Source organism: Coregonus lavaretus, assembly GCF_964263955.1.
Source record: "Coregonus lavaretus genome assembly, chromosome: 11".
NCBI classification, from domain to species: Eukaryota; Metazoa; Chordata; class Actinopteri; order Salmoniformes; family Salmonidae; genus Coregonus; species Coregonus lavaretus.
The window spans coordinates 37,035,872-37,157,767 of record NC_139998.1 but is presented as its reverse complement, the minus strand read 5'-3'; the positions used below and the strand labels follow the sequence as shown (position 1 = coordinate 37,157,767).

Genomic DNA, 121,896 nt, shown 5'->3' with positions numbered 1-121,896 from the left:
TACATTTAAAACCAAATACTTTTAGACTTTTACTCAAGTATTATTTTACTGGGTGACTTTTACTTGAGTCATTGAATGTATCTTTTACTTTTACTCAAGTATGACAATTGGGTACTTTTCCCACCACTGTCCGTAGGCAGACTTGTTGCCTCCCACAATGTATCAATGCTAGTCACTTTGCCTTGGGTCGGGTTTACGTGACTATGAAAACCGCAGGATTAAAATCATCGCCAGGCCATAGAGTTGGATTGAGGCGCTGCATAGCACAAAACTCAATGTTCCATATTCCTTCGGGTTCCTGCTTCAGTGTTCTCGCGATATGTGTTTTGCAAAAACAGCTGACTGACATATCTGGATTTACGGGGTAGAGCTAGGGATCCTGTATTTATTTCAGCCAAAGGTAGCTATTTTAGCTAGAGTTCATTTTACACCAATTCATAACCCGCGTGTCGTGCACAGGGAAAACATGGCAGAAACGGATCCAAAGTCAGTTCAGGACCTTACCAATGTGGTGAGTATATGACATTGAAGCTAGCTAGCCAGCCAACAAGCAGGCCTGGTGAATGGATATGTTTCGATTGACATTAGTGGATAATTTCAATAGCCTATGTAACTAGCTAGCTAAGAAATTGGATCGTACGAAATAACTCGAAAGTAGAGTATCAAACTCTAGAACGGTAAGCAAATACCATGGCTTCTACTGCTGTAGTGCCAAATGTTTTTATAACTAACCCAAGATAGACCACAGCCTGTAGGCAGAACAAGCAAGGAGGTGGGCAGACCCAAGCACGAGCTAGCGAGATCCTATTGGCGTGTTCAAGCATGTATTTGCATATGTCATTAGGGAAAGCCTACGCTGTGAAGTTCGCGTGTGCAATAATTAAATTCGCCCTTGCACTACTACTAAACATCGCAATTTTTTAACAACTTTGGCAAAGTGTAAAGTCTACAAAACATGATCCACTTGTGTTGGTAACAGAACTGTATTGAGATGAAATGTTTCATTAATGATAAAATGTGCAGAATGTCGGCCAAAATCCATCTCGCGCCATCTTTTTCCCATTTCTGGCCACTGGGCTTCCCTCATCACCATATTTGGTGGTGTGGAAATGCCAACCGGATGTTTCAGATTTATACGTCCAGTGAAACGTCTGGCTCATTGTTCTGTGTTAGTGCTGTAGCTACATCTCCCAAGATCTAGACTTCACTGACTGAAAAAGGAACGCCTTCTCTTTTTAGTTAGTGATGGTTATCCATGATCACGCTCTGCATAGCTTGCTTATATAAATAAACAAAAATGCCAATACATTTTGATGTGGTTTGAATCATGCTAAATTAAAGGTTACAAAATTATTCTGAATTGACCATAATCTCTGCTGTTTTCTCTCCTTTAGTCTCCCCCCTCTGTCTTTATCTCTCTCCTCCAGTTTGCCTTTTGGATTTTCATAAATTGCTTGCAAGATGGGTCACGTTCGGTAATTGAATACACTAGATCATATCAGCCTGTGTTATGATACACCTGTTACTGCTCTCTAAAAGGTCCAGACACTGCTGCAACAGATGCAGGACAAGTTCCAGACCATGTCAGACCAGATCATCGGAAGAAATATCCTCAAAATGTTTAGGTAACTTGGTATGGGCCTAGATCTTTCAAGTCATTATAAATATTGTATAACTGGGGTGTCATACCCCCATTAGTTCATTGCCAAACATAATGGTCTTTAGTCCAATTTTGATGTTTATTTTACATAAGCTAATTTGTCAAAGATTTCTGGTAGCATTTTATATTACAGCACAGAAAGAAGTGGAAATAATATTGTTATAGTATAGTAGTGCATAGGAATACATTAGATATGTTTTACCAGTTGGAGTCAGAATCTTGGCTGGGGAGTGTCTGTGAGTGGTAATCATTAATGTTATAATGGAGAGGTTTTCCAGCCAGCACATCCCACCCATCAGCGTTATCCACAGGTCCATTATCGGCCAGCCCATTGTCTTCCTTAACCATGTTCACTCGACGAGATGAGCACCCGCATCGATGACCTGGAGAAGAACATTGCTGACCTCATGACCCAGGCAGGCGTTGAGGAGATCGAGGGGGTCAAAGAGCCACAAGTCAAAGAAGGACAAGGGTCATGAAGGTAATCTAACAGCATTTTACTAAATGTTTTCTATTTCTGCTTGTTGTCAATAAATTGTTATTTGTAACGATTCACCGATACTCATCGGTCCCCGGTTCAAATGTTTAAGATACGAGTGCATCGGTCTGCAGACCCCAAATAGATCAAAATGAAGCATTTATTGGTCCGAAAATCAATTAAAACGTTACGAATCGCTGGTTTACTATAAATATTTGCATATTACTACCTTATCTTTTGTGACAACTAATGCGTCCTCTCCTTCACTGTCGAACTAAGCACGTAACTGTGTTGACAGTCATTGATCTACAAGTAATTTTGCATGCAGAACAACCCCAGGCAATATCCGTAGCCTAGTCAAACTGCGCAATGTGAGCAGCTTCATGTGTTGACCAACGAGGTAGGCCCCTTATCTTGCACATCTGTGTGCCTTCAGCGTAAAAAAATGCTTGTAAAATGGCTTGTGCAAAATGTGGCTTTATTAGTTGAGTGACAACCAATGTAATTGCTAGGTTATTGTTATCACTTCAACATAGTACTGAGTAAAGGGTCTGAATACTTATGTAAATGTGATATTTCTGTTATTTTTAAATGTGCAACAATTTCTAAACCTGTTTTTGCTTTGTCATTATGGGGTATTGTGTGTAGATTGATGGAAAATGTTTTAGAATAAAGCTGTAACGTAACAAAGTGTGGAAAAAGTCAAGGGGTCTGAATAATTTCTGAATGCATCTGTCAAAGATGCCTTTAAAAAAAAAAAAGCTAGAGGCGTGGATCAGAGAACCAGTCAGTTTCTGGTGTGACCACAATTTGCATCTTGCAATTTGCATCTTGCAGCGCGACACATCTCCTTCACATAGAATTGATCAGGTGGTTGATTGTGGCCAACATTTTTGAGAAATAATATTTTTGTGGGATCTTTTGATTTCAGCTCATGAAACATGGGACCAACACTTTACATGTTGCATTTTATATTTTTGTTCAGTGTAGAGACGTATCGAATCGCCTTGCAAGGGAAAGATGCACATTCCTAGTACTCACCTTCTGCCACTCATCCCTGTATCCAAGTTGGTAGTAGTCCTGCATATACAAACATTTCAGGTGAAAGAAAAGTTATATCATTTAAGCTGTATAAATAACCTTAATGGTGAACATCTGTGACATTTCCTATTCAGAAAGTACCACATGGGTAGCATTCACATCCTTTACTCAAATTCTAGTTTAGGCCTACCTTTTTGATGGCACGTACCAATTTTGAAGTTGATCAAATGTGTCATTGATGGACAACTAACGTTATTTCAAAATGAATAATTCAGAATTTCTCAACTTTTCTTTTGACTTGAATTGATGGAAAGTGCTCTGTTGTTCTATAGGTAGATTTGATTGCGGTTGGAAACGTAAACAATTCCATCAAAAGTTAATGTCTCCCTAAGTGTATGCTTAACCAACTATAAAACATTTCAATTACAGGTTGCCAAGATGACAAGCTGTCAAGGACTTTCTTCAGGAGCAGCATAATCTTCCACTATAACCATGAACTATTTTGATTTAGTGTGTTGTGAAATGCTTTTTTATATTGACTATTGTAATAAAAGTAACAGTTCTTATGTAGTAACTTGATGTTATTTGTAAATTTTAGTATTTCCCTCAGAACTTTTCAGGCCTATGAGTAATGGTTGATTGAAGTATACAGTAGAAGCTAGTGATATTAGTAGCACTCTGCACCAAGTGGAATGCATATTCAACTGACTTTCTTCTATTAAAGTTATTTAATACAAACCAATCTTAGTCTCATTCTTAGAAAAAACATCAATCAACATATTGGTTTTGCTTGGAAGTTGTTTGATTTTAAATACAGCCTGAATGCCCTGAACCTATCCTATGGGGCTCTGACAGATGTGACTCCTTTCATGTGTGCATCAGGATTGTGTTGCCCTAGAGCCCTCAAAGTTAACTCTGGACCTCAAAGCCATTTCCACTGCATTTTTTCATTGTTCCCCTCTAATCAGGGACTGATTTAGACCTGGGACACCAGGTGTGTGTGTGTGTGTGTGCAATTCATGATTCGATAGAAGAGAAAAGCAGCAGGCTCCAGACCTTGTAGGGTAAGAGTTGAATACCCCTGCCCTAGAGGTTATCTTGACTGAACAACTCTCAGCTACAACAGAGGAGGCCAGCACAATCAGACCCTATCACCATGTCCCACCTGATATCTCACTACATCCACATGGGGATGTTGGCCTACTCTATATAATTGGGGTGATAATAACATCCATGCATGGATGACCTTGGGGGAGACTTCCGCCTCTGCCATTAAGCCTCAGTGCTAATGGCATGTCTGACATGCAAAAACAGAGGCTTTGCTGTACTTTTCCTAGGACTCTTTATTCAAATGTTTATAAAAAAGACTCAAAGAAAATGTTCTCCATACTTTCTATAAGATCATCTTGGTTTACCATATAACAATGGTAAAAAAATAAAGTGCCAACAGCATTAAAACAATTAAACTTGGAAAAACGTTATGTGACGAAAGCAAGAATTCTGTAGTTCAATACATGGGCAAGTAATACCTGATAGAGCAGAGGATTAAACCTGCCTCCTAGTCTTTACATTTACGTAGAACTAGAGGGTAGAGGCTGACTTAGAACATCAAATCTGCTTCTGTCATGTCAACAGCCCAGGCAAACTTATCCCTCTGAGATTTGTTATATTTTGTCCAGGGGCACCTCCATGTTCATACACCTATGAGGAAGGCAAAACAATGTTAGAAATGATGCACAATATTAATAACTAGATAATATACGAGTTTCAATTACATGTGAACACATTGAGGTGTCAGTGTTTTGATGCACATACCGTGTCATATTTCAGACCTGTGTGTGTGCGCCCTCACCAGGCAATGCTGAGTCATAGGTCCAGGTAAGTTGAGTTTGGAGGTGCCCAGTGCAATCTGCTTGTTCTCCTCTGTCTGTGGCCTGAGCCTCCATCTTCATAAGCTGCTCCTCACAACGCTGCACAGCCTTCTTCTTATGCTCCCCCACCCTAAACACACACAGACAGGTGTGTTCCGTCAGGATATCGTCTTCCCTTTATGAGCAATAATATTCTGTCTGTCTACTACCAGTAAGGGCCACTCACGCCTGCAGCTTGCCGTCTGAGCTGTGAGCTTTGACCTCCTTGGACAGCTTCAGCTCACTTTTGGCCAAGGCCAACTGCTCCCTCCTGTCAATTTGGAAGTAGTAAATGAAGAGAGAGGACAGACTGAAGTAAATGTTGAGCTAAAATAGGACTTGACAACATATCACCCCTCGATTTATCTCTGTATCAAATATCTGTTGATCCCCTCACCTTGGACTGGTTGGCCTTAGACTGATCAAAGGTCTTTGGCGGCGCACGCTGGTGGTTACACAGAACTACAAACGATCAGTTGGCCCTGTTGTAGGAGAGCAGCTTCTCTGCCAGGTTGTCAGTCACTGTGGAGCAACATGGAAATAAAGGACTATGAATGGTGGTGGTGAGGAAAGGGGAGTTAATACATGAGCTCACTGGTCATTACAAGATCGAGTGGATGGTTTTAATTCCGGCCATATATACAGAGCAGGAGGCAGGAAGCCCTCTTGTCTTTGGTTGGTATCTCAAACATGTAATGTGATGAGGGAGTGAGCAAATGTTTGATTACCAGACCACCAGGGAGCACTCTTCTGTAGCTCCCCTTCTGTACCTCCACAGCCCCTCCCCCTGGCCCATCTATTCCTCCCCCACCCAGATCATCTGCACTTGCAGCTACTTGCCTTTCGAACACATGCACACAGATTATTTAATTACAGGTTGCTACCCACACTGAACAGATTTAATCTTAGTGGCAATCCAGCAAGTGACACCTCTATCAACAGAAACATCCCACTATGAGGGGGATACTGGGCTCCAGCAACACAGAGGGACTAACACGCTGAGAAGAAATCTGCGAGCATACTGACTGAACACAGAACATGCTGGGACTGAGATTCACAACAGTGTTCTATACGAATGAATCATTGCTGACATTAAGAGACAGGGCATGAGACACAGCTCCACAGCGGGATCTTCCAGGAGTTCTAAACACAGCATTTTAATTCACAGACGTTTGAATAGGTGGATGGATATGTGTGGGAAACGAATGGTATGTAAATGTTTATGTGGTGTTTGGGGGACATACTGTTGGACAGCTGTCGGAGCTGCTCCTGCACGGTGATGGATACCTTAGCAGTCAGGCCAGGCAGCAGGGAGGGACGACAGGTGCGTATTCAACAAACACGTCTGGAGGGAGGAGAGACAAACACATGTACTCACGACTTGAGGACTGGATAAAGACAGGTGTGAAAAAGTATGTCCTGAAACACTAGATGGCAGTGTAGTCCTGAGGTTTTTTAACTGCAGTCAACAAAAAATGAAAATAAGAAATAATGCCATCATCATTAAAAGTAAGGAGTAGATTAAAAAAGGCCATCTTATTACTTTCCTCTGACTTAAATGCAATTCTAAAAGTATCAGTGTAGGTCTAATCTGCCAAAGACAATAAATACATTTCCATCAACTGCACCACCACACAGCAAGGACTCTCCTCTCCAATAACAAGATATGCTTGGAGGTTAAGAGCAGGGGTCTACAGCTGTAATGACACACACCCCAATATATTTGCATGGGCGTCACATAGGCGTGTATAGACAATGAATTAACCAAAGCAATCCCAGTGAGATCCTACACTACAGTGTTGTGGACGAAGCGTAAAGGTGATGCTGGTATAATGACAATCTAAAATCTCATCAGACAGACCTGGGTCACTCAGGACACCCCCCCCCCCCCCTCATACAGGGAGGCTGCTGGGTGGTGAGAAATACCTTCCTCCCCCCTCAGCTCCTCACCCCCCTCCGTTCCTCACCCACTAGGGGAGCCCATTAAACCCAGGATATATCTGCATTCTTTATCAATCTCTGGTTATGTCACCATACTTGCGTTCTAAATAGTAGGCAGTTTAGGTATGCGAAAATATAAAGTTTTATAGTATGTGAAATTTCGAGTATGCTTTAAATGCCAGGATGTTATATTCATTTCGGCTTGTCATCTAGTAGAATTCGCAGCACACTTTTTAGGAAGATAATTGTCTTTCCAGACAATACCAGATAATCAGCAGATAGAGATAAGCGGATGCGCTGTACCCAAATGAATGAATGGCACGAATCAACGCAATTGAATGTTGTAGTGTCATGTAAATGAATCATAATGCTGGTGTGGGTAGCCAAATACCTCTATTTTCGTGTCATATGACCATAGCACCAGTTCTAATCCAAGGGCCAATGCCCTTTTAGCAAACTCCAGGCGGTGCTATGGTCAGATGACATGAAAATAGAGCTCTTTGGCCATGCACACCAATGGTTGGTTTGGCCTTCGAAAGAATAATGCATATGCAGAAAATACCTCATCCCTACTGTAAAATATGATGGTGGATCTTTGATGTTATGGGGCTATTTTTGCTTCCACTGGTCCTGGGGCCCCTTCTTAAGGTCAACTGCATCATGAACTTGACCAAGTATCAGGACATTTTAGCCAAAACCTGGTTGCCTCTGCCAGGAGGCTGAAACTTGGTCGCAAGTGAATCTTCCAGCAAGACAATAACCCCTAGCACACATACAATTCCACAAAGAAATGGTTAATTGACCACAAAATCAACATTTTGCAATTGCCATCTCAGTCTCCAGACTTGAATAGGGCAGTCCATAAGCATAGACAAAGGATATCAAGGATCTGGAAAGCTTTTGTATGGAGGAATGGTCTAAGATCCCTCCCAATGTGTTTTCCAATCTCATATTTATTTATTAAAAAAAAAAAAGGCTCAGTGTCCTTATCCTCGCAAGGGGAGGGTGCTGGAGTAATGAAAACAAGGGATCCAATCATTTTGACCCCTCTTTTTTAGATTTGTTGTATTAGTTGGTAAAGGCCCAGTGCAGTCAAAAACGTGATTTTCCTGTGTTTTATATATATTTCCACAAGATGAGGGCGGAATAATACTATGAAATTGTGAAAATGATGAAAATGTCCTTTTAGTGTAAGAGCTGTTTGAATAGACCGCCTGAAATTGCAGCCCGTTTTGGTGGGATGGAGTTTTGGCCGGCCTGGTGACATCACCAGGTGGTAAATTAGTTTTAAAAAACAATAAGAAAGAGAGTTCCAAACCTCTCTGCCAATAACAGCTCATTTTCAGTTTTCCCCTCCCCACTCCGACCATTTCTTGCTTGAGAAAATGCTCTTTGCTAAGAAGCAATTTTTGTTCCTTTTTACCATTTTAATTAAAAGAATCACAGTAAGGTACTTAATTGTTACCAATAAATGATTTGATATTGAGATAAAAACGGCTGCATTTGACCTTGAAATAAAATATTTTTCTCTGAGCAATTGTATTAGTATCAAATATTATAATTGTTTTTAAAAAATGGCATACAACATACCTCAGTATTTGTATTATTTATTTTATACAGTCTTTTTCTCTCATCTTTATCAAGGGATCCAATAATTCCAGACCCCTCTGTACCTCAGCCTGGCCTGGTGGTCAGCTACTGTCTGGTTGTGTTCTCCCTGAACCTGCTCTGACTGCGGGAGATAAAGGGTCAACAACGCTGTGGAGAAGGTTTGGACAGCAGGACAGGTAAATCACAATGGTTTGAGAAGCTGGTGGTGGGATGCTAAGATAATCCTACCCTGCTCCTTACACACAGCCTGAATAAATAAAGTTTGAACAAACCATTCTGATCGTACACTCACTCAAGTAGCAACGGCGAGTCAGACATGTACTGCTGTTCCTTTATATAGGCTACTGTACATGCACACTGACAGTCACACACACTCACACAGACCCTCGTACTGTCCGCAACAGGTGGATAATAAGGTCTCAAGCCCGGCCCAGCTAAACATGGCGGAGGGAAAGCATTTATTAGAGCTTGCACCAATTTCCTCCTGTGGCTGGTGCTTAGACCCTCTCCCAACTTCTGACCTGTCCTTTCAAAGTGTTAATCAGCCCTGCTCCGAGCAGCGATTAACATTCCCCCCTCCAACATGCCCCTCCATTTCCTGATGTGCCTTAGGTCACGGAGGAGACACCCTCTTCTCTGTCCGTCAACTCCTCCGCCTCTCGCCTCTCAGGAGTAGATCACAAGCATGTCATTTCACACCAATCATAGCAATAACCTGATCCACTGCCTGGCGACACAGCCTTACTTCTGCCTGAGGGAGAGGTGAAAGGACAGAGGATTTATATATAATCCACCCACCCTTAGATCTGCCGCTTAGCCTTCCCTCTCTCCCTATCCCTATCAGGCACACCCGTGGCTGTTATGGTCACTCACTGAGCTTTACTGTATCGTTAGGCTACAGCCGTCTACAGCACAGCAACACGGACAACATGCTGTGAGGGATGTTTGTTTGTTTGTTTACATGTTGAGATAAACAAGCCAGACTGGTTCCTGTGTGACTCACGTTGAGGCGATCAAACAGGTCGTCTCCAGGCTCCTTATTCTCCATGAAGAGGTTCTTGAACACCTGAATAAACCAAATAAGGTCAAGACCGAGAGAGAGACAGGTTTTAAATCCTACCTTGTCTGTCCTAGACCTCCAGACCTCCAGCCCAGACACACAGCTGCTCACATCTAGTCTACACACTGGTCATGGTAGGAGAGCCCAGGGCTGTCTACCCTGCTCCTCCAGCTCACAGGGGAGACAGAGAGAGATGGAGGAAAAAAGATCTGCATCAATTATATTTTCCAAGAAGTCCTGTTTTCCTCCTGCTCTAAATAAACCAGCTAAAATATGCAAGGAACTAATTAAATGGTAACAGATGTGTTGCTTTTTAAAACAGACCGATTTGAATGACAATTTATCCTTGAGCCAATAGTAAATAACTAAATAGGGAAATAAGAGCCTTTGATGGATGTGTGAGGATTTAGAAAGATTTATTCCAGACTCAGTGTCTGGATTGGTGCAACAGAGAGCTGACGGCTGATTGATCAACCAATGTTTTGGAGTCATCAGGAAGGACCTGAAAACATGGCAACAATCTGCACTCATCACAGGCTGTTTATGCATGAACAGATGTCTAAGACACAACTATGTTTGATAGGAGAACACAGCAGTATGCTGGTTCAACATTCAAAATGCTGTTTAGATGATACACAAAGTGACCGGACACAGACATACACTTCAAAATGCAGATGCTGGCAAGTGTAGATTGGTAAATAGATAATCATGTGATCTGGCTATCCAACACTTTGCATTGCAATTCATCACGCTCTCCCATAGAGCTGGAATGAAAATTCATTCTATTCAATCTGACATTTACCAGCTATCCCCTTCCCGTGGAATAAACATGCTAAAATATTCAGGACACTAATACTAATTAATTGTACCTGATGTGTTGCTTTTAAATACTCATTTGAATAATTACACCTTCTGCCAGAAAACAAAAAAACTTTGGCTGTCAGATGCAATGTTTCCTATTCCTCTTGGAGATAGCATGGCTGAATCATACTGGAGCTGAATCCTGACACCCCCCAGCTAATGTTGTTTAGCCTCATTTTCACACTGACAGACAGCTGCTTGGCAGAACAGAATGAAATCAGCCAAAATATTTCAAAAGAAAAATCTCCCTTCGTTATGTTTTTTGTGTCAGAATTACTTTGACTGACAGATTCAATATCGGGCCTGATGGGATAATCAATTAAAGTGTGAATAGACAATTATTTGGATACATTTTATCTTGACCATATAAAGCAGTCATTTGAGTTTGAGTGTTGGCATATTCCTCAACTGAAAAGTATTGGAAGAATTACAGCAAAAAATATATATGAAGAACAACCCTAGAATTTAAACCACCTTTTGCATAATCCCAGTCAAATTGATCTGTCAATTATTTCTCTAAAAATGATTATTAAACTACTAACTTTTTATTTGAACTCTTGACTTCAGAAGTTTGAAGTTAGCCTGTTCCAACAGGAGCAAACACTAGTGGTTCAATCAGAGAAATGTGGCAGCGACACAAATTCAATCTAAAATGACGCCCTCCAGGCATGTCTCTCTCCCTGGGGCTCTCTCACTGTCCTCCACCCCAGGGCACCTACTCTGAGCAGACAGCTCAGTCTGGGGGTGCTGCTGGCCTTGGCTGCGTCTGAAATGACAGTGCCTGGCCAAAAGTAGTGCATATAAGGAAAGGGAATAGGGTGCCATTTCAGACGTGTCCCTTGTAACAGCTAGTGGCTGTTGGCTACTTACCCTCGGTGACGGGAACCTTGTTGTAGTAGCGGATACAATCTTTACCCAGGAAGTCAAACTCCACCACACTGTCCTTGTCCTCCAGCGTGTCGTGGAGGGTGATGTGATCCCACCACACAGATCTTCAACCTGAGGGCCACCTCATACTTCTCCCAGTCCTTCTCACCCCGGGGAACCACAACAACACAGAGCCTTAGGAACACTATGGTCACATCATTGTCTTTACATGGTCTCTCCACACCCATGTTTCATTACATGGGAAGGTGCAGCTTCCAGGCAGTGCTTTCTTATTCCATTCAGAAGCCTTGCACTTGCTACAACCGAGGGCCAACACTCAAGCATAAACCTTTTAGTATTTCATGAGATTGTGGTTAAAACAATGTGTTCATAGTCATGTGTTTAGTAGTCCAATTCTTCCACACGTGTCTAACCTGTTAAATGTCTAGTGGAGAAAAGCAGTCAGAAAGGGTGACATTATGTTTGCATAGTAGCGTAGCGCTATCCAGCGGCTGTTTAATTAGCTATCCCCACACAATCTCACACTCCCACCTCACTGTTGCCAAGGCCACATCGTCATGGCGACAAACTGTGGAATAACTTAACCTTCAAAATAAAGAACTGGGAGATAAGAGGGTGGAGGAGGAGGGAGGAATGGTGGAAGGTGATGTGAGATGTCCAGGAGGCTGGGAGCTCAGGAAGTAGCCATGTTGATTTTAATGGTCACAAACACACAATGGAGGCATGAATCATATTCCATCCCGGCCATGTTGATTTTAATGGTCACAAACACACAATGGAGGCATTAATTATATTCCATCCCGGTTGGATGATGAGGGAACGAGAGGTATGAGAGAGAGAGAGAGAGAGAGAGAGAGAGAGAGAGAGAGAGAGAGAGAGAGAGAGAGAGAGAGAGAGAGAGAGAGAGAGAGAGAGAGAGAGAGAGAGAGAGAGAGAGAGATTTGAGCCAATGTCTTAAGTAGCTGAACATGTTATTACTCCAACCTCATGAAAGTGATAAACTGACACTTTTTCATTTTCAGGAGTGCCTTTGATTTGACGGGCTGCACAGGCACAGTTCGGCACAAGACAACTGTTAGACGCGATTACGCGTTTCTGCGCATAAGCTTAGCTAGCCAACGTCTCCATGACATCGCCTACAAGCGTGATCGGGGATTTCTATTGGAGAAGCAGTTTCTAAATATCTTCATACTAAACCATCTTTGCTAACACCCAGTGTCAGGAATCCTTCAGAAATGTAAAAGTAAAGTAGAGGAAAATACTATGAAAATAGGAGTTGAATGGGTAGGATAGTGATGGAGGAGAGTGAACTGTGTATTCTAAGTCTATGTGTAACCTTGCTGTTAATCTCAAAAAGACTCACCAGGGAGATGGAGCAGAGCAGACTATTGCCACAGTGGAGATGTTCAAAGACCAGTTCATCTACCTCTGATCTCTCAGCAGCAGCAGCACCAGCAGCCCTACGTTTACCCAACAAGTCTTAGTGCATGCTTCTATCACTAAGCAGTGGCGGGTAGATGGCAATATGAATCACAGGCACACCATACACGCCCATATGCACGCAAAACACCTCTGATCCATTACATCATACAAACCAATTAACACGACAAAGGTGACAAATTGCACCGAATCACATGTTCCTCTCAAGCAACACAAAAGAAAATAGCTTCTAAACTTGCAGATAAAGACGCGCTCCCCACGGACCTCTCCTTAAAAATAAAAAGAACTGTTCAGAATAGTCAAAGCTTCAGAAGTTCACAGTGCGACTTCTAGGCCTATTCAACAACTATTCAAAAGCACAGATCACACCCGCAAACATAAACTCACAAGATTTCCTCTATTCAATATGCCAGGGTAAAATAGAATACAACTCCTACAACACGCTCAACCGTACTACGACAAAATAAACTAAACACCTACAGATGCAGAACCTAACCATAATGGCCATGCAATGTTCAAAACAGAACCAACGTATATAACTGAAGCAATTTCGAGATAAAATTTTTCCTGACTGTATGAAGCCTGCAGTGTGTGTCGTGTGTGTTTGAATGAATGGAGGGTCATGGGTCATGTCATGTTCAGGACAATAGGAGACTAACAACTACAGTAGACTTGGGTTTCTGATACAGCTTTTTTACCCATGAAAATGCCACAAGGCTAGGGACATTTTGAAATGTAGGCTACTGCGGGGAGGGGCTGGTCCAACTCAAAGTGTCACAAGAAATTGCACCCCCCTCCCCAATGTTACAAATATTTTCACATGACCCTCCCCTTGTACTGTAAAAAAAATGACACCCCCTCCTCCCTCATAGAATTAACTCAAAATAATGTTTACGACCATAAATAACAATAACTGTAGCCACCCTGTGTTTATAAACGTGGATATCGACTTTGCCACATCAGCATGCTTTTGTGGCACAGTCGATGCCACGCAGGGCTACGGAACAGAAGGTTGAGGGTTCGCCGACCATCATGGACTAGGTCACTCTCCCTGCCCATTTCATTAGGGGTGGCAGCCTCGAGGTTAGAGTGTTGGGCCTGTAACCAATACGTCGCTGGTTCGAATCCCAGAGCTGACAAGGTGAAAAAAACTATCTGTCTCTGTGCCATTGAGCAAGGCACTTAAGCCCAATTGCTCAGAGGGTGCTGGACAATGGTGACCCTGGCTGTGACCCAACTCCCTACAGATGTTTCAGGGGAGTTGGGATATGCAAGAAACACATTTCCATTACACACTTGTGTAACAAGACAAATATAGGACTAAGCACCCCCCAAATTGTCATTAGACCTACACTACAATCAGAGCTGGCTGCAGAAAACAATCAGGTAGAGGGAAATCAGATTTTCAACATTTTGAGGCCATATTTATAATTATATAAAATATATGCAACACATTTTCCACCAACAGGTTTCTTTGCCAATGCACCACACAACCAATAAACAAAGCATACCGACTTCGGGTGCTTCAATATCATGGTTTGCGTTTTTAACACCACCATAAATACATATACAACTACAGTGGGGGAAAAAAGTATTTAGTCAGCCACCAATTGTGCAAGTTCTCCCACTTAAAAAGATGAGAGAGGCCTGTAATTTTCAACATAGGTACACGTCAACTATGACAGACATAATGAGATTTTTTTTTTCTCCAGAAAATCACATTATAGGATTTTTTATGAATTTATTTGCAAATTATGGTGGAAAATAAGTATTTGGTCAATAACAAAAGTTTCTCAATACTTTGTTATTTACCCTTTGTTGGCAATGACACAGGTCAAACGTTTTCTGTAAGTCTTCACAAGGTTTTCACACACTGTTGCTGGTATTTTGGCCCATTCCTCCATGCAGATCTCCTCTAGAGCAGTGATGTTTTGGGGCTGTCGCTGGGCAACACGGACTTTCAACTCCCTCCAAAGATTTTCTATGGGGTTGAGATCTGGAGACTGGTTAGGCCACTCCAGGACCTTGAAACGCTTCTTACGAAGCCACTCCTTCGTTGCCCGGGCGGTGTGTTTGTGATCATTGTCATGCTGAAAGACCCAGCCACGTTTCATCTTCAATGCCCTTGCTGATGGAAGGAGGTTTTCACTCAAAATCTCACGATACATGGACCCATTCATTCTTTCCTTTACACGGATCAGTCGTCCTGGTCCCTTTGCAGAAAAACAGCCCCAAAGCATGATGTTTCCACCCCCATGCTTCACAGTAGGTATGGTGTTCTTTGGATGCAACTCAGCATTCTTTGTCCTCCAAACACGACGAGTTGAGTTTTTACCAAAAAGTTCTATTTTGGTTTCATCTGACCATATGACATTCTCCCAATCCTCTTCTGGATCCTCCAAATGCACTCTAGCAAACTTCAGACGAGCCTGGACATGTACTGGCTTAAGCAGGGGAACACGTCTGGCACTGCAGGATTTGAGTCCCTGGCGGCGTAGTGTGTTACTGATGGTAGGCTTTGTTACTTTGGTCCCAGCTCTCTGCAGGTCATTCACTAGGTCCCCCCGTGTGGTTCTGGGATTTTTGCTCACCGTTCTTGTGATCATTTTGACCCCACGGGGTGAGATCTTGCGTGGAGCCCCAGATCGAGGGAGATTATCAGTGGTCTTGTATGTCTTCCATTTCCTAATAATTGCTCCCACAGTTGATTTCTTCAAACCAAGCTGCTTACCTATTGCAGATTCAGTCTTCCCAGCCTTGTGCAGGTCTACAATTTTGTTTCTGGTGTCCTTTGACAGCTCTTTGGTCTTGGCCATAGTGGAGTTTGGAGTGTGACTGTTTGAGGTTGTGGACAGGTGTCTTTTATACTGATAACAAGTTCAAACAGGTGCCATTAATACAGGTAACGAGTGGAGGACAGGGAGTTACAGGTCTGTGAGAGCCAGAAATCTTGCTTGTTTGTAGGTGACCAAATACTTATTTTCCACCATAATTTGCAAATAAATTCATAAAAAATCCTACAATGTGATTTTCTGGATTTCTTTTTCTCATTTTGTCTGTCATAGTTGACGTGTACCTATGATGAAAATTACAGGCCTCTCATCTTTTTAAGTGGGAGAACTTGCACAATTGGTGGCTGACTAAATACTTTTTTTCCAGACAAAAAAAAGTTATTCTGTTCACACAGCCAGCTTTTGACATTATTTTAAAAAGTGGTTATGGTTGGTATGGCTTTGAGTTGATGTGGTAGTTTGTTCCACTCAACAGCGCCGGTATATAAAAATGGGTTCTTACCAGATACTCATATTTAAAACAGTGAGTCTCTGGCTCTGGTATTATGCTGGTGGTGTGGACATCTCCAACAAATGAAAAATGGTTGGATACATACCTGGGGGCTGAGTCCATGATGATTCTGTGAACCAGACTAAGTTTAATTAATACTACTGTTTTTTCCACTTGAAGTGCTTGACCTCCAGATGAGTATGAGGGGGGAGTTTAAGTACTCCAAGTCTCCTGAGTGGCGCAGTGGTCTAAGGCACTGCATCGCAGTGCTAGTTGTGCCACTAGAGATCCTGGTTCGAATCCAGGCTCTGTCGTAGCTGGCTGCGAATGGGAGACCCATGGGGCGGCGCACAATTGGTCCAGGGTAGGGGAGGGAATGGCCAGCAGGGATGTAGCTCAATTGGTATGGCATGGCGTTTGCAACGCCATGGTTGTGGGTTCGATTCCCACGGGGGGCCAGTATGAAAAAATAATAATGTATGCACTCACTAACTGTAAGTTGCGCTGGATAAGAGCGTCTGCTAAATGACTGAAGAAAAGAAAAAAAAAAGTACAATTCTTACAAGCTTGTCTGGTCTGTAGCTTATTTAGATGTTCGGGGCTGCTGTTGAACCATTATGTGCAGGCATAATCAAAGTGACACTGGACTAGCACACTTGCCAGAGTCTTTAGAGTGTCTATAGCTAGGTTTCCATCCAATTGGTGACAGATTTTCATGCAAATATGATAGAATCTGCATAAAAACGATATGCGCATTTTCTTATCAGAGTTGTTTCCATTAAAATTGACTTTTTCCGGATAAAAGTCTGTGCATAAATACGTAGTGCACATAAAAATAACTTTTGCGGTTCAATTCCCATGTATTCAACTCCAGGCCTACTGATGGTTTTGTCACAAATTTTTTTGCTTAGGTATAGTGAATGCGCCCACTCTGGTATTGGCACGTGCGCTCTAGCCAACAGCTCGCAGATACAGTGCAGGTATAGCCTACATGAAGAGATTATTATGGACAAAGGTGTGAGATTATTTGTATTTGTCAAACGGCAGCCAAACACCAGAATAAGACCCTCAAGCTCATCACTGTACACTTTCACCACCCTGTGAAGTTAATCATAATTTATCATAATTTATTTAATCTAGCCTAATAAACTGCATGCTTTCCCATGATGTCTTGACATTTTTTATCCGCCATGTACTTTACTCGCATAAAAAGGTTGGATGGAAACCTGGTTAATGTCAAACCATTTTGAGGATGCTGGAATTATATTTTGGACGAACGGGCGCATGCCTACAGGAGACTTTTGAAGTAGCCTAATCAGATTCAAACATTGTGACTGGTAATACATTTTAAAAGTTAAATGACACATATTTAGGCTATACTGAAGCGTTAGGTTGTAGGTGCGCAAAGAATATCCGCTTGGATTGGAGAGGCAGAGTGTGTGTTAAGCTTTCCTGAATAACTGGGCCTGCTGGGAGCATATGTGGCCACATTATTATAGGACGACATGGGAGAATGATGACCTGCAACAGACAGCTCATCTCAGTATCAGAAGTAAAAATACAGCCAGACTGGCCTGCTACTGTCCCTTTCTAGACATTATGAACTGTCGAGAGTGGTGCTACAACTCATCCAAATGGAATTAATGGAATGAAACGTTCAACTTACATGGCTTTCGCGCCGTTATTCAAATTACATTTTCACTGCAGCCTAGAGTAGAATGTTGTACTCACAATTACTCATGGCATTGTGGTGTTGTAGGCTAGTCTAGGTAGAATAATTGTATTGTCCCTAAACAAGATCAATAGGGGAGGTTTTTGAGCTGCGTGTCTCATGTCTTCACTGTTCTTTCATGCACAATGATGCAATTGGCCTCTCTGCTGCCTATCAGCTATTCCTATTGATTCTGGTGGATTCATATTGAAAAGTGATGCAGCTTTGAATGTTTTTATGTGTGGTATGTTTGCTAGTTAGCCTATTGCAGATCTAGACAAACGATCCACCTAACACTATTGTAACTATGAATGGTGGATAGAGAGCAGGATATACAGTTAGGATGGTAGACAATATTGACCTGTGGTATAGTTAAGCAATAAGGCACGAGGGGGTGTGGTATATGGCCAATATACCACGGCTAAGGGCTGTCTTATGCACGACGCAACGTGGTATATTGGCCATATACCACAAACCCCAGAGGTGCCTTATTGCTATTATAAACTGGTTGCCAACGTAATTAGAGCAGTACAAATACATGTTTTGTTATACCCATGGTATACGGTCTGATATACCATGGCTGTCAGCCAATCAGCATTCAAGGCTTGAACCACCCAGTTTATAATAAACGTTAGGGTGTGGAAAAACGTTGAGCACCAAAACACCTTGGGGAGGCACATGCAAGCAGATTAGGAAATATGGCTAGGATGGAATAAATGATATAGTAAAACCCATAGCCACGGGAAGTAGGGGTGCTGAGGGTGCTGCAGCACCCCCTGAAAAATCACCCCAAAAAAAAAAAAAAAAAAAAAAAAAAATGCACCAAATTATTGCACCATCATATGACAAGACACACAGACAAGAGGTCTTAGAGGAGTGGAGTAGTTTGGAAAACTAACATGTGGTCTTCCTCTAGATACAACTACTGAACCTTATTGAGCGATGACTATTGGAACATTAAAACCCGTTGTGGGACTGTTCCATCAGTTAACTGTTTCATAGTGTTTCTCTGGCCAGCAAACCTTCTCTTTTATTAACCATTTCCTCTCCTGTAACCTCTCCTTTACCAGCCAGTCAATGTTCTGAGCCGAGCCAGTCTCACTTTGCATAGTTGATGATGACATCCTGGATCCTCTTCTTCAACATGCCTTGTTTAGGGTGCTCCCCCCGCCCTCGGAACAGACCCGGGGGCTCAATCTTAAAGTTGCCGATTCGCTCCCGGTGGTGGTCATGCATACAGAAGCCATACTCCTCCACTATTTTCTGGTTGGCCTCTTTCATTACCTGGAATGAAATATAATAAAGCCTGCTTGATCTCAACTAGTTTTAATATTAACCCCCTTTGCTCTCACAATATTGTTTATCCATAGCAATTACACTCAATCCAATATATTGGAGTAGTCATTTATCTCTTCCTTGAGTAATGGCCCAGCCTCCACCTTCTCCTTGTGCATGGGGTGGAGCTCCCCAAAGTCACATTTATTCAGGTCACTAATCAGCATCCTCTCCTCCAGGGTCATCTCATGCCCAGACAAACACAGGGACAATAGATGAGAAACAGATTAACTACTGAATTGTCCTTGACACAGTCAGTCAAACAGGTATCTACGGAGTAGGCCTACCTAATAAAACAAAGAATGCAGAATATTCTTCCATTCATAACCCAGCTCAATTACTAACAGATCTGAGATCTGTCCTTATCAGAATAACTAAAACCTGTAGCCTTCGCTTTAATCACTTGGTCAATAGACAGGACAGACCGTCTCAGTCCTCACATCTCACACCTGAGAGCTAGTGACAACCATAAAGCAGGCCAGCCTGGGTTCCAGCAGCAGTAGCAGCGGCCTTTGTGTTCCTGTAATACCGCTCTGCTCTAGGGAGCCCCTGAAGGGGTCAGCCTGTAGTGCGCCCATAATAAGACTATGCAATTAATATGTTAACAAAGCCTATTAAATGAATTATCTAACTCCATAAAAAGTATTTAGCAATATGCAAGAGACTGTAGTTGAGTTACAGGAACTGTAAGGTCAAGAAAGGTTTTTAGATTTTATTTATTCGCACCAAAGAAAATAAGTGAAAAACAAAACAGCACAGATAAAAAAAAACGGGTAAAAACGGTGTACAGGTGAGGTTGGAAGCCCAAAAGGGCTTATATGAAAACCACACCACAAATATAAGTTTAAAAAAACAACAACATTTGTTCGAACAGTTAAACAAGGCATGAATCACTCAGTATACAAGAAAAAACATGTTTGATTATGTGTGTGTGTGCATGTGTGTGTGTGTGAGTGAGAGAGTTAGGCTACATGGAGGGGATTATTGGGTAGTTTGATTCATCAGGCTGATTCCCAGTCTTTGCTTGAAGTTATTGAGGGATGATGAGGTTTTGACAATGTGAAGATAAGAATTCCAGAATATGGTTCCTCTGTATCTGATAGTGAATTTACTATGTGAGGTGCTGCAGTGGGGAGGGTGAAGGTTATCGCAGTGTCTTGTGTTATATAGATGGATTTCAGAATTAACCTGGAAGAATCCATTGAAGGGTTTAGGTAAACTGTCTGGGAAGTACGAGTATTTGTAGATGAAAGTGCATAATTGGTGTACATTAATGTCGTAAATAGACAAGTTATTGAGTTTCTTAAACAAAGGTGCAGATGGAGCCAGGTAATTAGAGGAGGTGGCTAGTCTTGCAAATGTATTTTGTATGATGAGTAATTTATGTGGGTAGGATGCATATGTACTGGCCCAGACAATATTACAGTAAATGAGACATGGGTCAATTAAGCTATAGTATAGAGTTAGGAGGCAAAGTATGATGAACCAAACCACTAATCTTTCTGATGATACCAAACGATTTCATCACTTTGCTACAGACACATTTAATATGATCTTTCCAGGATAACGTTTCATCAATTAGAACTACGAGGAATCTAGTGGATGTGACTTGTTCCATTTCATTCCCACCAATTGAGATTCTGGCTCTTTTTTTAAAACAATATTTCTTATTCTTACTAGTGAATACAATTAAGTTGGATTTTTAAAAACATTTAAAGATAATTTGATTATCTGAAACCATTTAGAAAATGTGGCCATACCTGAGTTTGCTTCATTAATTAGTGAATAACAATTATTGTGTGATAAAATCTAATTGGTATAATCAGCAAAGAGAATGAGAAGTACTGTAGAAGACACAGCAGCAAGGTCATTGATATAGATTAGGAATAACAAAGGTCAGACGACTTCCAGGGACATGCAGTGAACGAGTTTAGGTCATACCACAGAATTCCCTCAAATTAAGACTTTATCCACGACAGATCTATCGTTATTTTTCAAGATTACGATTAAAACGGTATTGCTTTACTTTTTTAAAAAAAGTTGTGTTTGGTGCAAACCTCAAACTACACGCGGATGCTGTATAAAAACATGCAGCACTCCAATAGATCACTTGCAAAGATGACCAGAGACATTGTCCGCGAGGAAATATCCTCCGCTCTTGACACCAAACTGAGTCCAATCCATGACACACTGGCGAAACTTCAAACCACGTTAACTAACTGTGACTCAAAAGTAAAATATCTAGAGGTTTCAGCTACTGCATTACACTCGGCTGTAAACGGTGGAGAAGAATTATGATAAATTGCTAACGGCGAATAAGCTGTTGGAGGAAAAGACACGGGCGTTAGAAAACCCAGCAAAAAATTCAATTTGAGAATAATTGGACTGGATCATGGAATTGAAGCTCGTAAACCGACAACCTATGTAAAATTTTCTATGAGCTTTTTGGTCAAAATAAGCTTGGTCCCACCCCTCTGGTGAACATTACTCATCGCACCGAACCTATGACAAATGGAAATCGGTGTATGATAACAGAGCTACATAGCATCGAAGCAAAACAAATGATTCTTCGCGTGGCAGGATAGATGGGGAGACTGCAGTACCAAGGACAGACGATCAGCATCTACCTGCAGAGCTACGGAAACAGTAAGCTACCTACAATGAGTTGAGAGGACTACTGCGCAAAAACAACTTTAGTACGACGTGGTTCACCCGCAAAGCTGCCGATCACCTTCAACAACAAGACCCACACCTTCATGGAAGCCTCGGAAGCAATGGACTTCTTTCTACGAGAGGCAAGTCAAGCCAACGCTTGATTCAACTCCCCCGACCACGGTCCTGTAGGCCGCACATGCTTTTTGATCATGTGGGCACGGGCCCATGAACAGGCGCATAATATGGTCTAACATGCTGACCACACCGCTCGCATGTTGATTTTGTCCACCCACACCAGACGCGATCAGGACATGCAGGTTGAAATATCAAAACAAACTCTGAACCAGCTATATTAATTTGGGAGTAGGTCGAAAAGCATTAAACATTTATGGCAATTTAGCTAGCTAGCTTGCTGTTGCTAGCTAATTTGTCCTTGGATATAAACATTGGGTTGTTATTTTACATGAAATGCACAAGGTCCTCTTCTCCGACAATTAGTCCACAGATAAAAGGGTGAACCGAGTTCGTTTAATAGTTATCTCTCCTCCTTCAGGGTTATTCTTCTTCTTTGGACTTTATATGGCAGTTGGCAACAAACTTTAAAGGTGCATGACCACCACCAACTGGACTGGATAGTTCATCTTTCAGTCACCCATGTGGGTATATGCTCCTAAAAACCAATGGGGAGAGGCGGGACTTGCAGCGCGTCAAGCGTCACAAATAGAACCAAGTTCTATTTTAGCGCCTGGCTACGCAGACGCTCGTTGACGCGCGTGACCAGTTTGGATAATATGATTGAATAACATGTATGTGTACATTTATTTTGCAACGCTCGCGCACGTAACGTGGGCGGTGTGGTCAGCATGTAACACCCACAAATATCCCAGGTATGACAGAATATGATTTGTACGATCTGCCACAGACTTTGCAATTCATAATTGATTTGCTTCTAACAAAACGAACTCTCTCCAGGTCTTATAATACCTGGGACGCAAAATAGATCTATAAATGGAGGCTGTATAGACTTATTTTGAACTATGGATGCCTTTTTTCCCACCCTCGGTTACGTGGTTGGGCATAATCGCATCTTTCTGATTGAGCATTGTCGGTTCTCATGTAGACAAATCAATACGGATACAAACAGAACCAAGTGAGACATTATTTCACTCCAAAATATGATTTACTCTCATGTCATAGTGCACGGCTGCTTTCTTGACTAAATTATTATTTATATTCAACCCCTATCTGTCTGTGGCCGGGTGTTCCATTCACTTAGTTTTTTATTTTTCTTCTTCTTTTTCCCTGCCAAGATGGGACCCACTAATAGAATATCCCCGAGGGAACTGAACAGTAATGACCAAATCATGATCTGTTGAATGGTTTATACCGTGTCCCTATCAAACAGCGATTGGACAAACAATATTTGGTTTTACGTTTATTTATTTTTATTTCACCATAAATGGTTTCATTTTGTTCATGATCCTTTTTTTCTAGTCCAGTAGAATTGATTTGATACTTAGATTATGGGACAAAATAAATGAATAGAGGGAGCCCTGTGGATGGGCGATTTATTATTGTCCTGCTACTGGATGCAGAGCTGTTGGAGTATATGAGAAAGGGATGCTGTAGATATTACGAGTATAATACAACTACAATTTAATCATGAGTTTTTCCCTTTTTGGTGGGAGGGTAGGGAAAGGGTGGAGTTTATGAGTTGCGGTTTGGGAGGACTCTTGGGAAATGTATTTTTTTATTTTTACATATTCTATGCTGATTTGATTACTCATCTATTTACTTTAAAATGGGAATGTACTCATTATTACTTTTGCAATAAAGTATTTTCAAAAATGTTAATGGTTATCTGTACTTTCTTGGAATTTACAGGGCATAATAGAAAAAAAATTATACTAGTAGTCTTGATATTATGAATAGGAAAGGAGTAGATATTGCCATGCTCCAGGACACTCATATAATGAAGGATGATACGGTGGGGGAAAAAAGTATTTAGTCAGCCACCAATTGTGCAAGTTCCCCACTTAAAAAGATGAGAGAGGCCTGTAATTTTCATCATAGGTACACGTCAACTATGACAGACAAATTGATCCAGAAAATCACATTGTAGGATTCTTAATGAATTTATTTGCAAATTATGGTGGAAAATAAGTATTTGGTCAATAACAAAAGTTTCTCAATAGTTTGTTATATACCCTTTGTTGGCAATGACACAGGTCAAACGTTTTCTGTAAGTCTTCACAAGGTTTTCACACACTGTTGCTGGTATTTTGGCCCATTCCTCCATGCAGATCTCCTCTAGAGCAGTGATGTTTTGGGGCTGTCGCTGGGCAACACGGACTTTCAACTCCCTCCAAAGATTTTCTATGGGGTTGAGATCTGGAGACTGGTTAGGCCACTCCAGGACCTTGAAACGCTTCTTACGAAGCCACTCCTTCGTTGCCCGGGCGGTGTGTTTGGGATCATTGTCATGCTGAAAGACCCAGCCACGTTTCATCTTCAATGCCCTTGCTGATGGAAGGAGGTTTTCACTCAAAATCTCACGATACATGGCCCCATTCATTCTTTCCTTTACACGGATCAGTCGTCCTGGTCCCTTTGCAGAAAAACAGCCCCAAAGCATGATGTTTCCACCCCCATGCTTCACAGTAGGTATGGTGTTCTTTGGATGCAACTCAGCATTCTTTGTCCTCCAAACACGACGAGTTGAGTTTTTACCAAAAAGTTCTATTTTGGTTTCATCTGACCATATGACATTCTCCCAATCCTCTTCTGGATCCTCCAAATGCACTCTAGCAAACTTCAGACGAGCCTGGACATGTACTGGCTTAAGCAGGGGAACACGTCTGGCACTGCAGGATTTGAGTCCCTGGCGGCGTAGTGTGTTACTGATGGTAGGCTTTGTTACTTTGGTCCCAGCTCTCTGCAGGTCATTCACTAGGTCCCCCCGTGTGGTTCTGGGATTTTTGCTCACCGTTCTTGTGATCATTTTGACCCCACGGGGTGAGATCTTGTGTGGAGCCCCAGATCGAGGGAGATTATCAGTGGTCTTGTATGTCTTCCATTTCCTAATAATTGCTCCCACAGTTGATTTCTTCAAACCAAGCTGCTTACCTATTGCAGATTCAGTCTTCCCAGCCTGGTGCAGGTCTACAATTTTGTTTCTGGTGTCCTTTGACAGCTCTTTGGTCTTGGCCATAGTGGAGTTTGGAGTGTGACTGTTTGAGGTTGTGGACAGGTGTCTTTTATACTGATAACAAGTTCAAACAGGTGCCATTAATACAGGTAACGAGTGGAGGACAGAGGAGCCTCTTAAAGAAGAAGTTACAGGTCTGTGAGAGCCAGAAATCTTGCTTGTTTGTAGGTGACCAAATACTTATTTTCCACCATAATTTGCAAATAAATTCATTAAAAATACTACAATGTGATTTTCTGGATTTTTTTTCTCATTTTGTCTGTCATAGTTGACGTGTACCTATGATGTAAATTACAGGCCGCTCTCATCTTTTTAACCCTCCCGTTGTCCTAGGGTCAAAATGACCCACCACTGTGTTAAACCAACTTTATTTAATTTTTATATTTTTTTGATCATTTGTGAGAAGGAGGCAGTGAGACTTTCTTTAAAGTCTCACTGCCTCCTTCTCACAAATGATCCCAAAAATATAAAAATTAAATAAAGTTGGTTTTATCACAGTGGCGGGTCATTTTGACCCTAGGACAACGGGAGGGTTAAGTGGGAGAACTTGCACAATTGGTGGCTGACTAAATACTTTTTTCCCCCACTGTATGTAGCAAAATTTGCAATAGTGTTTTTTACATTGGATAAAAGTAGACACTCAGAGCTAGAAAATGACATATCATACACTACTGTTGAGGAACAACCGGAAAGTAATTCTGCTTTGAAAGTTGATCAACTTTGTTCCTTGAATGTTTTGGTAAACCTACTGGAGAGCTCTTCTTTGTCTACACCCATTCAGCATCGTTCACACCCTCTTATGCCTTAGCCCCACCCATCTCTTTAAGGATTCACATGTGAGGCCAAGTACTAAACAACCAAAGATTTCAAGACTAAAGGTTGGTTAATACTATGTCTATTGACAGTTGTCGCAGTGACATCATAAACATTCTATTGTCGTCCGATATCAAACTTGTCGTTATGAAAAAGTATAAACACAAAAACGACATGCTGCATGTCCAAAATACCATAACTGGTGTATTTTAACACCAATAAACCCACTCGTTTAAAAATGAATTTAGTACGTCAATCTAGCAAACCAGGCAACTAAATGTAACTTTCTAAACAATGTTTTGGTTTGTTTCTAGCTTGTTAGCTAGCTAGCTAATGTTAAGTTAGCTGGCTAGCCAGTTCAAATAATGACCATATCATATAGCTGACAACGTTTTCACTTTAGCTCATTTATATTCATTATTACAGGAAAATAAACACACAACAAGATCATTATTTACAAGTTAATGGCTAGCCAATTACAGAAAATAGCTTACGGTTGTGAGTGTGATGAAATAAAAGCAGGGCATTCTACCGGAGAATTTTAGAACTTGGACACTGTCTCGTTGGCCTAACGTTATATCCTAATTTGACTTTGGTGCAGGTCATGTTGTTCTTCACATTACCGTCTCTGGTAAACACATATTATATCAAATAAAATCGATGTTTATTTGTCACATGCACAGGATACAGAAGGTATAAACAGTACAGTGAAATTGTTACTTGCATAGTGGAGTTTTTTGTTTAAACAATGAACCATAATCCCAACTCATAACGTTACTACCCTGCATGAATCTGCAGGTAGCTAACCAACCAGGTTCAATGTTAGCTCTCTAGCTAACATTAGGCTATAACTAGCAATGCAAATGGCTCTGAGATACGAATAATATTACTACCCAGGTCATACACGTAACGTTAGCTAGCGAGCCAGCCAGCTAACGTTAGCTAGCTAGCTAACAGTACGCTTTAACTTGAAATGAAAACGACTTTCTGACTAAATTAGAAACTTATAATATCTGAAAATGTAGCTAGCTAGACTCTCTTACCCGTATACATGGATGGATGCTTCTCCCTCTGTCACAGATGTCATGGTTGCCCTTGGTTTGAAGATGAAATCTGGAGACAGATGTTCTATACAACAGCCTTCTGTGTGTTCTCTTTTCAACTCCCTCTGCATATTTGCAATCAAACGCCAGAATTTTCTCCATCTGCTTAGCTATCATACTCTAATTCTACCGGGCATTCCACTGAGTTCAAAACTCAGTCCTCCAGAAAGTGGAGAGCAACACTTTTGCAGTTCTACTATGTGGTATCTTAAAAAAAAAGCAGCGTTAGAAAGCATTACATACACATACTGACCAGGTCATGTTATAGACAGAAGCCTGCTACATGGCAGACCATCAGAACTCATCTCTCGCCATGTCCAGTCCATCCATTATCTCAGCCAATCATGGCTAGCGGGAAGGTTCCTGTCTTTTTCTGTGGCTAAACCAACTAAGCTCGTAGTTTAACAATTTTATTCGTATTTACAGATGGCATACAAGTTTGTTATTAAGGCACATGAAAGTTCACATGTTCCAGAAGGTATTTCTGCCCAAAAACGCATTTTGATAAAAAAGGTTGACTTTAAAATGCCTCTCCTGTGAAGTAGTGACGTGCGACATACACCTAGTTTCCTGAAACGAGTCACAAATCGGATTATCTGGATGCAGTGGTGGAAAAACTACCCAATTGTCATATTTGAGTAAAAGTATAGATACCTTAATAGAAAGTTACTCAAGTAAGTGAAAGTCACCGAGCAAAATACTACTTGAGTAAAAGTCTAAAAGTATTTGGTTTAAAATATACTTAAGTATCAAAAGCAAATGTAATTGCTAAAATATACTTACATTTCAAAAGTAAAAGTATACATAATTTCAAATTCCTTAAATTATGCAAACCAGACAGCACCATTTTCTTGTTTTTAAAATGTATGGATAGACAGGGGCAAACTCCAACACTGTCACGATCGTCGTAATAAGTGGACCAAGGCGCAGCGTGATATGCGTACATCTTTTAATTAGTACTACACAAACTCACAAAACAACAAAACGAAACGTGTAGTCCTCGGTCATAAACACAAACCTACACAGAACAAGATCCCACAAATAACAAGTGCACAACAGGCTGCCTAAGTATGGTTCCCAATCAGAGAAAACAAGACACAGCTGCCTCCGATTGGGAACCACCCCGGCCAACACAGAAACACACGATCTAGAAAAGAACACATAGAAAACAAAACATAGACACTACACATATAAACTAACACCCTGGCTCAACATATAAGAGTCCCCAGAGCCAGGGCGTGACAAACACTCAGACATTATTTACAAAAGATACATTTGTGTTTAGTGAGTCCGCAAGACCAGAGGCAATAGGGATGACCACGTGTTCTCTTGATAAGTGCTTGAATGTCACATTTTCCCTGTCCTGCTAAGCATTCAAAATGTAACAAGTACTTTGGGTTGTCAGGGAAAATGTATGGAGTAAAAAGTACAATGTTTTTTTTAGGAATGTAGTGAAGTAAAAGTTGTCAAAAAAGAAATAGTAAAGTAAAGTACAGATACCCCAAAAAACAAACTAAGTAGTACTTTAAAGTATTTTTACTTAAGTACTTTACACCACTGTCTGGACAGTAATAGACCTAGCTTCCCGTTAGCTAGCAAATTACGCAATAAAGATAGTCTTGCTGACATTGTTTCCATTCAGTCTGATGATTGTGTTCTCTTGCATGATTCACCATCAATTAATTTACAATTAAAAATGTATATGAAAAACTATACAGTTCTGAAGTACAAAATACCTCAGACAGCACAATACCCTTTTTTTGAGGGTGTCACGCCCTGGCTGTCAGAACGCTGAGTGTGGATGTGGTGCAGGGAATCAAGCGCAGGAACAAGGGTGTTCGTCAACAGACTTTAGTAATCCAAAATAGTAACTCCAAACAGGTGAATAGCCAACCCAACCGGGAGGCATGAACAAATTATGCACACACACAACAGTGCGTAAAACAAGAAAAGGCGCACGCAGTGCGGACTCTCGACACAAACAACACGAGAGAGAAAAACCATCAACAGCAACAGCTGACATAACAATCACACATAACACCTGCCCCAACACACGATAACTAAATAGGAAACAAAATCAAACACTAACAAGGGACAGGTGTACAAACAGACAAAACCAAACAAACATGAAACATCGAACGGTGGCAGCTAGTACTCCGGGGACGACGACCGCCGAAGCCTGCCCGAACAAGGAGGAGGAGCAGCCTCGGCCGAACCCGTGACAGTACCCCCCCCTTGACGCGCGGCTCCAGCCGTGCGCCGATCCCGGCCTCGGGGACGACCAGGACGACGCGGAGCAGGGCGCGTAGGATGACCCCGATGGAACTCGGTCAGCAGGGACTGGTCTAATATGTCCCTCCTCGGCACCCAGCACCGCTCCTCCGGGCCGTACCCCTCCCACTCCACGAGATATTGGAGACCCCCCATCCGGCGTCTCGAATCAAGGATGGACCTCACAGTGTACGCCGGAGCCCCCTCGATGTCCAACGGGGGCGGAGGAGTCTCTTCTATCTCATAGTCCTGGAGTGGACCAGCTACCACCGGCCTGAGGAGAGACACATGGAACGAGGGGTTAATATTCCTGTAATCAATAGGCAGTTCTAACCTGTAACACACCTCGTTCAACCTCCTCAGGACTTTGAATGGCCCCACAAACCGCCGACCCAGCTTCCGGCAGGGCAGGCGGAGGGGCAGGTTTCTGGTCGAGAGCCAGACTCGATCTCCAGGTGCGTACACAGGCCCCTCACTGCGGTGGAGATCGGCGCTCGTCTTATGCCGACGGATGGCCCGCTGCAGATGAACGTGGGCAGCGTTCCATGTCTCCTCCGAGCGCCGCACCCACTCATCCACCACAGGGGCCTCGATCTGGCTCTTGTGCCAAGGTGCCAGAACCGGCTGGTACCCTAACACACACTGGAAAGGGGTTAGTTGGGTGGAGGAGTGGCGGAGAGAGTTCTGTGCCATCTCGGCCCAAGGAACGTATCTCGCCCACTCCTCCGGCCGGCCCTGGCAATAAGACCTCAGAAACCTACCCACATCCTGGTTAACACGTTCAACCTGCCCATTACTCTCCGGGTGGTAACCCGAGGTAAGGCTCACCGAAACCCCCAACCGTTCCATAAACGCTCTCCACACTCTGGAGGTGAACTGGGGGCCTCGATCAGACACTATATCCTCGGGTACACCGTAATGCCGGAAGACATGGGTAAACAGAGCCTCAGCGGTCTGTAGGGCAGTAGGTAGACCCGGCATGGGAAGGAGACGACAGGCCTTCGAGAACCGATCCACAACGACCAGGATGGTAGTATTCCCCTGTGAGGGGGGAAGGTCTGTAACAAAATCCACCGAGAGGTGGGACCAGGGTCGTTGTGGAACGGGCAGGGGTTGTAGCTTACCCCTGGGCAAATGTCTGGGCGCCTTACACTGGGCACACACCGAACAGGAGGAGACATAAATCCTCACATCCCTGGCTAACGTTGGCCACCAGTACTTAGTGCTAAGGCAGTGAACTGTCCGGCCGATACCTGGATGTCCAGAGGAGGGGGACGTATGAGCCCAATAAATGAGGCGATCGCGTACCTCGAGCGGAACGTACGTCCGACCCACTGGACACTGTGGAGGACTTGGGTCGGTGCGTAACGCCCGCTCGATCTCGGCATCGACCTCCCATACCACCGGTGCAACCAGACAAGACTTTGGTAGTATGGGAGTGGGCTCAACGGACCTCTCCTCCGTGTCATACCGCCGAGACAGGGCATCTGCCTTCCCGTTCTGGGACCCAGGGATGTAAGTGATTTTAAACACAAACCGGGCTAGAAACATAGTCCAGCGGGCCTGGCGAGGATTCAGTCTCCTAGCTGCCCGGATGTATTCCAGGTTACGGTGGTCAGTTAGAATGAGGAAAGGGTGTTGAGCCCCCTCGAGCCAATGCCTCCACACCTTTAGGGCCTGTACCACGGCTAACAGCTCCCTGTCCCCTACGTCATAATTCCGCTCCGCCGGACTGAGCTTCTTAGAATAAAAAGCACAGGGGCGGAGTTTAGGTGGTGTGCCAGACCGTTGCGAGAGAACGGCCCCAATACCGGCCTCGGATGCGTCTACCTCTACCTGGAAAGGTAAAGCGGGATCCGGATGCGCCAACACCGGCGCTGAGGTAAACAGGTCCTTCAGTTTCCCAAAAGCCCTGTCCGCCTCAGCTGACCACCGCAAGCGCACCGGACCCCCCTTCAACAGAGACGTTATGGGAGCTGCCACCTGTCCAAAACCCCGGATAAACCTCCGGTAATAATTCGCAAAACCCAAGAACTGTTGCACCTCTTTCACAGTGGTTGGGGTTTGCCAATTACGCACAGCTGACACCCGGTCAACCTCCATCTTCACTCCTGACGCAGACAACTGATAACCCAAAAAGGAGACCGACTTCTGAAAGAACAGACATTTCTCTGCCTTGACATATAGGTCATGCTCCAACAGCCTCCTCAACACTCGGCGCACCAGGGCTACATGCTCTGCTCGGGTAGAACTGTACACCAGAATATCGTCTATGTACACGACTACTCCCTGTCCCTGCATGTCCCGGAAAATCTCATCGACGAACGATTGGAAGACTGAGGGAGCATTCATTAACCCATATGGCATGACGAGATACTCGTAATGTCCGGAGGTCGTGCTAAATGCTGTCTTCCATTCATCGCCCTCTCTAATGCGTACCAAGTTATATGCGCTCCTGAGATCCAATTTTGTGAAGAACTGAGCACCGTGTAATGACTCCGTCATAGTCGCAATCAGAGGGAGTGGATAGCTGTATTTCACCGTAATCTGATTGAGACCGCGGTAATCAATACACGGGCGCAGACCTCCATCTTTTTTCTTCACAAAAAAGAAGCTCGAGGAAGCGGGTGAAGTGGAGGCCCGTATGTAACCCTGTCTCAGAGACTCGGCGATGTAAGTTTCCATTGCCTTCCTCTCCTCTTGAGACAAGGGATACACATGGCTCCGCGGGAGGGCTGCTCCTGACTGGAGATCTATCGCACAATCCCCCTGTCTATGAGGCGGCAGCTGCGCCGCCCTAGTCTTACTAAACACCAGTTTCAAATCCTCATACTCGGGGGGAATATGCAGTGCTGGCATTAGATTCGGACTTTCCACCGAGGTCGCCCCTATGGAAACACCCAGACACAGCCCCTCACACTGAGCAGACCACCCTTTAAGAGCTTTCTCTCGCCACGAAATAGTAGGGTCATGGGTAATCAACCAGGGAAGCCCCAGCACCACCGGATACGCAGGAGAGTCAATCAGATAGAGCTGAATCGTCTCCTCATGACCCCCCTGCGCCACCATCTTAAGGGGCGCTGTGACCTCCCTAATCAACCCAGATCCTAACGGACGGCTATCTAGGGCATGTACAGGGAAAGGCTTATCAACGGGAAGGAGAGGAATCCCTAACTCTACACAGAACTGGCGATCTACAAAATTCCCAGCTGCGCCTGAATCTACTAGCGCCTTATGCTGGGAACGAGGTGCAACCTGTGGAAAACAAACAGGCAAGGTTATGTGAACGACAGAAAGCTCTGGGTAAGTAGGGCGCCTACTCACCTGGGGGGACTCCCCAATGGTGGCCTGCCTTCACCTCCACCGGGGGACCCTCCCCAACACCTAGCCGCGGTGTGCCCTCCACGGCCACAGTTAGTGCAGGGAACGGCCCCCCTCGGGTTCCTACTCCTCCGTTCTCTAGCGCCAGCACCCCCGAGCTCCATAGGGCTCGGCTCGGAGGTGCTGGAGGGTGAAATGGGCGACCCCCACCCGGGACGTCCACGGGTGGCGAGCAGGGTGTCCAGCCGAATGGCCATGTCGACCAGTTGGTCAAACGACAACGTGGTATCCCTGCACGCCAACTCTCTCTGGACGTCCTCCCGGAGGCTGCAGCGGAAGTGGTCTATGAGGGCCCGCTCATTCCACCCTGCATCTGCCGCTAGAGTCCGGAACTCCAGAGCAAAATCCTGGGCGCTCCTCATCCCCTGTCGGAGGTAGAACAGACGCTCCCCCGCCGCCTTCCCTTCTGGTGGATGGTCAAACACGGCACGGAAGCGGCGGGAGAACTCCGCATAGGTAACGGTAGCGGCGTCCATTCTCCTCCATTCGGCGTTGGCCCACTCCAACGCCTTGCCGGTGAGACAGGAGATGAGGGCGGAGACGCTCTCGTGTCCCGAGGGCGCCGGGTGTACGGTGGCGAGGTAGAGCTCTACTTGCAGCAGGAACCCTTGACACCCGGCAGCGGAGCCGTCGTACGCCCTCGGGAGCGAGAGCCGAATCCCACTGGTTTCCGGAAGGTGGACAGGAGGACTGACCGATGGGGATGGTCCGGTAGGTGGGGGCGTGGGTACCCCGCTGCTTTCCCATCGGTGGAGAGTGTTCATCACCCGATCCAGGGCGTGACCGATCTGGTTGATCCTGTCCTCCTGCCCACGAAGACGGTCCTCCATAATCTCTGTTGGCGCGGTTGCTCCTGCTGATTCCATGGTGTGATGTGTGATTCTGTCAGAACGCTGAGTGTGGATGTGGTGCAGGGAATCAAGCGCAGGAACAAGGGTGTTCGTCAACAGACTTTAGTAATCCAAAATAGTAACTCCAAACAGGTGAATAGCCAACCCAACCGGGAGGCATGAACAAATTACGCACACACACAACAGTGCGTAAAACAAGAAAAGGCGCACGCAGTGCGGACTCTCGACACAAACAACACGAGAGAGAAAAACCATCAACAGCAACAGCTGACATAACAATCACACATAACACCTGCCCCAACACACGATAACTAAATAGGAAACAAAATCAAACACTAACAAGGGACAGGTGTACAAACAGACAAAACCAAACAAACATGAAACATCGAACGGTGGCAGCTAGTACTCCGGGGACGACGACCGCCGAAGCCTGCCCGAACAAGGAGGAGGAGCAGCCTCGGCCGAACCCGTGACACTGGCTCTGGGACTCTGTTATGTTGAGCCAGGGTGGGTTGTTTCTATGTGTTTTTTGTGCTAGGTTGTTTATCTAGTTCATTTGTTTCTATGTTGGCCGGTGTGGTTCTCAATCAGAGGCAACGTGAATCAGCTGTTGCTTGTTGTCTCTGATTGGGAACCATACTTAGGTAGCCTGTTTTGCCACAGTGTTTGTGGGATCTTGTTCTGTGTATGGTTTGTGACTGTAAACCAAGGACTTCACGTATCGTTTTGTTTCGTGTAGTGCATCAAATAATTAAAGTATGTTCACTCATAACGCTGCGCATTGGTCCACTTCTATCGCCGATCGTGACAGAGGGCTTGAATCTACTGCAACTTTCCTCCGATGATGATGCACACTCTCTAGATGCACCTATAACACTCAATGAACTGCATGATGCATTGAAAGACATGAACTGAGGTAAATCCCCTGAATGGGATGGCATCCCACCGGAATTGTATTTAACCTTTTGGTCTGAGCTTGGTCCGATATTATTAGAAATGGTACAAACATCTATTCAAATGGGCTTTTTCAATAGAGATGTTAATACTGCAATTTTCTCTGTTACATAAAAAGGTAAAGACCCAACTCTCTGTTCAAGTCATAGGCATCTCTCCCTTATCAACACTGACATGAAACTGTATGCCAAGGCTCTAGCCAAATGCCTTGAAACCATTTTACCCAAACTAGTTCATCCTGATCAAACAGGTTTTGTCAAACATAGAATAGCGTCAGACAATCTGAGACTTCTCCTACATTTAATACACATTACACCTAATACAGTGCCTTCGGAAAGTATTCAGACCCCTTGACTTTTTCCACATTTGGTTAGGTTACAGCCTTATTTGAAGAAAATAACATTTTTTAAAAAACAAATATAGGTAGAAAAAAACCCGGAAATATCACATTTACATAAGTATTCAGACCCTTTACTCAGTACTTTGCTGAAGCACCTTTGGCAGCAATTACAGCCTCAAGTCTTTTTGGGTATGACACTACAAGCTTGGCACACCTGTATTTGGGGAGTTTCTCCCATTCTTCTCTGCAGATCCTCTCAAGCTCTGTCAGGTTGGATGGGGAGCGTTGCTGCATGGCTATTTTCAGGTCTCTCCAGAGATGTTCAATCTGGTTCAAGTCTGGGCTCTGGCTGGGCCACTCAAGGACATTCAGAGACTTGACCTGAAGCCACACCTGCGTTGTCTTGGCTGTGTGCTTAGGGTCGTTGTCCTGTTGGAAGGTAAACCTTTGCCCCAGTCTGAGGTCCTGAGTGCTCTGGAGCAGGTTTTCATCAAGGATCTCTCTGTACTTTGCTCTGTTAATCTTTCCTTCGATCCTGACTAGTCTCCCAGTCCCTGCCGCTGAAAAATATCCCCACAGCATGATGCTTCACTGTAGGGATGGTGCCAGGTTTCCTCCAGACGTGATGCTTGGCATTCAGGCCAAAGAGTTCAATCTTGGTTTCATCAGATCAGAGAATCTTGTTTCTCATGGTCTGAGAGTCTTTAGGTGCCTTTTGGCTATCTCCAATCTCCATGTGCCTTTTACTGAGGAGTGGCTTCCATCTGGCCACTCTACCATAAAGGCCTGATTGGTGGAGTGCTGCAGAAATGGTTGTCCTCCCTGACCAAGGCCCTTCTCCCCCGATTGCTCAGTTTGGCCGGGCAGCCAGCTCTAGGAAGAGTCTTAGTGGTTCCAAACTTCTTCCATTTAAGAATGATGGAGGCCACTGTGTTCTTGGGGACCTTCAATGCTGCAGAAATGTTTTGGTACCCTTCCACAGATCTGTGCCACGACTCAATCCTGTCTTGGAGCTCAGTTGTAGGATGATCAATGGAAACAGGATGCACCTGAGCCCAATTTTGAGTCTCATGGCAAAGGTTCTGAATACGTATGTAAATAAGGTATTTCTATTTTAATAAATTTGCAAACATTCTAAAAACCTGTTTTCACTTTGTCATTATGGGGTATTGTGTGTAGATTGTTGAGGAAATTGTTTTATTTAATCCATTTTAGAATAAGGCTGTAACGTAACACAATGTGGAAAAAGTCAAGGGGTCTGAATACTTTCCGAAGTCACTGTATACCATCACCCTGTGCAGTCCTGTCAATTGATGAAGAGAAGGCCTTTGACCGTCTCGAATGGTCCTACCTCTGATATACTATGGAACGTATGGGATTTGGCAAAATGTTTATGACTGTTAAAAACACTGTATGGTAACCCCTCTGCGATGGCCTTGACGGGTAATCAACGCTCCTCACAGTTTGCTGTCCAGTGTCCAGCCTCTTATTTGCCCTATCACTGGAGCCTTTAGCTAAAAAAAGACATAAATCCCAAGATATAAGGCAAATATCAGTTAAGGACACGGGTCACCAAATCTCATTATATGCAGATAACATATTATTGTACTTTGACAATGTACCACAATCCCTCCCTAACGTATTAAGTATATTCAGACAATTCAGCAGTATACTGTATCAAGCTACAAGATCAACCTCACTAAATAATTTCTGCTTCCATTTAACAAAGCAATGTTCAATCTCAATATAGAATCGAATATACCAATTGTGACCCATTTTAAATGCCTGGGTATTTACATTTTTCCCTCTCTACATTGTTTGTTTCAAAGAACTACAAACAAGTTTCAGCTGCAATTACAGCAGATCTCGACAGATGGTTTATTGTAACATTAACTCTATCAGGTCGAATTTCGATAGTCAAAATGAATGTCTTGCCTAGACTACATTTTTTGCTAGCATGCTTCCTTTGCCCACGCCATTAGGGTACTAGGAAAATATTCAAAGTTCAGTGTCATATTTTATATAGAAAGGGAAACGACCCAGAATGAAGATGAATACACTACAGCAACCCAAAGGTTTTGGGGGTCAAGGTTTATCCAACTTCAATTTATATGCTTTGTCTTTAGTGCTCTGCCCACTTAAGAAATTATTTGATCAAAATAAATATCTTCCTTGGTTGGAAATAGAGGAAAATATAGTGTCACCATTTACATTGAAAGATGCACTATCTTCTGCCTCATCTCCTAAGTTTTGCCGTACTCAGTTTGGAGCAATATTCGCTCACTCAAGACAGACCTGGCAACAAATTTAAAAAGTTGGTAATTGGGAAGTCCGATGGCATATCCAAACATCAATATTTAGAAATAACTCCATACCTTTGGGAGGGAAACGTATTATTTTTCAAGAATGGTCTAAACAAGGAATTCATACACTTCTGGACATTGTCACGGTTTCGGCCGAGGCTGCTTCTCCTCCTTGTTCGGGCAGGCTTCGGCGGTCGTCGTCTCCGGAGTACTAGCTGCCACCGTTCTATGTTTCGATGTTCATTTGGTTTGGTCTGTTTGTACACCTGTTCTTTGTTAGTGTTGATTATGTGCCCTATAAGTTCTCTTAGGTTTTGTCATGTGTTGTGTGTAATTGTTTCGTGTCAGCTAGGCGTCAGTTTGTTCTCTCTCGTTCTGTTTTGTTTTGAGAGAGTGTCCGCACTGTGTGCGCAGTTTGGGTTACGCACTGTTTTCTGTGTGCGTAATTTTTCGCTTGCCCTCCGGCTGGGATTTTGCCCTGAGTCTTTTGTATTGTTTGATCCTCACTAAAGACTGAAGAGCCTCTGTTGTCCTGCGCTTGATTTCTGCACCACATCTACGCTCAGCCCTTTAGAATTCTACCGCGGGGGAGCGTCTGTTCTACCTCCGGCAGGGGATGAGGAGTGCCCAAGATTTTGCACTGGAGTTCCGGACTCTAGCGGCTGATGCAGGGTGGAATGAGCGGGCCCTCATTGACCACTTTCGCTGCAGCCTCAGGGAGGACGTCCGTAGAGAGTTGGCCTGCAGGGACACCACTCTCACCTTTGACCAACTGGTGGACATGGCAATTCGCCTAGACACCCTGCTGGCCACCCGCGGACGCCCTGGGGGGGGGGGTCGCCCATTCCACCCTCCAGCACCTCCGAGTCGAGTCCCATGGAGCTCGGGGGGGCTGGCGCTAGAGAACGGAGGAGAGTGAGTTCGAGGGGGGCCGTCCCCTGCACCAACTGTGGCCGTGGAGGACACACTGCGGCCAGGTGCTGGGGAGGGTCTCCTGAGGGACGAGACGGCAGGCCACGCGCTGGGGAGTCCTTCCTGGTGAGTAGGCGCCCCACTTACCCAGAGCTCTCTGTCGTGCACATAACCATACCTGTTTGTTTTTTACAGGTTGCACCTCGTTCCCAGCATAAGGCGCTAGTAGATTCAGGCGCGGCTGGGAATTTTGTAGATCGTAAGTTTTGTAAAGAGTTAGGGATTCCTCTCCTTCCTGTTAAAGATCCCTTCCCTGTACATGCCCTAGATAGCCGTCCGTTGGGATCGGGGTTGATTAGGGAGGTCACAGCGCCACTTAGGATGGAGACGCAGGGGGGTCATGATGAGACGATTCAGCTATATCTGATTGACTCTCCTGCGTATCCGGTGGTGCTGGGGCTTCCCTGGTTGATTACTCATGATCCCACTATTTCGTGGCGAGAGAGGGCTCTTAAGGGGTGGTCTGCCCAGTGTGTGGGGCGATGTCTGTGTGTTTCCGTGGGGGCGACCTCGGTGGAGAGTCCAAACCAAGTGCCCGCATTGCACATTCCCCCCGAGTATGAGGATCTGGCAGTCGTGTTTAGCAAGGCGAGGGCGGCGCGATTGCCACCTCATAGACAGGGGGATTGTGCGATAGATCTCCAGGCAGGAGCTGCGCTCCCGCGGAGCCATGTGTATCCGTTGTCGCAAGAGGAGAAGAGAGCTATGGAGACATACATAGCTGAGTCTCTGAGACAGGGATACATACGACCCTCCACTTCCCCTGCGTCCTCGAGCTTCTTTTTTGTGAAGAAGAAAGATGGAGGTTTGCGCCCGTGTATTGATTACCGTGGTCTCAATCAGATTACTGTAAAATACAGTTATCCACTCCCTCTGATTGCGACTATGACGGAGTCATTACACGGGGCAAGGTTCTTCACAAAATTGGACCTCAGGAGCGCCTACAACTTGGTGCGCATTAGGGAGGGCGATGAATGGAAGACAGCATTTAGTACCACCTCGGGTCATTACGAGTATCTCGTCATGCCATATGGTTTAATGAATGCTCCGTCAGTCTTCCAATCCTTTGTGGATGAGATTTTCCGGGACATGCAGGGACAGGGATGTGAGGGTTTATGTTTCCTCCTGCTCGGTGTGTGCCCAGTGTAAGGCGCCCAGACATTTGCCCAGGGGTAAGTTACAACCCCTGCCCGTTCCACAACGACCCTGGTCGCACCTCTCGGTGGATTTTGTTACAGACCTTCCCCCCTCACAGGGGAATACCACCATTCTGGTCGTTGTGGACCGGTTCTCGAAGGCCTGTCGTCTCCTTCCCATGCCGGGTCTCCCTACTGCCCTACAGACCGCTGAGGCACTATTCACCCACGTCTTCCGGCATTACGGGGTACCCGAGGATATAGTGTCTGATCGAGGCCCCCAATTTACCTCCAGAGTCTGGAGAGCTTTCATGGAGCGCTTGGGGGTTTCGGTTAGCCTTACCTCGGGGTACCACCCGGAGAGCAATGGGCAGGTCGAACGTGTGAACCAGGATGTGGGTAGGTTTCTGAGGTCATATTGCCAGGGCCGGCCGGAGGAGTGGGCGAGGTATGTTCCCTGGGCCGAGATGGCACAGAACTCTCTCCGCCACTCCTCCACCAAACTAACTCCGTTCCAGTGTGTTTTAGGATACCAGCCGGCTCTGGCACCTTGGCATCAGAGCCAGATCGAGGCCCCTGCGGTGGATGAGTGGGTGCGGCGCTCGGAGGAGACGTGGAACGCTGCTCACGTCCATCTGCAGCGGGCCATCCGTCAACAGAAGACGAGCGCCAATCTCCACCGCAGTGAGGGACCGGTGTACGCACCGGGAGATTGGGTCTGGCTCTCGACCAGAAACCTGCCCCTCCGCCTGCCCTGCCGGAAGCTGGGTCGGCGGTTTGTGGGGCCTTTCAAAGTCCTGAGGAGGTTGAACGAGGTGTGTTACAGGTTACAATTGCCTATTGATTACAAGAATATTAACCCCTCGTTCCATGTGTCTCTCCTCAGGCCGGTGGTAGCTGGTCCACTCCAGGACTTTGAGATAGAGGAGACTCCTCCGCCCCCGCTGGACATCGAGGGGGCTCCGGCGTACACTGTTCGGTCCATCCTGGATTCGAGACGCCGGATGGGGGGGCTCCAATATCTCGTGGAGTGGGAGGGGTACGGCCCGGAGGAGCGGTGCTGGGTTCCGAGGAGGGACATCTTAGACCCGTCTCTTCTGACCGAGTTCCATCGTGGTCATCCTACGCGCCCTGCTCCGCGTCCGCCTGGTCGTCCTCGAGGCCGGGGTCGGCGCACGGCTGGAGCCGCGCGTCAAGGGGGGGGTACTGTCACGGTTTCGGCCGAGGCTGCTTCTCCTCCTTGTTCGGGCAGGCTTCGGCGGTCGTCGTCTCCGGAGTACTAGCTGCCACCGTTCTATGTTTCGATGTTCGTTTGGTTTGGTCTGTTTGTACACCTGTTCTTTGTTAGTGTTGATTATGTGCCCTATAAGTTCTCTTAGGTTTTGTCATGTGTTGTGTGTAATTGTTTCGTGTCAGCTAGGCGTCAGTTTGTTCTCTCTCGTTCTGTTTTGTTTTGAGAGAGTGTCCGCACTGTGTGCGCAGTTTGGGTTACGCACTGTTTTCTGTGTGCGTAATTTTTCGCTTGCCCTCCGGCTGGGATTTTGCCATGAGTCTTTTGTATTGTTTGATCCTCACTAAAGACTGTTGAAGAGCCTCTGTTGTCCTGCGCTTGATTTCTGCACCACATCTACGCTCAGCCCTTTGACAGACATAATGAAGGATGAAGGTTTATTATCCTTTCATCCTTTTTTTTTTGCAGTTAAGAACCGCTATGCACACTTATGGAGTCCCATGGAGTCAACCACTCCCACTCCATCCACTTGCTGAGTTGTTAGGTAGTCAGAACAACGTTTTTGTATCCAATCTATATAGAAAAAACTACTAGAAACCCTCCGTAAATCAATGGGAATAGTAACTGTATGGAATTTACTGTAGATCTTAAAGACTACCAACAGAATACAGATTGGAAAAGAGTCTGGAACAATATCTCAATGTCCTCCCGAAATTTGAATAATCAACCAATACACTTCAAATTAATTCACAGATTTTATTTGACTACGTGGAAATGCTGTCAATTTAACTCAAAATTGTCTGTTGTGTTCTCAATTAAATATTGGGACATACATGCACATGATGCGGGACTGCCCCAGTGTAAAGACCTTCTGGTCACAGGTTGACAGGTCTGTGTCGATGATAGTTGGTGCTGCCATTCCTTAACTTCCCAATATACTATTGTTGAATAATGACTCTTCACGGACTCTCACAGTTCCCCAAAAACGAGTATGGTTGTCTGGACTGACCACGGCAAAAATAATGTTGGTGACCAGATGGAAACCTCCACATACAGTGGGGAAAAAAGTATTTAGTCAGCCACCAATTGTGCAAGTTCTCCCACTTAAAAAGATGAGAGAGGCCTGTAATTTTCATCATAGGTACACGTCAACTATGACAGACAAAATGAGAAAAAAAATCCAGAAAATCACATTGTAGGATTTTTAATGAATTTATTTGCAAATTATGGTGGAAAATAAGTATTTGGTCAATAACAAAAGTTTCTCAATACTTTGTTATATACCCTTTGTTGGCAATGACACAGGTCAAACGTTTTCTGTAAGTCTTCACAAGGTTTTAACACACTGTTGCTGGTATTTTGGCCCATTCCTCCATGCAGATCTCCTCTAGAGCAGTGATGTTTTGGGGCTGTCGCTGGGCAACACGGACTTTAAATTCCCTCCAAAGATTTTCTATGGGGTTGAGATCTGGAGACTGGCTAGGCCACTCCAGGACCTTGAAATGCTTCTTACGAAGCCACTCCTTCGTTGCCCGGGCGGTGTGTTTGGGATCATTGTCATGCTGAAAGACCCAGCCACGTTTCATCTTCAATGCCCTTGCTGATGGAAGGAGGTTTTCACTCAATCTCACGATACATGGCCCCATTCATTCTTTCCTTTACACGGATCAGTCGTCCTGGTCCCTTTGCAGTAAAACAGCCCCAAAGCATGATGTTTCCACCCCCATGCCTCACAGTAGGTATGGTGTTCTTTGGATGCAACTCAGCATTCTTTGTCCTCCAAACACGACGAGTTGAGTTTTTACCAAACATTTCTATTTTGGTTTCATCTGACCATATGACATTCTCCCAATCCTCTTCTGGATCATCCAAATGCACTCTAGCAAACTTCAGACGGGCCTGGACATGTACTGGCTTAAGCAGGGGGACACGTCTTGCACTGCAGGATTTGAGTCCCTGGCGGCGTAGTGTGTTACTGATGGTAGGCTTTGTTACTTTGGTCCCAGCTCTCTGCAGGTCATTCACTAGGTCCCCCCGTGTGGTTCTGGGATTTTTGCTCACCGTTCTTGTGATCATTTTGACCCCACGGGGTGAGATCTTGCGTGGAGCCCCAGATCGAGGGAGATTATCAGTGGTCTTGTATGTCTTCCATTTCCTAATAATTGCTCCCACAGTTGATTTCTTCAAACCAAGCTGCTTACCTATTGCAGATTCAGTCTTCCCAGCCTGGTGCAGGTCTACAATTTTGTTTCTGGTGTCCTTTGACAGCTCTTTGGTCTTGGCCATAGTGTAGTTTGGAGTGTGACTGTTTGAGGTTGTGGACAGGTGTCTTTTATACTGATAACAAGTTCAAACAGGAGCCATTAATACAGGTAACGAGTAGAGAACAGAGGAGCCTCTTATAGAAGAAGTTACAGGTCTGTGAGAGCCAGAAATTTTGCTTGTTTGTAGGTGACCAAATACTTATTTTCCACCATAATTCGTAAATAAATTCATTAAAAATCCTACAATGTGATTTTCAGGAGAAAAAAAAATCTCAATTTGTCTGTCATAGTTGACGTGTACCTATGATGAAAATTACAGGCCTCTCTCATCTTTTTAAGTGGGAGAACTTGCACAATTGGTGGCTGACTAAATACTTTTTCCCCCACTGTAAGCTCAGCATAACTCAATGGCTACAAAACTTCCTTGACGTCCTTTCACTTGAGCTCTCTATAGCTCGTGTGAACGGCGCCAAGGAAACAACATTAGATACATTTAATAGAGCAGTCGAAAAGGTCAAAAGTTTATTATGAGTAAATGTAATGCAATTATGTTTGAATTCAATAATTGTATTTTGAATATCTGTATCTAATATCAATGTATGCAGGCTGATTCTATCCATGTGTGCCTTGTTCCCACAAACATTTTACAAACCCAAGATGAGTTATCCATGATGTTTTGTTTTGTGCATAGATATATCCACAACATGATCCCTTGGGGGGAAGGAGGGGGTGGTGAGGGCAGGAGGGAGGGAGGGGGAATAGGAATGGGTCGCACTTACTAAGAAGGGGGAGGGAGATGAGACAGACAGGACAAATAATGCTTATTTTATTTGTTTTTCGTTTCTTTACATACAGTATATACTTTTTGCACATTCTTTCCTGTCTGTGATCTGATTTTTTGGGGGGGGGTCACAAAAAATAAAGGCCCAATTATCAAACCCTGTGGCACACCGCAGGACATCTTGGCTCTGGTAGATGCACAGCTCTTTGAGAATGGAATTCTAAATGTAAGTATTATTTAATAACTTTGAAAAATTTATGGATTCACATGCAAGGAATACACTTAAGTTACAATGCATTAACAAGCATTACAAGGCATTATTCTAAGCATGATCAGAGAGAGAGAGAGAGAGCGAAGTCATAGCCTGAAAGGCCATGCCCCAAGATTCCCTGGGGTGGAGAGAGAAAGAGAGTACCGCACCAGCCAGCCTGATCTCATAGACTAGACTAGATATACAAACCATATACACACTCGCACACACTACATTGACAGTCCCATACAAAACCCACACACATTCACATCAGTGGAGGCTCCTCAGAGGAGGAAGGGGAGGACCATCCTCCAGTGAATTTCATAAAAATAAAAATAGTAAACATTTAAAAAGTTATCATTTTTTAAATAAAACTATACTAAAATATAATCACGTCACCAAACAATTTATTAAAACACACTATTTTGCAATGAAGGTCTACAGTAGCCTCAACAGCACTCTGTAGGGTAGCGCCATGGTGTAGCCGGAGGACAGCTAGCTTCCGTCCTCCTCTGGGTACATTGACTTCAATACAAAACCTAAGAGGCTCATGGTTCTCACCCCCTCCCATAGATTTACACAGTAAATATGTCAACTTCCAGAGGACGTCCTCCAACATATCAGAGCTCTTGCAGCATGATCTGACATGTTGTCCACCCAATCAAAGGATCAGAGAATAAATCTAGTACTGAAAGCATAAGCTACAGCTAGCTAGCACTGCAGTGCATACAATGTGGTGAGTAGTTGACTCAAAGAGACTGAGAGACAATAGTTGAACAGTTTTGAACAAATTAATTTCTTCAAAAATGAAGGAGATGCGAGAGAGATTTTGTCATTTTCTTTTCACTTTCAGTTTCACTTACTTAGCTAGCAAATTCGATGCTATGTTAGCTAGCTGGCTATGACTATCTAACACAACACTGGAACTCTTCCAAGTCAAGGTAAGCTTTTGGTTTTACTAATTTATTGCCACCGGGGCATGCCGGTGTAAGTGCTAAACTGCTCATTGACTGTACACTGTAAAGTTGCTGCATGATTGTAGCGGATTTACTAACGTGTTAGCTAATAGAACTATGTTGACTATGACGTTACTTTAGCTAATATGGTTACAACGATTTAGGCTGTGTGTAGCGGTTATGTTATGGTTTGGCTTGGAAAGGTGTTTTTGCCTGGTCACATACAGCTGATGTGTTGTGCATTGAAGTCCACAAGCGAAGAGAAAAGGTGAGAGGAGGAGAGCGCATAGATGCGAGAAGGAATATAACATAGCTGCTATGAAAGTGAACTGTGTTTACTTTCAGGGGTGTATTCATTCTGCCGATTCTGTTGAAAACCTTTCTTAAACGGGTATAAACATACCTGAATTTGTCCAATAGAAAACGATTGGACTAATGATTACACCCTATAGCAGCTAGATGCAGGCAAGAGTGTGCAAGGCGGAATTAAATGTGTCACTGCCTGTCCATGTATCACAGTCTGTCACCTCAAATTTTTATCTCGACCTGTGTGCACCTACGTTGTAAACTTTCATTCATAGGCTAGGTTGCAGCAACCTCATGATGGATATAGGGACAATTTGAGTATCATGTAGTATCCTAAACGTATCGCTGTTACATTGAACTGGGTGAATGGAATATGAATGACAGTCATCCAATATGCTGTAATAGAAATAAGACCATACTCATGAAAAAAGGAAATCGTCCTCCCTCATCTTAAACGGCACTGACCGCCACTGAGTCACATACACTACATACAGTTGAAGTCGGAAGTTTACATACACTTAGGTTGGAGTCATTAAAACTCGTTTTTCAACCACTCCACAAATTTCTTGTTAACAAACTATAGTTTTGGCATGTCGGTTAGGACATCTACTTTGTGCATGACACAAGTAATTTTTCCAACAATTGTTTACAGACAGATTTTATCACTTATAATTCACTGTATCACAATTCCAGTGGGTCAGAAGTTTACATACACTAAGTTGACTGTGCCTTTAAACAGCTTGGAAAATTCCAGAAAATGATGTTATGGCTTTAGAAGCTTCTGATAGGCTAATTGACATCATTTGAGGTGTACCTGTGGATGTATTTCAAGGCCTACCTTCAAACTCAGTGCCTCTTTGCTTCACATCATGAGAAAATCAAAAGAAATCAGTCAAGACCTTAGAAAAAAATTGGAGACCTCCACAAGTGTGGTTCATCCTTGGGAGCAATTTCCAAACACCTGAAGGTACCACGTTCATCTGTACAAACAATAGTACGCAAGTATAAACACCATGGGACCACGCAGCCGTCATACCGCTCAGGAAGGAGACGTGTTCTGCCTCCTAGAGATGAAGGTGGGGGCAGCAGGTAGCTTAGTGGTTAAGAGCGTTGTGCCAGTAACCGAAAGGTCGCTGGTTCTAATCCCCGAGCCAACTAGGGGAAAAATCTGTCAATGTGCCCTTGAGCAAGGCACTTAACCCTAATTGCTCCTGTAAGTCGCTCTGGATAAGAGCGTCTGCTAAATGACAAAAAAAAAAGGTACTTTGGTTCGAAAAGTGCAAATCAATCCCAGAACAACAGCAAAGCACCTTGTGAAGATGCTGGAGGAAACAGGTACAAAAGTATCTATATCCACAGTAAAACAAGTCCTATATCGACATAACCTGAAAGGCTGCTCAGCAAGGAAGAAGCCACTGCGCCATAAAAAAGCCAGACTACGGTTTGCAACTGCACATGGGGACAAAGATCGCACTTTTTGGAGAAATGTCCTCTGGTCTGATGACAAAAATAGAACTGTTTGGCCATAATGACCATCGTTATGTTTGGAGGAATAAGGGGAAGGCTTGCAAGCCGAAGAACACGGGGGTACCAGCATCATGCTGTGGGGGTGCTTTGCTGCAGGAGGGACTGGTGCACTTCACAAAATAGATGGCATAATGAGGAAGGAAAATTATGTGGATATATTGAAGTAACATCTCAAGACATCAGTCAGGAGGTTAAAGCTTGGTCACAAATGGGTCTTCCAAATGGACAATGACCCCAAGCATACTTCCAAAGTTGTGGCAAAATGGCTTAAGAACAACAAAGTCAAGGTATTGGAGTGGCCTTCACAAACCCCTGACCTCAATCCTATAGAACATTTGTGGGCAGAACTGAAAAAGCGTGTGCGAGCAAGGAGGCCTACAAACCTGACTCAGTTAAACCAGCTCTGTCAGGAGGAATGGAACAAAATTCACCCAACTTATTATGGGAAGCTTGTGGAAGTCTACCCGAAATGTTTGACCCAAGTTAAACAATTTAAAGGCAATGCTACCAAATACTAACTGAGTGTAAACTTCTGACCCACTGGGAATGTGATGAAAGAAATAAGAGCTGAAATAAATCATTATCTCTACTATTATTATGACATTTCACATTCTTACAATAAAGTGGTGAACCTAACTGACCTAAGACAGGGAATTCTTACTAGGATTAAATGTCAGGAATTGTGAAAAACTGAGTTTAAATGTATTTGGCTAAGGTGTATGTAAACTTCCGACTTCAACTGTACGCACACACATTACACACACACGCAGACCGACACAACACAAACACACATTCATACACATTACACCAGGGTTCCCCAACTGGATTGGCCCGCAGATGTTTTTATTTGTCCCCCCAAGCTTTCTGAGCCCAAAAAAATACATTGTTTATTTCTATTTTGAACATAAGACTGTAAAAACACCAGGGAATCAGCTCCAAGTGATTTTAATTTATTATGAAATCTGTTCCCAAGTACTCTCACACATAATAGAGAGACACGTGATCGTATACAAATGTAAGCAAGGTTTGAAAGGATTGTGTTTTAGTCAAACATATCTGTTTGGGCTTCTTGCGGTCAATTTACAGTTTACAAATTATTTGCAATTATGTTCCGGCCCCCGACCATCCGCTAAAGAAAGAAATCGGCCCGGGGGTGAACGTAGTTGCTGATCCCTGCATTACACACACACATGCACACGCACACATTTTTACACTAATCATCAATCAATCAAATTGTATTTATAAAGCCCTTTTTACATCAGCAGATGTCACAAAGTGCTATACAGAAACCCAGCCTAAAACTATAAACAGCAAGCAATGCAGATGTAGAAGCACGGTGTCTAGGAAAAACTCCTTAGAAAGACAGGAACCTAGGAAGAATCCTAGAGAGGAACCAGGCTCTGAGGGGTGGCCAGTGCTCTTCTGGTTGTGCCGGGTGGAGATTATAAGAGTACATGTCCATTAAGGCCAGATTGTTCTTCAAGATGTTCAAACGTTCATAGATGACCAACAGGATTGTAGAGGGTGCAACAGGTCAGTACTTCAGGAGTAAATGTCAGTTGGCTTTTCATAGCTGAGCATTCAGAGGTCGAGACAGCAGGTGCGGTAGAGAGAGAGAGTCGAAAACAGCAGGTCCGGGACAAGGTAGCACGTCCGGTGAACAGGTCAGGGTTCCATAGCCGCAGGCAGAACAGTTGAAACTGGAGCAGCAGCACGACCAGGTGGACTGGGGACAGCCAGGAGTCATCAGACCAGGTAGTCCTGAGGCATGGTCCTAGGGCTCAGGTCCTCTGGGCAGGGAGGAAAAGTGGGAGAGAGAGAGAATTAATGGGAGCATACTTAAATTCACACAAGACACCAGATAAGACAGGAGAATTACATCAGATATAGCAGACTGACCCTAGCCCCCCGGCACATACAGTGATGGAAAAAACTATTTGATCCCCTGCTGATTTTGTACGTTTGCCCACTGACAAAGACATGATCAGTCTATAATTTTAATGGTAGGTTTATTTGAACAGTGAGAGACAGAATAACAACAAAAAAAGCCAGAAAAACGCATGTCAAAATTGTTATAAATTGATTTGCATTTTAATGAGGGAAATAAGTATTTGACCCCTCTGCAAAACATGACTTAGTACTTGGTGGCAAAACCCTTGTTGGTAATCACAGAGGTCAGACGTTTCTCATAGTTGGCCACCAGGTTTGCACACATCTCAGGAGGGATTTTGTCCCACTCCTCTTTGCAGATCTTCTCCAAGTCATTAAGGTTTTGAGCCTGACGTTTGGCAACTCGAACCTTCAGCTCCCTCCACAGATTTTCTATGGGATTAAGGTCTGGAGACTGGCTAGGCCACTCCAGGACCTTAATGTGCTTCTTCTTGAGCCACTCCTTTGTTGCCTTGTCCATGTGTTTTGGGTCATTGTCATGCTGGAATACCCATCCACGACAACATTTTCAATGCCCTGGCTGAGGGAAGGAGGTTCTCACCCAAGATTTGACGGTACATGGTGCCGTCCATCGTCCCTTTGAAGCGGTGAAGTTGTCCTGTCCCCTTAGCAGAAAAACACCCCCAAAGCATAATGTTTACACCTCCATGTTTGACGGTGGGGATGGTGTTCTTGGGGTCATAGGCAGCATTCCTCCTCCTCCAAACACGGCGAGTTGAGTTGATAACAAAGAGCTCGATTTTGGTCTCATCTGACCACAACACTTTCACCCAGTTCTCCACTGAATCATTCAGATGTTCATTGGCAAACTTCAGACGGGCCTGTATATGTGCTTTCTTGAGTAGGGGGACCTTGCGGGCGCTGCAGGATTTCAGTCCTTCACGGCGTAGTGTGTTACCAATTGTTTTCTTGGTGACTATGTTCCCAGCTGCCTTGAGATCATTGACAAGATCCTCCCGTGTAGTTCTGGGCTGATTCCTCACCGTTCTCATGATCATTGCAACTCCACGAGGTGAGATCTTGCATGGAGCCCCAGGTCGAGGGAGATTGACAGTTCTTTTGTGTTTCTTCCATTTGCGAATAATCGCACCAACTGTTGTCACCTTCTCACCAAGCTGCTTGGCGATGGTCTTGTAGCCCATTCCAGCCTTGTGTAGGTCTACAATCTTGTCCCTGACATCCTTGGAGAGCTCTTTGGTCTTGGCCATGGTGGAGAGTTTGGAATCTGATTGATTGATTGCTTCTGTGGACAGGTGTCTTTTATACAGGTAACAAGCTGAGATTAGGAGCACTTAGCATTTAGCCCAAAACGAATGAGACTGTTTCAGCATGTAAAAAGTAACAGTACAAAACATACATCATTTTTTCAAACATTAAAAAAGCCAACATAAAATAATAAAAGTGAGTTGTGACTGAACAGATATTTAATAAACATTTCAAAACAATACATTATACTATAGACCTGCTAAATTACTCACATTCAGCATAAAAAACATTAGTAACTAAAATAATTCTGTATTTATTTCAGATGTAACAATTGTTCATGAAGCAAACGTATGACTTGGTGAAGGTGTGGTAGAAAGAAGCTGTCCGTGATCCTCCCCCTCCTTCATCCGTGGTGCTCCTTCAACATAACATTTGGAGATTCCTGTGAACATCAACAGTCATAAACATGTCATTCTGAACAGCACCATCTTCCTAATAAGAATTTAGTCCAGTTGACAATTCAACAGAATTCAGTCTTGTTCATGTTGATAATCGGTACAACATGAGACAGATAGAAATTCAGTACAAATAGATACAAATAGATAAAGCTATTATAAACCGGTTTATTCAAGCCCTGAATGCTGATTGGCTGAAAGCTGTGGTATATCAGACCATATACCACAGGTATGATTCCATATTACTAGTAACCAGTTTCTAATATAATAAGGCACCTCGGGGGTTTGTTGTGCCTAAGAACAGCCCTTAGATATTGGCCATATACCACAAACCCCCGAGGTGCCTTATTGCCTAAATATAACACAGATACAGATTATGCGCATGTGGTGGTTTCGAATAATAATGTTACTACTACTTGCTTGCTCTCTCCCTGCTTTTCCTGAACATGTATATCTGATATATCTAGCTAGTTGTTATTGTTCTAGTTTGCTCATCCAAAGCAGGCTTTCCTCTTCCTCGCTGGTCTTCAGATGCTTGACTACATGATCATCATGTTGTGGCTGTAACATGGACATTGCATTAGAACAATAACAACGATACACTCTTAGAAAAAAGGGTTTTTCGGCTGTCCCCATAGTAGAACCCTTTTTGGTTCCAGGTAAAACCATTTTGGGTTCCATTTAGAACCGTCTGTGGAAAGGGTTCTACATGGAACCCAAAATGGTTGTACTTGGAACCAAAAGGGTTCTTCAAAGGGTTCTCCTATGGGGACAGCCGAGGAACCCTTTTAGGTTCTAGATGGAACTTTTTTTCCAAGAGTGTTGCTTTATCAGATAGACATTTTCAGGAAAAACTGCTAATTTAGCAAGCCAATCAAATATTTATTGCATTAGTTCAACCTTGAAATCTAGCTAATCAAGATAGTCTGAGAGAACTTACACTTTTTATCTCTTTAGCAGTTTGCTCTCACCTCATCTTGGCACTGCAACAGCCAGATAGAAGCAGCTGCACATCAGATCTTATTCACGTTCCCTATTGTCTAGATTCTACAGGGAGCAAGCCTGTTCTCCTAAAACGTTACTAGCTAGCCAACTTAAGCAAATAAATCTCAGCTTGCTAACTCAGCAAAGCCAACCAATTACACAACAAATATACACAAAGTAAACAATTATCTTCTAAACCAATGTTAGTCTCAACCAAATGGCAAGTACAAAGACCTATTACTCTGTTCCACAACGTAACAACCATTAGTTACAGGCTAGACAGAAGACTATTGCTAGCTAGCTAACCAGCCATGCTATTTCAGTGAAAATAAGCTAGCTAGCCAGCGTAAGCTTCGTAGTTGTAATGCTATGTGGAAACACTTGTTTTAATTTCTTCTCCATTTTTCTCACCAACGCCTTGCTGTAGCTTTTACATTCTGTGACTGTCATTTACACATTTTAACAGTTTGATCCATATTTAGCAACATCTCCTCCCTCATCTCCCCTGAGTAAGCAATTCATTGCGACATGCCAGAAGTCAAACAAAAGTGAAACTCCCGGAAATTGATGTGGGAGGGGCTAGAATGTGGTACTTTAAGACGCATAAAATTGTGCCAGTTACTACAAAGGCATTCAAAAAGTGTGCAGTGGCACAATTTCATGCGTCTAAAAGTACAACATTCAAGCGTTCTAATTGCTTGGTGTACATTTTTACACTTGATTTTTTCGCATGTCCTTTTTGCATTAACAGGTGAATAAAGCGCCTGTCTTCTTAAGTTCACACGCTGTGAATGTTAAGCATTTTTTTACTAGATTTTTTCACCTGTTGTGTTTGCATTTACAAGTGTCGTGTATTGGGATTATGCCTTTGTTAAATGTTTTTCTTGAAGAAATGGAATGTTGGTTATGTTAGGTCAAATGTAGCCGTTTGGAGGGTGACGTCCCAGGGGAGACTGGTGATTGGCCAGAAGAGGGAGCCACCCATCTTTTTGCATTGTTTATAAATAGGGGTTAAACGATGAAAGGGCAGAGCAGCCATTAGAATTGGAGGACACTGCTCTCCAGACCTCGCGAGTCTGTAAACTTATGCTGTAAGCTTGTGATAATGAATAAAGACTTCTAATCAAGGTACAGCTTAAGCGGACTCCTTTGTTTATCAGCAATAATTACCACCACTCACTCGATACGACAAATGGCGCCCAACGTGGGGCTGGTCTGCACCTCTCCTTTGTTTCAGTCAGCCGCCAGGCTAACTCGCTTTGAAGCATGGCCAGACAAGGGTGAGTTTTTCTTACCACTTCGGAGCTTGTTAGATTGGATACGACTTGTGTACACTGGAGAGATGTACCATTACGACCGTGCCTCGGGTGGTGTGATTGCTGTTGACTAGGAGTCTGAAATAAATATTCTAAATTTGGTTGATGAAGGCTAGAATAATGGATTGGTAGTGAATAAAAGCTGGAATACGTATGCATATTTATGGCATTGTGAATCTGGAAAGACCCCCAGCGGGGGCGACTCGCAGGAGTGGGCTACAAATCCTGGGCGACGTATTAGACTTCGTCAGGTTGGTTCTGGGAACCATGAGCTGGACGATGATATTGTATGTTATGCTCATCTTATAGTTGACGGATTATTCGTTTGGGGTAACCGCTCATATAATTATCCAGAACTCAAGGCAGCATAAAGTTAGGCGGAGATATGGATAATGATGGATAATGATTTGGGCACAATGCAAGGTTACTTAGGGCGTGGTAGGCCGCAGTTAGCTAAAGGCTAAGGCTAAGGTTAATGCTAAATGGGAGTGTGTTTCATGCTACATGGTATATGGCGGCTAATGCTAAATGCTAATTGTGTTCTGTGCTACATGCTAATGTATCCTTAGAGGTCCCATTGCGATGGACTAAGCCTCTTAAAATATGTATGTGTGTGTAGAATTTAAAGTTCTACGCAAATGTGAGCTCTGTTATGTGTAATTGTGTGAGTATAGGGTATAAAATAGTGAAGCTGTAGCGTAATGCTATCGTTCTATTGTCCGGGAATCGTATCATTGAATGCATTTGCGCATGCGTTTAATTTTGCGACACTACACTACAGAAAGGGGGGTTTATGGCACGAGATTAGGACACGTTTTGGTTTACGGCACTAAACTACAACACGAGGGTATAGTAAAACTACAAAAACGGGATTGTGGGTGACGTGTCATATCTCTGTGGGGCCTGCGTGTCGCAGGGAGAGAAACAGACACAGATGAGGAAACAAAGAGAAGATATATTTTGACACGAGTATTCTAGTTTAAACGGCGGATGGTTAAAGATGAAACTTGTTTTGTGACCTATTGAATTTATAAATTAAATATATGTTGGCGAAGTATAATGAATTAAATTAAATGACGGATTAAAATTAAATAAAAATGTTTTTGAGCGATCTATAATTATTCCTGAGTTAATTCTTAGAGCGAGTGTAAAACGAAGGAATATTGAATATGGTTGAAATAACTCAGTGATTGCATTAACTACTAAAATCTGTTTCTGTGTCTTTGTTCCCTTGTCATATGAGAGACAGGAGAGAGAGAGAGAGGAGATACAGGAAGTGCTGACGTGACATCACGTGACGCGGCAGAGGCAGAGGATCAGATATCAGGCTAGTTCACAAAATCATCCCTTACAAAATATTTGATGACAATTTCACATAGGCTTGGCAAATACTATTTCATTAAAAATTGCATTTTGGAGGCTCTGTGCATCACTGGGGTTTGATTGGAATTGTGTTGGGAATCAAGGACTGACATTATTCTGTAAATTTAAGATAATTAGGGGTTATAGAGCAAGGGGTTACAGGCTGTGTTTTTGGGATTGCTTTGAAGTTGACTAACTTACATTTACTTGCATTTGATGGGTTGTGGTAAGATAGTCAACACTAATTAATAAATTGGTGACATAGGATATAGGAATAAAAATTGGTTTTAATTATTCATGATTTTTAATTGATTTATAAAAAAAAAAAAAAAAGTTGGAGTTGTTAGGTTTATATTAATAATTACAGGGGGGAAGCCATAGGCTATATAGTCTAAAATAAGATAATTCATAATAAAGGAATATAAAAGAGTAGTTACAATGGGGAGAAAGGACAGCAAGGCTATATGAAGGTGATTACACCGGTTGATATAGTACAAAATAGTGACCCTTTAACTAAAGTATTGCGAGGTTATCCGGCAAGTGAAACAAAAGTTGCCCTTCATTTTCAAACAAAAACTGATAAAAGATTCCAGCGATAAGATAAACAAAGCTATAGAGATAAGGCTAAGGGAAGGAGAGCTTAGGGATGTTTATCCTCAGCTTCCAGGGATCATCCAGGAGGGTGATTGTTGCATCAGAGATGGAGATGAACGAATAATAGATAGAGGACAAGCAGAAACGACGATGAAGATGAATCAAAACTCCAGAAGGAAGAAAATGAGATGTCTGGAAGAAAAGAGGGAGGTTAAGGAGGATGGAGGTTAAAGAGGATGAGGATGATGAAGATGAGTGATTGAGAAGAGGTCATGGGTGGATATGACTCTGTGATCAGAAGGAAGTTGGCAAGAGAGGAAAGAAGAAGGATACACGAGATTTGATCTCTGATGAAAGCAAAGATGAAGAAAGCGATGAAGATTTGGAGATTAAAGGTGCTTTATGTTCAAGAGGAGTTTGTCCTACAAGGACTGGCACAGAAGAAATAGAAGGAGATATAGACCGAGGCTTATCAGGCCTGGAGGAAGCGAGGACTTTGGGAGAGGTAAGAGAGCTAGAGGAACAGCTCGAGACGCTGAAGATACAGAAGAGGAGAAACTGCTGAGAAAATAATCCCAGGAATTGGAGGAGAAGAAGAATACATTGAGGCCAAGCAGCTGAAGAGAAGTAAGAAGATGATGGAAGATGATATTTTGAGGACAGAACTTAGAATATAAGCTGTTGAAGAATACATATATCTCAGCAAGAAAGAACAGGATCAAGAATCTCTCAGAAAACTCAATCATACAACTGGTGGAGAAGAGAAGCTTTGGTTATGAAGAATCAGAGTGAACCAAATCAACAATCACTGTTACAGCTTCAACTGAACAATATCAAATGCAATTGTACCAGTCAAGGGGGGTACCAGGTGTTCCATATCCACAGCCAGGTTCTGGACAGACACAGAATTGGAGAGGAAGAGGACGAGAAGGCTTAGAAGGAGGAGGAAGATTTCAGCTACACTTCCAGCAACTTTCAGAAGACTGTTATAATTATGGACAGGTTGGTCACTTTACCTGTGATGGAAATGCGCCAGGAGAAAACAACAGAGATAAAGGAGCAAGTGAAGATCACCTGTTAGTGCCTAGAAGATCCGGAAGGGGGGTGCCAGCTGATAGCATCGATTAGAGAAGAAGAGAAAATAGCTAACAATTGAAGTAAAACCAGAGGACTATGAGAAGTGATGGTGAATAGTGGAAAAACTTATCTGTGTTCAGCCTAAAGAGGTTAAACATCTCACTATGTAAAATTAACTAATTAGGATAGGGATTTGAGGTAGTAAAACAGTTAATTACTCTTAAGATACTAATATTAGAGCATATACCTATTGCATTATTGGAAAGAGATGCATTGTGTAAATTGAATTGTACAATAAGATGTACACTAAACGGCTGTCTGGTAGAGGATTTTAAAAAGTAGGGTTTTTGGGAATCATATTTGCTTAAAAAGATAATATCATAGGAAGGATGATAATCTATTAGACTGTCTATTAGACAATCTGTCTGGAAAATAAAGTTAAAAGAGGTGACTGTTATTCTGGGTTACATTCTTACACCAAGAGATTTCAGGCTAGGCTAAAAGGTGTTTAGTCATTTGCCAAGTCTGTGTGTGAAAAAGTCAGAAGCAGGTGGGGACTTTCCCAATCACGTATTCTAAAAATTTGGTGGTAAAGGGATTTTGTGAATAAATCAGTGGAAAAAGTTTTTAAAGGTTATGAGAGAAAAGATTAGATTAAAATAAGTTAGGAGAACTAGGGTTGAAGGAACTCTAAGACAGTAAGCTAAGTTTCAAAGTTAGTAGTAAGACAGAGAGAGAACAGTGATGAAGGACATTTTAGAGTTTAGTGGGAAGATATGGTAGGAGTTTAGATCTGTTAGGAGCAGATGCATTGAGAAAGTATGTGTTGCTGAATGATAAGAGAAGATTGAGGGTGATTGAGTATCTATATTTACAGTTCCAGCAGGGAGATCAAGGTAATTATAGGTGTATTTTTTATAATCAAAAGTTTGAAAGTTAGGGATTAGAGATAGGACTGAGAGTTGGGAAAAAGTGACACTAGTGGTGATAGATGGAAGTACAAGCAAAGACAACTTTTCTTTGGGGAAAATTAGAAGTAACTAAGGACATTAACACTTCAGTCTATTAAAACAACAGTGAGAAGCAATTTAACTCTTTCAACATTGATAGTTATTATAGCCATAAATATATCGCATTTGATTATAAGGGAACCAATAGCTCCAGCGCCAATTTTAGGGGAAAAAATACTTATTAGGGTTAGGATGGGGACGTTCCTCCCACATGGAGAGATAATTATGGAGAAGAAGTATTGTTATAACTTTGGAAGGGATTAATGATACGATGGCAATAGCAAATGTAGGAAGTATGACACCGACAACAACTTTTCTGAAATTAAAGGGGGTAGCAAGAAGGTAAAATAGGAGAACAGATAGTAGTAGAGAGAATATAGATTCATCATGGAGGTACAGGATGAGGTCTTTGATTTTAATGACAGACAAGGAGAGGTATCTGATCAGTACCGCTCGTTAGGGGAGAGAGAAACTAAAGGGAGTGGTTTGATTCTTCTGTTGTGAAAATTAAAGATAAATGGGCAGGTAGGAATCTTTGGTTCCAGCGGTTAGCTCATTCTGTAAGATCAGTGAGGAATCTTGAGGGTCCATGTCTGGTGAGAATTCCAGCACCAAACATTTTAGAGACGGTCGTTCGACCTCTATCAAGTATGTGTCAATCTTATGCTTTGTCATGACTGTGGTATCAGCAACAATCAGTAACAGATAAAATAATGTCATTGTCAAAACATTTGTTTAAGCCTAGGGTTAGGTGTTATTAGGTTAAGTGAATTAACTTGTGTGAATTTGTTAGATGGGAAGAAAAATCAGGTAACAGCAAATCCTGAAGCATTTGAGGTGTAACCATTGAGGGCTAAAAGTTGTTTTTGTTCTAATAAAACATATGATGTAAGGGGTATGTTTATGGGAATATCAGATTGTGATGTTATATGATAACTTTGGGTATGCATGACCTTAAGGGTAGTAATGAGAAATATGTTACTTTTTATGTACCAGGTAGTAGGAACAGCAGGACTTTGATGGTTAAAAGATTAGCTTTTGCCTGACAATGTGACTATGGGGAATTTTAGAGATATTTGGAGGGTTTGTGGTGATAAAGCATATATATTCTTACCTTATGGATAGACAGGATGTTGTTACATGTCAACGTTGAAGCTTCCATATGAGGTTTCTATCATTATAAGAGGGGTAGCACCGGACACAGAAATCTGAAGCTATATTTGAAATTGGATGAAAAGAGACATGGCTACATGTCATAGTCTTCAAGCCTATCATTGAAGGATAAATCTAAGGGAGAAGGGGGGACTTTTTCCATGGTATGGTATAACATTTGGGAAGATCATATTGATAATATTAGGTATACTTTGAGTCCAGATAGTTCAGATAGTTATATATGCATTGAAGAATATAAGGGATGCGTTTGGGAGATCTGAGAAGTCTTGGTTGCAAGATCAGGTAGGCCAGTAGGGGCAGTGATGGGTTACATTTAATGGCAGCTTTGATAACACTGTGTGATGTTTGTAATTTGTTACTGACCTTTGAGAAAGCTATGATATTGAGATAGGTTGGAGAGTGATGCCTGGAGACAACACTCAGATGCCGGTGTTGACTGTTCCTGATCTGGATGAAGATGGACCAGTGGAACTGAATGGATAAATATCATTTTTGATTATTTGATGATTTTTTTTTCAATATTGGGGTGATGTTGGTATGATTTTATGAATCAAGGGGGGAAGAGGTTAATGTGATTCATACATCATTTATATATCATTTTTATATTCTTAGTTGATATTGATGGTCAATTTGAAAGTGTTGTTTTGCAAAATATACTGTTTGGTCTTTCCTTTTCTTTCAGAAGCATTTGGGGGAACATATGGAGATTGAAATACTCAAACAACGACAATATGAAGGGACAATATGACTGGAGGAGATGAAACAAGGAGGGTGTGGCCGATTCCATCATCAACAGTCCATTGGAAGAGGAGACTACGGGGAGATGAAGTGTAGTGGACTACATTCCAGTGTCTGCAATGAAATATAGACATGTGTAATACATAATTGTGTCATATTCTTAGGTATTAATTTTGTAGAATGATGTTTGATGTTATTGAATACATGTGAGGATCTTAGATGTTTTTGTTTATTTCGTGAATGATTAGGGACAGGGAATTTAGGCAGGGAGAGGTTCACTGTAGGGTCCAATGGGTTGACCAGCCTTACAAGTGGATGTTTTTGGATAGGATTTTGTTTGCAGGGGCTTACATGTGTATTTAATTGCATCATAGTTTCAAATGCATTTACATTGTTTATGAGGTTATCTGGAGTACCGAGGTGGTTGCCTGGGGCAGAGGGACCGTGAGAGAATTTTACTGTCTTGATTGATGGATGGAAGGTTGCCGGACAGTTTTTCGCTCTTACACTCCATAAAGATTTGTTCATATTTCATAGTAATGTATTCACACTTCATAAAGATAGTAATGTATTCACACTTCATAAACAGTTGTTCATATTTCATAGAAAGGTATTTACACTCTAGAGGAGAATGTTTTTGGTTTAATGTTAAAGATACTCAATAAGATAAATTGTTACTAGTCATAATCCTATTCTGTTTGTTTTCGAGACTGTTCGTCTCGAAGGGGGGATATGTCGTGTATTGGGATTATGCCTTTGTTAAATGTTTTTCTTGAAGAAATGGAATGTTGGTTATGTTAGGTCAAATGTAGCCGTTTGGAGGGTGACGTCCCAGGGGAGACTGGTGATTGGCCAGAAGAGGGAGCCACCCATCTTTTTGCATTGTTTATAAATAGGGGTTAAACGATGAAAGGGCAGAGCAGCCATTAGAATTGGAGGACACTGCTCTCCAGACCTCGCGAGTCTGTAAACTTATGCTGTAAGCTTGTGATAATGAATAAAGACTTCTAATCAAGGTACAGCTTAAGCGGACTCCTTTGTTTATCAGCAATAATTACCACCACTCACTCGATACGACACAAGTATAGAAAACGCGTCTTCTGTGAAGTTGCCTTTCAAAGTTGTTTTTCTCTTTTCAAAAAGCCATAGCTTTTCGTAAGCCTTTATCTTTAGAAAAACAACTAAATGTTTATATATATATATATATATATATATATATATATATATATATATATATATATATATATATATATATATACAGTAACAGTCAAAAGTTTGGACACACCTACTCAGGGTTTTTCTTCATTGTTACTATTTTCTACATTGTAGAATAATAGTGAAGACATCAAAACTATGAAAAAACACATATGGAATCATGTAGTAACCAAAAAGTGTTAAACAAATCAAAATGTATTTTATATTTGAGATTCTTCAAATAGCCACCCTTTGCCTTGATGGCAGCTTTGTACACTCTTGGCATTCTCTCAACCAGCTTCACCTGGAATTATTTTCCAACAGTCTTGAAGGAGCACTTGTTGGCTGCTTTCCCTTCACTCTGCCGTCCGACTCATCCCAAACCATCTCAATTGGATTGAGGTCGGGGATTGTGGAGGCCAGGTCATCTGATGCAGCACTCCATCACTCTTCTTCTTGGTAAAATAGCCCTTGCATAGACTAGAGGTGTGTTGGGTCATTGTCCTGTTGAAAAACAAATGATAGTCCCACTAAGCCCAAACCAGATGGGATGGCGTATCACTGCAGAATGCTGTGGTAGCTATGCTGGTTAAGTGTGCCTTAAAATCTAAATAAATCACAGACAGTGTCACCAGCAAAGCACCCCCCCCCCCCCCCCCCCCCCACCATAACACCTCCTCCTCCATGCTTTACAGCGGGAACTACACATGCGGAGATCATCCGTTCACCCACACCGCGTCTCACAAAGACATGGGGGTTGGAACCAAAGATCTCCTATTTGAAGTCCAGTCCAAAGGACATATTTCCACCGGTCTAATGTTCATTTCTCGTGTTTCTTGGCCCAAGCAGGTGTCTTCTTCTTATTGGTGTCCTTTAGTAGTGGTTTCTTTGCAGCAATTCGACCATGAAGGCCTGATTCACACAGTCCCCTCTGAACAGTTGATGTTGAGATGTGTCTGTGACCTGAACTCTGTGAAGCATTTATTTGGACTGCAATTTCTGAGGCTGGTAACTCTAATTAACTTATCCTCTGCAGCAGAGGTAACTCTGGGTCTTCCATTCCTGTAGCGGTCCTCATGAGAGCCAGTTTCATCATAGCACTTGATGGTTTTTGCAACTGCACTTGAAGAAACTCAAGACTGTTGGAAAAGTATTCCAGGTGAAGCTGGTTGAGAGAATGCCAAGAGTGTGCAAAGCTGTCATCAAGGCAAAGGGTGGCTATTTGAAGAATCTCAAATCTCAAATATTTTTTGATTTGTTTAACACTTTTTTGGTTACTACATGATTCCATATGTGTTATTTCAAAGTTTTGATGTCTTCACTATTATTCTACAATGTAAATAAATATATAAAGAATATAAAGAAAAACCCTTGAATGAGTAGGTGTTCTAAAACTTTTGACAGATAGTGTATATTGGTAAAAAGATGTGGGAAGCCTGGCTTCCCTTGGCATCCATGAATACATACCACTGCAAATCAGTCTAAAGAATAAAAAACATACAGAACTCTAAGAGCAGCAACAACACTGCATTGTATTAGCACTCCAAATTCCCATTGCCAATGGCACCAGTAGACTGGTGATAGTTTCCCTAAAACAGACTCAGTGCAGACAGTGCGTGTGATGGTACCAGAGCAGACACTCCAGCGACAGTATGGACACTTGGAGTCACTGACTCTACCTCTAAGCATGATTGACAGGCGGCGGGTGGGCGGAGACTGAAGGCAGTCAGGCGAGGAGAGGTTTCCTGTTATAATAAATCAGTTTAATTGGATTTGTTCATATGCGGGGAGTGAGTTGTCTGGATTAGCATATCAATGCCTTTACACAAATCAAATTTTCAAGAGCATTGAGCACTAAGCAGCACGAAATTAATTCTGCATGATACGCCTACAGAGGACACCCCTCCATACACCCATGTCTGTCACACTACATCTTGTTACCTCTGCAGGGACATTCAACATCTCTTTCTAGTTGAAGAGTATAGTGTCCTGATGACTACTTTCACTCTCTCCACCACTACTCCTACTTGTTTGGTTCACTGTAGGACTTCAAATCCAAAATATTTGTTGTTTTTGGCTTAAATCTGCCATACCAAGAATGTTTGCAATTGATGTTGTTCCAAGAACAAGCTAAGAAAACAAAATAAAGTTTGTTTCAAGGGCTAGTCTCTCTAGGCTATCTCTCCCTCCTTCCCTTCTCATCTTTTTCCAGTCCTTGAAGAAGTTGTTGCGGAACACGTCTTTGGTGGTGTATTCATGGTCAAGCATTTGAGCAAAGAACAGGGCCACCTCCTCTGCAGCAAGGCTCAGCATCACAGCTTTACCTGGAGAACACGCACACACACAGTTCAATAAGATCAATAAAACGTTGATCTTAGCTGGGCTATATTTTCGATAAGCACCTTGCATGTCCTAAAGGGAAAAACGATATACATTGCCTTCAGAAAGTATTCATACCCTGACTTATTCCAAATGTTGTTGTGTTACAGCCTGAATTCAAAATGGATTAAATATATTTTTTTCTCACCCATCTACACACAATACCCTATAATGACAAAGTGAAAACATGTTTTTAGAAATGTTTGCAAACACTTTGAAAGTGAAATACAGAAATATCTAATTTACATAACTATTCACACCCCTGAGTCAATACATATTAGAATCACCTTTGGCAGGGGTTATAGCTGTGAGTCTTTCTGGGTAAGTCTCTAAGAGCGTTGCACACCTGGATTGTACAATATTTGCACATTCTTTTAAAAAATCTTCAAGCTTTGTCAAGTTGGTTCTTGATAATTGCTAGACAGCCATTTTCAAGTCTTGCCATAGATTTTCAAGATGATTTAAGTCAAAACTGTAGCTAGGCCACTCAGGAACATTCAATGTCGTCTTTGTAGGCAACTCCAGTGTATTTGGCCTTGTGTTTTAGATTATTGTCCTGCTGAAAGGTGAATTTGTCTCAGTGTCTGTTGGAAAGCAGAAAACCATGTTTTCCTCTAGGATTTTGCCTGTGCTTAGCTCTATTACATTTATTTTTATCCTAAAAAACTCCCTAGTCCTTGCCGATGACAAGCATACCCATAACAGGATGCAGCCATCACCATGCTTGAAAATATGAAGAGTGGTACTCAGTTATGTGTTGTGTTGGATTTGCCCCAAACATAATGCTTTGTATTCAGGACATAAAGGTCATTTCGTTTGCCAAAGTTTTTGCAGTTTTAGTTTAGTGCCTTATTGCAAACAGGGTGCATGTTTTGAAATATATATATATATTTCACTGTCATTTAGGTTAGCATTGTGGAGTAACTACAATGTTGTTGATCCATCCTCAGTTTTCTCCCATCACAGCCATTAAACTCTATCTGTTTAAAAAAATCCCCATTGGCCTCATCGTGAAATGCCTGAGCGGCTTCCTTCCTCTCCGGCAACTGAGTTAGGAAGGACACCTGTATCTTTGTAGTGACTGGGTACACCATCCAAAGTGTAATTAATAACTTCACCATGCTTAAAGGGATATTCAATGTCTGCTTTTTTTTCTTTCTATCAATACAATGCTTTGCAAAAGTATTCATCCCACTTGGCGTTTTTCCTATTTTGTTGCATTACAACCTGTAATTTAAATTGATTTTTATTTGGATTTCATGTAATGGACATACACAAAATAGTGAAATGAAAAGAATAACTATTCAAAAAAATAAAGAACAGAAAGGTGGTGCGTGCATATGTATTCAACCCGCTTTGCTATGAAGCCATTAAATAAGATCCGGTGCAACCAATTACCTTCAGAAGTCACATAATTAGTTAATAATAAACACATAATAAAGTCCACCTATGTGCAATCTAAGTGTCACATGATCTGTCACATGATCTCAGTATGTATACACCTGTTCTGAAAGGCCCCAGAGTCTGCAACACCACTAAGCAAGGGGCAACACCAAGTAAGCGGCACCATGAAGACCAAGGAGCACACCAAACAGGTCAGGGACACAGTTGTGGAGAAGTACAGATCAGGGTTGGGTTATAAAAAAAGATCAGAAACTTTGAACATCCCACGGAGTACCATTAAATTCATTATCAAAAAATGGAAAGAATATGGCACCACAACAAACCTGCCAAGAGAGGGCCGCCCACCAAAACTTACGGACCAGGCAAGGAGGGCATTAATCAGAGAGGCAACAAAGAGACCAAAGATAACCCTGAAGGAGCTGCAAAGCTCCACAGCGGAGATTGGAGTATCTGTCCATAGGACCACTTTAAGCCGTACACTCCACAGAGCTGGGCTTTACGGAAGAGTGGCCAGAAAAAAGCCATTGCTTAAAGAAAATCAAGGAAAACGCTATGTCTGGTGCAAACCCAACACCTCTCATCACCCCGAGAACACCATCCTCACAGTGAAGCATGGTGGTGGCAGCATCATGCTGTGGGGATGTTTTTCATCAGCAGGGACTGGGAAACTGGTCAGAATTGAAGGAATGATGGATGGCGCTAAATACAGGGAAATTCTTGAGGGAAACCTGTTTCAGTCTTCCAGAGATTTGAGACCGGGACGGAGGTTCACCTTCCAGCAGGACAATGACCCTAAGCATACTGCTAAAGCAACACTCGAGTGGTTTAAGGGGAAACATTTAAATGTCTTGGAATGGCCTAGTCAAAGCCCAGACCTCAATCCAATTGAGAATCTGTGGTATGACTTAAAGATTGCTGTACACCAGCGGAACCCATCCAACTTGAAAGAGTTGGAGCAGTTTTGCCTTGAAGAATGGGCAAAAATACCAGTGGCTAGATGTGCCAAGCTTATAGAGACATACCCCAAGAGACTTGCAGCTGTAATTGCTGCAAAAGATGGCTCTACAAAGTATTGATTTTGGGGGGGGTGAATAGTTATGCACGCTCAAGTTTTTAGTTTTTTTGTCTTATTTCTTGTTTGTTTCACAATAAAAAATATTTTGATTCTTCAAAGTGGTAGGCATGTGGTGTAAATCAAATGATAAAACCCCCACAAAAATCTATTTTAATTCCAGGTTGTAAGGCAACAAAATAGGAAAAATGCCAAGGGAGGTGAATACTTTCGCAAGCCACTGTAGGTGCTCTTCTTTGCGAGGCATTGGAAAACCTCCCTCATCTTTGCAGTTGAATCTGTTTGAAATTCACTGCTCGATTGAGGAACCTTACAGATATTGTATGCGTGGGGTACAAAGATGAGGTAGTCATTAAAAAATTATGTTAAACTCTATTATTGCACACAGAGCGAATCCATGCAACTTATTATGAGACTTGTTAAGCACATTTTTACTCTTGAACTTATTTAGGCTTGCCATAACAAAAGGGTTGAATACTTATTGACTCAAGACATTTCAGCTTTTCATTTGTAATTAATTTGTAAACATTTCTAAAAACATAATTCCACTTTGACATTAAGTTACACAAAATCTCAATTTAATCAAATTTTTTATTCAGGCTGTAACAACAAAATGTGGAAAGGGATACTTTCTAAAGGCACTGTAGAACAGTTGTGTACTCAGCTTTACTTCTTTGTCTTTTATTACTGTCTGAAACTAAAAGGTGCAAACACTCTGTAAATCTTGGCCTTGTCATTTTCTCATAGTTGGAGGGCGGAGCGGCGCCACTTTATGAGTAGCTGAAGGGACAAGAGGCACTGTGACCTCTGATGCCATCAAAGTCAGGCTTTTGGAGCTTAGTCAGAACCAAATGTGCCATATCATCCCCATAGGTCCCCTAGGAGCAGGCTCAGCTGGCCAATCGATGCCCAGAGCGAGAGAGGCTGAGGCCCGCAGTGAGCGGCTGTGGATTTACATTTCAGACCACTCCGATGGAGTCAGCTATGGAGGCCTGGACCCAGGGAGGGACTTCACTACACACACAGGGATTAAACCTACTATTTTATATGGGAGCTGTCGGGGCTGCACTATGGGGAGAAAATGTAAAAACGATGGTCCTCAATCAAAATGTTTGATCCAGCCAGCCAGACACATCCCCGGGCTGTATGCCCTAAATAAAGAGGCTGATCCTTTGTGGGCCGCTGTTGATCCATGCAAATCAATACAGAGTTCAGGAACAACCTTCTGGGGTGAATGATAAAAGGGAGGGTCCTCCCCAGTGTCGTAGATAGAAGAGAAAGTGTCAACAACATTCAACTTTTAATCTGACCCAGACAGAATGTGTGGAGAGTCTAAAGGGGGCTTCATAGCTCAACTCTCTCATGCAGTAGGAAAGCTACTTAGATATTTTGAGTGCATGGCCTGTCTTTGATATGTGTTGTGTGTTTACTTCTAAATTGTCGATGATCTGAGGGGGTGAGTATAATGCCTTCGAACCACCAGGGCTGTACTGACCATTGTAGTAGAAAGGGACGTCGTCTGGGAGAGGCTGGTACTCCGCGGTGAAGAATGGATCCTTATACTTCAGAAACTTCCATTTGACTCCATCCTCATACTTCTCCTCTTCCCACCTGAGGGACAAGAGTGTGTTTCAGAATGAGCCCTTTTTTAATATACTGTGCATACATCCACCTCCCACATATTCAGCATATACTGTAGAAAAACAAACCCCACAATCTCCAGCACTGCTGCTCCTCTTCTCTCTTTTTGATCTTCAATGCTTTTGCCGCCTCAATCTCTTCCTTTGACTTCTTCTTCTTTGTAGTGACTGGATGCTCCCCCTCCTCTTTCTTTGGCTTCCGGGAGATCAAGACAGCACCACAGAAACAAGACAATTTACACAGTAGATGATTTAGACAATCAGTAAGCCCATTGTAAACTTTCCTAAAATGTTCACAGCATTTGATAGAAAAGGTTTGTAATTTCAGCTGTACCCATCTGAGTTATATGCTCCAAGCCCTAACATCTTACCACGGTAATGTTTGTGAATACAATAAAATACAATATTGTATTGACTAAACACCTGGTTTCCACTTCCAACTTGGCTGAAATTCTTGTTGATGTGAGTGAAGTGGGAGAAAATGATGCAACTACGTAACCAGCTGAGAACTAGAACATCTGCCTACTCCCCTGATCAGGGAGGATGTCTACCTTCTCTTTCTTTATCCCCTCCTTCTCCGTCCCCCGGCCACCCTCATCCTCCTCTGTCAATTTCTTCTTTAACCTGAGGGCAGCAAATAAATTCTCTGTACAGCAAAAATGCACAACACTATTTGCTCACCTCCAACAGGTAATGGTGTGGTAGTCAGAACTTATGTTTAGATGTTGCGTACACTTATAGTCATAGGGTTATTGAATGAGCCAGTGAGGGCTAACATATAATAAGGACACCCACTCACATGGGGGTTGTAGTGGAACATGAGAGACCCTCCAGGGGCTCATCTTCCTCCTGTCTTTTCCTCTTGTTCCCCCTCTTCTCTGGCACAAAGTCTCCATCTTCAGGCTACTCTTTCTTAGCCAAATGAAACCTGACGAGCGAACACTCACAAGAGACACTCTGAACAATGACAGCCCTTAATCTGTCACTAGGAAAGCAGACCCACATCCTACTGAGGTCCCCTTTTACTTTCCATTAAGACCTGGCTATCCTTAGAGTAATAACTCAATCCAAAAGTACACAATGATGATTCAGTGACCACACTTAATGACATAATTACAGTGATTAAACAATGTTATAGAGAAGGGCCTGATGATAATGGTATAATTATGGCAATTAGAAATAATAATCATTACAGGATGGCAAGCTTGAATTTCCCTGCAGTGTGGCTTGGAAGTGGTAAGGAAATGCACCAAATGAATAGATCAAAACATAACAACCACCACTGCCACTAAATTACAGTAGTACTTCAAGGGAATGAGGATTAGGAAAATGTCACATGATGCCAATAGGTTTGTCTGTAAGGGAGAACCAGCCTGAGTAAATCTAAGCGACAAAAACAGTGGATTAACTGTATATGTCATTCACTTTGTCAGTGTGACTAAGTCAGCAAAACATATAGCAAAACCGATACTGTCTGCCACCCCTGTTATCAGTAGTGGATTGTACGCTACAGGCCCAGGGCCAAACCACACCTTTCAAACCCAGCCTAGACCCCCACCGTCCATCCACACAAAAAACAATGGATTCTCATTTATTGCTTTTCTGACAAGTTATAGATATTTTTCTTCAATACAGCAATAAATTAATTTCCTGAGAGATAGCCAACGTTCCCTGAAAACTGGAAATGGATCCTGCAGGCTCTAGGACATACCAATCACAATAATTAATTTCCATCACCTCCGGAAGAAAAGGAAAAAAAAAGTGATTCAATTTGAAACATTAATGGATTAAAACTAATTTCCAATGGCAGCAGTAAGGTGCTGATGTGACACGTTCTGAGCGAGATCAAGCCACTCAACTGCAACAGAAATGCTACGTGAGTAGAACCATGACAATTAGCTGGCCCTCTCATCAAAAATATTGTTAATAAGACGCAGTCTCAGAGGAAAGTGCCAATCTCACATACTGTAGTCATCAAAGCTCTCCGCGCTCTCTGTTTTGACCTAATATAGAGGGAAAACAAACAAAAAACATGTCAGAGCTCAGCATATTATCATACATATTTACACTATATTACACTCACACTGGACAGAAACAGAAACTGCAAAGAGGTACTCAGTGGTATTTTTACCTACTACAGAATTAGGCTACATAATGAAGGACTAAATAATTTACTAAGTAAATTGCCACTTACATCAACTAACAAAGGCCTGCCAAGCAACTGTGAATAACGTAACATTTCAATCAAAAACACAAAAATAAATCGTAGGATGGAGGTGAAAACCCCTCTCCCTATATTAACAGATGCAGTATGAGGGTAATGGACCTTGGGCACCAGTCCAAGCACAGTATCAGGAAATCCATTCCTTTCTAGATGGTTTGGGGAGCTTCTGGAATCAACCAACATGGGGTTCACACAGGGACAAGCTGGCAGCACAGACTGGGAATATGCAACCGGGGGTCACATTTTTCAGGAAAAACTATCCAGCATTACAAATGTCAAATGTAAATTACATAAAGTGTAGCAGTGGTGATTTAGGCTAAATGCTGCTGCTGCTATTGCTGTAGATGCTCCTGCTGATAGCACAACTTCCATTACTATTAGGCTACTACAAACACAAACAAACTGTTACAATATGTAGTGTACACTACCGTTCAAAAGTCTGGGGTCACTGTTTTCAGCTGTGCTAACATAATTGCAAAAGGGTTTTCTAATGATCAATTAGCCTTTTAAAATGATAAACTTGGATTAGCAAACACAACGTGCCATTGGAACACAGAACTGATGGTTGCTGACAATGGGCCTCTGTACGCCTATGTAGATATTCCATAAAAAATCAGCCGTTTCCAGCTACAATAGCCATTTACAACATTAACAATGTCTACACTGTATTTCTGATAAATGTTATGTTATTTTAATGGACAACAAATTGCTTTTCTTTCGAAAACAAGGACATTTCTAAGTGACCACAAACTTTTGAATGGTAGTGTACTGTTAGACATCAGAGTGGAGGGATAGGGAGAAAAAAATAGGTTAAAACTCCCCAGCTGTGTCATATTTCTCTCCACCTGAGTTGGTAACTTAACTCCAGTCTACTATGAAATGTCATCATGGCCTGTCACAGATGGCTCCTGCCAGTCATGCTTACAGGTGTTTTTTCTTTTCTTTCATCCCATGAATTACACTCGCCAGTGACGGATGAGTCTGGATTCATTTGTCTGCTCATATAATGCATCAGATATCAAGGTGAATTAATTTATTCATATAAAGATGGAGTACCCTACTCTGGGTAATGAATGCAGGCGCCCACCCACTCACTCACTGTAGCACGTTGCTAGATTTACAATTGCTGGTCCGTCTCGTTTGTTTAGAGTCTTAATTTGTCTAAAAAATGTTGCAGCATGAAAAGCGTGTCTAGACTGCAGAGCTGTGATGTGTATAACAATAGCCAGATGTTGATTGTGATGTTGCAGTTAACTGTACAGAAGTATAGAAGCCATGAAGAAATGTTGGATGCAGTGGGTGGAAAATATAGTGAGACTGACTACCTGCATGCAAAGACCATCTTTACATAAAGAGATTTTAAGAAATAGTGAATATTGCAGTGAACATGTTTCAGATTAGGCCTAGCTAGTGCAATATACAGTATGTGTACTATTAACTTGGGTCTTGGAGATAGTGAGGAAGTCAAATTCATAGATGCCTTTGGCTGATGTGTTACTGAGATTGACATTGCACATATTAGCCTATAGGACAGGGATCATCAACTAGATTCACCCGCGGGCAGTTTATTTTCTTGAGTGGATTGTCGGGGGGCCAAAACATAATTACAAATCATTTGTAGACTGCAAATTGACCGCAATAAGCCCAAACAGATGTAATATTTGACTAAAACATTATCATTTCAAACCTTGCTTACATTTGTATACGATCACGTGTCTCTCTATGATGCAGGGGAATACTTGGGAACATATTTCCTAAATTAAAATCACTTGGAGCTGATTTCCTGGTGTTTTTACAGTCTTTTATGTCCAACAATGAAAATCCCCCCCTCAGAAAACTTGGGGGGCCAAATAAAACAATTTGCGGGCCTGTTGTGGAACCCTGCTATAGGATATTGCATGTCACTCTGTCTGGACTCACCTTTTCTTAGGTGCGTCTCCACCTGAGCCTCCCTTATCACTCAGCCTCCTCTGTCTGAGTGTCTTTGCTTTGGCCTTCCCACCTTTGGCTTGACCATCCCTCTTCTCTTGGTCAATCTCTTACAGTGCACACTGTAAATACAGACCAATTAGCTAGCAGAATGATTTGCTACCTCAACAGGTGGTAGCCCTAAACTGACAAGCATGGAAGTGAGGTACAAATTACATAGACAAATCAATACGTGCATTTCCTGTGATTTGCTCTGAACAAAAGATATTAAGTGCTGAGATGGTTTGCTAGTGCGAGCAACATATCCAGTGCACATGGGTATTTTATTTATTTATTCCTGGGGTCAAGCAAAATTAAGGCAGTTATATACAATTAAAAACATTACATTACATTACATTTCACAACAGATTTTACAACACATTAAGTGTGTGCCCTCAGGCACATATCTACGTGTGTGTATAGTGCGTATGTTCTCGTGTGTGTGTATGCGTGTCTGTGCCTGTGTGTGTCTCTTCACAGTCCCCGCTGTTCCATAAGGTGTATTTTTATATTTTTATTTGATCTTACTGCTTGCATGAGTTACTTGATGTGGATTAGAGTTCCATGTAGTCATGGCTCTATGTAGTACTGTGCGCCTCCCATATTCTATTCACAAGATCTCTGGTGGGATGTCTTGTGGGGTATGCATGGGTGTCTGAGCTGTGTGCTAGTAGTTTAAACAGACAGCTCGGTGCATTCAACATGTCAATTAGCCCCCTAGAGTCGATGTCCACGTCCCCGCGGAAATCTAATTTGCATAATAATAAAAAAACATACAAATCTCTCAGTTTAAACTAGAGATATCTGCGGGGTTTTTTGCATTGGATGTGTCTCAATCCACCGCTTCCGCTGATGTCGCACTTCCGCATCTGCGGTGAAAGGTGACAGAGCTAGAGCAGTGATTGTCAGACCATGAGACATCCCGAAAATCGGTCTTCTCACAAAATCGTCTGTAGCGTCCGAACAGGCTACACACTAATATGACCCCTCTGTGGAAAGGTAAGAATCTCACGAACATGTACATGTCGGTTGTAGTGCACTACTTTTGACCAGGACCAGGGCTGTACAGTGAATTAAGACAAAACCACAAGTCCAAATCCCCATCTCCATCCATGGCTTAGGAAAGGGATGTTTAGCAAGCTAGCTACTGTAGGACATCAACACAAGCAGACCAGAAACGAAAATGACGTTTTGCTTAGGATGTGATTTGATTGGTGAGAAACCAAATCCAAACTGGCCTCCCTAAAAATGTTATCATGGGGGGCCAAATGCTTGCTGGCACCAATCAATCACATGCTACGGCCGCAACATGTCATACTCTTTTGGTCCAGACAGCATCAGATACAGTACATGGGCTACACATACTGAGACAGAGGGATGCTGTTTCCCTTGCTCGGATGATTTCTCTGGTGAGAACAAATCTCTGCAGCATTAGTAAAGATATGATCAATACATGAATAATAGTGAAGACATCAAAACTATGAAATAATACATACGGAATCATGTAGTAACCAAAAAAGTGTTAAACAAATCAAAACATATTTTATATTTGAGATTCTTCAAATAGCCACCCTTTGCCTTGATGACAGCTTTGCACACTCTTGGCATTCTCTCAACCAGCTTCACCTGGAATGCTTTTCCAACACCCTTGAAGGAGTTCCCACATATGCTGAGCACTTGTTGGCTGCTTTTCCTTCACTCTGCCATCCGACTCATCCCAAACCATCTCAATTGGGTTGAGATCGGGGGAATGTGGAGGCCAGGTCATCTAATGCAGCACTCCATCACTCTCCTTATTGGTAAAATAGCCCTTACACAGCCTGGAGGTGTGTTGGGTCATTGTCCTGTTGAAAAACAAATGATAGTCCCACTAAGCCCAAACCAGATGGGATGGCATATCGCTGCAGAATGTTGTGGTAGTTTTGGAAGCGCGAGTACTACAGGCAATGTGTTAATAGAACTTCGGTAGCGTTTTCCTCAGATTTGCTTTGTTATAGTCCCCAGCTACAATAAATGCAGCCTCAGGATAAGTGGTTTCCAGTGTAGTTCCTTGAGGGCCGTCGTGGTATCGGCTTGAGGGGGAATATACACGGCTGTTACTATAACCGAAGAGAATTCCCTTGGGAGGTAATACGGTCGGCATTTGATTGGGAGGTATTCTAGGTCGGGTGAACAAAAGGACTTGAGTTCCTGTACGTTATCACAATCACACCATGAGTAGTTAATATTGAAACATACACCTCCGCCTTTCTTCTTCCATAAGAGTTCTTTTTTCATGTCTGCACGATGTACTGAGAACCCAGCTGGCTGTATGGATGGGAACAGTATATCCGGAGAGAGCCATGATTCCGAAAAACAGAGTATGTTACAGTCCCTGATGTCTCTCTGGGAGGAGATCCTCGCCCTGAGCTTGTCTACTTTATTGTGCAGAGACTGAACATTAGCGAGTAATATACTCTGAAGCGGTGGATGGTGTGCACGCCTCCTGAGTCGGACTAGAAGTCGGACTAGAAGTCCACACCTCCACTGTGGAGCTCTATTTGCCTTCTGGTATGCCCTATTATAATACTCTTAAAGAACAGACTGTAAAGTGTTAAATGCATTCTTACTTCCTCTCTCTCTTGATGTAGGTTATAACTGATCTGACGACTGGATTGGCGTAAGCAAGCATTTTACACAAAACAACCACATACTGTATCATAGCAAGTAAACACTTTCCTCAGTAAAGCAGCTATCAGCATATCAGCAAACCAGTGGCGGTCGTGCCATTTAAGATGAGGGAGGATGATCTTTTTTTTATGAGCATGGCCTTATTTCTATTACAGCATATTGGATGACTGTCATTCATATTCCATTCACCCAGCTCAATGTAACATCGATAGGTTTAGGCTACGACATGATACTCAAATTTTCCCCGTACCCATCATGAGTTTGCTACACCCTAGCCTATGAATTAAAGTTTACAAGGTAGGTGCACAGGTCGAGAGAATTTTGAGTAATCAAGGTTAACAGACAGTGACACATTCACTACCGCCTTGCACACTCTTGCCTGCATTTAGCTGATCTAGTGTGTAACCATTAGTCCAACTGTTGCAACTGAGAGTTTATATTGGACAAATTCAGGTATATTTATCCCTGTTTCGTTCCGTTTGCTTTCATTTAAGAAACGTTTTTCAAAAGAATTGGTGGAATGAATACCACAATGATCACACGGAAACAGTTAACTTTCATAGCAGCTACATAAAAACAGCATAATCACTTTGCTCGTTCTATATATAATTCTTTCTCACAACTATCTACGTGCTCTCCTCCTCTCACCTTTTCCCTTAGCTTGTGGACTTCAGTGCACAACACATCAGCTGTCTTTGACCAGGTGAAAAAACCTTTCCAAGCCAAACCTTCATCTCATGACCACTAACCGCTACACACAGCCTACATCATTGTCATGTCATAGTCAACTAGAACTAACGCGATAGTAAACCCGCTACAATCATGCAGTACAGTGTACAGTCAGAAAGCAGTTCAGCAGTTACACCGGCAGGCCCCGGTGGCAATAAATTAATAAAACCAAAAGCTTACCTTAACTTGGAAGAGACTAGAGTTCCAGCGTTGGATAGCCATAGCCAGCTAGCTAACATAGTATCCCTCTCTGTTTGAGCCGGGTGTTTGAGTAAGCTAAACTAGCTAGCTGCATTTGCTAGCTAAGTGAAAAATACTACCAAATATAGCTATCTCTCTCTCTCTCTCTCTCTTGCTTCACCTTAATTTTGGAAGACATTCATTTGTTCAAAACTGTTCCAACTATTGTCTTTGTCTCTCTTAGAGTCAACTACTCACCACATGTTATGCACGGCAGCGCTAGCTAGCTGTAGCTTATGCTTTCAGTACAAGATTAATTCTCTGATCCTTTGATTGGGTGTACAACATGTCAGTTCATGCTGCAAGGGCTCTGATAGGTTGAAGGACGTCCTCCGGAAGCTGTCATAATTACTGTGTAAGTCTATGGAAGGGGGTGAGAACCATGAGCCTCCTAGGTTTTGTATTGAAGTCAATGTACCAAAGGAGGACAGAAGCTATCTGTCCTCTGGCTACACCATGGTGCTACCCTACAGAGTGCTGCTGAGGCTACTGTAGACCTTTATTGCTAAACAGTGTGTTTTAATCAATGATTTGGTGACGTTAATATATTTAGTGTAGTTTTATCTAAAAATTATTTAAAAAAATAATGTTTCACTATTTTTACTTTTATGAAATTCACTGAGGAGGATGGTCCTTTTTTATGGGGGCAACCATTGAATTAAATATGTATTTAATAAAGTCTTATTTTAGGGTCATATACATATTTTTGGGGGGGTAGTCTGGGTGGAATTTTCGTTTCACCATATTACACCTATCCACTCTTTTCCAATTCAATTTTTATATTTTTGTTACATAATTGCTCTCCCATACACAAGAAGCAAAGGTCGACACCTGGAATAAAAAGTAGATTCCAAGACCTAGCATTTTAAGGTGGGGAGACTGTCATTGGGAGAACAGGTTGGAAAACATCTACAAAAACGGCCGTTATTTATTCTCGGTTGTGAAAGTACTGTCTCTTTAATAAGATACCGGAACAGATTGTGTTGAGTTCCGGTGTTACGATTTACAACTGTAAATATTGAACTTCCAGACTGCGATGATACCCCAGCACATAATTTGTACATTGCGCAGTGGTGTGAGGTGCTGGCAACATCGAAGTGTTTTGGGAACGGCTTTACTGCTCGAGGCCTTGGACTTTCGAAGCGTGCGCTGTCGGTGTACCTCGCCTGGCCCTGTCAGATCCATGGAGGAAATACTGACGAGGGTTGTGGTACCATTACCTACATACGAGACGAGAGAGAAGTCCCCGCCTCCCCCTGAATCGAACAGTGTGGAATTTATGAATTTCTACAGAAGCCTTGAAAAGGAAGAGAAGTCACAATTACTGGCAAAGTTGTCACACGATTTTGGTGTTGACCACAAAGGAGTTTCAGAGCTAGCAGGAAAGCTGCTCGACACTCAACAAAGGGACTTGGCTACAATACTGCAAGTAGAGGACAGGTTACGATACAGTCTGACTCCTCGCTATAAACAATTGCTTAATCACATAAGTAGGGTGGAATCGGGAGTGAAGTTTCTGGTGGACCTACGTGCCGATCTGCTTGAAATAATCTCATCTAAAGCAAGTGACAGTCCTCATATTCGGGTAAAGCCATTGTTTACAATTTTCTATGGTGGCCAGCTAATGTCAATTCTGTCGCGCGTTTTGGAAATATTTGACAGGTGTAGCCAGGAATTCTATACAACAGCACACGTGTTTCCCACCTTGGAATCGACTGTCATTCCTTCTGAGCATTTGGGGAATTGCTACGCAAAAATAGTAACTTTCACTATAACAGGGAGGCAGTTCTACCATAACCAGACAGGTGTGATTGAAAATGGAAGTGTTTCCAATGGAAATATGGAATATAGCTAACATAATACACGTGATTTATTTACAAACAAGCTAATAGATGACAGATTGCCATCTTTAATGCCAAGAAACAAAATACACGAAATAGGTTCATAATATAATGTACCCAATGAATAGGTTCAATGGAAAGTTGTGTGTCAAAAGTTTTAATCAGGTGCAGGCCTATGAATGTACCTACTAAATAAAGTGTTGGCATTTTGAAAAGGCCTATCTACGTTGTATGACGTGGAAGCCCCCCTTGACTTACATTGGTATGGGTGTCCCATTTCAACCGACTGCTAGAGCAGTTCAGCGCTGATGACTTTTACCCTAGTGAAGAAACGTACTGTAGTTTTATTTTTTAAACGTCATGACCATCGGACAATCTAACCAATTCTATTTACTGTTATCATAGCATACCTTCTGGGTGATTCTCATGAAACCAGTTTTAAAATGTCTGTAGCAAATTGAGTTACAAAACCATGATGCATCTGCAAAAAAACCAACAATCATTCTGAGGTTTCTAGTTTTCGGGAAAGTGTCTTATTTTAAATAAATGGAAAGTTTTCGCCTGAATTTCGCACATTTTCACACCAAATTCTCATTACCGAAATGTGTCCAGATTAAATTCTCAGCCAATTTTATACAAAACATTATTTAGAAAACCTAACTTATTTCAATAAAACACAAAATATGTTCCTGTAGTTTGTCCATAAATCATAAAAATTGTATACTAGTTGAAGTTGACATTAAACTAATATTTATTACATACAAACACAGTGTCTGTGGACATATCTCATTGCTATAACACATTTTCAAGTTCCTGTAAAAATTCCAATCAGTTTTTAAATAGTTTTATTCTCCCATGATGCATTATCTAGAGGAGTAGTCCTCAGATGAGCACACGTTTTATGTTAATCTATTCGCTTTTATGCCTTCAGAATGAGGTTCTTATTCTCAAAATACCCTTTACCCCACTTGGCCTTCTCATTACCAAAACGGCTAACGTGCTCAAATCGGGAAAAAGTGTGATTTTAATTTGATAACAATTGTATAATTTAATTTGAAATATTTGTATTTTCAGTGTTATGTTTAACTCAGGCCTTTTCTTTAGGGGAGCAATGTTTAAAAAATATTATAAATATTGATTTATTTATAACTTTTTTGGACTTCGAAAACTGTTACGTTAATGAGACTTTTTTTTTTATGATTGTAAAATGCATAATATCTGATTTAAAAAAAAAACATAATAATTATGAAATAGATTAAGTACAGATCCTAATCTTAGTGAAAAATTACACCTGAGAATGTTTTGTTTGTTTGGAAGAATGACCCTCCTACAGCATTGGCCAGGGTTAAGCAACCCTGTTCCTGGAGATGGGCAGATACTACAGGATTTTGTTCCAACTAGGCACCACACCTGACCAACTACGCTAATTGATCAGTTCAGTGATTGCCTAAAATCAACACACCTGGTCTTCCAGGTTGGTTAATTCAAAAACATGAAGTGACTGCGGCACTCCAGGATCAGGGTTGCCTACCCCTGGCGTAGGCGATCTCCCTTCTCTAAACTTTTACCCACTTTTCGAGGTCAGAAGTGACTGTTCTGTTTGGCTATCACCTCAGACATGTTCCATGGAAAGGTCCCTGGGGGTAATACTGTATAGATATGCCAGCTGTTTAAATATCAGTCCCAGGGGCGGACTGTTTTTACGGGCTGGTCCACTTTTAGCCTAGTGGGCCTGTCTAACTTGTTTTTTTTTATCTTCACAAAATGTGAAAACATCTCGCCATCTCTGGGCTTACTGCCCTAGTGGATCACGCCACCAATTAGTGATAGCAGTAAATTACAGCGATTTGACATGATCACGAGTGTCTTCAACTTTTTTCTCTCCAATGTACGAATATAAACGTACATCTTGTATAATACTTCTACATCTTTATTGCTGTGAAAGCACATGAATGTGTATTAAATGGATAGACAAACATTTAGGATTTTGTCATATGCGAAAACATGCCTTTTTGAATTTAGTAGCTAGTAGCCTAGTCAAGGATGCATCATGCAATATTGGGACACTATACTTTACAGACCTAGTGGAACAAAAGTAAACCTTGAATTTGGAGGTTTAAAATATCCCTGTGGTGGCCAAGTTGATCTATTTTATGAAATGCCATTGGTTGGTGGATATAAAGTCTAAGGTCTTTGACAGACTGATGCGGAATTTGTAAAATAAAAAAAATAAAAAAAATAATACAGCTGGTGAGGTTAGCATACGGCTAACGTGTGCCAGGTTATCTGATGGGACCAGCTACAAAGTAACGTTCTATCACGCGCAACTACGTCGACCGTTCATAATTGGCTGATGCACATTTTGAGACTGAGGTCCAGGTTCAACTTAAACTTTTTCTAATGTTCGCATGTATGGCCCCTCTTAAAAATTGAATAAGTGAGAGTAAATAAGAGCCTCTCACCTACAATAGAATGTGTGCGTGGGAAGAAAGAGGGGTTTTCATAATCGTTATGGTAATTAAAACATCAGAAAGACGAGCAGAAAAGTGATTAAATAAATTCTGAAATATCAAATAGGCCTAGCCTAATAAAAGTTTGAAATGGTCAAGACCAATGTTCCCTCAAAAACGTTTTGGGCACTGAGCACAAACTTGAACATTGTGAAAATTCTGTGCAACTTCCAGCGAGCGTTTACTGTGAACACTGATGCTGTACCCGCTTTAAGTTAGTTTTAACAGTGGCAATGTAGGATACTGTGGCTATTTGATCATAATGTAGGCCTACCAGAGTGGCCTACCATCAAAAACAATGGAGAAAATGCATCCCATAACATTTTAACATGGAAATAGCTGTTATATCATTCACCCACAGTAGCAGCCAATGTGTGGTGTTCAATGTAGGCCTACATTCCATGAGACTTTTGAAAAAAAACATGCAGGGCTTGACATTAACCTGTTTATCCACTTGTCCTTCAGACAAGGAGGTGACTGAAAATGTGTTGTTTGATGCAAGAAACCACTTTACAAAATAAAATGCATTATTATTCCCTTACCATTATTACAGAGAATCAGACAAATTATGCTACCCTCTGCCTATTGGCTACTAAGCTTATTCAAGCATGTCTTAAAATGCAACACTGCCCCTTTAAGACAGAAATAAAGCTCTTTACCTGACTCGCTTTTCAAAGATGTCTAGAAATGTATACGTTTTGTGCTCTTGTAGGAAGCAATCACTCCCCTATTGCTGTGTACAAGTGATCTATAAATGGGCTAATAACTCACTAACTAGCAAAGGATATGAACAAAATGTGCACACTTGGCTACATGCACTTCTCGATTTGATCTCAAAACAAGCGCATCTACCCCCGACCGCTCATGCTGTAAACGCAGTCCAGTTCAAATTAAATGGCACAGATCCATATATGGCAATGGTCTATTTGCATATAGGCCTACTGCAGCTCTGATTGTTTATGCCGCACCGGTCTGTGTAGAGTACGGGCTGAGTTGTGCATTCTGCCTACAACAAAATCTCTTGCATAGTTCGTTTTGTTTCGGTATGTTGCATTGAAAGTGGCTAATATTGCGTTGAATCGATCACAATTGCCACAGTAAAGGGAAACGTTGATAGTGTTAACAGGGAAAACTCTAGAACAGTGGTCACCAACCTTTTCTGAATCAAGATCACTTTGAGTCAAAATGCACGATGACTTAAAAAACGTAAGCCTATGCAACATTAACCAATTAAAAACAGTACTGTAGCAATGAGGTTTGTGTAGTAAGGTATAGGCCCAATACATTATCACCTCATATTGGCCGTTGTTGTATTACTTGTGAAGTACAGCTGAGTGAGCATACATTTAAATCATTAGCTTTTTATTTTTATTTTACTGGGCTGATGGTGCCTGCATCTGATGGTCAGTCTCAGCTGAGGAAGGGAGCACCAGACTGAGAGTCTGCCTCTCAACATCCCTCCGCTCTCGCTTTCCTCCACAGACACTGACCAAAAAGGGACAACTGATGGCGAAACTCAAGTCGCACTGCATTATTTCATGTTGTTACTCCTATGAACAGAGAAATAAAATATTCCTTGATATTAAAAAATACCCAAGCCGCTAATAATAACAACAACGCAAGCATATAGATACCAGTGAGGCGCTGAGGGGAAGACGGCTCATAATAATGTCTGTAATGGAGCGAAAAGAATGGCATCAAACACATGGAAACCATTTCATGGCTTATAAAAGTGTTGAAACAAAGTGTTGAGTAAGAACTTAAACATGAACACACTCATAAAAACAGCATATTTTTGCTGTATTCGTTGACGGTCTCGCTCTAGTCATGGTTTTAAACGTTTTGAAATCTCACAGTATCAGTTTTGCTGTAGCGTTCTTTTATGCCTGCTACATTACTGCAGACATGGTCATCTGAGCCATCCGATTGGCCAGCGGTAGGCCTATAGTGCACTTGATATGCTCTCTGTGCCCGCCAGGAAGGCAGAATTTGTACCTTCAGGCACATGAAATGGTTAAAAATGGCAACAGTTCGCCTACCCGATGCGCAGGGCAGCTGAATCGGGTGCATCTACCGCCAACAGCCCTAGACGAATACAAATAAATAGGAACACAAGGCTTTATTGTTGGGTTTTTTACAGAAATGTTTGGAGATCGACCAGTCGATCGTGATCGACCGGTTGGTGACCACTGCTCTAGAAAGTTGAGTAAAGTTCAATCTCGTGCTTCTCTCTGTGGGCTGATATTTCTGCGCGGCAGTCTTGGGCTACTGCGCCACACACGCAGCTTAGAGGGAACATTGGTCAAGACTGCAATTGCTAAGGTTCTTTAGAAGTGTCACTTTGAATTCCACAGTATATTTGTTTCCTGCTGTTGGTCTATCGATTTTATTTTCTCAACGTTTTCATTCTTCTTCACCTGTGCACAAAATTACCTTGGAGGTGAGAGATGAGGAAAATAACTGGGATTCATAATATACTTTTACTGTGAATTTAGTTTAGTGGTCTCTCACATTTGAACGTTAGTTGTGGTTTGTCACAGAGGCAATTTTAGCCTGAGTCTGTCATGTCATCTAGGCCTACTGGAGCAAAAGGCACATAGTGAAGTGGGGGCTGAGGGGCTGTCCTGTTGCACCCTGGAAACTTTGGCTGCACAACTGAATAACTTTGGCTTTGGTTCCTGTTTTATATGCATCACAGTTTCCTTCTGGTTCTCTTTGTGCATGCAATCTAGCAAATGTGTAGCTACTGTGTAGCAACTGTGTAGCAACTGTGGCATACAAATATACAAATTCCTAATTTTACTGATATGAAAGACTGAAGTAATTTTCTCTCAAGGATTTGATTCTCAAGCTTTTTTCAAAGGATCACATTATTGTCACAGCCATTCAGGCTAGAGAAGGTGGGTTAAACAATTGAATTCGTTTGATTCCTCTTCTCTCGCTCTCCCCTCCCCTCTACTTCCATGTCACTAAACCTAACGAATGTTGATGAAATACAGATTTTCCCCCGAGTTTATTTTCTTTTGTATGACTAAGAATTGTGAGCTCCTTCCACCCAGAGGCAAGGCGGCAGCTGCGGTTTTATGTGTCCACACAGCATGATATCAACGCTTTTTCAGGGTTTATCAATCTCAGATTTAATTATTACTTTAAGCAGATGTTTTTGTTCAGAGTTAAATAAAAAAGCTATTTGTGTTTTAGTGTCAGCCACACTATAGCATCTACTCCCGAGTGGCGCAGTGGTCTAAGGCACTGCATCGCAGTGCTAGCTGTGCCACTAGAGATCCTGGTTCGAATCCAGGCTCTGTCGTAGCCGGCCGCGACCGGGAGACCCATGGGGCGGCGCGCAATTGGCCCAGCGTCGTCCAGGGTAGGGGAGGGAATGGCCGGCAGGGATGTAGCTCAGTTGATAGAGCATGGCGTTTGCAACGCCAGGGTTGTGGGTTTGATTCCCACAGGGGGTATGAAAAAAATAATAATGTATGCACTAACTGTAAGTCGCTCTGGATAAGAGTGTCTGCTAAATGACTAAAATGTAAATGTAAATGTACAGTCTACATCCTGTGTGGTTCTGATTAGTCTCCCTCATGACAGACTAACAATAGAGTAGCTGGCCAAAGCGCACAATAACTTTACTTCTGAGTTCTGAAGTTGTTACCCCCCCCTTCACCTGCAGGACCTGAATGGCACTCTGAAGAGTCTGCTCTCTGAGTGGTTCTCTGTGGGTCTGCTGCGTCTGGAGAGGATCACCTGGCAGTCCCCCTGTGAGATACTGCAGAAGATCAGCCAGTAAGAAGCCCCTGTAGTAAACACACACACACTTCTACAGTGTGCATACACCCTAAACCCATATCTAACCATCACTATGACCTGTCAGGTACGAGGCTGTGCACCCTGTGAGGAACTGGACAGATATAAAGCGTAGAGTTGGGCCGTACCGTCGCTGCTATGCCTTCACCCATGCTGCCATGCCAGGGGAGCCACTGGTCGTCCTGCATGTGGCACTTACAGAGGACATCTCTGATAACATACAGGTGAGAGGTTTATATGGAATATGAAAGAATGCATAAATTGATAAGTTTGTTTAGCTGTCATGTGGATTTGTATTACTTTTCCTCTTTTCAGGTCATGAACCACAGTTTGATAATTGACTGTATGTCTGACTCCAACAATGTTGTTTCTCTTGTCCAATAGAGTATCGTGAGAGAGTTTGCTACTCTAGACTCAGAGGAGGATGTGAACAAAGTCAATACAGCAGTGTTCTACTCCATTTCCTCCACCCAGGCTGGCCTACAGGGGGTGGAGCTGGGGAACGTCCTCATTAAGAGAGTGGTGCGGGAGCTGCAGGTGGGTGGAGAATGACATCACATCACCACTGTCTAAATGAGCAGGCTGACAGAAACACTGGGACTATCTGAACACTGTGGAACGTCTCCTAGGCAAATCAGCTGCTGCTCTGCATCGTAATTGGTTGATTTATTAGCCAGCTCCAGGGTCAGAGTCCTTTACGCTCTGTTAGTCACTCGCTTCAATGTCGCCTGATAACTTCCATTCACTCTTCCAGAGAAGTTCCAGAGAACCACAACCACTCACGTCACCAAGCATTTCTTGCCACAGCCAATAAACAGATGGCAGTCAATCACAGCAGTAGTTCAACATGAGCTGGAGGTCATTTCAGTGTGAAAGGAGTGGTTATTATGATAAGATAACCATAGCATGTTATATAACCTAGACAAGCTAATATTTTGATTGCTCTTAGTCTTGTGAGTTTCTCAATTAAGCCAAATACTCTCTCACAATCTAGCAGTTCTACCTACATCTGAGATGTGTTTTTGAGGGTAAAGAATGGATAGCAGCATGATTGAATAAACATCTCCACACATCAACCAAGACCGAGAGTGAAATAATTACATTTCAGCTGGTTTTGATGTGAGGGTTGTTGATAGTCTGATAGAGTATAGGCTTGTATGCTTAGAGTAGGTGGTCTGTGCAGTTGTGTGTCTTGTTGATTTGTACAGTAGCCCTATTTACATTCAGTAGCATATATGCGGTAAAGGAGTCAATGGAACGCAGACCATTCCATTGACCAGATTGGCGCACATTCAACAAATTGGATCTAACAAAGTGGATATTCGTCAAATCCGTCATGATTTATGTATTGTAACAGGCCCACAATGTGGTTACTTAAGTCCGATTTGGATATATTTGGGTTTATAAGAATGACTGCTAAATGCTAACTCCTGTTCATATAAGATGGTTAGCATAGCTAGCATACAGAAATTGTTGGTGGTAGTCAGTCGTTTTTAACTGTAATGCAGTTGATTGGTGACAATGACATGAACGTGTTGGGGTTGGCATCCATACAAATATTGTACTTAGATTTGTACCTCAACAGTGTGAAATACATATATAAACAATAGCCTAAAATGTAGGCTAATTTTGCTGGTGGGCAATGAGGAGATTCTGGATTTTCCCCCGTGCATTTCCATGGCAATTCCATTGTTTTGGTCGAGTTCGAGTGACCTCTTTACCGCATCTATTAGTCTTGGCCTGAGTATTCTAGCCTTTCCATTGTTCTGTCTGTACTCTTAACATTGGTTAAGTTGATCTATGGAGTTCTAGGGATGTACATTGTTCTGTAGGGCTTGAACCTCTTATCTGTAGTCACAATTCCATCTGAACTCTGTGGATATCAAATTGAAGCTGAAACTTGATTTTGTTTTACAAAGCCTTTTCTTGTGGCCGATGAGATTTATCCCAAGGTCACCCTAATAGCCCTCATATCAGTTGGGGGGGACAAAACTAAGTAAGTTGAGCTTCTGGGCTGGCTCATAACTATGACTGTGTGCAGTGCCATGGCAGTGTTAAGCCCCACATTAAGGGGAATAGAAAAGCTCCACAGCCGCTGAGAGACCACTATAATAATGGATGGATGACAGGGAGGAAAATAAAAGGTCATGCTGTGATTTAGGAAGAAGGGAGGAGGATCCCGTTGTCTTTCAGCATTACACCCTGGGGCCATTTACTGTCTCCCTCATTCTGCCTGTCCTTATCTCTCAGGTCTCTGGATTGCATGCCTGCTCTAAGCCTGCTGACCAAGGTTTTACAGTAAATTAAACAGATGAAATGAATGGAAAGTGACCTCTTGACATGGTTCTCCTCTGATCCACTGACTCGTGTGATGGAAGTACAGGGGAATGAATGAGAAAGAGGCTGAGAAAGAGAGTGGGAGAAGGAAAGGCACACTCCAACATCTGCTTCCAGGGGTTGTCTGACACACTTTGCCTCCTTTGAATCAATACTCCACACAGCTCTGTATCTTATCAGCCTTGACAAGCAAGAGCCAACATAACAGAGAGGGAGAGAAAGGCCAGGGAATAGAAGAGAGAGGACAAGGAAGAGAGCTTGTCAAGAAGGGTAAGATAGAAGAGAGTGTGGAATGTAGGCGGCAGATAGGCAGCATGCGATGATGGCAGAGGCGCTAGGGAATAAGGACCAGAATCAAGTGAGAGAGGAACGGAGGGCAGGGTACACACTGCATAATGTAAGCCTTAATATCTTAATTGAGTGATAATTCACTTCGTGTTTTTCTTCTTACCAAGTTAAATTATCTAATGTCATTGACAGATCATTTTGCTTATTATAATCTAAAAAAGGCTTAATACAAGTACTTCTTTTACAATTTCTAGATATTTTATCTTAATAAGATGATGTATTTCTATTCGCTCTATAATGCCACATTGGTATTGTTTATTAACTGGTGGAGACTAAGTTGTTTTAGACTAAGGATGTTTACCTCAGACTATCTTTCTCTGTCTTTGCAGAGTGAGTTTCCCCACATGTCCCAGTTCTCCAGCCTGTCTCCCATCCCGGGCTTCTCCTCCTGGCTACAGGGCCTGCTCAGCCAGCACCGGAAGGAGGGCCGCATGGAGCTGCTAACTGACTGCGAGTGGAGGAAGGTGGCAGATGTCACAAACACAACCCCTGATACCAACGCCCTGGATGCCCTGCGTAAATTGATTAGCACCGGCGACTGGACACGTTCTGAACGACTGGTCCACGTCCTGGAACCCGTCCTGATGCGCCTCTGTGCCTGGTACCTCTACGGAGAGAAGAGGCGCGGCTACGCCCTAAACCCTGTGGCCAATTTCCACCTGCAGAACGGCGCCACCATGTGGAGGCTGAACTGGCATGCAGACACCAGCCCGCGAGGAGTGGTCAACTCCTGTGGCATCATGGTGAACTACAGATACTTCCTGCAGGATACCCTGTCCAACAGCGCTGCCTACATGCACAACAAAGTCATCACAGCCACAGAGCAGGTGCTGGGCTTGGTCTCACAGTTTCAGAAGAACAGCAAACTCTGAGCTCCATGGACACACTTGTACCCACACACACACACACACACACACTTGGTATAAAGATGCCTCTAAATCCAGGACTTGCTGGCTTCACAGTGGCTCTGATCTAATTTGCCCAAACAAAACACGTTGAAAAGCGTCAGGACAATTTATGGAATGATATCAGTTTTTGTTCTATTATTTTTGCAATCTAGCCCATGTAGCGCGTAGATTTTGCTCTCCCTCTTTCCCGGGGTGGGTATGTAGTGTTATCATCACCGATAGACTCCCAGTGTTTAATGGTGTGAGAGACTGCAGCGAATGAAGCGAGAGACATTTATCAGGCCGTGCCATGTTTCTGTTTGACAATGTGTGATGCTGTAGCACAGCAAATAGGCTGCAGAGCTATTGGAATAAATGATGTTTTTGATTCTTTCATTTGGCTGATCTGTGTGGGCGTGTGTGCATGTGCAAAGCCGGGCAGGCGAAAAATAAATAACAAGACTGACACCCACATTGTATAGAATTATGTACAGCAATACAGCACCATATTATCATCTTATTGTCTCTTGGCCCCGATTGTCACACTACAATCTCTACTAATCATTTATTTACTGAAGCTCAATCAAGCTGTTCTTTAATGAGCTGTGCTCACAAGAGATTTTAACATTTTTAATTTAATTTATCTCTATATGTAAAATTGGTCACTTTCTGCAAAAGTAATTCACACCAAAATGTGTTTAGTCGCCATGGCTGAGATCGTGGTCCTCTGTAGCTCAGCTGGTAGAGCACAGCGCTTGTAACGCCAAGGTAGTGGGTTCGATCCCCGTGACCACCCATACACAAAAATGTATGCACGCGTGACTGAAAGTCGCTTTGGATAAAAGCGTCTGCTAAGTGGCATATTATTATTATTATTATTATATTATCATAGTCCTTGCTATGTTTGCCACCTGCCAACACTCACTCCTCCATAGAGACCCATCTCTGATGTACTGCTACACCAAAATACTGAAACCAAGTGGGACTCCTATCTGCCCCCACTCCATTGTTGTGAAATAATATATCACAGCAAGCTGACTGTGAGATTACATTTTATCTCTCAAAGGAGTCAAACTTTTTTTCAGAGCCAGCCACACAGTGTCCCGGAAACTAATGAAGTGAGAAATAAAGTTTGAATAAATGGATAGATTTATGGTATTCACTTTAAAGCAGGGGAGGGAATCAGTGAGCATAAAAGGACAGTGTTTAAAGGATGCCCTTGAGAAAGCATTCCTCTCGTGAGACAGACAGGAAGAGTGAACACTTGTGAGGAATGGAAAGTCCAAGGCTGTCACACCGTTCCACAACCATGGACAGGAGTTTCCATGGAAACGGTGACATGTCCACACCTTTCCACTAAGTAAATAAATAAAATATTAACTGTTCTGCCAATACAACATCTTGAAATTAACCAATGGATATATTTCTCTCAAAAACATATACAAGCTCAAGTACATACGGTGATAAACAAAATGTTTCATATTCAGATCCAACTTGATTGACATACAGTTCAAATTGCATTTCAGTAGTGTCTATTCTTGAATGACATTGAACTCAAGAACTGGAAAAGTTGTCAAAGAACTGCAGCACTGAGATAACAGAGGAGCAATTCCACAGTAACAGAAGGATGCTGAGACTGAGATTTTTTGCTTTAAAATGAATGTCAAACAGAAACCAATGATTGAAGAGTGCTGATGCAAAGTTTGGTATCAGAATTACAGCACAAACAGCACACACCGTCATTCTGTTACCAAACTTTGCAGCAGCACTGTTCTTCAAGTAAATGTGTTTTTTTATCAAATGTTCAGTGGACATTGCTAAAAGTAGTCCTTGTGCATTGAGTTGTATGGTTTATTTAACTTTGCAATCATTGGTTTTTGGTGATGTACATTTTAAAGTGAAAAGTCTGAGTCTTAGCATCATTATGTTACTGTGGAATTGCCCAGAGATATCAGAACTTTGCACTTCCACTTTCTGTCCTTAATTGTCAGGCAAGAGAAAAGAGCTATAGAACATGTACATTATGCTTTAATTGATTTGATGTGTGAATGAATATGTCAATGGTGTAAACGTATAATTTAGTGTGAGGGGATGTATAGATGTGTGTGGGCAATGTCTGAATGAGAGCATGGTCATGTTGCCATCACCATTATAGGCTGATCAATTCTATTTGAGGAGGGTACTACATGAGACGGGATAGTCTTAGAAGCACTTGAGAATCCCATAGAAAAACTGATTTATTCTAGGGAGCTCTCGAAAGATTACTAGATCTGTCAGTCACAGCATAACATTAGTATTGAAGTCCTGTAGACACATCTCACTCTCTATTCAGAATCCATCTCATGTGGCACTTGGTGCGACCACACCCACACACACAGAGCTTTCTTCAACAGTACTCAAAGGGTGATTATATATTAGGGTGCAAGGCTTTCGTTTTGCTACTTTGTAATTTTCCAAAGAAAATGCAAACTGAGTCATACAAGGTGAATGTGGTGGCATGAAGATGCAGGTGTGTTGTGAAATATGAGGCACTGCTGGCCACACTGATGACCTGGAGATACAGTACCAGTCAAAAGTTTGGACACACCTAATCATTCAAGGGTTTTTCTTTATTTTTAAAATTTTCTACATTGTAGAATAATAGTGAAGACATCAAAACGAAATAACACATATGGAATCATGTAGTAACCAACAGTGTTAAACAAATCAAAATATATTTTATATTTGAGATTCTTCAAATAGCCACCCTTTGCCTTGATGACAGCTTTGCACACTCTTGGTACTCTCAACCAGCTTCACCTGGAATGCTTTTCCAACAGTCTTGAAGTTCCCACATATGCTGAGCACTTGTTGGCTGCTTTTCCTTCACTCTGCCGTCCGACTCATCCCAAACCATCTCAATTGGGTTGAGGTTGGGGGATTGTGGAGGCCAGGTCATCTGATGCAGCACTCCATCTCTCTCTTTCTTGGTAAAATAGCCCTTACACAGCCTGAAGGTGTGTTGGGTCATTGTCCTGTTGAAAAACAAATGATAGTCCCACTAAGCCCAAACCAGATGGGATGGCGTATCGCTGCAGAATGCTGTGGTAGCCATGCTGGTTACGTGTGCCTTGGATTCTAAATAAATCACAGACAGAACCAAAAATCTCAAATTTGGACTCCAGACCAAAGGAGAAATTTCCACCGGTCTAATGTCCATTGCTCGTGTTTCTTGGACCAAACAGGTCTCTTCTTCTTATTGGTGTCCTTTAGTAGTAGTTTCTTTGCAGCAATTCAACCATGAAGGCCTGATTCACACAGTGCCCACTGAACAGCTGATGTTGAGATGTGTCTGTGACTTAAACTCTGTGAAGCATTTATTTGGGCTGCAATTTCTGAGGCTGGTAGCTCTAATTAACTTATCCTCTGCAGCAGACATAACTCTGGGTCTTCCATTCCTGTGGCGGTCCTCATGAGAGACAGTTTCATCATAGCACTTGATGGTTTTTCCGGCTGCAGTTAAAGTTCTTGAACTTTTCCGGATTGACTGACCTTCATCTCTTAAAGAAATGATGGACTGTAATTTCTCTTTGCTTATTTGAGCTGTTCTTGCCATAATATGGACTTGGTCTTTTACCAAATAGGGCTATCTTCTGTATACCCCCCCCCCCCCCTACCTTGTCACAACACAACTGATTGGCTCAAACACATTAAGAAGGAAATCAATTCCACAAATGCACTTTTATCAAGGCACACCTATTAATTAAAATGCATTCCAGGTGACTACCTCATGAAGCTGGTTGAGAGAATGCCAAGAGTGTGCAAAGCTGTCATCAAGGCAAAGGGTGGCTATTTGAAGAAACTCAAATATAAAATATATTTTGATTTGTTTAACACTTTGTTGGTTACTTCATGATTCCATATGTGTTATTTCATAGTTTTGATGTCTTCACTATTATTCTACAATGTAAACAATTGTAAAAATAAAGAAAAACCCTTGAATGAGTAGGTGTGTCCAAACTTTTGACTTGTACAGTACATCAAGTGCCTTGGTGTAGAGGATGCTGGGCTGGGATTCGATTTGGAATTAGACAGCAACTGATTGAGACTACTTATCTGCTAGAGAGACCTGGCCGGACCCAGCTACTGTATACACCCTTTGATGTACTTCTACCGGTGAGTTCGGGTACATGCATCTCTCTTTGGGAAAAAAGTACTTGATCCCCTGCTGATTTTGTACATTTGCCCACTGACAAAGACATGATCAGTCTATAATTTCAATGGTAGGTTTATTTGAACAGTGAGAGACAGAATAACAACAAAAAAATCCAGAAAAACGCATGTCAAAAATGTTATAAATTCATTTGCATTTTAATGAGGGAAATAAGTATTTGACCCCTCTGCAAAACATGACTTAGTACTTGGTGGCAAAACCCTTGTTGGCCATCACAGAGGTCAGATGTTTCTTGTAGTTGGCCACCAGGTTTGCACACATCTCAGGAGGGATTTTGTCCCACTCCTCTTTGCAGATCTTCTCCAAGTCATTAAGGTTTCGAGGCTGACGTTTGGCAACTCCAACCTTCAGCTCCCTCCACAGATTTTCTATGGGATTAAGGTCTGGAGACTGGCTAGGCCACTCCAGGACATTAATGTGCTTCTTCTTGAGCCACTCCTTTGTTGCCTTGGCCGTGTGTTTTGGGTCATTGTCATGCTGGAATACTCATCCACGACCCATTTTCAATGCCCTGGCTGAGGGAAGGGGGTTCTCACCCAAGTTTTGACGGTACATGGCCCCGTCCATCGTCCCTTTGATGCGGTGAAGTTGTCCTGTCCCCTTAGCAGAAAAACACCCCGAAATGTTTCCACCTCCATGTTTGACGGTGGGGATGGTATTCTTGGGGGTCATAGGCAGCATTCCTCCTCCTCCAAACATGGCGAGTTGAGTAGATGCCAAAGACCTCGATTTTGGTCTCATCTGACCACAACACTTTCACCCAGTTCTCCTCTGAATCATTCAGATGTTCATTGGCAAACTTCAGACGGGCCTGTATATGTGCTTTCTTGAGCAGGGGGACCTTGCGGGCGCTGCAGGATTTCAGTCCTTCACGGTGTAGTGTGTTAACAATTTTTTTCTTGGTGACTATGGTCCCAGCTGCCTTGAGATTATTGACAAGATCCTCCCGTGTAGTTCTGGGCTGATTCCTCACCGTTCTCATGATCATTGCAACTCCATGAGGTGAGATCTTGCATGGAGCCCCAGGCCGAGGGAGATTGACAGTTATTTTGTGTTTCTTCCATTTGCGAATAATCGCACCAACTGTTGTCACCTTCTCACCAAGCTGCTTGGCGATGGTCTTGTAGCCCATTCCAGCCTTGTGTAGGTCTATAATCGTGTCCCTGATATCCTTGGAGAGCTCTTTGGTCTTGGCCATGGTGGAGAGTTTGAAATCTGATTGATTGATTGCTTCTGTGGACAGGTGTATTTTATACAGGTTACAAACTGAGATTAGGAGCACTCCCTTTAAGAGTGTGCTCCTAATCTCAGCTCGTTACCTGTATAAAAGACACCTGGGAGCCAGAAATCTTTCTGATTGAGAGGGGGTCAAATATTATTTTCCCTCATTAAAATGCTTATCAATTTATAACATTTTTGACATGCGTTTTTCTGGATTTTTTAGTTGTTATTCTGTCTCTCACTGTTCAAATAAACCTACCACTTAAATTATAGACTGATCATTTCTTTGTCAGTGGGCAAATGTACAAAATCAGCAGGGGATCAAATACTTTTTTCCCTCACTGTATGTCACAACATTCTAATCAACACGACTCCAGCCGCCTGCCAAATGCACATAACATTTAAGGGCCCATTTGTTAATAAGCAATTACAGGCATAATGGATTAGTAGCCACTTTACACCCTTATTAATGGCTTGGATCTGCCATTACAGTTAGGCAAGGCACACACACTACAAGGTTATGTTCCCATATCACAGCACATTGGGACAGCGCATGCATAAACCCTCATGTTCCTGCTCTTGATATGTATATCGAGTGTCTAACATGAAATATAGTAAATATGAGAATGAGCTGACCATATTCATACAGCCTGGTCCAGTCTAATGTCAAGTGGACGGCCTGTCTAATCCATAGCACCGGTAAGTAATGTAATCTTTCTAAACCTGATGCATGTTGAGGAGCTGATGATTATGGATATCAAAAGTTATTATTCCTTTTGAATCTAAGTAAATAGCATAGCGTAAAAACCTAAAGTAAATTCTTAAGTTACAGTTATCATTCTCCTAAATCTGTGATCATGACATTATCTTCTATGAATTATATGCTAACAGACCAGAGAATGAAATTATGTTCTCTTTACAAATGATTTAATCCATATTACTCTGTTACACTGTTGGTCTCCAGGCCTGTCCCACTGGGCAAAGACGTCAATTAAACATATATTCCAACGTTGTTTCAACGTAATTTCATTGAAATGACGTGGACTAGGTGAAAAATCTGTCAATGTGCCCTTGAGCAAGGCACTTAACCTTCATTTCTCATGTAAGTCACTCTGGATAAGAGTTTCTGCTAAATTACTAAACGTGAAACAACGTTGATTTAACCAGTGTGTGTCCAGTGGGGTGTGTGTGTACTGTCTGAATTCTGAATACCATTGGAACGGAGTGCATTGGAACGGAGTGCAAAGGGGTGCCAGTACTGAGTGCTTAATGTAGTCCCATTTTCACAATGCAGTAGCGAGGTGCATTTAGAAAAGGCAAAATAAGCCAAATAGTGAATTAACACAACCCTCCTGATTACAATATGTTATGTTTACATACAGATGATATTGACATCTTTCTCTCTTTCCCCAATGGAAAGTAAACAAGATATTGAAATGAGCATAGTGATTTGTAAAAAGGAAATACTGTAGAATATAAATGAATTGTGGTATTTCAGAAAGGGTGATTGTTTAATTAAAATGCTAAGCATTAGCATTTTATTCTCTCCCTAACTGCACATTGAAGCTGGTGTTTTCATTTGTTTAGGTTCTATGTGCCCACCGTTCTGTCTCTAATCATGAGCCTAAATCCACAGGGTCTCCTGAGGGTTAACCAACGCTACGGAAGTAATTAAGTCAAAGATTTCAACAAGGAAAAAATGCCTCATTGTTTACCTTTCTTTTCCTCTCTTTATTCAAAAGGCAAATAGTAAAAGAGAATCCCATCATACTGTACGCACATTTTGGACATGATTAAACTGTTGTCTTGAAGTTCTGTTAATCCTGTTTATGGAAAATAGAAAAGTGCAGCTATGAGCATAAACACTGACTTGATGAGCAAAAGCTACTGTATGGAACGTTTGCACAGCGTTCTGCAACATGTTCCATTGTGTAAGTACAGTAATACATGAAATGGTGGTCAGAATGCATGAGTACAACTTGAACTAACCTTGAGCTGAATGAACTGATACTGCTGCCTGCTTGTGGCTATATTAGTCATCACTATGATCAGGGGTTAATTTAGGTTATTTGCCTAACTGAGCTCCAATGTGAACTCATAAATCATCAATAGTTCAAAGGTGAAAGGGTAAGAGCAAGCGTTTGACTACGTGCCTCTGGTCTAGTAGCCCAGAGCAGTGGGAGAGGGTGGGAGTGAGTGGCGGCAGGCCACCTAGGGTATTTTGGATCTAAACAAGCCTGGATTGTTCCAATCACCAACAGCTGCTTCCCAAGTGTGGGTCAGGTGTCAACACTCACCTTAATCTGCATAAGGTAATGTTGGCAAATGCTTTGTTAATTTATTCATTCCAGAGGTGGATTAAGGTGGATGTGTGCCAGCTATTAGGGCCAGTTGTAAAGAGCTGCCATCTTCCAGATTGAATACGCTTAGTTAATTTTAAGATTCAATCAATGTGCTTACCTAGCCTACAGTAGATCGTACATGAAGTTCCAACCCAACCTAACCCCAATGCATGTCATGATTTTCCACATCACATGAAATCTATACATATCAGATGCATGCAGCCTTATGAATGTGGCTATATGTATGAGGTGAGATGTTAACACTGCCTAACAAAATATAATCTGACCACACACTTTGCTCAGTGCCCCAAACCATTCCTCCACAAGAGTGGCATGTAAACACTGACTAGGTCAAAGTTCAACATTCTATCTCTGAATGTTGAATAATAAGAAATCAATGTTTACAGCATTGATCTCACCTTAGGCATTGAATGGATCTGATCATGTTATGGTCACATGTGCAGTAAAGGGTTTTACCCCTTAGCAAAACAGTTGTCCATAGCTGAATCATTCCTTCATTCATTCTTCTGAATGGCCCCTCTGTTTTTTATTTATTTTTTTATTTCACCTTTATTTAACCAGGTAAGCCAGTTGAGAACAAGTTCTCATTTACAACTGCGACCTGGCCAAGAATAAAGCAAAGCAGTGCGATAAAAACAACAACACAGAGTTACATATGGGGTAAACAAAACATAAAGTCAAAAAAATACAACAGAAAATATACATACAGTGTGTGCGAATGTAGTAAGTTATGGAGGTAAGGCAATAAATAGGCCATAGTGCAAAATAGTTACAATTTCGTATTAACACTGGAATGATAGATGTGCAAAAGATGATGTGCAAATAGAGATACTGGGGTGCAAATTAGCAAAATAAATAACAATATGGGGATGAGGTAGTTGGGTGGGCTAAGCTGCGGTAAGCTGCTCTGACAACTGACGCTTAAAGTTAGTGAGGGAGATAAGAGTCTCCAGCTTCAGAGATTTTTGCAGTTCGTTCCAGTCATTGGCAGCAGAGAACTGGAAGGAGTGGCGGCCAAAGGAGGTGTTGGCTTTGGGGATGACCAGTGAGATATACCTGCTGGAGCGCAGACTACGGGTGGGTGTTGCTATGGTGACCAGTGAGCTAAGATAAGACGGGGATTTGCCTAGCAGTGATTTATAGATGACCTGGAGCCAGTGGATTTGGCGACAAATATGTAGTGAGGGCCAGCCAACAAGAGCGTACAGGTCACAATGGTGGGTAGTATATGGGGCTTTGGTGACAAAACGGATGGCACTGTGATAGACTACATCCAATTTGCTGAGTAGAGTGTTGGAGGCTATTTTGTAAATGACATCGCCGAAGTCAAGGATCGGTAGGATAGTCAGTTTTACGAGGGCATGTTTGGCAGCATGAGTGAAGGAGGCTTTGTTGCGAAATAGGAAGCAGATTCTAGATCTAACTTTTGATTGGAGATGCTTAATGTGAGTCTGGAAGGAGAGTTTAGAGTCTAACCAGACACCTAGGTATTTGTAGTTGTCCACATACTCTGTGAGCTAAACTCTATTGCCTCACAAACCACATGTAATTCACCGACTCTGTGTGCGTGTCTTTCTGGCATCATGTGAATGTGTAACTAGCTTCTAAGTGTGTAATTCAGTGTGATTGTCTGCGTCAGTGATTTTGCAATTGTGTTCCTTCCACAGGAGTAATTGGTGTAGGAACATGACTGACTGCAGGGCACAGTTGATGTTTACATGCAGTAATTATTGATCTCAGGACAGATAGATCAGAAATATCCAGTCAAATCACGATAAGACCTGAACAATGTCAGCAAGAAGCGCATCCAGACAGTGTCTGTCACTGCATTTGATTGTCAGCTATGAATATGGCATGATGGCTACCAGGGGATAAAGGGATAAATTAAAAGGTACATGCCTGCCTGCCCAGAGCTCACTATAATATCCAGGCAGTTTGAATTACTGGTAAATAATGCCATGGAAGACTCAAATCAAGGAAAGAAAGGGGAATAAATGAACGCAAAGAAGGGATTATGATTGCTCACAGAGCGTGAGCTATCATTAAATTCACATTCAGGACAGGACATTAGAGCAGTGCTGAGGGGATTCATTACTCAGCGTGTCAGTCCTGGCCAGGATTTAGGGAGTAGAGGGACATAGGGGGTATATGGGGGAGATAGGGGTACGGGAAGGTTGTAGGGAGGGGGGAGGTTTGTTTTAACAGAGGAGTGGAGTTTAGACTACAGCAACACTTAGCTGGGTGTCAGAAATCTTTCTTAATTACAGCCATTATGAGCAGAGGGCCCTGTTTGTTTCTCTGCCTAATGACTTAGATGGGGATTAAGCTCTCTGCTCGCTGCTAATTAGCTAGCGTTCCCCGGGTACGTACGTCAGACAGACCTCCGACAAGCACCAAGGTCCACGTTCTGAGAGACATACGTCTCCATCGCTGCCTCAGCTCCTCATTACTGTCAGGTTGAATGAGTTCCGGATGAGGTGTACTATCTCTAGGAGACAGCAGCAGCAGCAGTACATTATGCGGAAGCTGAAAGGATGAGATGGAACCCAGAGCCTCACACATTCTGTCATATCCCAGCTGGCACATGACGTTGTCCTATGGTTATTTTGCATACAATCTTCCCGCAACATTCTGGGAATGGTGCAGCATAGTTGCTTGGTTTTGGAACATTCTCAGCACATTTAAGGAACTTGACAAATTAACGTTATTTTCTTGGTATTTCATTACTTTAACAGAACGTTTCCTAAAAGTTAAAACATGGTAACATTTCATTACATTTTTGGTAATGTTATAGGAACGTTCTCCAACTGGTTTGACATTGGGAATGTTCTCAAATAGTTCAGAGAATGTTAAGGAACGTACTTCTGTGGGAATTTCAATACTGTAGCAAAAGTTTCCAACAGGTTTCCTCATGGTTTTATTTAAAGTAATGTTCTCAGAACATTAAGAAAACCTTCTATAAAAACCACAAGAAAACATTAGTAACGTTCAAGAAACGTTCTAAGAATGTTCTAAGAATGTTATTTAAAAACATATACATTCTGTTCTCAGCGTCAACAAAACTTCTTCTTCTTCTTCTTCTTTGGTATAATGGCGTTCGCAACAATTGTATTTGCATTCCACCACCTACTGTACAGGTGGATAATAAAGATCCCAAAAAAGGAAAAACAATGCAGGGTAAAAAATAATACAAATACAGTGGGGGAAAAAAGTATTTAGTCAGCTACCAATTGTGCAAGTTCTCCCACTTAAAAAGATGAGAGGCCTGTAATTTTCATCATAGGTACACGTCAACTATGACAGACAAAATGAGAAGAAAAAAAATCCAGAAAATCACATTGTAGGATTTTTAATGAATTTATTTGCAAATTATGGTGGAAAATAAGTATTTGGTCAATAACAAAAGTTTCTCAATACATTGTTATATACCCTTTGTTGGCAATGACACAGGTCAAACGTTTTCTGTAAGTCTTCACAAGGTTTTCACACACTGTTGCTGGTATTTTGGCCCATTCCTCCATGCAGATCTCCTCTAGAGCAGTGATGTTTTGGGGCTGTCGCTGGGCAACACAGACTTTCAACTCCCTCCAAAGATTTTCTATGGGGTTGAGATCTGGACACTGGCTAGGCCACTCCAGGACCTTGAAATGCTTCTTACGAAGCCACTCCTTCGTTGCCCGGGCGGTGTGTTTGGGATCATTGTCATGCTGAAAGACCCAGCCACGTTTCATCTTCAATGCCCTTGTTGATGGAAGGAGGTTTTCACTCAAAATCTCACAATACATGGCCCCATTCGTTCTTTCCTTTACACGGATCAGTCGTCCTGGTCCCTTTGCAGAAAAACAGCCCCAAAGCATGATGTTTCCACCCCCATGCTTCACAGTAGGTATGGTGTTCTTTGGATGCAACTCAGCATTCTTTGTCCTCCAAACACGACGAGTTGAGTTTTTACCAAAAAGTTCTATTTTGGTTTCATCTGACCATATGACATTCTCCCAATCCTCTTCTGGATCATCCAAATGCACTCTAGCAAACTTCAGACGGGCCTGAACATGTACTGGCTTAAGCAGGGGGACACGTCTTGCACTGCAGGATTTGAGTCCCTGGCGGCGTAGTGTGTTACTGATGGTAGGCTTTGTTACTTTGGTCCCAGCTCTCTGCAGGTCATTCACTAGGTCCCCCTCGTGTGGTTCTGGGATTTTTGCTCACCGTTCTTGTGATCATTTTGACCCCACGGGGTGAGATCTTGCGTGGAGCCCAAGATCGAGGGAGATTATCAGCTGTCTTGTATGTCTTCCATTTCCTAATAATTGCTCCCACAGTTGATTTCTTCAAACCAAGCTGCTTACCTATTGCCGATTCAGTCTTCCCAGCCTGGTGCATGTCTACAATGTTGTTTCTGGTGTCCTTTGACAGCTTGGCCATAGTGGAGTTTGGAGTGTGACTGTTTGAGGTTGTGGACAGGTGTCTTTTATACTGATAACAAGTTCAAACAGGTGCCATTAATACAGGTAACGAGTGGAGGACAGAGGAGCCTCTTAAAGAAGAAGTTACAGGTCTGTGAGAGCCAGAAATCTTGCTTGTTTGTAGGTGACCAAATACTTATTTTCCACCATAATTTGCAAATAAATTCATTAAAAATCCTACAATGTGATTTTCTGGAAAAAACATTCTCAATTTGTCTGTCATTGTTGACGTGTACCTATGATGAAAATTACAGGCCTCTCTCATCTTTTTAAGTGGGAGAACTTGCACAATTGGTGGCTGACTAAATACTTTTTTCCCCACTGTATCCCAGGATTACATATGCTCCTTTTTCCCATTCTCCATACAGGTCAAGCGATGTCCATTAACTACTCCTGGAATTCTTTGCCTAAGATATTGATTATCAATGTCCAATGGGACGCCAGTGATAACACCTTTTACCAGTGCCCTGCTCTGAAAATCAAAGCTGTCCATGAGTTGATCATTTCGTGAGCCACAACGCATGCTCCTTTTGCTCTTTGGATACACACGATATCAACACCATACCACTCCTGCTTACTTTTACTGCGTCAACTTTTCCTAACGCCTTCTTCACCATCCTCGTGACTTCAAAAGGGTTTCCCAAATGAACATCCTTATTCAAATAACTGTCGTGGAAATTCTACACAGGGAGACTCGAAGTCAAGGAGGGGGTCATGTTGCCACAGGCAGGAACCAAGGATTATTTATGACACTAAGACAAAATGAACATTTTCAAGGCTGTCTCTTCACAAGATAAAATATTCCATCCTCTTATCACTTGTGTGATAATAATCATTACATTTTAAGGTAAGCATTAGATTTGAGCTTCAAAATACATCATAATAATAAATCATAATAAAGGTTATACTTCTATTAACGGGAGTGAATCTAATAATAAATCTACAATAGAAGTAGTACGTAAACAAAATCAACGCATAAAACCACAGACACTTTCAAACCCTTCATTCTGGGTTGTACAATCTAACTTGCAAAATCATGGCTTAAGACATTCGCTTCATTACACAATTTCATTTATGGATTCTGGGAATTACATTTCAGCTGGAGCTTTTGTCGCGAGTGGCATGTTAATGACAGATCGGTATCTCAAGGTATTTTTGTCTAAATTACTATAAATATCGCAGTGTGCAGACCCGCACAATCAACCTGATACCCCAAATTAACAAATGTAGATAAGCCTAAATCAATTATGGGCACGGTTGACCACCCCCCTCCTTCACAGCACTCATCCTTCTGGCGTTTCTTCTTTACAGTTCGTCCTCCCAATGGCACATGTTCAAAGTGGATGTCCCGATTTCGCCCACCTGAGCTGCCACTCTACTTTATGTCCTTTACGGTCCATTATGTCTTGTCCATCTTCCTACCAGTACACCAGCAGCATGAGAGACGTTTCGACAGGATCTCTCTCCATGCTCACTCCACGTGGACTCATGTCGCACTCCTGAGAGAAAAGGCATGAGAGAAAAGGCAGTTGATTGCTTCGACTGGATGCTGTGTGCAGGTTGCTGGCTCAGACTCAGGTCTCACGGTAGAAGTGGTGAAGGACAGGACCATAGTGAACGCCATTGTCGCCATTACTTCAAACGATTAGAGGGGGTGAGGTTCACACTGTTCTTGGTCAAATGATCCCTTCCATGCATCTAGATACCATCTGTGGTCACCTTCGCCATAACCTCAAGAAAAAGGACAGACCAGAACAACAGTTTAGTTTAGGGCATTTCTGATTCAGGAAATCCAGACAAACTATTCACTGTATGACAAATGATAAATTATTCACTGTATGACAAATTATTACTACTACCAATATTCTTAATACAAATGTCTAAGACAAATGTCAAAGAGAATAACAACACACTGTTGAAACCATTTTTGCTAATTGGCTTATACTCCCCTATCATCTTGGCGATTTCACCGCAGAGTTACAGGGTCAGGGAGTCAGAGGGCTAATCCTTAGGGAGACATCCCGACCATCCAGCAGACCCAATCTGGTGAGATTTGTATTGAAGTAAGACAAAACACACAAAAGAACAACAGCAATACACTTCTTCATATATCACCCGAGGTGGGGAAAACCTCAATCTATTTGGAGTAACTGTCAACCATTACAGGCAGGCATGTGAATAAAATAAATGTGCATATTTACCAAAGGGCCCCAGGGGACTGGTAATTCCCCTTTTGGACACATGACTCACAAAAACAAACAAAAAAACAGACACATCTTCAACGGTTCCCAGTGGTTCTCCGACCACGTAGATGCTTCTCTTATAAATGCCTACAGGCAATTGTCAGTGGGGCCTCTCTGCCCTCACTCTAGCCTTCTTCTAAGACTAGCTTGCCGCTACTTCCAATAATATCCAAATTTCAAACCTCTTACTATCCAAATTTCAATCAGCTTAATATCTAAATTTCAATCAGCTTAACACATCCTTTCCATACTCACACAACTTTCACATTCACATTCACTTAGTACTATTGCCAAACACACTCTGTAATCTCCCTTATTACTCCATGTGCATCTATGCACCATATGTATCTTTCACACATATATATAATAACACCACGTGCTATTAGTAGTGGCTGCAGATCACATAGACACTCCTCTTATAAATGCCTACAGACAGCTGTCAGCGGGGCTTTCCATGGTACCATTAAGCCCTCGCTCTAGTCTTCTCATAAGACTAGTGAATAGCCTTCTCTGTAAGACTATTGGTCCCTTTTTATGCTTTACTCGCCTTAATTTAATTGGTTTTTTATCATAATTTTGTATTTTTATACAGATTAATTTAAATTGACTTACTGAAATTCAGAAGACATGTCCCTCAATTGTTCGCGGATGATGTGTCTCCTCCTGGGCAGCTGTTTTGGTCAGACGGGAATTTCACTCACGCTTCATAAAATGCGCCGCCTGTTTTCCTTGCAGACCCCTACTGGAAAGCTCTGCATGCAGAATCAATCATCCTGTTCACTGACGCCAAATTGTTGTGGAAATTCTACACAGGGACACTCAAAATCAAGCTTAAATGAATCATTGTTTATTATCAGCATGCTGGAGAGGTCACAGTCAAACTTAGATGCATAAAGTACCAGTCTGAAGTGAGCTCCCCCATGGCAGTCCCGTTAGATCCCTTATATACGGCTTACAGACACGTTACATAGGCATAGTTCAGAGGGTTGGTTCCGGCATGTGTCTGGCACCGTCTCCTATGATAACTTATAGAACAGATGGTCCTAAGGAGGGGGTCATGTCGCCCCCCCTAATATCTTTACCAAGCACAGGCAGGAACCAAGGATTATTTATGACACTATGAAAAGATGAACATTTTCAAGGCTGTCTCTTCACAAGATGCAATTTTCCATCACAAAACATACTCCAATAAGGAAAGATTCATCAGACTTATTTTCCACAATTAGTTTAGCCCTTTTTGTTTTATTCTTGGACTTCACTGTTGTCCACTCATCTTTCTCACTAACTGTACTCGACACGCTTTCATCTTCAAACAAAACTTCTGCTTCCATCTCAACTTCTCCCTCTCTGCTGTCACACCATCAACCCAACAAAACTCTCTATCCTCTATCTTGTTAAGTGTATTCAGGTGTGTTGGCCACACCCACTATTTGGCCACACCTGATCTTAATGAGTTCTTGTTTCCTTTGAATGGCACACTAGCTCCATGCTGGTGGTGCAGTGGACTAATTCCATGGATATAGAACAGGAGATCATAGGTTCAAATCTTGAATGATGCCCTGCCGCACAAAATCCACGTCTTCAAAACAGATAACCTAAGCTAGCAGTGTTATTAACAGTCTTATTGAAACATTCAGTAAAAGTTTTTAGGAAGTTATTCAAAACCTCCAAATAACCTATAATTTCCGGTCTCAGAACGTTAATAAAACCTCCCAGGAAAACTTCCAGGGAACCATAGTAAAATGTTCTTAGTACCTCCCTGTAACCTAAAAATAACATTCCCAAACAGGCAACATTTTCACTTCCGTTCTCAGAACATTTAAATAACTTTCTGATTTACCGGTCAGGAAACGTATGGCTTCATTCCCAGAACAAATGGGAAACCAAAAACGTACATTCCCAAAACTTCTAAGGAACCAAATGTGCTAGCTGGGATGGAAGTGATTTGATAGATAGATACGTGTCTTCCTGAGACAGAACACTATGTGATCTAAACACTTAACGTTCACCGCAAAATGTTAAAGTCACTGCTCTTCCAGCTTCTCATGGGAGAGCTATAACTTAAAAACTGTTTTGCTCCTCCTCTTCAATTATGTTTGGCTTGATAGACTTCAATGGTCGTCACTCTAAGCCATGGTTCAAAGGGAATTTAAGGCACACACATTTAACACTCTGTTATCCTGTCACATTCAAGTGATAATGCACAGCAAGAATTACAGATACATGAATGAAGAAGCTAATTAACAAATGAACAATCAATAAATAAATTAAGTCGACCAGTCTCATGCGAGTCCACAATAAGTGGTGTGTCATGACTAGAGGGGGAAACAGCTTGCTAGATTCCAATCCAATGCTTTCAGATGTACATTCAGTACCAGTCAAAAGCTTGGACACACTTACTTATTCAAGGGTTTTTCTTTATTTTTACTATTTTCTACATTGTAGAATAATAGTGAAGAAGATATCAAAACTATGGAATAACACATATGGAATCATGTAGTACCTAAAATGTGATAAACATATCAAAATAAGAAGAGACTTGCTTGGGCCAAGAAACATGAGCAATGGACATTAGAAAAATCTGTCCAAATTTGAGATTTTTGGTTCCAACCGCCATGTCTTTGTGAGACGCAGAGTAGGTGAATGGATGATCTCTGCATGTGTGGTTCCCACCGTGAAGCATAGAGGAGGAGGTGTGATGGTGTGGGGGTGCTTTGCCTGTGACACTGTCTGTGACTTATTTAGAATTAAATGCACACTTAACCAGCATGGCAACCACAGCATTCTGCAGCGATATACCATACCATCTCCAGGCTGTGTAAGGGCTATTTGACCAAGAAGGAGAGTGATGGAGTGCTGCATCAGATGACCTGGCCTCCACAATCACCCAACCTCAACCCAATTGAGATGGTTTGGGATGAGTTGGACCGCAGAGTGAAGGAAAAGCAGCCAACAAGTGCTCAGCATATGTGGGAACTCCTTCAAGACTGTTGGAAAAGCATTCCAGGTAAAGCTGGTTGAGAGAATGCCAAGAGTGTGCAAAGCTGTCATCAAGGCAAAGGGTGGCTGGCCGGACCCAGCTACTGTATACACCCTTTGATGTACTTCTACCGGTGAGTTCGGGTACATGCATCTCTCTGTGGAGTCTCCCCTCTCTGCGCTCTAATTGGTTGCTGTGATTGCTGCTCTCTGCTACACAAAAGGCTGATCTCTGCAATTGCACCATGCAGTGTCAAAGAGCACAGCTCTCTGTGTCAGTGCTGCATTTCTTCAGCCGCCAGTGAAAGGAGCCGGCCTGTAACGCCTTGTTCACATTGGCAGTTTGAAGTGACTCAAATCCAATTTTTTTGTATATCTGATTCGAATCTGTTATTTTTCCTGCAGTCTGAACAGCCAAAAAGAACATGGAATCAGATACACTATATATACAAAAGTATGTGGACACCCCTTTAAATTAATGGATTAGGCTATTTCAGCCACACCCGTTGCTGACAGGTGTATAAAATCGAGCAAACAACCATGCATTCTCCATAGACAAACATTGGCAGTAGAATGGCCTAACTGAATAGCTCAGTGACTTTAAACGTGGCACCGTCATAGGATGCCACCTTTCCAACAAGTCAGTTCGTCAAATTTCTGCCCTGCTAGTGCTGCCCCGGTCAACTGTAAGTGCCGTTATTGTGAAATGGAAACGTCTAGGAGCAACAATGGCTCAGCTGCGAAGTAGTAGGCCCTGAAGCGCGTAGGTCGTAAAGCACGTAGGCCATCTGTCCTTGGTTGCAACACTCACTACCGAGTTCCAAACTGTCTCTGCCTTTTGTTTTGGGGGGGGGGGTGGATCAGCTTTAATATTGCAGATAGATTGTAACTTCCATCAATGTATTTGTCTGCATCATTTCCAATCCCCCATGTTTTTTTTTTCTCGCAAATATATACATATACACCACCATTCAAAAGTCTGGGGTCACTTAGAAATGTCTTTGTTTTCGAAAGAAAAGCCATTTTCTTTTCCATTAAAATAACATCAAATTGATCAGAAATACAGTGTAGACATTGTTAATGTTGTAAATGGCTATTGTAGCTGGAAATGGCTGATTTTAATGGAATATCTACAGAGGCGTACAGAGGCCCATTATCAGCAACCATCAGTCCTGTGTTCCAATGGCACGTTGTGTTTGCTAATCCAAGATTATCATTTTAAAAGGCTAATTGATCATTAGAAAACCCTTTTGCAATTATGTTAGCACAGCTGAAAACTGTTGTGCTGATTACAGAAGCAATAAAACTGGCCTTCTTGAGACTAGTTGAGTTTCTGGAGCATCAGCAATTGTGGGTTCGATTACAGGCTCAAAATGGAAGGCTATTCCATGCGAGAAATTGCCAAGAAACGGAAGATCTCATACAACGCTGTGTACTACTCCCTTCACAGAACAGTGCAAACTGTCTCTAACCAGACTAGAAAGAAGAGTGGGAGGCCCCGGTGCCCCGGTGCACAACTGATTTTTTAGAATTTTTTGAAACATGTTTTTTTTTTTTTTTTTCACTTCACCAATTTTGAATATTTTGTGTATGTCCATGACATGAAATCCAAATAAAAATCCAGTTAAATTACAGGTTGTAATGCAATAGAATAGGAAAAACGCCAAGGGGGATGAATACTTTTGCAAAGCACTGTATACTTATTATGGACACAGCATGCCCTACATTAGTTATCTTGCTGTTATTAGTTGTTGTTAGTTGTTCATAGTCCCTTCCTGCAGCTCCATTCAACACCTCCCATCTGTCTCTTAACACCATCCATACTGGATTTATATTTGCCATATATTTTTCAACTGTACTGTGATGTTTCACAAAAGTTCTGAACCCTTCTATTCTCATTGTTTCTACAGATTGTAAATTGACAATAAACATTTTTGCTAAAAGTATTATTATATTATTGATCGATTGACTATGACTTTTCAGATCACCCAGTAGTGCTATCTGCAGGGTTAGCTCCAGGTAAATATTTCAATCCTTCAGCCATTCCTGGACCTGTGACCAAAAACAAGCCACAAATGGACAGTACCAAAACAAATGATCTAATGATTCTGTCTCTTCGCAGTAAAATCTGCAGAGCTGGGGAGATTGTATCCCCCATATACAGTAAATAACATTCTATTGGTAGCAAGAATTTTGTATAATAATTTAAATTGAAAAATTATAAGTTTTGAATCCGGCGTCGTTTTGCGATTCAGTTCATAAACAATATGCCATGGAATCGGTACGTCAGAAATCTCTTCCCAACTATTTTGCAATCTACAGTATATGGGACGGCTGTCAATCCTTTGGTCCTTAAATGAACCTTGTATACTTTTTTATTTATCACAATTTTCTTTAACCAATTATGTTCTTTAATGCAGGGCAGACAGACAAGTTCCTTACATTTTCCCCCTTACACTTTCCTCTTCCATTTTTGTGGTAATGCTGCAATTATTTAGTTGTAATTTTGGGTAGAGCAGACATTTCCATATGTTTTTGTTAGCTGCATGTGTGACATAACTCCACCAGTCCTACCTATGATATCATTTACAAAGATTATACCTTTTTTTTTTTTTTTATCAAGAAATACTGGCTTTTTATTAATTAGTATATTTGAGTTTAACCACAATATTTGTTGCATTATTTGATCTGTCGTTTCTGGAGGATTAAATTGAAATTGCAACAAACTTTCTGTGGCTTGTTTTAGAAATAGTGATATTTGGGAGATGATTTTCTTTTCAAATAACTGAAAGTGAGAGGTTGTAATCTAAATAAAGGGAAAAAGGCCATTCTTGAACATGGGGTGAGACAATCTTACTAATTTGCTAGAGAACCAGTTCGGATTTTAGTATAACTTTTGTATGACTGAAGCTTTTAGTGATAGGTCTAATGCTTTAATATATCATAATTTCTGTCCTCCGAATTCATATTCATTATATAAACAGGCCCGTTTAAATTTGTCTGGCTTGCTGTTCCAATTAAAATGGATTTTTTTTTCTCATATAATTTCAAAAACTGTTCGCTAGGCATAGGCAAGACCATAAGCAAATAGGTAAACTGGGATAATACTGAAGAGTTAATCAGGGTGATTTTTATACAAATAGACAGGTATTTACCTTTCCATGGTAGCAAGATCTTATTTACATTTACATTTCAGTCATTTAGCAGATGCTCTTATCCAGAGCGACTTACAGTTAGTGAGTGCATACATTTTTCATACTGGTCCCCCGTGGGAATCGAATCCACAACCCTGGCGTTGCAAGCGCCATGCTCTACCAACTGAGCTACACGGGACCTTATCTATTTTTGCTAACTTTCTATTAAAATTTATCAGAGTGAGATCATTTATTTCATTTGGGATATGTATTCCGAGTATATCCACATCACCATCAGACCATTTTATTGGTAAACTACATGGTAATGTAAAAATTGTATTTTCTAGTGATCCAATACATAATATAGTACATTTATCATAATTTGGTTGTAATCCAGAGAGGTTAGAAAATGTATCTAGATCCTCTATGAGGCTGTGGAGAGATTCAAGTTGTGGATTTAAAAGAAAACATGAATCATCAGCGTACAATGACACCTTTGTTTTTAAGCCCTGGATTTCTAATCCCTTGATATTATTGTTGGATCTGGTTTTAATAACTAACATTTCAATGGCCATAATAAATAGATATGCCGATAATGGACAACCTTGTTTTACTCCTCTTGAAAGTTTAAAACTAGACATTATTTACTATTTTACACCTAGGGTTACTATACATGATTTTAACCAATTTTATAAGAGTTTCTCCAAAAGTGAAATGCTCCAGGCATTTATATATAAACTCCAGTCGTACTTTATCAAATGCCTTTTCAAAGTCTGCTATGAATAGCAGGCCTGGTTTCCCAGATTTTTCATAGTGTTCTATTGTTTCCAGTACTTGCCTTATATTATCTCTAATGTATCGTCCACATAAAAAACCTGTCTGATTAGAATGAATAATGTCCGACAATATCTTTTAAATTCTATGCGTTATACATTTTGCTAGATTTTCTGCATCACAACACTGAAGTGTAAGGGGCCTCCAATATTTCCCACTTGTATCCTGTTTCAGTAATAATGAAATTAGACCTTCTTCTTTAGTGTCTGATAATCTACCATTTACATAGGAGTAGTTAAAACATGCTTATAACAGTCCTCTGAGTATATAAAAAAAGGTTCGGTATACCTAGACTGGTATGCCATCCAACCCTGGAGTTTTACTGGACTTAAAGTCTTTAATTGCATCCAGAAGTTCCTCCTCTGTAATTTTACCTTCACATGAGTCTTTCTGTATGGGTGATAATTTTACATTATCAATAGAAAAAAAATCAATACAATTAGCTTCAGTAGAGGAGATGGAGGCGACTGAAACAAAAACGTATGCTTAAAGTACGTTGCTTCTGTCACGGTTTCGGCCGAGGCTGCCTCTCTTCCTTGCTCGGGCAGGCTTCGGCGTTTGTCGTCTCCGGAATACTAGCTGCCACCGTTGTATGTTTCTATGTTCGTTTGTTCTGGTCTGGTATTGTACACCTGTTATCGTTTAGTGTCATTAGTGTCCTATAAGTTCTCGTTGTGTTTGTCAGGTGTTGTGTGTGATTGTTTTCCTGTCTGTTGGTGTTCGACTGTTTGGGACAGACGCTAGTTTACCGTCGCACTGTTGTTCGTGCGTAGTCGGGTTTTGTATTTTACGCACTGTTGCGTATTGTTTACCTCCGGGTTAGTTTACCCGTGTATTTTTGTGCTTTGCCAGTAAAGTCAAGTTTGACTGAGCTCCTGTGTCCTGCACTTGATTCCACCACACCGTCGCATCAGAACCCTTGACAGAATCACACACCATTTCGAATGGAATCAGCAGGAGCCGCAGCAGCACAGGAGACGTTGGAAGACAGGGTCCGGGAGCAGAATGACCAGATCCTGCGGATGGGGTCCGCCCTGCAGGAGGTGATCACCACCCTCCAACGCTGGGAGACCCGAGGGACACCCCCAACGCCATCTTCCCTGCCCTCACCATCGGCAAGTCAGCCCATTCCCGCTCCGGAACCCAGAGGAGTTCGACTCTCGCTCCCGAGGGCCTACGATGGGACCGCTGCCGGGTGTCAGGGCTTCCTTCTCCAGGTGGAGCTTTACCTGGCCACCGTGCACCCGGCGCCCTCGGGACTCGAGAGCGTGTCCGCCCTGATCTCCTGCCTGTCCGGCAAGGCGTTAGAATGGGCCAACGCCGAGTGGAGGAGAATAGACGCTACCACCATCACGTATGCTGAGTTCTCCCGCCGCTTCAGGGCGGTGTTTGACCATCCCCCGGAGGGGAAAGCGGCGGGGGAGCGTCTGTTCTGCCTCCGGCAGGGGAAGAGGAGTGCCCAGGAGTTCGCGTTGGATTTCCGTACTCTAGCGGCGGATGCAGGGTGGAATGAGCGGGCCCTCATCGATCACTACCGCTGTAGTCTACGTGAGGATGTCCGTCGGGAGCTGGCCTGTCGGGACACCAGCCTCTCGTTCGACCAGTTAGTCGACATGTCCATCAGGCTGGATACCCTGCTAGCTACCCGCGGACGTCCCGAGGGGGGTCCGTCCATTTCACCCTCCAGCGCCTCCGAGCCGTGCCCCATGGAGCTCGGGGGCGCTGGCGCTAGAGAGAGGAGGGGTCGGAGTACGAGGGGGTCCATCTCCTGCACCAACTGTGGTCGGGGAGGACACACCGCGGCCAGGTGCTGGGGATGGCCTCCTAGGGGAGAAGACGACAGGCCCCGCACTGGGGAGTCCTTCCAGGTGAGTAGGCGCCCCACTCACCCAGAGCTCTCTGTTGCACACTTCTGTATACCTGTGCGTTTTCCACAGGTAGCACCTCATTCCCAGCATAAGGCGCTGGTAGATTCAGGCGCGGCTGGGAATTTTGTTGATAAGAAATGTTGTTTAGCCTTAGGGATTCCCCTTCTCCCTGTTGACGTCCCCTTCCCCGTTCATGCCCTAGATAGCCGTCCGTTGGGTGCGGGCTTGATCAGGGAGGTCACGGCGCCACTTAGGATGTGTGCGCAGGGGGGTCATCAGGAGATGATCCAGCTATTTCTGATCGACTCGCCTGCGTATCCGGTGGTGCTGGGCATGCCCTGGTTGAGTACCCATAACCCGTCTATTTCGTGGCAGGAGAGGGCTCTGATGGAGTGGTCTGCCCAGTGTGTGGGTCGATGTTTAGGCGTTTCCGTAGGGGCTACCTCGGTGGAGAGTCCAAACCAGGTGCCCGCATTGCACGTTCCCCCTGAGTATGGGGATTTGGCTATTGTGTTCAGTAAGTCGAGGGCGACGCAGTTGCCTCCCCATAGGCAGGGAGATTGTGCGATAGACCTCCAGGCAGGAGCTGCGCTCCCACGGAGCCATGTGTATCCTCTGTCTCAGGAGGAGAAGAGAGCTATGGAGACTTACATAGACGAATCTCTGAGACAAGGATACATACGGCCCTCCACTTCCCCTGCGTCCTCGAGTTTCTTTTTTGTGAAGAAAAAGGATGGTGGGTTACGCCCGTGCATTGATTACCGTGGTCTCAATCAGATCACGGTGAAGTACAGTTATCCACTCCCGCTGATTGCGACCATGACGGAGTCATTGCACGGGGCGCGTTTCTTCACTAAATTAGATCTCAGGAGCGCGTACAACTTGGTGCGCATTAGGGGGGGCGATGAATGGAAGACAGCCTTTAGTACCACCTCGGGCCATTACGAGTATCTTGTCATGCCATAGGGGTTGATGAACGCTCCTTCAGTTTTCCAATCATTCGTGGATGAGATCTTCAGGGACATGCAGGGGCAGGGGGTGGTCGTGTACATAGATGACATTCTCGTGTACTCGTCTACCCGAGTCGAGCATGTGGCCCTGGTGCGCTGAGTGTTGCGGAGGCTGTTGGAGCACGACCTGTATGTCAAGGCAGAGAAGTGTCTGTTTTTCCAGGAGTCGGTCTCCTTTTTGGGTTATCAGTTGTCTGCGTCAGGGGTGAAGATGGAGGTAGACCGGGTGTCAGCCGTGCGTAATTGGCAAACGCCAACCACTGTGAAGGAGGTGCAGCAGTTTTTGGGGTTTGCGAATTACTACCGGAGGTTTATCCGGGGTTTTGGACAGGTGGCAGCTCCCATAACGTCTCTTTTGAAGGGGGGTCCGGTGCGTCTGCAGTGGTCAGCCGAGGCGGACAGGGCGTTTGGGAGGCTGAAGGACCTGTTTACCTCGGCTCCGGTGCTGGCGCATCCGGATCCCTCTTTACCATTTCAGGTAGAGGTGGACGCGTCAGAGGCCGGTATAGGAGCCGTGCTCTCGCAACGGTCCGGCACGTCACCTAAGCTCCGCCCCTGTGCTTTTTATTCCAAGAAGCTCAGTCCGGCGGAGCGAAATTATGACGTAGGGGACAGGGAGCTGTTAGCCGTGGTACAGGCCCTAAAGGTGTGGAGGCACTGGCTTGAGGGGGCTCAACACCCTTTCCTCATTTTGACGGACCACCGTAACCTGGAGTACATCCGGGCAGCGAGGAGACTGAACCCTCGCCAGGCGCGGTGGAATATGTTTTTGACCCGGTTCACATTTAAAATCACGTACATCCCTGGGTCACAGAACGGTAAGGCAGACGCACTGTCTCGGCGGTATGACACGGAGGAGAGGTCCGTGGAGCCCACTCCCATACTGCCAGAGTCTTGTCTGGTGGCACCGGTAGTGTGGGAGGTCGATGCTGAACTCGAGCGGGCGTTACGCACCGACCCTAGTCCACCTCAATGCCCGGAGGGTCGGAGGTACGTTCCGCTCGAGGTTCGGGATCGATTGATCTATTGGGCTCACACGTCACCCTCCTCTGGACACCCTGGTATCGGCCGGACCGTGCACTGCCTTAGTGCTAAGTACTGGTGGCCCACGTTGGCGAGGGATGTGAGGGTTTATGTTTCCTCCTGCTCGGTGTGCGCCCAGTGTAAGGCGCCTAGACATCTGCCTAGGGGTAAGTTACTACCCCTGCCCGTTCCACAACGACCATGGTCTCACCTCTCGGTGGATTTCATCACTGACCTTCCTCCTTCACAGGGGAATACCACTATACTGGTCGTTGTGGACCGGTTTTCTAAGGCCTGTCGTTTGCTCCCTATGCCGGGCCTTCCTACTGCCCTGCAGACCGACGAAGCGCTATTCACCCATGTGTTCCGGCACTACGGGGTACCCGAGGATATTGTGTCTGATCGAGGTCCCCAATTTACCTCCAGAGTCTGGAGAGCTTTTATGGAGCGGTTGGGGGTCTCGGTGAGCCTCACCTCGGGTTACCACCCGGAGAGTAATGGGCAGGTGGAGCGTGTGAACCAGGATGTGGGTAGGTTTCTTAGAACATACTGCCAGGACCGGCCGGAGGAGTGGGCAAGGTACGTTCCCTGGGCCGAAATGGCCCAGAATTCCCTACGCCATTCCTCCACTAACCTAACCCCTTTCCAATGTGTGTTAGGTTACCAGCCGGTTCTGGCACCTTGGCAGCAGAGCCAGATCGAGGCTCCTGCGGTGGATGAGTGGGTGCGGCGCTCGGAGGAGACATGGAACGCTGCACACGTCCACCTGCAGCGGGCCCTCCGTCGTCAAAAGGCGAGCGCCGATCTCCACCGCAGTGAGGGACCGGTGTACGCACCTGGTGATCGAGTCTGGCTCTCTACCAGAAACCTGCCCCTCCGCCTGCCCTGTCGGAAACTGGGTCGGCGGTTTGTAGGGCCATTTAAAGTCCTGAGAAGATTGAACGAGGTGTGTTACAGATTACAACTACCTGTTGAGTATAAAAGTATTAACCCCTCATTCCATGTGTCTCTTCTCAGGCCGGTGGTAGCTGGCCCACTCCAAGAAAATGAGATCAGGGAGACTCCTCCGCCCCCATTGGACATCGAGGGGGCACCGGCGTACTCCGTGCGGTCCATCTTGGATTCGAGACGTCGGATGGGGGGTCTCCAATATCTAGTGGAGTTGGAGGGGTACGGCCCGGAGGAACGGTGCTGGGTGCCGAGGAGAGACATTTTGGACCCGTCTCTCCTGACGGAATTCCATCGTGGTCACCCGACGCACCCTGCTCCGCGTCCTCCTGGTCGTCCCCGAGGCCGGAGTCGGCGCACGTCTGGAGCCGCGCGTCAAGGGGGGGGTACTGTCACGGTTTCGGCCGAGGCTGCCTCTCTTCCTTGCTCAGGCAGGCTTCGGCGTTCGTCGTCTCCGGAATACTAGCTGCCACCGTTGTATGTTTCTATGTTCGTTTGTTCTGGTCTGGTATTGTACACCTGTTATCGTTTAGTGTCATTAGTGTCCTATAAGTTCTCGTTGTGTTTGTCAGGTGTTGTGTGTGATTGTTTTCCTGTCTGTTGGTGTTCGACTGTTTGGGACAGACGCTAGTTTACCGTCGCACTGTTGTTCGTGCGTAGTCGGGTTTTGTATTTTACGCACTGTTGCGTATTGTTTACCTCCGGGTTAGTTTACCCGTGTATTTTTGTGCTTTGCCAGTAAAGTCAAGTTTGACTGAGCTCCTGTGTCCTGCACTTGATTCCACCACACCGTCGCATCAGAACCCTTGACAGCTTCCTCCATCAAAATATCATTTGGTGATTCATGGGTGACTCCATAATTTGTAACCAGTTTCAGTAAATTATTTTTGGTAGCATTTCTATGTTGAAGATAATAAAAATAATTTGGTGCATTTTTCCCCATATTCCATCCAGTTTGCTTTATTTTTATAATATGTTACACTTGATCTTTCTTGAATAAGTTTCTCCATTTCTTTTTGTTTTTCCTCTAATTAATTCTGACACTCTATGTTACAGTTTTTACTGCTATCTATCTGTTCTGTTAAACCTTCTATTTCCTTTGTAAGTATGGACTCTTTTGACCTAAATTGCTTTTGTTTTCGAGATGAGTACTGAATTGCATGGCCTCTAAAGGCACATTTAAAAGTGTCCCATACAATAAGGGGATTTGCTGTACCTATGTTATGTCGGAAAATATCAGTTATAAATTGCTCTGTCCTAGTTAAAAACAAGTTATCATCCAACAGGCTTTGATTAAATGTCCAATATCCTCGCCCACGTGGAAATTCAGTAAGAGTAATGTGGGGAAAAAAAGTATTTAGTCAGCAAGTTGTGCAAGTTCTCCCACTTAAAAAGATGAGAGAGGCCTGTAATTTTCATCATAAGTACACGTCAACTATGAGAGACAAAATGAGAATGAAAAATCAAGAAAATCACATTGTAGGATTTTTAATGAATTTATTTGAATGAATTTATTTGCAAATTATGGTGGAAAAAAAGTATTTGGTCAATAACAAAAGCTTCTCAATACCTATATATACCCTTTGTTGGCAATGACACAGGTCAAACGTTTTCTGTAAGTCTTCACAAGGTTTTCACACACTGTTGCTGGTATTTTGGCCCATTCCTCCATGCAGTGATGTTTTGGGGCTGTCGCTGGGCAACACGGACTTTCAACTTTCTATGGGGTTGAGATCTGGAGACTGGCTAGGCCACTCCAGGACCTTGAAATGCTTCTTACGAAGCCACTCTTTCGTTGCCCGGGCGGTGTGTTTGGGATCATTGTCATGCTGAAAGACCCAGCCACGTTTCATCTTCAATGCCCTTGCTGATGGAAGGAGGTTTTCACTCAAAATCTCACGATACATGGCCCCATTCATTCTTTCCTTTACACGGATCAGTCGTCCTGGTCCCTTTGCATAAAAACAGCCCCAAAGCATGATGTTTCCACCCCCATGCTTCACAGTAGGTATGGTGTTCTTTGGATGCAACTCAGCATTCTTTGTCCTCCAAACACGACGAGTTGAGTTTTTACCAAAAAGTTCTATTTTGGTGTCATCTGACCATATGACATTCTCCCAATCCTCTTCTGGATCATCCAAATGCACTCTAGCAAACTTCAGACGGGCCTGAACATGTACTGGCTTAAGCAGGGGGACACGTCTGGCACTGCAGGATTTGAGTCCCTGGCGGCGTAGTGTGTTACTGATGGTAGGCTCTGTTACTTTGGTCCCAGCTCTCTGCAGGTCATTCACTAGGTCCCCCTGTGTGGTTCTGGGATTTTTGCTCACCGTTCTTGTGATCATTTTGACCCCACGGGGTGAGATCTTGCGTGGAGCCCCAGATCGAGGGAGATTATCAGTGGTCTTGTATGTCTTCCATTTCCTAATAATTGCTCCCACAGTTGATTTCTTCAAACCAAGCTGCTTACCTATTGCAGATTCAGTCTTCCCAGCCTGGTGCAGGTCTACAATTTTGTTTCTGGTGTCCATTGACAGCTCTTTGGTCTTGGCCATAGTGGAGTTTGGAGTGTGACTGTTTGAGGTTGTGGACAGGTGTCTTTTATACTGATAACAAGTTCAAACAGGTGCCATTAATACAGGTAACGAGTGGAGGACAGAGGAGCCTCTTAAAGAAGAAGTTACAGGTCTGTGAGAGCCAGAAATCTTGCTTGTTTGTAGGTGACCAAATACTTATTTTCCACCATAATTTGCAAATAAATTCATTAAAAATCCTACAATGTGATTTTCTGGAGAAAAAAAATCTCAATTTGTCTGTCATAGTTGACGTGTACCTATGATGAAAATTACAGGCCTCTCTCATCTTTTTAAGTGGGAGAACTTGCACAATTGGTGGCTGACTAAATACTTTTTTCCCCCACTGTATATGCCAATTGTATGATGGTCCGACCACATTCTGTCCCCTATCAACACTTTTTAAACTTTTGGTGCCAACGAGAATGACATAAGAAAGAAGTCAAGATGACTAGCTTGATTGAGTCTCCGCCGTGTATATCTCACTAGGTCAGGATATTTAAGCCTCCATATAATGTATCCATGACATTCATGATTTCCTTAAGAGCATTAGGGTGATAGTTTTAGTGTGATTTCCTTTACGGTCCATTGAGCTTTTAAAAACAGTATTATAATCTCCCAACATAATAATAGAGTCTTGTATTGCTTGCAGGGTTGATAATGTATTATATATAATGTCAAAGAAGTGTGGATCATCATTATTTGGTCTGTAAAGGTTAATGATCCATATCTGTTTATGGTCCAATAACATATTTAAAATCATCCATCTACCTTGCGGATCTGTTTGAACAATTTGCACATTTGGATCAAAATTACTGTTAATTAATATCATCACCCCTTTTGAGTTTCTTTGCCCATGGGAGAAGTATATTTGTTTAAGTATACTCTGGTCCCCTGTTTCTTAGGAGGATCAGATGGTGACAGGGGTCTCAGCAGGGTCAGGCAGCCAGGGAAGACAAGTCTGTGACGGAGCTGAGGATAATTTTTGCAGATACAACACTTTATTCTCCCTGTGCAGCAAACAATGGACAAGCCAGATGCTTCAAAGATTGAAACTATTTTAAGGCAGTCTGACAAACCTCCAAAGTTGATTCTCAAACTGTATCAAGGGTTGATAGAGGCTTTTCCCGATGACACAAAACATGTAAAACAAAAATGTGAGGAATGAAGAAATCTCAGCATGTCTACAGATTCTCCCTACTCCCTGTTTTTGTTTGCTTGGAAATGTTGATACTGGAGACTGTTATCAGAAGAAACTGTGTAACAAAGCATTTATAGCGGCTCAGAAATGCATTGCCATTAATTGGAAAGTTGGTTATCCTCCCACAATGTCACAATAGATGGCAGAAATGTCAAGTTATGTATCACTACATTTGATTTATTACCAGATGAAAGATATACTGGGCAACTTTCATAAGGTCTGGATGCCTTATATGGAATAGAGTACGACAAAAGGAGTCTGTATTGAAAACATGCCCACGTCAGGGGAGATATCTATTTAGGCAATCCCTAGCTGCTGGGCTGCTCAGTCCTGGCCCTAGGGTTCTGCTGTGCTGTGGGTTGTCACTCTGGCCTTGGCCTAACACACCCGAAACCAATAATGAATGTTTCAGTAAGATCCTAAAGCTGAGTCGGGTGTGTTGGGTTGGGGCGCTGCAGGGCAGTGGACCCCTAGGGTGCGATCCAGAAGTGCGATCCAGCTATATTGTGTGCAAGTAAAAAGAGCTCTACAGTACTGTTATGCCTATGAGATGAATTATACTGAACAAAAATATAAACGCAACATGCACCAATTTAAAAGATTTTGCTGAGTTACAGTTCTTAAAAGGAAATAAGTCAATAGAAATAAATTCATTAGACCCTAATCTATAGATTTCTTTACTTTGTGTAATAAATGTTTACACCTTTTTCTCCCCAATTTCGTGATATCCAATTGGTAGCCATGCGTCCTCTGAAATACGACCCTGCCAAGCCGTACTGCTTCTTGACACACTGCTCGCTTAACCCGGAAGCCAGCCGCAGCAATGCGTCAGAGGAAACACCGTACAACTGGCGACCATTTCAGCATGCATGCGCCCGGCCCACCACAGGAGTCGCTAGAGCGCGATGGGACAATGACATCCCGGCCGGCCAAACCCTCCCATAACTCGATGCTGGGCCAATTGTGCGTCGCCTCATGGGTCTCCCGGTCGCGGCTGGCTGCGACACAGCCCGGGATCGAACCCGGATCTGTAGTGACGCCTCAATCACTGTAGTGCCTTAGACCGCTGCACCACTCGGTAGCACCCTAATCTATGGATCTCACATGACTGGGCAGGGGGTGGCCTTTTATTGTCCCCAGCACAAGGTACATCTGTATAATGATCATGCTGTTTAATCAGGTTCTTGATATGCCACACCTGTTAGGTGGATGGATTATCTTGACAAAGGATAAAATGCTCACTAATAGGGATGTAAACATTTGTGTACAACATTTGAGAGAAATAAGCTTTTTGTGCGTATGGAACATTTCTGGAGCATATTTTATTTCAGCTAATGAAACATGGGACCAACACTTTACATGTTGCGTTTATATTTTTGTTCAGTGTATGTGGAGGATTTGCTATTTCTCTTGTATATTTGAGGTGTAGGTTTTTTTTTTTGTTGTTGTTGTTTTTTTTTACTTTTGTTTCCAAACCTTTCCCTTGGAAAGGTTGGAAGGACATTGTGTTAGGAGAGAGTTGAGTTATGTACTAGATTGGTGTGGGTTGGGCGTGCAGGCGGCTCGGGCTGTCTGGGCGGTCTGGCAGACATTTAATATAGAGGATGTCTTAAGTCAAAAGTCTGTATTTTTTAAAGAGTTGTTAATTTGTTAGGCTATTGGTTAAAGGTGCAACACAATTTTGAATTATCATTGATCTATTTCAGTCTTATCAATGACTTAAACATATTTAATAATTATTTCTTACCTAGCTTGATTACTTTTTGATGTTTTAAATAGGCACAACATATTGGATTGTGTAGAAAAGCAGGAAATGAGCTATAGATGGCAAAAAAAGACCTCCCCCAGACCCCCTGCCAGGTTATGTCCCCCCCACTTCTAAAACCAAAGTTGCGCCTGAGTGAAAGAATAGGTGGCTGATACTCAGTATTGTTGCAACCCAAGGACATGAAAGGTGCTTTCACGGCTGTAGCTACACTGTTCCCTCTGACATATCAGAATCAGAGAAGATTCCATTATAGGCACTTTCACGGTGTCCTCTTTAGACATAGGAGCGCAACCCACCCACAAGATGGATTAAACGCCTTTTTAAATATGGCTAATGTGCTCGTCTGGGGCTTCACCTTGTGCGCCTGAAGACAGAGAAGACACTCCACAAAGCGTGACCGCTTACTGCTCTTTCAAATTGCGTACTGTCCTCACACACGTTGGCCGGTGGAATTAGTGAATTTAATTAGACCTTTCCCCAATGCCCAAGGTTATTGTGGGTGAGCTGCTGCCCCTAAGATATCAGTAATTAGTTACACAGAGGAGACCGCCCCCCCCCCCCCGACTTAAAGTTAACACAAAGGGTGGTGTGAGGAGAGAGAGAGAGAGAGAGAGAGAGAGAGAGAGAGAGAGAGAGAGAGAGAGAGAGAGAGAGAGAGAGAGAGAGAGAGAGAGAGAGAGAGAGAGAGAGAGAGAGAGAGAGAGAGAGAGAATGAGCGAGAGAGACTGAGAGAACGAGACAGGGAGAGGGAGAGAGGTTTCGGAAAGAGGGAAGGAGAACATTCAAAGAAAACTAGTAGAGGATGGAAGGATGAGTGCAGGGGAGAGAGAGGGTGGATAAAACTATTGGAGGAGGATGTAAAGCAACAGTATGATAGTGATACCAATGAAGAGATAGATTAATAGAACAGCTAGAATCCTCTCCATCTGTCTCTCTGGGCATCACCTTTCACACAGCCTTTCATGTCCACTCCCACATCACCATAGAAACACCTGTGAGCACAGTCATTTTCACCAACTCTGTAAGAGCTCAATCTAAACGACATGTGGAGGCTGTGGCTGGGTCCAACCTACCTGAGAGACTCACCTGTTCCAACATTTAAAACCACTCATGCAAAAGAATTTGCATCACCTTTGATTCCGTGTTCACTAACCACTGATAGGGTTGTCAGCGCTGAAAGAGGTCTGTGCTACAGCTTTGCCAAAGCCCTGAGGACTGTTGAGGGATCTAAAACACACAACGATACATCTGTATGCAGTGGAGTAAGATATCTGATAACCTACCAGGCAGGAAATAGACAGCACCACAGGTAGCCTCATGTAGCCAATCCACACAGCCTTTGAAAGCTATTCCAGTCAGAGGCTGGGATCAAGTCACGATATTTCCCATGCCACTCCCCCAATCAGTGAACTTGATTGCACTCAGTCTAACCTACCAATTCCTCTCTCCAGTAGCCTACACAACCCTCTCAGTGGGGCTGGATGAAGGCTTCATCCGTCTACTTACCCCACAGTCTCATGAGGCTATACGATTGATAGAATATCAAAGGCAAGCCATGGTTTAAAGAGGTTTCTCTCTCATATGCTACACTGCTGCAGTAAAATAATTCAAGAGTATGTATTCACTCTCTGATGAATTTTCAGAACAATCTCTTTTCTCAGGAATTTCCGTTCTGTTACAAAGATAAATCAGTAGTCTACACAAGGTGAACTATTTTCAATCTTTGCAATCCCGGGTTTACACAACCTCAAAAGCTGAGTGTTTTCTGCTTTTCTACAGCTGAGTTATCAGTCTGGTTTTATGAGTTCATAGCTTCATACTGCCTCAGCTGCCCCCTCTAGAGGTACAATATACAGTTTATTAGGTACACCACCCCGTTCCCGAAAATGGTTTGTGCATACAGACAGTGAGTCACGTGGCTGTGGCTTGCTATATAAAGCAAGCAGACAGGCATCGAGACATTCAGTTACTGTTCAATTACGTTAGAATGGGCAAAACATGTGACCTAAGCGACTTTGAGCATGGTAAAATCGTCGGTGCCAGGAGCACTGGCCTCCTGGGCTTTTCACGCATGACAGTGTCTAGGGTATACCAAGAATGGTGCGACAAACAAAAAACATCCAGTCAGGAGCAGTCCTGTGAGCGAAAACAGCTCGTTGATGAGAGAGGTCGAAGGAGAATGGCAAGAATCGTGCAAGCTAACAAGCGGGCCACAAACAGACAAATAACGGCACAGTACAACAGTGGTGTGCAGAACGGCATCTCAGAATGCACAACTAGTCGGTCCTTTCACCGATGGGCTATTGCAGCAGATGACCACACCGGGTTCCACTCCTATCAACTAAAAACAAGAAGAAGCGGCTCCAGTGGGCACGCAATCACCAACACTGGACAATTGAAGAATGGAAAAACATTGCCTGGTCCAACGAATCCTGGTTCCTGTTGCGTCACGCTGGATTTGGAATGGGTGTGTGTGTGTTTGTGTGTGTGTGTGTCAGAGATCACTAAATTGCCCATTTTTTTGTATAGAAGAATTCAAAGCAAATGTTAGCTGACTTATTTGTATATTTGACACCTACCTAGCTAGCTCTATTTATTAATTCAACATGAGTAGCTAAGAGGTTGCTAAATACATGTTGCTGTTAGCTTGCTACATTTTACTCTTTGCTTCAAGTCAGGAGACCAGTTGTATCTTAGAGATATTGTCATATTTATCTGACTACTGTAACATAATAATGTTTTCAAAACATTACAATTTATTATTTACAAGTTCAAACCGTCGCCATTTAAAAAAAAGTTGTGCATCTTTTAAACTCCACCCATTGACCATTTAGAAACTACATCGGATTAGTTCTGCCCTAAACCAATCAGATACTTTCTGCCCTTAGAACAAAGCTGACTACACTTTTTGTCAAACTGCATGATGCGAGACAATGCTAACTAGCATTAGCACAATGACTACAGGTACGTACCTGTAGATTGTGCTAACGCTAGTTAACATTGGCTCACAAAACTACACTGAACAAAAATATAAACGCAACATGTAAAGTGTTGGTCCCATGTTTCATGAGCTGAAATAAAAGATCCCAGAAATGTTCCATATACCCAAAAAGCTTATTTCTCAGAAATGTTGTGGACAAATTTGTTTACATCCCTGTTAGTGAGCATTTCTTCTTTGCCAAGATAATCCATCCACCTGACAGGTGTGGCATATCAAGAAGCTGATTAAACATCTTGATCATTACACCGGTGCACCTTTAGCTGGGGACAATAAAAGGCCACTCTAAAATGTGCAAGTTTTGTCACGCAACACAATGCCACAGATGTCTCAAGTTTTGAGGGAGTGTGCAATTGGCATGCTGACTGCAGGAATGTCCACCAGAGCTGTTGCCAGAGAATTTTATGTTAATTTCTCTACCATAAGCCGCCTCCAGCGTCATTTTAAAGAATTTGGCAGTACGTCCAACCGGCCTCACAACCGCAGACCACGTGTAACCATGCCAGCCCAGGACCTCCACATCCAGCTTCTTCACTTGCGGGATCGTCTGAGACCAGCCACCCAGACAGCTGATGAAACTGTGGGTTTGCACAACCAAATAATTTCTCCCCAAACTGTCAGAATCCGTCTCAGGGAAGCTCATCTGCGTGCTCATCGTCCTCACCAGGGTGTTGACCTGACTGCAGTTCGGCATCGTAACCGACTTCAGTGGGCAAACGCTCACCTTCATTGGCCACTGGCATGCTGGAGAAATGTGCTTCTCACGGATGAATCCCGGTTTCAACTCTACCAGGCAGATGGCAGACAGCGTGTATGGTGTCGTGTGGGCGAGCAGTTTGCTGATATCAAAGTTGTGAACGGAGTGCCCCATGGTGGCGGTGGGGTTGTGGTATGGGCAGGCATAAACTACGGACAACGAACACAGTTGCATTTAATCAATGGCAATTTTAATGCACAGAGTTACCATGACGAGATCTTGATTACCATGACGAGATCTTGAGGCCCATTGTTGTGCCATTCATCCGCCGTCATCACCTCATGTTTCAGAATGATAATGCACGGCCCCATGTCGCAAGAATCTGTACACAATTCCTGGAAGCTGAAAATGTCCCAGTTCTTCCATGGCCTCAATGGGTGACACCAGACATATCACCCATTGAGCACCCATTGAGCATGACAGCGTATTCCAGTTCCCGCCAATATCCAGCAACTTCACCATTGAAGAGGAGTGGGACAACATTCCACAGGCCGCAATCAACAGCCTGATCAACTCTATGTGCCGCGCTGCATAAGGAAAATGGTGGTCACACCAGATACTGACTGGTTTTCTGATTCACGCCCCTACTTTTTTTTAAAGGTATCTGTGACCAACAGATGCATATCTGTATTCAGTAAAATCTTTGAAATTGTCTATAT

General features: G+C 42.8%; 2 protein-coding genes and 1 pseudogene across 4 annotated transcripts; 2 read left to right on the top strand and 1 right to left on the bottom strand.

The window, feature by feature from the left end:
- Positions 1–346: 346 nt before the first annotated feature.
- Positions 347–3,921, top strand: LOC311137194 (heat shock factor-binding protein 1-like). 2 transcript variants are annotated; one of them, XM_084171554.1, is made up of 4 exons: positions 347–511; positions 1,540–1,606; positions 2,015–2,141; positions 3,609–3,921. In XM_084171554.1, exons 1-3 carry the CDS (start codon positions 467–469, stop codon positions 2,137–2,139), a joined length of 237 nt encoding a protein of 78 aa, XP_084027680.1. In that variant the 5' UTR covers positions 347–466; the 3' UTR covers positions 2,140–2,141; positions 3,609–3,921. The 2 variants fall into 2 exon arrangements, with proteins under 2 accessions (XP_084027680.1, XP_084027681.1); XM_084171555.1 differs by lacking the exon at positions 3,609–3,921 and adding an exon at positions 3,124–3,209 and having other exon boundaries at positions 376–511.
- An 858-nt stretch (positions 3,922–4,779) lies between these two features.
- Positions 4,780–73,190, bottom strand: LOC311137533 (DNA topoisomerase 1-like; annotated as a pseudogene). Its single transcript has 15 exons — positions 73,187–73,190; positions 70,219–70,336; positions 66,626–66,698; positions 66,149–66,270; positions 65,930–66,045; positions 61,779–61,903; positions 19,323–19,403; positions 18,986–19,203; positions 11,433–11,554; positions 9,645–9,707; positions 6,334–6,434; positions 5,487–5,611; positions 5,277–5,416; positions 5,032–5,180; positions 4,780–4,880 (listed from the first exon to the last, which is right to left on the bottom strand). The product of its transcript is annotated as a DNA topoisomerase 1-like (transcript).
- A 1,700-nt stretch (positions 73,191–74,890) lies between these two features.
- Positions 74,891–86,106, top strand: LOC311137629 (malonyl-CoA decarboxylase, mitochondrial-like). Its single transcript, XM_084172135.1, has 5 exons — positions 74,891–75,490; positions 81,933–82,045; positions 82,134–82,290; positions 82,451–82,603; positions 85,081–86,106. Exons 1-5 carry the CDS (start codon positions 74,942–74,944, stop codon positions 85,621–85,623), a joined length of 1,515 nt encoding a protein of 504 aa, XP_084028261.1. The 5' UTR covers positions 74,891–74,941; the 3' UTR covers positions 85,624–86,106.
- The last annotated feature ends 35,790 nt before the right edge of the window (positions 86,107–121,896 follow it).

Coding starts and splice junctions, on each gene's coding strand:
- LOC311137629 (XM_084172135.1), top strand. CDS start 74,942: ATGATACCCCAGCACATAATTTGTACATTGCGCAGTGGTGTGAGGTGC. Junction 82,046..82,133: donor ATACTGCAGAAGATCAGCCA/GTAAGAAGCCCC, acceptor ATGACCTGTCAG/GTACGAGGCTGTGCACCCTG. Junction 82,604..85,080: donor GAGTGGTGCGGGAGCTGCAG/GTGGGTGGAGAA, acceptor CTGTCTTTGCAG/AGTGAGTTTCCCCACATGTC.
- LOC311137194 (XM_084171554.1), top strand. CDS start 467: ATGGCAGAAACGGATCCAAAGTCAGTTCAGGACCTTACCAATGTG. Junction 512..1,539: donor TTCAGGACCTTACCAATGTG/GTGAGTATATGA, acceptor GCTCTCTAAAAG/GTCCAGACACTGCTGCAACA. Junction 1,607..2,014: donor AGACCAGATCATCGGAAGAA/ATATCCTCAAAA, acceptor AACCATGTTCAC/TCGACGAGATGAGCACCCGC.